This window comes from Amphiprion ocellaris, chromosome 13 (genome assembly GCF_022539595.1).
Source record: "Amphiprion ocellaris isolate individual 3 ecotype Okinawa chromosome 13, ASM2253959v1, whole genome shotgun sequence".
Taxonomy (NCBI): Eukaryota; Metazoa; Chordata; class Actinopteri; family Pomacentridae; genus Amphiprion; species Amphiprion ocellaris.
In genome coordinates, this window is record NC_072778.1 from 14,565,990 (window position 1) to 14,671,778 (window position 105,789).

At 41.3% G+C, this 105,789-nt stretch overlaps 2 protein-coding genes and 1 long non-coding RNA gene across 11 annotated transcripts; 2 read left to right on the forward strand and 1 right to left on the reverse strand.

Moving 5' to 3' along the window:
• Positions 1–18,927: 18,927 nt before the first annotated feature.
• LOC111566325 (uncharacterized) lies at positions 18,928–101,544 on the forward strand. Of its 9 annotated transcripts, XR_008603696.1 has the most exons (10): positions 18,928–19,350; positions 25,199–25,257; positions 30,241–30,850; positions 31,011–31,104; positions 76,544–76,645; positions 77,141–77,193; positions 78,910–78,983; positions 80,885–81,025; positions 82,552–82,649; positions 89,825–101,544. It is a non-coding gene; the product is annotated as an uncharacterized LOC111566325 (long non-coding RNA). The 9 variants fall into 9 exon arrangements; XR_008603695.1 differs by lacking the exons at positions 76,544–76,645; positions 77,141–77,193; XR_004847086.2 differs by lacking the exons at positions 30,241–30,850; positions 76,544–76,645; positions 77,141–77,193 and having other exon boundaries at positions 89,825–100,089; positions 100,212–101,544.
• zic3 (zic family member 3 heterotaxy 1 (odd-paired homolog, Drosophila)) lies at positions 58,558–63,754 on the reverse strand. Its single transcript, XM_023266872.3, has 3 exons — positions 62,517–63,754; positions 61,568–61,731; positions 58,558–60,993 (listed from the first exon to the last, which is right to left on the reverse strand). Exons 1-3 carry the CDS (start codon positions 63,505–63,507, stop codon positions 60,811–60,813), a joined length of 1,338 nt encoding a protein of 445 aa, XP_023122640.1. The 5' UTR covers positions 63,508–63,754; the 3' UTR covers positions 58,558–60,810.
• On the forward strand, positions 66,467–75,666 carry zic6 (zic family member 6). The gene is made up of 2 exons (XM_023266871.3): positions 66,467–72,220; positions 74,143–75,666. Exons 1-2 carry the CDS (start codon positions 71,263–71,265, stop codon positions 74,775–74,777), a joined length of 1,593 nt encoding a protein of 530 aa, XP_023122639.1. The 5' UTR covers positions 66,467–71,262; the 3' UTR covers positions 74,778–75,666.
• Positions 101,545–105,789: the final 4,245 nt, after the last annotated feature.

Sequence of the window (105,789 nt, forward strand, 5' to 3'; positions counted from 1 at the left end):
AAATAGTGGAAGTTACACAATATATTCCACAACAAATTCAGCCCCTTTCAGACTTGCACTCATTTCTTTCACTTGGATGACATCTGAATATGTATGTCTGTGTAAGCACTCCAGTGACTTTTTGTAAAAGTTGCAAGTTGTAAAAAAGGCAGTCTTACTAGGTCAGACCTTGTAACATTTGTGCATCAACAAGTCTGAACTACATGACATCATATTGATGGATTAACATGTGCAAGTGAGCTGAGTGAGGTGATTTGGGGAAGTTTTCTTCTCTCCAGATTTTAGCACCAATAATAACTATCACAGAGGGTTTGCTGCCAAAATTAGAAAACACCTTTCTTAGTAAGTTCTCCATATTCTATTTCACATCTAATACAGACAAAAATGTCCATAACATAACACTTCACTGTAATAAGAACAAAGTCAACAGGAATAATAATAAGACTCTCTATAACACATTTTAAATGGTTTTTGATAAATTTAACAGGGGCTGGACTTTAAGTTTGTTGCCTCCAGCTGTTTATAGGAGTCTTTCCTCTAATATTATTAAATACTTGAAGCAACAAACAGCAGCGGCATCTATATGAGTATCTCAAATGCAAGAAAGTTGCCCATTTAGACACATAGGACAATACTGATTGTATATAGCAAGAAAACAACAGCAGTAACTTCATTAATTGTTGTGATTAGAAATAATCCCTGACATAGAAACAGGATTAGTTAAGATCTAATGGCAAGTCACTTTTCTTCAAATCAGACAGATGAGGTGTTACACTGAGTTACAGTTTAGAAGCTGCAGTTAAATCATTTGTTACATAGTGAATTTTAAAAAACGTGACCTATGTCCAAATGTCATAATGTCGTCACTTTAACAGGCTATGAAGCTAACAATATTACATGTTCTGTCTGAAAAGGGCTTTACTTTTTGAAAGTGAGTAGTAAGGACATGTTCCTGGTATCATCCAACAACTACAGCATTGTCCCAAGCAACACTTTTGCCAATACAATCAAATGTTGTTGCAAGTGGTGACTCAATATTGAGAGAAATCCGCAAGACAGCTTGTGTTTTCCTTCACAGTTCTTGATTTAACAGCACACAGTGAATCATTTTCAACACACCTATCTGCACTATAAAGCAGAGACTGTCATCAGCACAGCAACCAGCTACACTTGTGGTACCACAGCTTCTCTAATCTAACATGAAGGTGAATAAAATACAGCTAAGCAACTGAGCTATAAATGTAATGGAACACAGAACAAGCCAGTATAATAGACCATATGCAAGATTTTAGTTAATGTCAATAGGGTTTGCAACTACAAATCATTAACTTCCCCAGACATGTCCATTCAGGCCATGACAATATTCAAGTGTTCATCCATTTAATTATTGTGGATAATTAATCTTATTCAGGGAAGTTTAGCTTGACATGAAAAACTGTTGTAGGACACAGGCGATGATGTTGCTCATGTAAAAATCTCATCTTTTATGTTGCAGTTGCTACTGTTAACAAATAGGTCAAATCTACCCATTATACCCATTATTATATAATTCACTTGCTGACTAATACGTTTAAGTAAAATTTTAATTATTTGAATGGGGTACATTTGTCACAATCCAAAATCTTTTTTTTTTTTTTTTTTTTTTTACAGCTTCTAATTTCATAAAGCAGATGAATTTACTTGTTGTCACAGACTTGTATATGTTCTGTTTTTTTCCCCAAGACCCTCTCAGGACGTCTTACCAACGATGATTTCAATGCTGAGCCTCAGAATTCATTCCTTCTTGACTTTTGAAACAACATTTGACAAACTAATGACAATGTTATCAGTCAGATCACTTTATCAGTACAAAACTTTATTTTCATTCTGATTTCTTCTCTTTTTCTGCACTACTGCCAATTAGCCTTCTCCCCTGCCTACCTTTTCTTTTTAAACCACTAGTTTATAATCTTTGGTAATAGCATTCTCATAATTTTGTATATATCTTAGTTTGTTTAACACTATATTTGCTTCTACACCTAACTGCAGTTCTGTCTGATTTACACCAGATTTGCTACATCAAACATAAAGGAGGCATATACGTGTTTTCTGCTCATACTCATCTGCAGATAAGAGAGAAAATAATAAACATCTTATAGACACCTTGGCATAGTTTATTCATCAAATGAGCAATTAGTTTTAACTTCAAAACCTTCATTTACAGATGAAAAATGAGTTGGACTATATTTAGATTTGTGTTAAAATACAACTACTCAGGCATTATTATTCAGCCCCCGAAAGCATGAAGCTGAAAATGTAACCTTGATTCATTCTCAACATAACACTGACTAATCAGTTCAATAAAAAAAAAAAAACTCCACTGTAGCTGCTGAATGGAAATGTAATTACATGAAACTTCTGATATCTCTTTTAACATGAAACGCTTTTACATTGGCTGTTTTATGAGGGGAGCCCAGTTTTGATCAATAACCCCAACCTTAGATTTGCAGGCTTCTCTATGATTCTTTGTATAATATGCACATTTGTATGATGCACCATTTTTTATTGCTGGAAACACAAAAATTGCTTCTACATTTCAGCCTTTGTAGAAAAAACAGGCTTCATTAAAATGCACAGAAAACAAAAGCAGTTCTACATTGTGCAATCCAATTAGTCTGTAGCTTACATGGCCTACTAATCAACACTCGTAATTAGCCATTTTATTTCAAGTCTTTGCTCTATCCCAGCTATCAAAAAGCCCTTTGATGTAACTCTCGATCACCCTGTGTTTTAGATTTAGATTGCAAATGAAATGCTGGTGACCGCAAAGGGGTGGGGAGATGTTCCCCTGTTTCTTATGTTGAATGGACTGTGGTTCAAAGGGAGACTCACAGGCCCGCTGCCTCGTGGGATTATTAGACTCGCAGTACAGTATGAATGCTCACAGTGACCCCAAGTGCTCCATCTGCAGCTCTGTCATTCAGTCTCCCTCTCATTCACTGCCCCCCACTGACACCTATGAGCTGACAAAATTGAGCACACAACGGGCAGCAAGGCCTGACACTGCAAACTCAAATTTTATTTGCATGGCATGAAATGTGCTCTTTTTTGTAGATACATATGTACAGTTAATATTGTTAAAATGTTGTGTCGCTGGACTGCAAAGACAGCAATGCATTATCAGTTTAATCAAGTACTGTATTCATATGAACCTGAAAAAATGAACCCAAAGTGTACATTTTGATTACATCATAAAAGTTTTGTACTGGCACAATTGCAGATTGGTGTAATTTATTTCTCCAAAAATGTGATTAATGTATTTATTGTTTGTTTTTGGCCACTAGGGGTCAGAAACGGTACAAAACAAAGGGACACATATCCTATATTACTTTATAAAGGTATTTGTGGTTGACAAAGAGAACAGTTGAAAACAGACGTGAGGAAGCTTCACAGACTCAACTAGAAGAAGCTGAAACATGAAAGTAATATTTTTTTGAAGAGTCTATTTTTCTTTAAAAAATTAAAATAACCTTAAGGTCAGATAAGCAATTCAGAACAATTTTAGTTTTGGGTTTTTTTTTGTTAAAGCCAAGAAAAATATCTTTAGCCTGCCTTGTGTTTAGCTTTTCTTTCATCACTACCACGTCAGTCTTCATGCTAACTGTATGCTAGCTTTCTGCACAGCATCCAATGACAGACAGCAACAAACTTCTCTCTGCCAAGCTAAAATCCCATATATTTTACTGTCAGGGTGACTGAGACAAAGACAGAGCGAAAAAATGAGTAAATATTTAACTTATATTTGTCAAGTGCCAAGAAGAAGAATACTCCAAATTAATACTAGAGTTGTTTTGTCTATTTAAATGTAAAAGTTACCTATAGTCCACGTTTTAGCTAGCAAGTTAGCATTCAATTAGCAAACAAAGCTCAGAGAAACGGTCTATTGCTTGTTAGTTGGTCTTCTGAATAAAAAAATGTAATATCACTATCAGTCTGCTGTTTGGTTGAGAACACAGTGGGTTTATAGACGCTTACGTGTTGCTAATATCAGAGAAACAAACAAGCAGAAAAGCTCTCAGTAGCTTGTTAGCTTGTTGCATGCTAGCTACACCTGCCCAATGCAGGTAAACATTGCAGCCATATTTTTTCAGAGTAGTTGGAGGAGAGCAAAACAGACCTAAAAGCTGAGTGAATGCTAAATTTAATTGAGGTTTACAAAGGGGATGGATAATCTATCTATCTATCTGTCTGTCTGTCTATCTATCTATCTATCTATCTATCTATCTATCTATCTATCTATCTATCTATCTATCTATCTATCTATCTATCTATCTATCTATCTATCTATCTATCTATCTATCTATCTATCATGGCCACAATACACACACATATGTTGGATTTTGTATTTAAGGTTTCCCTGCAATGGTCATATGTTTCTTTTGTTTTGGGATTTTAATATACAGGTATACATATACATGCTTTGTCAAAGCTTAGTTCAGTTTTTTTTCCATGTATGTATGTATTATTAGGTAGTTTAAAAAATGATGTTTAATAAACACTTTAAATGTATTCAATGCAAATTTTGACGAGAATTAGTGACTGAAGTTGTTAAAAAAGGGAACTATATAGCAACATGAAAATAAATTATTCAAGTATCATACAAGTACTTTAAAATAGTAAAGTAGCAGAGCAATATGTAAATTGTGCATTTTTACATTCCTGTGGCTCCCAATAAGGGCCAATAAAATAACATCATTATCTTGATAAAAGAAATGATTTTAAAAATGTATGACTGTCTCTGATGCAGCCATTTTGTTGTATCTGTCACTGTTCTGTGGTCTCAAGCAATGGAGGATAAAAATGAATTCAAACATAAACAAAAGCAGTTCATAAAAGTTAGGTGTTAGGAGTTTATTTTCTAAATTTTGACATCAAGATTTTCATTTCAGTGAATTTTTACTGTATTGGTATCCAAACATTATATAGATTCACCAGCCCTATAGAATAGACTGAATGAACTGTGTAAGTTCAAAAATGTATCAAATTTCCTTTTGCTAGGTTTAATTCAAATATTTCTTTGATTGCATGGGAAGCCCTGCGTACCTCTCCAGTCAGGTCCCACATGACCGTGTCAAACTGACAAGATGAGCTCGTGGTGAAGATGAAGTAAGTGAAGGTGGTGTTGCATGAGTTTTCCTTCAGCAGTGAAATGAACTTTCCTGAGACCAGAAGAATTTTTTTGAAATGCCATTTCTCGTCTGTATTTATTGTTAATCCTTGTATTAAAGTTTCCCTCTCTGATATTACATGTGTGAATATGATGTAATGCTTAGAGGGAACATTCTTTTGATATTTGATATTAAAAAGATTACGAGGAAAATGAAACTCTTATGACGTTGGAGCCATTTTCTTGTTATCGAAGGGACATTTTTAGAGATTAACGAGATCATTTGTTCACAGTCACAGCAATTTCAGCATTTTTTAGTGATGCAAGAAACAGATTTTTGTGGTAGTAAATCAAATAACTTTGTCTGTGGCTCACACTTCAACAAGATAGGGAAAAAGTCAACTAGTTTTATTGAAGTTGACACCAATATATGCTACTTTTAACTTACAATGTCACAATGGATGAGTACTCATCCTGAGCAACTGAGAGAAAAATGATGGCATCACAGCAAAGGCTCAGCATCACACATAATCATGTATTTCTTAAAGATTTGAAATGACTGCAAAAAAAAAAGATGTGCAAGGACTATATTATATCATCAGTGCAGTCAGAAAACAGTCATAGACTGATTAAGAATGCCATACAGAAGCAGGAATGGGCTTAATTAACATGCTCTTTGGGAACAGAGGCTAAGTCAGGCTTGTTTAATTGTCTTAAATTAAGACACTTCTTATCATCGCGGCTTATATAATGCAATGCGTCTCTTCCTATGCAAGATGAGTGTTGATATGGCCTTTCTCGCCTCAAGAATACAGCGTGTCTTCGTACCGAGAGGAGACATGTACATTAAAACACATGTACACACAAGTGTAAGATAAAGCATGGTTGCAGCGGGCAACTGCAAATAAAAATCTCTGTAAACAAACAGATGACAAACAGATTGAGAGCAACCATCACAGCACTGCTTTCTAAAGGGAGCCTTTCATTTTATTGCACAATAGCAGTTGTCTCCGAAGCCCAAACAGTTTAGAAGTAATTACTAGTGTTTTCCCCAGAAGGTGATTACTTTGCCACACTTGGCAGGCATTGTCACCGGCCGCGCACCACACTCATCAGCCCTACAAAGGGGAGAAGTGCTCGATTGATGATGAGCCCTCTGTGGCTTGGGGAGAATTTAAAAGTACTTGTATGGGCCTCTTTCAGGAGATTAACTTGCAATAAGGGCTACCTGCCATGGACACATTCCCTGTATTCATGGTGGTGGCACAAAGACGTTTTAAGAGGGGCACAGCTGCATGAAAGCAATTGGTGAATGGGGATAATAGTCACAAAAGACAACAAACCTCAAGTGTAAAGAAATAAAGTGTTTTTTAAGATTGGAGGCTTCCATTCAATGCTAGACCATTCCTTCTTTTGACCATTGAGGATCCGGCCACTCCACCACCCAAAGCCTCAATCTAATTATTTTAGGACAAGACATGTTATGGTGCAAAGTGGCAAAGAGAGAGCACTCCGGACCAAAGTGCACTTTAATTCAATCATTCTATTTGACAGATTCCCCCTTCAAATGGACGTCACACACCAGTTGACTGGCACAAACGGGGGGGGGGGGGGGGGGGGGGGGGGGGGGGGGGGGCTCCTGGCAAAGCCCTGGACCCTTTTTGGCTGTGGTCAATCAAATCACATGCACTTGTATATCAGTAAACATCAACGCAGATATGAGTAGCTGTCTTATTTACTTCTCGTTTTATTCAAGAATAAAACTCAGTAAAGTGGTTTAGGTTTATTTTTATGTCTGTATATTGTGAAAAACTTCAAAGGCAGATTAGACCACGGCCACAGGGGCCCAGGTCTGATTCCATTCATTAAACAGAGAGAGAGAGTGAGAGAGAGACTGCATGTGTCCTTGCTTTGCCTAAATGTGAAAATTGCTCATGCCATTATTTCAGATGAGAAAGTGGGAACTGAATGGATTAGCTTTAATATAACAGACATGGGATACCACATACAGAGAGACAGAGGGGGGGCCAGACTTCTTTGCTTTTGCTCACACAGTGGAAAGGCCCTGACAGGTGTGCTTTTGTATGCGTATGTCTATGTGAGGGTGAGGCAGATTGTGTGTGTGTGTGTATACGTGCGTTTCTGGATGTGAATAAATACAGATATGAAGTGCGTATGCGTGTGTGCGTGCATGCGTGCGTGCATGCGTGCGTGCGTGCGTGCATGTGTGTGTGTGTGTGTTAAGCCTTTCCACGTTGAGCTGCCACTCCCTGGTGAAGTGAGGGGCCTTCTCACTTCTTCTTGGTCTGGTCTTATAGCAGGCCAGGATTCAGTGCTGACCTTCACCAGACTCAGACTAACTGATCTTGGGCTGGAGCAAGAGAGAGAAATAAAGTGTGGGTGTGTTTGTGTGTGAGTGTGTGTGTGTGTAGTGAAAATCCAGTGATAGCATAATTAAAGGAAATAACTTGATTGATTCTAAGTACCATTTCGGTGCTCTCTCCCTGTCTGGATTAGTTTCAAACTGTGCAAGAAAGTCGTCAAACCCAGCTCCTGCCTCGGTTATTTGGTAAGAAAATTTAAATTGTCTTCTTTTACGGTTGAAATTACTCACATTCTATTCAGATTTTTTTTCTTACTTGACAAATTCCAATAGAATATCAGTCAGGCTATATTTAAAGTGTTGGTGTGCTGCCAGGTCTTGCATTTAAAAGAATGCCAGTCTTGCTGAGCATGTCCGTAATGCCAGCGTATGCTTCCTTAGAAACAGGGTTGGGAGAAAGTACCAGCTTTTCAATTTTGACGTCACTGCCACAGTCAATGAGGTGAATGACACTTAAAGGTCAGAGGTCATCTCAGCTAATTTAGTGATCATGGATCAGAGATCACAGAGTAATCCCAAAGCCGAATCTGGATAACCTCTTTGTTGTAGGCCTATTGTTACAAGGTCATCCACAAGTTATATTTATACATTTATTTTCTAATTATGATATGAAGATATATGTATGTATGTATCTATATATGCATGAGGTCAAGGAGAGAAAGGTTACTGGATAAACTTTGCTGTTATTGCATCTGGAGATTGATGCAGTTGTACATCTGACCACTAGATGTCAGGATTTGACTAGTAACAGTGCACTGCCACCCACCTCCCCTCCACCAGCACCTGAGGGGGAAACTTGTGAGTAGCCTACACATGGTGTGACAGCTTCCCCAGGAAGCTCGGGTGACATTTGCCTCACTTAATGACACAAGCTAATTAATCATTAGCTGTCCCAGAGGTATTGCTGTTAGAGAGGCTTTGTCGTGCCTCTCCTCAGTAGGGGGTCCCAGCCTCAACATGTTATGTATGCATAACTGCCTCATCCCACGCTACAACATCTTAATTCTCACCCGTTTAGCAAGTTTGACTGAACTACACTCGTTCTTTTTCAGCCCTTCATCTCGGATAAAGTATAATCTGCTGAGAGATAGAGCACCTTATTTTTTTTCTCTGCGTCTTTGCATGTAACATCGGGCCACGGAGTCTCTTTCCCCGTGTCAGGTAGAGCTTGGCCTGTGTTATAATTGTCAGCAGTAGTGAAGAGGAGAGATTTTATTGATGGTTGATTGAGCAGACAAGGAGATGAGGGGTTAGAATTTGCTGCATCAGTGGTTTTAACGACATCACTTTATCTAGGCCCAGTGGACACTTTCACATATCATAATGAATGTAGGATTAGTACAAGTAGTGTTCTCCTCTTCCTTTAAATGATCGTCCTTCATTGTTCTCATTTTCTAAGCAGGTGATCGTAAAGGTTTGGCTTATTTTTGTGTTGCTCTCTATGGCCAAAAGCTGGAAACGGATTATCACCCTCTACCTCCAAGCAAAGTGAAATGTCCTATTGTGACTCTACTTGAGTAAACGAAAGGTGATAAAATATTTGAAAAATATATGGACTCAAACAGGGCTGTGTGGGTTATGAGTAATTATTTCTCGGGGTGAAATGCTTTCTATATAGTCTTTGTGTCCAGCAAGAATGTGCAGAAGTCTTTTATGAAATATGGAGAAAATGAAATCTGCCCTCTGTACGTGTTTGTGCCCCTTCAGCATCATTACTGCCCCCTCCTACTGGGTCTCAGGCTGGTTTTGGACAGACCAAGCCTCTTCGTCACGTAGTGGGAGCTCCAGGTGATGCACTTAGGTTCCACCTTCACCCACCAGAGAGGAGTGTGGGGTAGTGCTTATGTGCACGAGGCCACTGGGGGCACACACTGATGAGGGCCTGGGCTGCAGGAGGGCTTTGAAAAATGTTAGAGGTTTTGGGATGAGACTCAAAGTACCCTTGGGATACCATGATCCCTGACACCTGCTTGCTGACCCTTGTGCTTTGTTCCTTGACCTAAGAGTGGTGCATACATGTGGAGAGATACCGGCCAGCATACAGATAATACAAAAGTTTCATTCGGACACAGGTTGCTGTGGTGGGTCATTGAATGACTGTGGCACACTTTAGGGCGTCTAATTTAGAGCGGCATTATTGCTGTCCCAATTGTGCATGATGTTACCATATGTTTCTCTCTTTTGCATTCTGCATTTATCTTCGTCCACTGCCGTCTGCACAAATGGCACCCATCATAATACAAAAATGGACAACATTTGCTCTCTTCTATTATAAACTGGCATGCAGATGTGGCTCCAAAATCAAAAATAGTTCTTGTATTCCAGCGTACCCATTTTTGAATTGTTCTGTTTCATGCAAATGAAATCTTATTGATATGCAAAGGAGTACAGGGTGAGGCTTTAGTGCCCCTGCTCTGCTAGGTGTCATTTAATATCACTTGGATATGTAAAAGATCCTTCATTTCCACACTAATCTCGGGCAAGATTTCTCTCTTCCACTAACTGCTATTGTAATTTCGCTAGTATAGAGCCAACACAGGCACTTTTACTTTGCTAAAGATCCAAAGTAAACTTGAATTCTGATCCATAGCGGCAAGAACGAAGTCTGTGAAACAAACATGGGTCCCTGAGTAAACCCATCCCGCAAAGATGAGAGCCGTCTGAGGTACATTTATATGCTATTATTGTGCTCACACTATGTCACCTTGATGAGGCACTCCATGATTGAATTTTCTCTATTACATTCAAAATCTTTTGTGCACGACATCTAAGCCTTGACCTTGTGGATACAGATGCCATAGTTTCTGCATTCCTAGCAGGAGGCCTTTGGACATGACACATGAAGAGATGACAAGAAGTTACTGTTCTCTGGCTATAGAGGTATCTGCTGAACCTTTAAGATGCAAAGATGGATCTGCTGCCTTGTTTGCCTCCGTCTCTGTCTTGAAAAACACCGGGGCGTGTCCCTCCTGTGGGAACCCCATCTCCAGGCCTAAAGTGATTGCACCACCCTCTCTCCACACCCATCATTGTTCACTGTCAGCAGCACACATGCACATACCCACCTGCACACACATACACAAACAGAACCTGTGTAAATGTACCTGACAGTGGCAGCATTTGTGCCCGGGAACATATTTACCAATGCAAACTCGACACCCGTCCCACCTCAGCAGGAGGCCACAGGAAACAGATGAGGACTAGTCAGATTGATCAAGAAAACCACAGCCTGCCTATACTTACTATGCACTATGCTCACCATGCCAACCTCTGGGCTTATTAACAATGAATCAATATAATTTTCTGGAGAAAGGAGTGAGAATGACATGAAAGAGCCTATACTATGAAGCTGATGGCGGAGCGAGAAAGGGGAGGGTAATCACTTGTCACTCAGTGCAGTTTCCACCCTTCCTGATTTATAATGGGCACAGCCAGTTCTCCTGCATCTGACAAGCTTCGTGCATAACGTTACCCTTTCCGAGGCAGCAACTTTGTACCTGAACCTTAAAGATAACTTAGTGACTTATTTATTTATTGTGCATCAAAGTGAAGCAAACTTTCTTGCTCACGCCCCTTTGCAGTTGAACCTTCTTAGCCACGGCCCTTTCATGGTATCAGGGGCGGAGCTAAGAATTGCATGTGATTCTCTATCTCCAGGAACCCTGCAATTACATCTGGCACAACTCTGCATGAAGTAACGCTTTATAAGCCTTTGTGCATCACAGCTTTGAAGAGCCGCGGCCTTCTATAAGTTTGCTTTTTGTCCCCCCTCTGTTGTACAGCTCCCCCACAAGCCCAATCTCCCCATCCCCCAGTTTGGGACAGAAGACAGAATGTGATGTGTCGTCTCCCTCCCCACACAAAGCCCCAGTGCATTGGACACACCTTGGACAGCACAAAGGATGAAAAGCACGACGAGGCTTGGACACGCAAGACCACGCTGCCAAGCCCGATAAAGACGCTTCAAAAGTCGAGCAGCAAACAGTGGCCTTCTTCTCATCTGCTCACTTCTTTTTCTTCCCAGGGCCTTGCAGTGGGAGAAAAAAAATAAGGGACTGAAAGAGAGGCTGACTGGTTAAAAAGATATTTTTGTCTTCTGCGTTTTTACCCGCGTGAGACCTATGAATGTGATTTTGGGTAATGTGTCTACAGCAAAGTAGACAGTGTAAATGTGCGTGTAAACACCTAGATTAACATTTGTATGTCTGGTTTTGGTATGAGTACAGGATTAACCAAAAACATCCCAGCTTTGAAGCAGGCAGCCCATAAATAAACTCCACTGCCCCATCTCCAATCCCCTTGTCTCTTGAGCCGTCTGCTCACAGTGGCAAGCCACAGCTAGACTGAAGCCTGCCATTTTGGACACAGTTTTAACTCTGGTTGCAGATTTTATTGCAGAGTTTGGTTACATTGAAACAAATGTCTCAGCAATCCATGAATTCAGGTTATTTGAATCAAAAGGAATCACTGTCTTATTTACACTGCTTGCAAATTTAACGTGAGAGACCTAGAGACTTGACAATGTCAATGTACATTATGTTTTCTTCCTCTTGATTTTTGTGTTCTTGTTAGGACACAAAATTGTCTAGACACCATAAAACATGACTTTTCACCGGTAGATCCCTGCTCCTTGCTACTGCCTCACTCTCTCTCTCTCTCTCTCTCTCTCTCCTTCGTTGCCTCATTGAAACAGATGGCGTTTTATGCAGGGCACAATCAGGACTATTCAGCGTCAGGCTGGGCAGGCCCTCCCCACCTGCGTTCAGCCCAATCACAACCTAATGAACACATTGGGAGCAGTCTGTTCCAAATTACTCCCAGTAGGAGCCAGGGCCACAGGTAACCCCCCTTGCCATCACACTTTGCCCCTTCCTCTCCAACTCACCTCGTTTGCAACAGTTGCCTTGCCCACCCGCCCGAGCAGATATTGGCTCCAGCACGTAAACCCTAACTCCGACTCCTAATCAAATCAAGATTCTTATCTCTGTGCTGTCAGCATTCCAACACAGCTCAGGGAGGCAATGTAGGCAGTGACAAGCGTATAAGTTACATGTGGGGAGATGTGGATTGACAGCTAACGTGTTTATATGTTGGAGCTGAATTGGTTCTATTTGATATCTCTCTGAGAGCTATTTCTCCGTATGTGTAAAGAGATTTATGCTTTTACCATTAATCGTCTCCCCCCCACCTGTGCACACAAGCACATACGCACATATAAAGGAGCATTCAGGGCCCCTCAAAATGCTGTGGCATTAACCACATCTGCACTATCTGTGAGCATTATCAGCATGTTGCCACCGCTTCACTTCAAAGTGCACCATTTATGCATCTGTGTTCTGATCCCTTGTACTCTTATCTTCATTCAAGCTGTGTTTGCAGCATATAGGTTCTATACATTCATGTTTTATGCATGTTTTGAGGTTGAACAAAAAAAAGAGAATGTTTCTTGTTTCTTTCTGTTCAAAGGCAATGTATAGTTGTGTAACACTGGTACTTGAATAGCTTTTTTTTCTTGTTGATGCATGTCAGGGCAAGCAAGGTGCAGTTGTATATCGTATGCAGTTGACACCAGAAGTGTGCTGCAGCCAAGAGCCTCTGACATTCTGATACACCCTCCAACATCCCCCGGGACAAAAGAGCAAAACCGGGGTGCCTGCCTCGTCATGTCCCATCAATTGCAATGGGACCTCAAAAACCGCAGGCCAACTAGCAGCTGCCACATGGGTGTCCATCACTGGATTTGACAGGAGTGCTGCCCTGCTGACTGCCCTTCTTCACTGTCCCTCTGGTCAATCTACACCTCAATTGGCCCTGCACTGGTGGGTGATGCCTTCTCCTTCTGCCGCATGTCAAAAAGAGCCAGGAGCTACAGAGGAAGTGCAAATATCCTCTAATGGCCTTGATCCAGATGGATGCGCCCATGACAATAGGCCCCCGTGCCTGTGGTTTGGGTTTTTGTCAGTGAGAAACGCAGAGGCCACAGCAAAATTATGCATGCAGGCCAAGGACCATTGACATGTTAAAGAGCACTGCCAGTTGCTATTATAATTAAGTTAGCTCATTCCAAGGCAGAGAGCTCTTTTCTCTTAACGTGTCTTTAAAGACATTTTGGGCACATAAGGCAGACTTTGAGACAATGGAAATAGAATGAGAAATAACAGAATTACTGGGTCACCATTTCTCTCTCCATTTGCTTAACATTGGGCCATACATCTCAGAGGGAATGCTGTTGATGGGATTGCCTTCAGAGGTGTGTTTTGTGGGTTTTTACATTTGATCACTCAAAAGATTGACACATTCTGTGTAGTCCATATGGACATCTTAAGGATAAGACAGATTAAAGGCCAAAGTATGAAACATTCAGATGGCTGATCTATTTCATGACAGTGACTAACATTGAATTCTCTTTGTAGAGACCTGTTGGCTTGAACCATTGCTCACAAGTATGATATTACTTTGTGTAATATCACACTTGCCATGGGTGAAGGCTGACCTGTTTAAGTAAGCAATAACATCAATGGCATCCCCTCCGTTCACTTTTCTTTTAACTGGGATGTTTGGTTACGTCAAGGGGTGTCTGATCTCCCTCTGCCTCCATAGGGTCTCATTGAGAGTGGCCACTTTGTGTACAGCTGGGGCATGTTTGGCCAGTAAAGTAAAACCAGGAAGCCTTTGAAACTTAACCAAAGCCTCTTCAGGAAAAGGTTGGAAGTTCACTCTTATTTGGAGACTCCAAAGCCTTCTCCTTGGACACATTGAGCTGGGTCAGGGACGTGAGAAGCTTCCATCCTTGCAGCTGTAGGATGAACTAAAAGTCAGCAAAAGTGTCTGTACATTATTTTTTTCTTTTTGGGTATGTCTGTAGTTGGTATTTAACTACCTTGTATTTCGTTTATTACGCTTCAGCCAGTACATCAAGAATAGGGCATTAAAATGATCTTCAGTGGTCAGTATCCTGGTCATTCAAAGCAGATAACTATGCATGAGGAGTGCATGCACTGCCACGTTAATTTGTAGATTTTTATTAAATGGTGCCAATCTGCCACAGCAGACAGGCGCTGAGTGAAAAGATTTTAAAATGCGGCTCCAGCACTTTTTATGCAGGTCCTCTGTGTTAACAAGATGGTTGTTAATGGTTCTGCTTTTATGGTGGTGGTCGCATGTATAATTAAGCTGCTGTTGTATTTGTCATAAAAATCACTAGGGGTGCAGGAAATGTTGCAGGAGCCATTTTTACTTTGAGCAGTGGAAAATTAAAACCGTCAAACCTCACAATGTTGTTTTGACATCATTCCAATGTTTATGGATTTTCCTGTGTGTGGTTGAGGTTTTGGTATTAAAAAAAACACTTAAGTGCCTCACCTTGTGTTTGTTGGGGGAACAAAGGTTGCAATGTTTGCACAATGCAGATTGTCCCTTCTGGGAGGTCTTGCCTCTGGTGCTACTTGTTGAGAAACATGTTGCATGTCTGCCATTAATGGATGTCTGGCTGTTACCTGCATTGTTCCTGAATCATACAGTTAATGAAACAGTATTTGATCCATTTGTGGCACAACCATTCATAACTCCATTGTACCAGGGGATTTGTGCCACTGACATGCCAAGGGTATAATACCAGGCCAACATTTAGAAATGGGAGGACAATCCCATTGAAAAAGGTTTTGCAAAGCCACAGTGAAAACCTCTTACCCTAGATATCACCACATCTCGAGCAGATGTATATTCATGCGCACAAGATGCAAGTACATAAATGCTGATTCCTAAGTAACATCTCCAGAATTATCTGTAAGTTTGAGGAAACAGCCATCATGGAGACTGTGCAATCATCCCACAACAACCTCTCTGACAGAGCACATTTTTAAAGTAACGTTTCATTTCCTTATATTGGGGACAACCGAAACGGTATTAAAGAATTAGTCACTTAGAAGGATTACTGAGACTGAAGTTGGCAGCTTGTTGGCAGAATTCTATGCACTGCAGACATAGCTCAGATAAGCCTGATGTATGATTTACCTGCATGGCCCCGGTGATATCTATGGAGATGAGATGGGGTGTCATGGCCCTGGTGTCACCTCCACAACACCAATTCCCTGCCATGCTTATGACTCTGTATCTATGCTAATATGGGGATCAGTGGGGTAGAAAGCTCATCTGGTTCGTGCTTTTGTTTTATCTTATCACTCCTCTTGCCCTGCTTCTTTCTGCACTGCATCACCACATACCTGGCATGCTGTGCACATAAAAGGAGCACAGCCTCTTTTTACTCTTCCTCCATCTCTAACCTTCTTACTTTTCTTCTATTTTACATTTCTACCTTTCATCTTTTGCTTTGACTACATCACCTTCTGTAATGCTTTATTAAACCATCACCCAGTGCTGCCTAACATTACGTGTAAGACACAGCATTGAAATTACAAGAACTCAATCAGATGCATCTAGTTTATTTTATGTGAACATATTCAGTATGATCAAAAGACTCAAAAGAACATCCAAAAAAGTTGTCTTCCACATCAGTTTTTGATCAGGAATGGATTCATCCAGACAGTAAATCCTGTCTGACTTAACTAACACCCCCGCGTCGTCCCTCTTAGCCTCTTTGTCTCCATGGCACCCTCCCTCCCTGGCATGATTATTTCTTATCATGTATTTATTTGTTTAATCCACCCCTCCCCCCACAACACTTGGCGGCCCTCTCCCTATGCACGAGCTGCCTGTCTGGCAGCGAGACCCCTCATCCCCCACCTCCTCCTACTTTTCCATATACAGTCCCATGCCATCCCCACCCAGCTCCAGCCCAGCCACAATGGGCGGATGTTGCTTCCAGAGCCTCAGAGCTTCATTCGGGGGGAAGAGACCCCCACCTCCTCATTTCATCCTTACATCCCTCCCACTTGCATGTGGCCACCACTAGCCAGCCTCTATGCACACTATAAATAATGGATGCATTAGCATGCATGAATATCTTTTTAGAAGGGGGGTGTGAGTGCCTTAATTCATTATTAATCCCCTTCAAGGCAAAATGGGCCGTGGCTCTGAGCGCAGCTAGGCCCCTGCTAAACCCTGCTTTTGGGACTTCACTTGTCTATGCTGTATTCCTCTTTTACCCAAAACTGGTGACCAGCTCCTCCCACTCAACTCTACACAGCCCACCTTTTTTGTCAAAGCTCCTCCCTCTGTCACCTCAATCCTTGCTAAAACACATCTGGATGATGGAGTAATCTGTTATGCCATTGGGGGTAAATTGTGATCCAAGGCTGATCATCTGTAAAAACAGCCGGGCTAAATGTCGGTTGATTATTCTGGGAAAAGGTGGATGTCACTTTAGTCAGCTAGTCTAGTTATAATTCCCCAATATTAAATAGTAGAGGCAAAGGGATGCACTTTTTTGAGGTTTGGGTAGTCACTGAGCCCCTGACTTTGAAGTTGCCACCAATGCCACTTGGTTCAAGAGCAATGAGAATGGAAGTAAGAGCAGGGAGTGTAAGGTGGAGGGGCTAGGAGGGTGGGCTAACACAACAAACACGTATAACATGTTAGAGCGCATTAAGTCACGTATGTGGGTGGGTTGTGGGGAATTATGTTATTTTTAAACCTGGAGCACTATGTTGGGTATTTAGGACATTAGATCAAATACATGAGTTAGAGGTTAAGAGCGTGTGTTTCAAGGAGATAAATTACTATACAGTGAATTAACTAAGCGTGTGGGTTTGACTGTGAGTCCGTGTTTGGGAGCCCGTGTGTGTTTATGAGCAAGACAGATGATGTGTATTTTTTTGTGTAGCCGTGTGAGTCATAGTGCACTCCCCTCTGCACCACACAGCCCTCTTCCACCACTAGGTTGCACTGCTTGCTTCGCTGCCTCTCCTGCCGCCTGCCACAGCCCTCTGACTAGATCCAGCCAATCGTATACAGACAACGGAGCCACATGAGAGAGTCATCCTATCAAAAAATACTACACTACACACATTCAAGTATACTTGTGCACAGGCTCTGTGCACTTGCAGTCCTACACATACTGGATATCTGCCTGCCTTACTCACACTGATACAATGTACATAATCCTGTTTCTTTGAATCACCATGGCATATAAATATAACAAATCCAGATAACAAAGTCAAACACAGCTTCATTATTCCTGTGTTTCTAATACAGTTATGTGTACATGTTTTTACCATGATATTGATACACTAGCCTATTTGGAAAAGGGATTAAATTTAAAAAGGGCATGTTAAAATCAAACGTTTATTTCCCCTCCAAGAATTTCTAAGGATGATATAAAAGAGCTGGAATGTGCCAGGACTTTATAGCAGGTCAAAGCCAGTAAGAAGATGCGGAGTTAAGAATTTTTTGTCAAACTGATGTCAAAAATGAGCTTTCATGCTCAACAAATATCTGTCTGATGTTTCAATAACTCAGATGTGACAGACATCCTCCTAATCCTCCAGAAAGAATATTCACTTTAGAGTAAAACAGTCTTTTATCTTTGGAATGCTGCTCTCACTGAGGCTGCTGGGTCTTCTGTCAGTGTCCTCTGCACTCCTGTCTCTCAGTCACCATGGTGGCGGCAGGGGTTGTTTTGTTGACATATAGAAGACCTGGTTTCTGGAATGTCCTCAGCTGAGTATTTGGATCTCAGGTTCTCGGCGTGATGCTGGGGGCTGGTTGCGAGCTCGAGGCACCACACTGTGCCTCTGAACTTCGCTCAACCCCTTAAATTCCTCTTCCTGGGCAGGAAATTGAAATATTGTGAAGTATTGGCATGCTGATGGTCATCTATCACTGGGGCCTACTAGGGGACGGGGGTAAGGCGAGACCCTCTGTAGATCAGAGATGGGCTGCTGGGCCTGGGTGAAAGGTAAAGAGGAGAGACCTGGGTGAGGAAAGAAGATAGTGCTGTTGGCAGAGCTCACTCTCAGACTAGCTTCTGTCACCCATCTTGCGTTTCATCTCCTTGTGCCTGCCACACTGACTAATCATTCTCCTCCAGACACCCAGTGTAAAATATGTGTGACCTCATTATGACTCCTCCAAGTTATCTTGAATGTGTGTCAGAGGACATACAGACCTCTTGAAGCAATGCCTGACTTAAAGCTTACAAACAACAATGAGTGCGCTAACAGGGGTCGAACAGGCCATTGAGCCTCCTCCTTATAGACAGATTAAGAAGGAAAGGCTGGTTTTAGCTGCGTTTGATTCTATTCATGCGATTTTAAGTTGACATCAGTGCAGAAATTAGTGATAAGCTGCAGCTCTAGTCGCGCTGTATGTGCTGCACCGTAAGCTCACCAGTTGCGATGCATATAGTGTTTGTCAAAAAAGCGATGATGCCGCCGTCATTGCATAATCGTGGCCGTAAATGCGCACAGCGCACCAGGAAATGAACCTCGCCGGCGCATCACAGGGGGGTAGGATGATGTGGATGGGACTGGTTATATAAAAGTATAGGGCACTGTTGGAATGAGCCAGATGGTATGATAGCAGTCATCGTCAACAGAACCGTCCTTATTGTCTGCGTGTGGACGTGCTTCGCCTCTGCATGACCTTGTGAACTTTTCTGACGCGTGACCTCGAAAAATCCCTGCCACGGCTCCCCGAGCTCCCCTCCACATCCCCGGGCTTCTCTGCACAGGCTGTTACCCAGGCAGGAAGTGACATCAACGGGTCCAAACTAAAAAATATGTCGCAGGACGGACTGTCTAGGATGTGCAGGACCCGGTGTTTGTAAGGGAGGACGCCTCGCAGCGGCTCCATAAAGTGATGCTCACTGAAGGATGCAGGAGAGCGCCGCACAGGCGAGACAGACAGACGCACGGGAGGCTGAGTGAGTCGCCTGCTGACTGAGTGCTTTAATGCCGTCACTTTCATTCATGCAAGTTCAGATATGGTGCCACACTTTGCCCCTGTCTGAAGCCGGTGACGCAGCGCAGAACAGAGGCGACGAGACTTTACTGTGTGGATTAAGGAATTTGGTCGGTGGTCGCTCTTATGAGACGGGGGGGTTGAGGTGTGTGGTGCGACAGCGCAGAAAACACCTCTGTTTAGAATGGCAAGTGCAGGAGAGAGGAGTGGAATCCGTGCGGGGTTGGTAGGTGCGCTTTTTTTTGCGCATTTTGAATGAAGGAATAAACTGGGCAGGATATGTAGAGACTTGAGTGTAACGGTGACAGCAATAAAAACAAGCGGTTCACGTGAAGTTTAACAAGTTGGGCGGCTATTATGCAGCTTTGCGAGCGTCTCCTCAACACATGAATGGCGTCTATTTTTATCCGTCCAGTGCGTGTGCGTGTCCTCCTCGCCAGGGAGGCTCTGACAGACCCTGCCGTGCGTCCAGACGGAAAGTGCTGCAGTCACGTGGTGTCTGCTATTATCCACCCTCACGTCAGGTACAGCTACTGTTGTCAAAAGGCCGATTGAGGGACTGTTTCGTTCCACAGTTAAAGATGTGAAAGATGCAGAATGCCGCTGCTGCAAGTTTAGAAGGAGCTGTAATAAAAATAAAAACACGCATGTAATATTAGGCTGTGTTTATGTCAGTGAAATAATAATAAAAGATGCACACATTTTAATGTTTGCCTCCCACTGCACTGCAAATAACAAATGGTTTAAATGCACAAGCTTACATCACACTACACCACACAACTCCATCTGTGTTGCACTAACTTTAAAGTCTTGATAAAATAATTCTTATCACATAAAAAAAAATGCTGCCCTTTTATGCAAGATGGGCAGATGGACATTTGTTTTGAAGATGATGAACGGGCTGCTAGCATCACTTCACCACCGGCTGTCCTGACTGTCAGCACTCAGATTGACATGAGGTGTAAGAGGTAATACTTTGTCTACAGGTAATAATTATTTATGGTATTATACAGACACAGCTTGCAATACCAATCATCAACTCAACTTTCAAATTATTATTACTACTAGTCTACTGCCATCCAGTAGATCAAAGTGGCAGATGTTACTCACTTAAAACCCACATTTTCCAAATACCAGCCTAAATGTATCAGCTGAACTGGAAGGTTTCCTCATTCAGAGGTATATTAGTGCATGTTTCCACAGATACATTAAGCTGATGACTTATGGTACAACCATGCTACTTTACATTTATTGCACATTACTCCTGACTCCTCTCTGAATGGACTTGAAGTAGTTTCCAAAGGCACTTGTGCAAAATTAGTGTGCAGTGGGGCCGCATAACACTTCTTGGCACCTGGGCCCCTCGGCTTTTCACATCATTGAATTGTCCTATTGTAAGATAGCAGTAAAGCCAAGTTAAAGATCTTATGCTAAAACTTGAGACCACTAAAGATCTGTAATTGGCTGCAAGCAAGTCTTCTGCAGTGTGAAATAATGCATGAGCTGTACAGTGGTTGATGCTACTGTATATGTTTGGCACGTGTGTGCAGCAGCCTATAGGATTACTGGTGTATATAACTCACGCTGCTGTTGCCTGCCTGTCTAGAGTGATAGCTTCATTATTCATGGTTGCGTGTAGACAGCAGTGCTTAATCTCTAGGTTGAATGGGGCAGCCTGTGACTCTGGAAGTAAATGCTTGTGCTCGGTCAGCCTTATCTGGCCCTTGTTGAGGAATGGAGAGGCACCAGAAAGAGGCAGGACTGCTGCGCTGGGCCTCAGGGTGGCAACAGCAGCTAAACGCCCCGTCCTGTTGTGGCATTTGGGGCCAGTTTGAGGCCAGTAGTAATTAGCCAGACTGGACCCGGGAGCAGAGCCATATATTCTCGGTGGTGAAAGGGTCTGGGCAGGGGGTCTGTTGGCGCTCAACAGGTGCAGCGGGAGGAAGGCGTCAGGACTTTAGGGAATCGAAACTAGAGATGAGGCCAAATGACAGCGTCTCTGGCTTCTGGGGTCAGATGCTCTCTTTCACCCCTGGAGGCTCCGAAAGAGCCTCTTCCTGCCCTGCCATTGTATGTTTGTGAATGTATGTGCATTAGTGCATACATCTTTGTGCGTGTACAGACAGTGTGTGTATGTGTGTGTGTGTGTGTGTGTGTGTGTGGGCATGAGATGGTTACTGGTGTGTGACACTGGGGTGGGAAGATCAGGGGGCCATGTTTTGAGTTGCAGTAATCATCTGTCTTACTTTATCTGACTCACACTCGAACAAAGAAATTGGGAACACTTTTTGTCTAAACGCCCATGTGTCCACTAGTATTACACAACAGTCAGTGAAGAGCTTTGATCGTTCAGCTGAAATGGCAGCAGTAAAAAAAAAAAACCCTGCCATGACATGTTTTGACATGTTTTTGATGTCAAGAGTCTGCTGTGTAACTAAGTTGAGGAATAATCTGGAATATATCTGTACTGTAAAGGGGACACACAGCTTGTTGTGCTGGCCGTTAGAGGGAGGAAAAGCAGTGGTCCTGGCCATGTCGTGTTTTTTCTTGCTTCCTGGCTGTTCTGCTTGAACTCAGTAATCCTGGTTACAGCCATTACAAATCCTGCTGTCTTGACTTGAGACCCCAGACAGGAGACAGGCTCTGCAACTTGGTTTCATTTAGCATTCCTCTGGGCTTTACGGGCAGGTGTTTAACATTACTGGCAGGATATTTATTGGCAACTTTAAAGGCAACTTTTTGCTTACCTCTCAATTAGGCACACACTTACAGTGTGTGTACTGTAGATGCAAGCATACATGCACACGCACATACTAGCACACACATACTAGCACACAGGCATGCATAAACACATAATAGGATGTCCTGTATGCAACAATCTAAGATTGACAGTAGGGATGCTTTGCAGAACGGGTTATCACTTCTTTCTCTAACTCTGTCACAGACTTAATGCCTTTTGAGGCACAGATCCTCATCCCTAGAATCCACCGCTGACCCGTGACCATCTCTATCTCTCTGTATGTGCCCCCCTTTCCCCTCCACCCATTATGCTAGGTCAGTGTATGATGTGGGGTAGAAATGGGGTTGGAGGCACGATGGGATGTGTGGCCTGTAATTACCGAAGCTTAGCAGGGCCAGTGGCTGTGATGTGCAATTCTCAAATCAAGGTGCAGCCTGAAGACTCAGCCGGCCCCACTGCTGCCCAGTGCTACTTGATTGCTGGCAGCTGGGTGAGCCATGTCAAGTGGCAGGCTAGGAAATGTGAAATCCCAGATAAAGCACAGAGCCCTAAAAAGCCATGAAGCTCCAGTAATGAGGAAAGTGATGGGGTTTGGGGTTTGGGCATGCTTAGCAGGCAGGCAGCAGCCAATTGTAACTCTTTCAACCTGTTCCTCTTCTTGGTGTGTCTGTATGTGAGAAAGAGCGGAGAGGTGAAGGTGTTTGTATATTTGACTTTTCTAATCCTGGATTTAGAAGGATCCACCAAACTCCAACAATACCGAGCTGGTGGGTAGGTCAGCACAGCTCTAGATGTACTCAGCCTAAATCCTCCTGGGTCATCCTCAGACATAAATCATAAACCTACACTACATCCTGCCTATGCTTCTCATGTTTTCCCAGGGCTAGTTCCTTTGAAAAATCATGTTAAAACCCCTGTAACGTTCCAGGCTCAAGAGCGGTATAATAATTCCAGATATTAATGGCAGTCTGATTTTGAACAATTCCGGAGCCCTTGTAGCAGTTAAACGCATTCCTAGTTTTGTGGAGGCCATTATTCCTGCTTTTTAATCACCCCTCCGGCTTTTATAACCTCCCCAAGCCGTAGTGTGTGACAGGGGGGACCACATGTGGGCAGAGAACAGGGCCTGTATTTATCAAACTTCTAAAAAAGTCAAAAATTGGACTCAAGTAAAAATGCTTAACTTTTATTTCTACTTGCAAACTTACGAATGAAAGGTATTTATCAAACTTCATCTTACCTAAAAATACTTTTAAACACTCCAGAGGTCTCTGCTATTGGTTAAGAGTAAACCATAGATGATTTCAGTCCAGAAACAAACACACCTCTACCACTACCATTACTATTACAACAGCTACTACTAGTCGTTGTACTACTACTATAGCATCAGGATTTGGCTTCTCAAAGAAAATTTTAGCAGTATGATCAATTCATTGTTTGATTTATTGTTTTTTAGGAGACTTGTTGACAACAGTTCAAACCAGTATCATCAACCTTATCCCTCCAGCTTACTTTATTTATTGTACCCAAGCAGTGTGATTTTGTCATTTGAAATAAGCTGCTAAATTTTGCGTAACAGAATTAATCAATAAAAAATGAATGCGTGGACATTTTGATGAGAATGAGACCCATGCTGTTTATCTGCCTCCATCCATCCCCTCCCCTTGTCCACTCCAAGGTCTGTAGAGCTAAAAGAGGAGAAGGCGTGATGCTGCTGCACAGATTTTCATTTATTTGTTATATCACCAATCTGTTGTTCTTAGTGGTTCCTCTGCTTAGCTTAGTTCACTGCCAACAGTCTAAGTACGGCAGCTAGCCTTTAGCCCCTAGCTTGTAGCTGACAGTATGTGTGAAGTGGCTTGTCTTGCTGATGGTTTAGTTACAGTTAACTGAACCACCTGGGTGCTCAGACACCAAATAGACCCATTGCACTGTGATGGGTGACATGCTGTCACGCTAGGCTTGATGGCATAATTTACCCCGGTCACAGTCATGCATACTGTTTAGCGGGGTGGGAATGGGGGGGTGCATAGAGAGTCATTGCTTGTTTACCCTGCGCCTGATGGCCCCCTGCCAGCAGCTACAGCAATTATCACCTTGGAGGAATGTGGGACCCTCGTGTTAAATTCCCTTTGACCTCCTTGTTGGAGGTCACGCACACACTACTACCCGGCTCGCGGGTAGGAGTGTGTGGGTGACACAGACAGTGGGTGCAGGGTTGAGTACTGTGTGTGTTTATGTATGTGTAGTGGTCCAGGAGACACCCCAGTAGATCTCCATCCTCATCCTCCTGCAACCAACTGCTGTGCCTGCAGACCCCCAACATTGCAAACAAGATTTGCACGGTGTGTTTACAAAGTAAATTGGTTTCTAAAGATCTTAATTTCACTTACAAAAACACCAATGGTGGTCTTGGAGCAAACTTAAAACACAGGTTTTATGTGTGGTAGAGGGTTATGTGAGGGTAACTGTCAGATTTCACCTTGCCGCTAAAGTTCATCCTGTGAAAAAAATATGTTTTTGGTGCTCGAGATTTTAACAAGTTTTGGTCTCGCTGTTACATTTAGGATGCCTCAATAAATTCGCCCCACCACTAGCTCACGCTGAAGACCTCAGCATTTGTGTTTTTAATGTGTTTGTTTGTCAAGCTGTTTTTAGTACACAAGTGTAAATCACAACTTTACAAGTACGTGTAGCACACTGTAAAGGGTGGCTGTTAATGTGCATGTGTGTGAGAGGAAGTAGGAGAAAAAAACAGAGCGAAGGGAATGGGTTTAAATAGGAGAAGTTTATTCTATGAGACGCTTTTTGCCTTAAAAAGGAATTTGATGTGAACATATGACGTGTTTGGGCACGTGAATATACCCAGACACACTCACCTTTTTTCTTCTTCCATCTTTCTGTGCCCCATATCAAATGTCTTCATGAGTGTGAAGAAAATAGTTGGGAAATAGTATCATATTTGCTGTAGGGAGTGAAGATACCATGGAAATTGATTGTGTATGGAATCACTATTTTCTGACCATGATTGATGCTCCAAGCTTATGCATTTTTATCTTCACTTTTACAGGCTCTCTATCATGGCGTTCTGCTTAAAGGGGTGCTGTCTGCTATCCAGCTACAGCTGAGGTAAGATACTAAAATCATGAGCTTGTCTAGCACTCTGTCTGCTTTAGATGACACTGTTGACATAATATACCGGTACAGGGGAAGCAAGTATTTTCCTGAAATGTCTTGCTGGTTTTAACCCCGGTTACCCCGAGACCAGCAACTGTGCTCTGTCTCGAGTAGTCTGCGTTAAGCTGTACATTGATTAACTCCTCCTTGAAGGCAGCCACCCTTGAAATGTAAGGGCCTTTACACGTTGTGACAAACCAAAGTATCCCTGCAGTGTCATCAGATCACTGCGCCACTTCCAATTAGTGGTCATCTACAACCCGTTTTGCCATACTGGCAGGACAGAAGAGCTACAGTGGGCAAGACCGGCAGCTTGGTCCTGTCCCAAAGGTCCAAAACTCTCATAATTTATTCATTCACAGTCAGGCAGACACAACAACACACACCCATCCTGTACCCGGACCAACAGCTGGCAGCTTAAAGAGGCTATAGCATGGTTAGGGTGGGGTAGGTTGGAGAAGGGAGGAACACTCTCTCACACGAGGCACAATCAGCACATCATCTGTACCCTGTTGTCAGGAGTTGAACTTCTTCACGTTGTCATGGCAACGTTATTTACTCTGCCAGAGGGGCTGTTCTTCTCTGTTTCAAATTGCACTGTAATGTTTGAGGTGGTTGAAGAGAAAGGGAGAGTTGACAGGGTGCACTTGACTGTACTCTGATGAGGAATTCTTTGAGGAGTAGGCTGTGATGTACTGAAATCGAGGAAGCATTTTGATCTTGGTCTGTATGCTAATGAATCTGGTCTTATGTGTGCATTGTAAAGCAGCTCTTTGCCTTTGTTTATTTATCCAGTTTTATTCGGAGCCTTTATCCTTCAGACATGACTGTGTCATTTGCATTACCCTCATTCCAAAGATAATTGCTGCGGTTTCAGAGTTTCTTTTTATTTCGCCATGTTGCGTGTGCTGGGGCAGACACAGGCAAACTCCCTAACTGTGGCTTTTTGTCTGTTTGATAGCCTGACTGTAAGTAAGCTCCTCTCGCTTTGCAGACTTCTGTCTCCCTCAGCACACTCACTGCTGCAGCACGCATCCACGAGCAACACACTCATTCACACGCGCTTTCGCATGACTACACAAATGCACAAACAAGACTTCAGCCTTGGCTGGCTCACGCACACAAAACACACTCACTTACTCACTCAGGAATTATTGTGGTAGTAAAACTGGAGAGGAAGAGTGAGAGAGACAACAAGAGCAAAAGAGGGACTGCGATGAGAGAAGCAGAGGGAGGGAAAAGCAGAGCGATTGCCCCAGCAGAAGTATTTTGTCCGCAAGCGGTTTATAAACGCTGCCATGTCCATGACCCAGGCATGAGGACAAGCCATTGTTCTCTCCTGTAGCTGCTGTGGCAAGGTCGATGCAAGGAACTAAAGTTATTTACTTGGGGGGGGAACTTACATTTTCACCAACTAACTCTTTCCCCACATACTTTTTCTCTAACAAGAATAAAATTAGAGAGTAGTTGTTTGCGTTGCTGGTGTGCACTGTCCCTGTTTTTTTTTCTCTAAGTGGCTGGTTTAAGGCTGTACAGCTCAGCAGCTTACCAGTGATGTGCTAAGGATGTGGCAGACGTGTACTGGAGTGTGTTGTTTGGCTGTTCTCACTTTTTTCTTCTCCTTGTCAGTACTTCCCCTACTCTAGCTGTGTGTGTGTGTGTGTGTGTGTGTGTTTGTGTGTTTGTAGGTGTGTGTGTGTGTGTGTGTGTGTGCTCTCTCTGGTCCGCTGCTTTGGCACAAAAAGGAAGACCAGGCCGCCCCATTCTTTGTTTTGCTTCTTGTAGGAAACTAGCAGCAAATTGTGGCTCAATGAGGCGTTGCTGTTTTGTATGGTCTGATAAAGTGCAAACGAAACCGTCTGGGCTGGACTGGCCTGCTGCAGTGTTTTCCATTGTGACTCGGCCTATGAATGTAGGTCTGTGTGATGGTTGGTTAGTGTTGAACATTAGGTGATGGGATGGGGGGGGTGCTGGGTGCAGGGACCATTCACACACTTTTAAGATGTCATCCAGTGTTTGGAGCTGATGTCCACTGTGTTTAATTGTGATTAGGGATGATTAGAGGTCTGCAGTGGAGTTTCACGTCTTGCTTTCTTTCAACGGTTTCAAAATCCCAATATTGTAGAGTTCTCAGATAGAGCCAGCATGACACACTTGTCAAAGTGATCAGAGCAGGGCATATGTGTGTGGGTGTATTGATGTGCGTGTGGGAAATATCCCAGTTTTTACTTCAATGCATTCATCCAACACCTGCAGTAACTACTTAGGTTGGAAATGAAAGGGGGTGACTCACAGAATATGCAATAATTTCATGAAGATTTTGTAGTTCTAGAATTTGAGCAAGCCAAGCTGGAAGCACGCAAACAACTTTAACAGGATCTTGAGAGTTTATTTGATCAACCATTGAAACATTTCCAAGCAGTGAAGTATAGAAATATTGTCAAATAAGGTGTACTTTTCAAAGAAAATGTTCTATATTAGATTACACGCTAATGCATGTCTACTTAAGTGTTCCGTTTATTTTGATAAAGTGTGGATTTCTTTGCTGTGGGAATAAAATAAATGTGAAGGTATATCATTTTCTTGGAGTTGAAAACATAAGTGGGCGGCTACATCACAAATACAGAAAACTGTCTTCATTTTTAAGGGGATGTTGTTCCATGTCTTAATTTAACATCCTATATTCCAACACCACTGGGATACACAGAGAACAAAATACTGTGAAGATCCACAGATCAAGTTCATTGAGTCAAGTAAAACAAACACATGGCTTGGGAGATAGACAAAGAAGGAGGGTCTTGGGTGTGCCATGGCCCTTGTCTAAAGCGGTTATGAGGCCCACATGGGTGTTCTGCTCTCCAGAGGCTGTTGGGGTAATTATCTGCCGGGATGCACGTGTGGGAGTGTGTGTCACAACCAGTGTGTTTCTGCGCACATGTTTGCGAGGCGCATTGGATTGAAACGCTGGATGCTTGCGAGCATCCTGTCCTATGTCTTGGTACTTCAGCCTCAAACAGGATGAAATGCATATCCACTCAGCCCTATATGCGTCTTCACGCTTGGGTGATCTATATGTGTCCTAAACACATGGACACATACACACCCTGTATGTCCATCTTTTCTTTACACTCCAGAGTTCAGAGACAGGATCTGGGAGTCTCAGAGGAGGAGCGTGGCTGGGAGAAGAGGCTGAGGAGCCATCTTTGACATGGGGCATGGGGCCCAACGGCACAAAGCCCTATTCCCTGCTCCTCCATGTGGAAAATGGCAGGAGAGCAAGAGGAGGAGGGGAAGGAGGAGAAAAAAGTGTAGGAAAGAGGAGGAGGGACAGAGGGAGCGACAATTAGTGGGATCTGCTAATCACCAGGGCAACACTCATTTAATTGACATGTGAAATCTAAATTCATCTAACAAGTCGATAGGCAGTTTGACAATGGACCAGTCGACTGAGGTCTGCTGGTGTAAGCCAGGGAGGGGAAGTGAAAGCTGAGGGCTGAGGCCAAGGTCTTTGTTGGAAGTAGCAGTGTTGTTGGGTGGGAAGGTTGTCCACAAGGAGATTATAAGCCATTATGCCTTTGACCCTTTGGATAAGTTTCTCCACGGGTGTTTTAAGACAGTGACACAGAGCAGACACACACCATAGCCAGGGTTTTTTATGTGTTTGTGTATGTTCTTGTTTTTATTTTCAGCAGAAGCCAGAGTGAGTAAACAAGATTTTTTTGTACCACAATAAATCTGACCCTGATAATTCCAATGGCTTGGAAGAAGAAAAACACAAAAGGAGGTGGGCAGGGGAAAAAAATGCAGTCTGTTCAGTCCTGCTTTTGCAGAAATCAATAAGCTATTTAGGGTCATCTAAAAGAAGCGTCACTGTCAGCCACCTGCTATGGAAAGTGAAAGCACACCAACTCTTCCTGCCACCTGGAAAAGATACAAGCCTTTATTTTTTAATGATTATTCTGAATGGTCCGAGTACATGCAGCCTGTGACAACAAATATTTTCAAAGTACACAATATTGAAACATTTTTTTAGCCACTAGCAGTAGAACCTGATGGTTTACAGTGATGGTGAGTCCACCATTTTGGTCCAGACTGAATTGTCTTTACAGAATGTCAGTTGGATTGCGATGAAACTTGATTCAGGCATAGTTGGACTTTAACATTAGTGCCTGTATCAGCCATCCAACTTTTTTTCCTAGAGCTATTGTAAATGGTAAATTGATAATATTTTACAAAAATGTTGGTCAACAGTCGGTCAAGATTTAGGTTACATTGCAGTATACATGCCACCATACTATATAGTTTACCAGAAAATGATTTAGTATGTCCTAATACATATTATTTCAAATGAAGTGTGTAGTACACCTGAATGTCCTACTACATCTGGTCAGATTTGGCAGAGTGCAAGCCAGCATGCTTTTCTGGCCACTGTGACCCATAATCCTCTGTGCAGTTACACTACATATGTCACAGTGTCTCGTGTGAATATCAACAAGCTTAGCCACCAAAAGCACACAGACAGATGACAATTCATTTTGCACTAAAGACTGAGACAGCTAAAGTTTAAGATGCAGAATTATGACGAAGTAGTATTTCACAATTGATTGCTTACTGCGTGAAACAATATGTTCTTTGTGATGGTAACATACCTAAAGTGAAAAGAAAGTATATGCTCTGACTTTTGAAGTTTTTGTACTGACCCTTTAAAGGTGGGACACACCTCTTACTTCAGGAAATACCACTGAACCGTCCAATTACCTCAACAGCAATTTATCTGTTATTCGATAGATTAATAAAAGTTAATGATTTATGACACATTAGTCATTTTGAAAATACTAATCACAGCAAAAAATACTCACAAGAGCAAAACATTATTTTCTCAAAATGCATCTCAACCTCCCCCCTCCACCTGTTGTCTGTGGCACATTCCCCCAGAAACATCTTCATAAAAGGAGTTTGAATGGGCAGAGTCTGGTTTGGCACTTCCTGGATTTAAAACCACATGGTCAAGTGTAGCAGAGAAGAGAGGTAAGAAAGTCAAGTGAAAATACGTTAAAACATGTCAAGTCTGTGTTATATTACTTCTGTAAGAAACAACACAATGACACAGTTGTCATAATCACTGAGTCTTTTACCTGAATAGCACACTGTTTGGACTCTTTGTGAACAGATGACACCAGAAGTGGGTAGGGTGGACATTTTGTGACTTCTTGAGATTAGCAAGCATGCAGCAAATGTTTTTTTTTTACAGCCTGGTTTGTAAGTTACATAACATTCCTGTCGAAATTAATAAGGGATACACGCTCTGACTCAAGCATTTTCTAAGCAAACCACAGAGACAAGCATGTTTTAGACAGAACAGAGGCAAAACTGTTTGAAACGTCTATTGTAAAAGTCCATTACAGTGTACAGACAAACTCCATGAAGTTCCTCCTAGACCTCCTGTACTTAAAATAGCTGTGCACACCTACAGTTTTTCCAGGAACTAACAGTCTCTCACTCTTGGTTTTACCTCAAAATACAGCAGGTTATTCTTGGTGAACTGGTGAGTTGAATCCTACCTGATTGAATGCTTGCATTTCTTGCCCAGTCAGACTATGTTGTTGTAATTTCCCTTTTTTCAAAGTCTAAAAACAGCAAAAACAAGACATTAAAAAAACCTATACATACAATGAAACTAATGTGGATTCTCTTTTGTCTAACAGATACTGTTGACTCCTAAATGGCCTTCCTAGCTTGGCTGGAGCTGAATGACACCTGCTCTCTTAAATGGCATTAAATCAGCTGTCTGTACAACTGGTAAGTCCTGTCCAGAAACATATAAACAGCACGACATCCCTAAGCTCAGACTCCACTTCCCCCTTTTCCTTGTACCTTTTCTGCAAATGTTGACCTTTGTCTTTGATTTCCAGCATTTACATAACCTCCACATCCATACAGCATACTCCACAATTGTACTTGTGTGTTTTTTTTATCCCCAAATTACTATGCTAACAGATAGTTCCATTGTCCAGGGTGACTTTGTAGAAATGGCAGAGAGTCAAATGAGAGTCAGGATAAGTCTTTCAGCCAGGGTGTAATCCTCTTCCTTTATCTCTCTGGCTGATCTGGGCCAAAGCGTTGTGTGTGAGAATGGTTCAGTGACTGCTTGCTTTTTTTGTAGCTCTCAGTCACGTTTCTTTTCTCTCACTGTCTCTCTGTTGTTCTCTAATTCTCACTTGTGTGTCTGTTGTTCTGTCACTTCTTTGCCCAGTGACCAGCACTCTTTCACTGCTCTCCTCTCTGTTTTGTGTGAGGGCAACAATGATCACTGATATGAAGCTGCTCTCTTTTTATGATAGCAGATCATCTCTTTCACATACACACATAGAAGCCACCTTGTACCACACACCAGACAGGCGACTTGGATTATGTCCAAGAATCACGGCTGGATTGCTGCGTATGTGTGGGTGTATTGTAGATATGTGTCCATTTTTGTGGGGGGTTGGGGAGTGGGCTGCATCTGGGACATTGATTGGCCCACTGGCATTGGAGCTGGGCAAGATGCTGATTGGATAGCTGTATGGAGACTAGCGTGCAGGTTTCTGTGTGCCATGTAGCTTTGCCTCCCAGAGTGCTGGCCAATAGCTCCACATATTGGATGCATTACAGATTAGAGCCAATGCAACTGTGTGCACATAAATGTGTGCGTGTCTTTTGTGAAATTGTGTGTCTATGCAGCTCATCTATGCTAGAGCACTTTTATCCTTTATGAGCAAATCTGCACTGTCTCCATTCACCGAAGTGATCACGAAATGCATTTGCCTCTCCCAGACTAATCATTAATTATTAACAGCAGATTTGACTTGCCATCCCAGATCGATGCAGTAGCTACCCACTGTTAGGCAGTTAAGAATACTCTTAAATGTCTCAGAACAATCAAAAATATTAGAATTTATTGAAAGTTATAACGGCGAGAATATTACTACGTATTATCTGGCAAGTTTGTGAGCTCATTTTGCTCAGATCGCAACATCTTGGCAGAAACAGTGAGAACAGGTCCACTGATGTGGGATTTTTGGTCAGTTTATCACCTTGCAAACATTCAATCTAGTCAAAAAGCTCCTGTTTTGCAGTTGTTTGTGTCTTATTGTTGTTATCTGCAAGAGTTGCCTCGCAGTGCTCCTTTGATTGAATTAAATGTTAGTGTGCAAATGTCTCACACTTTGACGCAATGAAATTCCGCTTTACCTTCACCCGCATCAAAGAGATTAAACATCAGTGTGAAATCAGTGCCGCTTCACCCACATTGTGGTTGAGTCTACATGACTGAGACCAGATTAGAAGCACAAAAGAAAAAAAAGTTTGGCTTTATCCCTGACAGCTGGACAAAAATTCAGTGGTTGCAAAGAAAATGTGGCAGTCGCTTTGAGGAGCTCATCATCACCTTCCATGACCTTTTTAATCTGACAATATATATGAGAAGTTAAAATTGGAGAAAATAATGGAAAATCCAAGAGGGGGGAAGTAAGAATAGCACATGGAGAGGAGGGAAGAAAATAGAGGGGAAGAATGTAGAAAACAGTAGCTTGCTCGTCCCGGTGACAGTCTTGCCTATTAGAGAGCCTTAACTCTGTCATTATACTTGTCAACACCACTGTAATTGATGCCAACCCCAGGCTAAACCATCATGGCTTAGCATACATGAGACACACCCACACACATGCATTAAAAAATAAATAAAATGTGAACATGCTTGCACACATACTGCCCATATGGACATGGGAAAAAAAACCCAGAATAACAGACACACATACATATTCACCCACATAAACAGTCGCACTATCAGCGTGGCTGCACATGCCATGCCACACTGTTGCTGCCTCTCAGAAACATGGCACCTCTGTCAACCCCAGCCAGCTCTCCTGTGCCCACATGTAAAAAAAAAAAAAAAAAAATCGAGAGGAAAATTCACCTGGCTGGTATCTCAATCTTCTTCAGCGCTTAGCTTAGCTTAAACCAGCCATCTGGCTCAGCAACTCTGCTTACCTCCCTCCCTCCCTTTTTACTAACTCTCACTCTCTCTTGGTCTTTTTAAAGCATGTCAGCAGTTACCCTGCACAGCGGTCTTAGTGAGGCTGCTAACGTGGCTAAGTGTTCCTCTGCCTCTTAGTTAGTGGGTGCTGTGGTTCTGTGTGTATGTATGTGTGTGTACGCTTCACAGATGGCAATGGGAGGGGAGGGAGAGTTGGAGGGGGTGATGGAGAGAGCTGTCTCAGGCTCCGGCAGCTCTCAGGCAAGGCGGTCTGTCTGTGGGCATCTGCACTGGCAGCGCCCCCATGCCTCCCACCTTTTCCCATCCACAGTCGCCACGGCCACCTCACCAGCAACCCACAGTGCAGAGCAGTCGCTGAAAGATGACTCCCTTTGACCTCAGATGAGCTACTTCACCACCAGGCTTCTCTGTTTGCCCCAGTGGATGATTATTTTGATAAATGATAGGGGTGAATTATGCATTATGGTTGCATTGGGGCGAAGAACAGACTGTGGGAAGAAGGAGGCTAAAAGTTGCTCAGGGAAGACGGCCTGCTGAAGTGTGTGTGTGTGTGTGTGTGTGTGTGAGAGAGTGAGAGTCTGTGCACATCTGCACATGTGCGTGCATGCATGGATTCACATGTGCTGTGCTGCGTTTGCCTGGTTTTGGAGAGCGAAGGTCTTGCACTTTTATAGTGGAGTTAAAATTCTGCAGTTGTGTCGGAGCATGTGGTAAAGTTCTTTGAAAGTTTGACCTTTTTGTCGGGAGGTTGCATCTGCACACAAAGACAAGAGAGAACTTGTCATGCATCCAGTGTAGAGTGTGGAGTTGTGCCTTTTTGGTTTCAACTCAAGGAGAGTAACTTTTGGTTCTGACAGGATTTCTGAATACATTAAAATATATTGTAGCCCACTAAGCAGACATGCATCCACACACAATAATTTATGCAGATATTCTCTTTGAGGAATACAGTTCTGATTGGCTTAGACAGTGCAGCAGCACAGCGTAGGGGCTGACACATCTGTTCCTGAGAAATTCTTGGAGGTTTGGGCACTGGAGGTGTTGGTATGCACTGATTAGCGCAAGGCTGTCTTTACCCAACCGCCGGGTTTCCTACTGGGCTTCCATAAACTGTTTACTAAGGAGTCTGTTGCCATGGTTTTCAGCCATGTTCCAATCAGTCTTTTTTGACCACTCAGCTTTATTTATTCCTCAAAAAAGCCCATGCCTTCTGCATCAACCAACTGTTGTACCCTTCAAACCAATTGTTCTAAATCATGTGTATACAGAATTTAATTTATCTGCAGGATAGCGGGCTTGGATGACAATTTGGATGAGGTTTGGAGCAAGAGCCTTTACAAGCTGATACCTTTGGCTCATGGGTGGTTTTGAAACAGAGGCTTTGATGAGAGAAAGAGATCACTATCATAATAACCCAATAACACCATGTTCACGGTGTGTGCTGGTGTTCTAGTTAGAAACACATGCTAGCCGTTTTTTTGATCTCCCTCGAAAATGACATTTTTCAGAAAACTTGCCTTAATGACACCCCTGGGCAAGATATGATAAAAGTGAGATAAGATAAGACAGGTTTTTTTTAACGACCAAAATAGCCTTTTTGCCTTATCCTACATGTCTTTTCTCTCTCAGGCTTTCATCCTTTCAATTTCCCACCTCTTTCTGCATTTCTCTTCCTATTTTCTCAGCTTTGATAATCACCAATAACTGGCAAAAGCTCTTTCATAGATCTGACAGAGCTAAAGCAGCACAGACATAAAGCAGTTCCCTGAGGTCAAGTCACACCTGAGGAGTAGATTGATCCTCAGTGTGTTAGTAAGGTCAGTCCTATAGGCTGCAGACTGCATCTGTAGGGCTTAATTGTCTTGTAAGCTGTTTATTTCGACCCTTTGCACCTCTCTTAACAGGAAACCGTGTCCCTCAATTGGATTACAGCTAATTAAATACTACACACGTGTAGAGTCAACAGACAGAGGTGTCACATAACCCCATCCACTACCTTTGTCTTGCTACTCTTCGGCACGAGGAGCAGTAAGACAAAAACATCTCTTCTGCGAGTTGTGCTTTTAACTTTATCTGCACAAGTTATAAATCTTTAAATATTTACTCTACTTTTTCTCCAGTACACCCTGCCAAAGAGGCTAATCCATCTCTCTTGTTCTTCACTCATTTATAAACATCTCTACAAAGGTCTGATGAACAGTTTGATTGTGGCCTGGTATAAAAGCAAAATTAAAAATGTTAGTGATGCATCTGAGATTTCAGCTGACAAGCGACTTGTATTTTGTTAAACCACTACAGAAACTGACTTAAACAGTGTGAGATATTGTTGTGTTGTGGAATCATATCGAATCATGTTTGCACTAGTATGCTATTGAGTTTGTGGTTTTTTTCTCTTTTCATGCTATTTTTTATTCTTATTATCTTACTTGTTCTACATTTATATATGTATACATTTATATTTATCTCTATTTGTTTTATTTGTGTTACTTATCTTTAATTAATTTTTTTTCTACTCAGTTTCTTATGTCATAGTTGCACTGCCTGCTCTATGTAGCTTTTTAATTGCCTCCTGGGGACAAATACAGTTTTCTGAATCTCAATCTGAATCTGAACCATGTTATTAGACACAATCCTGGCAATTTCATGATGATGGAAAGACTGCAGCAAATCACTGCAACAAGAAACACTTGCAGCATTTAACTCCACATGAAGCCTTCATTAAAAAAAATATATATATATTTCTGTTAACGTGGAGAATAAACAACTGAGTCATTGCTCAGTTTTGAGGTTTTGATTGGTGATTTTTTTTTTAACTTATAGCTAATAGACTTTTGACTCTGGCTCTATAATTAAAATATAGACATAAGATTAGTATCAGTCCTGTCTGATTCTCATTTGCAGTGTAGGTTATTTGCAGTCTGGTATTTATAGTACAGTCCTTGCTGTCCCTGCTTATTTCTTTCTTGTTACTCCTAACTAGATTTATCAGTTTAATCTTCCTGATTTATCTTTAAATCTTCCTGGCCAACTTAATCTTGGTATTTTTTAATCAGTGCTCTCCCATCCCCTGCTTGTGGTGACACAAGGTGACGTGTGACTGTTTGCAGTGTAAAGATAATGACTGGGCAATTAATGGGAACCAAAAGGGAACCAGTAGTGAAGTGTAAACTTGCAATACCTGCTTGGTGTCTGATGGGGGTTTAGAGGAGGAGAACTCAGAAGATAAACAAACTTGGAATTTAAATTGCGCCACGCAAATGCAGTGAGTTGAGACATAAAGTTCATTGGTCTTTGAGGTGTGTTTGTTTTGATGACTGTATTTATCTGCTGGATGACAGCAGCTGTAGAAGACTTCTTGTGTAAGCTGTGGTACCAGCTGTTGAATCTCTCAGATCTACTGTTTGTCTTGCATTTGGGCCGTCAAAATTACCAAAGTCCAATACAATATACTTTAAAAGTCTAATACAGAGTTTATTGCCACCATGAAATGCAATTTTGTGCTTAGAGATTTTTCCTGTGGAGGCATCTGCTGTTTGATTTTCTACTGTTTTTTTTTGCGTTTTCTAATAACTCACCAGTCTCAGTATTCAGGCAATTAGTCAGCTAACTCATGTGTTCACTGCTGACACTCCCACTCTCCCATCTTGGAAAAGCAGAAACAGAAAACAGTGACAGGAAAGAGGTGAAATGATGGACGTGAACAATCTGTTTTCACTGGCAACAGGCGGCTGCCACTCCTTACGCTTGGCCCACCTTTGTGATAGCATAGCCGTTGTGATTGTTGCTGTTTGCAGATTGAATGTTGTAAATAATACAGCGATTTTTGCCTGAATGGACGGATGGCTGGAAGTGAGGGGTGGTGGGATCCAGTGATCACTGAGGGAATGCACTGAATACAAGAACTTCAAGGAGGAAGCTGGAAGCTTTCAGAGCCTTATCGTTCTTCCAAAAAACCCTCCACTGGATTCAGAACTTGCCTAGAACCATAAAAATATGCACACAAGTGGTCACGTGATTTCACAAACCTGCTCACACACATGCATGCACACACACTCTCACACACAAAGCCTTTGAAAGACTCGGGAGAGTTGTTTTCTTTTTTTAAGTCTCTAAATCTTTCCATTTCCATGGCTGTTTCTGTAAAGTGTTTTTTTTTGTGTGTGTGTGTGTGTATGTGTGTATTCTTCTATAATCACTACCACTGCCCTACATAACAGAGCTGAGGTGGAGACCCATCAAGGGGAACGTTCTAATTAACAGCGATGCCATTCTTACAGGCGTCTGTCTCTGGCAATATCTCCTCAGCTTCCAGCGTCTTCAACTCAAAGCATCCACTCAACAGGGAATGCACAAAACACACTCACACACAGGGTTATGTCTTTTCTTCGCTGCGAGGAAAATCCTGAACACTGATCTAGACAGGAGTCATTTTGCTGCAAATAAGACGGTATGGGGGGAGAGAAATGCAGTCAGGCAGGTTGCCACGGAAGGGAAATACACACAGATGGCCCTGACAGACTGACAGACAGAGGATGAGAAAAAAGTACGTTAACGGCAAGACAGACACAAAGACACATACGTACGGGATGTGTGTATGTGTCTGTGTGTCTGTGTGTACGCAGATACCTGCACAAAAGTGTGACCACATCTGTGTGTTGGGGCAGATTTTTGCGTTCACACAGGGCTGTTAGACCTGCATGATGGACAACTTATGACTTTTTATTAAATCCCTGCAGATCACATCTAATGCAATGCGCTGGTGATGAGCTAAAGACACAGAACTTGAAATTACATACATACTTTTTGCTTATTATGAATTTTTCAATAAACTGCTTTATTTTGTTGATGTCATTTATTCAGCAAAAATCCAAAAGATTTGCTGATTGCAGCTTCTCAGTTTTAAGGATTTGCTACTTTTCCCGCTTGTGTCTGTATGCAATCAATATCTTTGAGTTTTGAACTGCTGGTCAGACAAATCTTTAACTCAAGAGATAATATACAGATTGATTAATTGATTGCCAACCATTAGCTGCAGCCCCAGTTCTGAAATGGAAATATATCTAGGATTTCTTTTTTTTTGAAACCTGAATTTCCCTAGAAATGTACATACCACTTAACAACAGCATGTACAATTGAAACGAAACAAATGCAGCCTGAATTATGATTAGTTAAGATCATGGTCGTGATCAAGTGTCTTGAAGCATGAGACAGAACTAGTCAATGTTATAGTAATGTCACAAAATGAGTGTGTTGGTTGAATCTAATCACACACTCCTGGTCACTGGTAGATTTCCTTCATAATCATATTGGGCAAAAAGAAAAACAAAATATAAATGTAATTTCTAGGAGACATGGTTATTCCACCCTACCACCTCGATAACATACACATACAATTACACATTTGCTAAGTTCCATATTTATGAGCTTTACCATTGAGCTTTAGAAGGAAAAAACTCAAGTAAATTTACTTTTGGGGACATTTTTTTTCTTCCGCAGTGATATAAATCCTGTTAGTTGTTAACATATTCAATCTTGGTGCAAAAGACTGAAGTTCAATAACTTTACCAGAAAAACACTGGTATTAGTTACATGTATGATAAGTAACAACACAGTGGCAGCAGGCGGGGCCTTGCTGCTGGTGGCTGATGTTGTGTCAGGGATGGGGATGCTGGGCTGGATCCTGCTGGGTCTTTTGTCACCCCCGCTAATTATGTGATCCTGGTGACCTTGTCGTCGCTGCCTGGTAACACGTCAGCAGGAGCTGGTGTCGCTGGCCTCCGCTTCAAGTCATAACTACATGTTTGGCTCCATGATGGGTGGTGGTTGTAGGTTGCACTGGTCCACTGATGGACAAAATGATGGAGGGATAGATGAAGGCTGCATATGCTGAGTGGATCACAGTCAGGATGCAAGGTTAAATGCAGTTTAGTGGCTCGGGATTGATGCTATTCACGTTTATGTTTAGTTTCCTTGGAAGGGAGACAAAACTAGAATGACGCATACGTGGTAAAATAATTCAGCTATTGCCCTGTAACTTCATGGAAATGTAGGCGGATGCTTGGAAAAGGTGTTAGAAGAATAAAAGATTTAATGTTCCTTGAAATTTTTTCCTTGCTGTAGATATGTATGAAGAATAAAGAGGATGAAGAGATTGAGGGATATTTAGACAGTTTTGAAATTAGTATGCTACAAACATATGAGAATAACACTTGACAGATGCTCACAGGGTGATATCATGCCCCATCTTATGATTTTTCATTAAGTATGCTATAACAGCTGCACTTGTACATCTCACTCAGTGGCGACAGCCGTAGCATGCCAAGTCTTCAGAAAAAAAAGGAAAAATCACTCATATTTCAATGCATGCCTTTGGAATCTCTTTCAGTAAGCATGTGACACTTTTCAGATAAGTGTTTTTGTGTTAACAAAATGGAAATCTTAATTTTGCTAAGCTAATTATAGCCTGTAGCTCGTTGCTAAGCAACCTAATGACAGGAGGCAGCAGGGAGTCAAGAATCTAACCTTTGGCTGGGTAGAGCCAAGAGGTGACATTTGGATTTCCTTCATATCACCTTCTATTGATGCACTGTGTTCTGACTGTAGCTGTATTGCACTTTACAGTTCAAATGGTTGAAATGGTTTTAAAGTAACTGTAATGTTTTTAATATAAGGAAGGAAAAACTCTTTCAACCTCAGTGAGAAAATCTGAAGCATTCAATCAATGTCAGTCAGATTCAAAAGAGGCCTTTTATGAAAATGACAGTCCGTATGTATGGAGGTGAATGAGTCATTTTGCTCTGTCGACGTGTGCATTGGCTTTATATTTCTTGTCACACTTTGTTAATGTCAGAAATGTCATCACTATTCCCACTAATGTTCTGAGTTTTGAGGCTGTGGGACTTATGTTGCAACTTTATGGCTTTTTTATAATAACAGATTCAATAATGAAGCACTTCCATGTGCACTTTTAGCAACTTCAGAAAATTCTTTGCATTAACTGTGTGGTAGATTAATACAACAATGTTTAGAAAACCTCTTTTCTGGAAGAACCCGAGTGACAATGCACACAATGAAAAAAGAGAATTGTTATATCAACTTAAATGAATTGCTTTAATTACTAACACACAACTGAATTAAGTTATTGCAGATTTAAAAAATAAACAAGTAAAATTGATGCCACTAGTTGAAATCATTTGCTTCTTTTCAAATAAACAATTTGCATCACTGCAACTTAATTTTATGGAACATCACCTGGAATTTGCTTTATCCAAACATAACATGTAAAACATGCTTTTGTCTTGAGACTTTTTTTTTGCCTTACAGTACTTTGTGCTGTTACTTGAAGGAATCAGTGGTTTAGCTGCAGCTGAAAATTAAAAGGATTTGTGTAGTCAGACGTAGAATGCTAAAGGAGTAGTAAACTTGTTTTTCTCACTTTGGCTGAATTTAGAATAACAGTTTATAGGGACAAAATATAATTCCAAGTTGGTACAATCTACAGTAGATAGCTGCCATCCCCAATGAAGAAAGATAAATGAGATTCTTTCTAAACAGTCCTTAACTTCAACTACAGCTCGAATACAATGTTTCCAGTGCAGAACGTGTAAATAGGCACATGTAGCTTCACAGAGGTAGCTGGTCAAATAGTATTTCTGATCTATATCTACTGCAAGCACACACACGATTTTGCATCTTGTACTGGCTGAAGACACGGCCTTTATGTTCAGGACATTTCTTTGTGAGTGTCTGATCTTTCCTCCTATCGAAGGGGGGGTGTATTGGTGGTGGTGGTGGGGAATCCATGGCTCAGCGCCAAAATAGTTTTGAAGTATCTGTGAAAAGACTCCTCTTAATCCGTTTTATTTGCTCTGCTACCTCCGAACCATTTGTCCACGCAGAGCTCCAAACCCTCCACTCCACCCAGCCATCTCAGGGATTTAGTGTGGTCGAGCAGAGGTGCAAGAGCCCACAGACAGTTAAAAAAAAAAAAAGCCATCTGGCCAGGGGGGGTGTTGTGAGGTGGGGGTGTTGGGAGGTTTGGGGCGGAGGAGTCATGCTGGGCAATCAAAATGACGGACAGCAGTGAGAAGTGTTTTGCGGGCTCCCACATACATGCAAAGTAGCCCGACTTGTGAGCATTCACAGCTCCCTCCGGTCTGCAGGTAAACACTGACTGGCCGAGGTATGCGTCGTCTTTCCCCACCTCAGTGTGTGTGTGTGTGTGTGTGTGTGTGTGATTTTGTTTGTGTATGGTAATAATGTGTTTGTTGGCCTGCTTGTGAGAGGAACGAGTGGAGCCTCTCATGTTTACGTCCATGTCAGTGGCTCGTGTTTTTGTATGTTCTACAAGAAAGACTGCCAAATTTATTTCTGTAGTTTTTCTTTTTTTTTTTTTTGCAAGTGATAGTGTTTGCCAGAAGAAGGTGTGTGACCAGAGAAGGCAGGGTTAGAAGGTGAGATAAACAGCATCCATATTTCATGAACCGTCAAAAAAACCTCAGATTCGACACAGGCTCAGTTCTAAGGACACTGTGAAAGGGCCGCACAATTGCTCCTCTTCGCTCTGAGCAAATATTATAATCCTATTCTCTTATGCTTTCCATCTTGCCCTCTCTCCCTAATGTTCACCCCAATCGCGGCCCCTTTCCCTGAGTGAAAACCCCTTCGAATGTGTGGAGGCTTCATTTTTCACTCTCCCTTTGGGGCTCTGTTGTCAGAGAGCAGCCCTTAGGAAGTCTTTATTTCTGCCAGGCAGGGCCTCTTGCGTTCCTCCACCCTCTCCCTCCGTTCTCATGGCTGTCCCCCCCACCTGCTGGGATCCTGATCCCAGCCGGGGCAGGGCTTCAGCGGGGGACAATTACTGCTGCTCCCCAGCTTTGATCATCTGACCACATGGAAGCATAACAGCTGACCACATGTTTCAACAGACAAGAAGAAGAAGTAAAGAGAGAAAAGAGGAAGAGTTAGAATAGGGCGAGGAGAAGAAAAGAAATCCCCTTTTCATTTAGGTTGAGCCCAAAGCTTTACGGAGAGTTAGCCGAAATCGTCAAATCTGTGTTTCAGAACGTTTCCTTTGATGGTGATTATTTATTTGGATCAGTGCAACCATACTTATGGCGGACTATGTCTGGCTTCAGCCTCAAATAAAGTTCAGTTTCAATTTGCCACTCACTCTTTTGTGAGTGCGGCGGAGAGAGAAAGAGAGAAGCAATTTGAGGCAGCCCTTGTAAAAAGTGAGTGCTAACTCTGCTAGTATTGTCGGCCAAATTGTCAGGAGGCCAACTGGGCTCTGCTGTCGTGTTCTGGGCACTGTCTGGCTTTTTCTCAACCTAGGCCTCTGTTTCATTCAGACAGCTTCTCCACAAAGTCAGAAGCTTTTCATGTGGGCCAACAGGGGTTAACGTGGTAAACTGGCACAGACACAAAATCACCACCACTTCCACACCATAGCTGATAAATAACTCCGGAGAAAGAGCCCTAGAGATATTGAGAGTAATGACAGATGTAAAAGTTTGAGAAATATGTTGTCAGTGAGCCCAAAACTTATTCCACTGCATTCAGAATATCAGCTGCTGAACAGGTTTCTGTCAAAGTATCTGAGTGATGAATGAAAATGTATAAACACACGGAGCGATGTTAGCTAGATAGAGATAAAGATGTAATATTTTACGGTAATAAAATTTGTATCTCTTGCGCTGGTGACATATAAATCAATTAAGTTGTGGGATATCTACTTGCAGAGTGGAGGCCAAATGGGTTAGATGGAAACTGACAAGGCTCAGTGAGAGGGGAGGGAGTTTGCTTTGCTCTGGTTGTCAGGGATGGCCTCTTGGAGTGTCCCAATTGTGGAGGAGATCACTTTACCACATTATGGGTGCCTCAAAAGAACCTCTTCAGCAGCACTTTGGCCCAGCCTGGAAGAACGGGGCTTGTTTTGACTGGTCTGCCACCTATTATTGTCACCGCTCTGCCGAACAACAGCTTGCTCCTGCCTCAGCCATACTGCCACCGTGGCTCTCTGAGATTCACTCACACAACATATGTCCTTTCCCTCTTGCACAAACATACTAATGAACTCACAAAGGAACGTAAATGTGCACATACATGCATATGCATTTTAATCGAGACTAAACCACACACACATGAAAACACACGGGAATACTGGGGAGATTGGAAAGATTGGAAAGTGCTTTGATCATAGCTGTTGTCAAATAAAGCATATGAGTTTTATAAAAGAGGAGCCGCTCTTGTTAGCCCTTACATCATCAACATATTTACATATATATACAGTACATCTATATATATATAAGTATATACGCTTCCTCACAGAGCAGATGTGTCAGCAAATATCTCAGCAAAATTACAATTTTAATACTTTGGTTGTTAAATTATAGATATAAAGGAATATTTGCATTTGTAATTGCTTGAAAAATTTTCACAGTTAATGTTTTTGACTTGTGGGTGGGTTGCTTGTAATGATAGATATTTGGTACAATTTTGTAAAAAAAAAAAAAAAGTCAGTAATATGAGAATTGTTCTGGCAGTGTTTTTTATGAACACACAAATCCACTGGTATTTCTCTTTGTATACGTGTGAATGAGAGAATCACTTAATTGAAGGCTTGTTTATTAAATTAAAGCAACAATTGGGATTAATGATTTCACTTACTGCAGTAATTAATACTTCATTTCAGAATAAATTTAAAAAATAGTATGAAATTAATTAGTCATCATTTAATATGGCACTAGGTATTTTACATAAATCAAGTTTTTATTTATGTAATTTCATTTTACAGTCTGTTAATAACACACACTCGCGCTTGAAAATCAGCTGTGCATTTTGGATTTTTTTAAAATTAGTTTTACTTCTTGTTTTACTTGAGCAAACCATATCTTATTAGTGTGTAATGTTATTCAGTTGTTTTTAATTAGGTGACATAAAGTGCCTTTTATAAGTGGCCGTCATAGTCTGTTGTTCTGCTTGGTGTATGTTCACATTTCCCCTCTAAAACTAAAGTTAGTTTTTCTCTAGAGACAGGGACTCACTTTATGATGTGGCCTTGGCCATTTGTGTATCCTGCTTTACTTCATAATCATTTTTATCCGGCAGTTAAAAATAATTAACAAGTCATGCTCTTTTGTCGTCCACCATTTTAGGTCCCAACTCCGGCAATGAAAGGCCTTTCCATCAACATGGTCACGTAATAGTGTCAGGATGCATTTTAAAGTGCAGTAATTCAGTGGTTTACACGGCCTCATAAAATACCGACATGCCCTGATAATGAGAAGCATGAATGGAAACTTGGAGTTCCCTGTGGCCCCTGTGTGTGTGTGTGTGTGTGTGTGTGTGTGTGTGTGTGTGTGTGTGTGTGTGTGTGTGTGTGTGTGTGTGTGTGTGTGTGTGTGTGTGTGTGTGTGTGTGTGTGTGTGTGTGTGTGTGTGTGTGTGTGTGTGTGTGTGTGTGTGTGTGTGTGTGTGTGTGTGTGTGTGTGTGTGTTTGAGTTTGAGTGAGTGGAGAGATGTAGCTGGAAGGAGGAAAGGAAGCAAATAAGAATGAAAGAAACGGCAAGAAGAAAATTTTCAAGCCACACACAGCTGCGCGATAGTAGCCTTTTTCATAGAGGTAAAAGAACAAAGATGACTGAGGAAGTATACTGCTTGGAAATATGCATATGCAGCCAAAATGCAAATAGCCTGAGACTGGTATGCAGGTTCAGAGTGGCAGGATTGAGATTGAGGCTTTCCATGGTTCCTTCCCCTCTGAGTAATATCATATGGACAAAACAGCAAAGGTCACAGACAGCTCAAGCACATAACTCTTCATCTTTCAGCCTACTCTGACACTCTTTACGGTTTCTTGACCTACTGACAAGCAGGCTGTGTGTGCGCTCATGTGTGCATATTTGCACCACGTGTGGATAAATTTAACTTAATATGAACATGTACAAGCAGAGGGTGTAGAGGCTGTTTGTGTGTGTGCTTTATACACTTGACTTGATGTTTTTCTCCACCAGGTGATCAGTGTCAGGCATCTTGCAGAACGTGTCTTAATCGTACAGTTCCAACATCTTGTTGTCATGGAATAAATCATGATGCAGTGTGGAGGTGGTGGCAGGCAGCGTGAGTCAGAGAAGCAGTCTGCTTGACTTCACACTCGCTGGGGATCTGGTAACGCAGCAGGTAGTCCAAGTACAGATTGACACTAACTCTGCCTTTCTGCGCTCAAGACACCCCGAGAGCTCTATTCAAGAGCACGACTGTTCCTTTATTGTAGAATAAATTGCAGGACTTCTTTTTTTATTGTGTACAGATGGGATAGGTTCAAGGTTGCTCAGCTCCCAGTCATTTTCTCACAAGGTGCGTGTGTGTCAAAGACTTGAGGTAATTCGGGTTTTACTGGAATTACCCGCAAGACTGCAACTTTATGATCAAGAAATGCCTGTGTTTAAGTGATACTTGTTTAAAGAAATCATGGCGGAGAGCTAAAGTCACGGCTGGGCCAGTGATTTGTTAGCGTCAGATGGTTACTGAGCATTGGTGAGTTAAATCCTGGAATCAGCCTGCGACCTTTGAGTAAGGTTACCATTACAAGGGTTGTTTTTCTTCTCCCTGGTGTTGGTGTTAGCACTAACAAGATTGACTTATTGCAGATTTGCACTACTGTGCATGTCGTAGCTACTGACTAACTAGCAGTTATTCATCTGCCCAGCAGCATAGTACTGGCACAAATAGGGATATCTGATTTATATTAACAGCTCAGCAGTCACATCTGTGTTTATCAGGCAACAGCTTTGAACATGACTCAGCCAATCAAAACTGTCTGTTTTCTAATACCTTCTATTGCTGAGGTAGTGTGTAAATCAGTTTTTCTGTATAGCAGGCAGTTGCTGGGGCCAGTGCCAATGAGTGTGTGAATTACACCCATGCATAAAGCTGTCCTTGTGTCCTGCTGGCCAAGAGCTGCAGGGAAGCTGGAAATGATCGTAAATTAAGCAGCACTTGGCTGAGGAAATCATAGAAAAATCTGGGATTGAAAGGAACATTTGGAATGATGACTGGAGACCATAAGAGGAGTCCCCATAAAGTGAGGAAGGCCGACAAAGGTGGGGCACAGGATGTACAGTATCAGAGTGCTAGACTACATAACAGACTGAAAGGAAGAGACGCAGGGAAGGTCAGATTTGGGATACGTCTCTTATAGTAACAGTAGTAGTCATAAATGGTTGTCCCAGCTGATGTCTGCCACTAGAGATGAATTATTCACTCACTTGTCAAATCAATAATGACCGGGTCTTTAGTGGCCTACTCTCCCCATGCCCTACTTATCGGTTTTGGGGGGAGAGGACATCATTTGACAAAAGCTTGCTATGTGTAGAAAAGATGTTTTTAGTGGTTTGCGTTCATTGTGGTGGACATGCGGCCCCTCGCTGAGGGAAATTGGCTGTCATTGGTTGTCATTTTAAGGATTGTTTCTGGAAAATTGGAACTTTGAATAGCGAGTTACAAAAAAAAAAAAAAAAAACACCACTGAAGGTGGATTAAAGTGAGCACACATGATTAATATGGCAGTTTTGTTGAAATGGAATGTGGCAAATGGAGGTGGCGAGGGGTGGTGGTGGGTGGGTTGCTGGGGATTGGGGGGGGAGTCTGGCAGGATGCGGCGGGGGGATGTTGCCATGGCTTTAAGGGCATGGGCATGTTTGGATGGCACGGCCCACCCCCTGCCCCTCCGCCTCTGTTCATGTGTCACTCACTGTCTTCCAGTCTGTAATTTTCCATCTACTGTAACAGTCTGGGCACATCGCCACCCAGGGAACTTTTAAAATAAATAAAGAATTCATTAAATAATTAGTATCTCCACAACAATCTCTTTTGTTCTGTCAATCTCAGAGTGCTCAAAAGTCACCCTGAGAGATGGAGAGAGAAAGAGGGTGAGCGAGGGAGAGGGAGAGGGGAGCGAGAAATTAGTGGAAAAATCAATTTAAAAAAATTAAAAGCATTGAATTTTTTGAAATGCTTTTTACTTATCCACCATTGATTACATCTAATTGGACCTCATTTCCTGAAAAAATACTGTGTGTGTTTGCATGCACATGCATGTACTTCCACATGTGTGTGTGTGTGTCTGTGTGTACTAGCTTGTGTTTGTGACATTTCCTAATGGTTGGGTGCATAGATGATAACCACTTGGCTTGGAGACAGACAGATATGAAAGGCTGTCACTCTGAGTGGAGACAGCTATAATGGCCCCATGAATGTCAGCGTGTGCGTCTGTATGTAAGTGAATGTGTATGTGTGTGTAGTCGTGAAAGGATGATGATAGGGGCCCACACTTCAGGCCCAGCCATGCTTCTTAATCAAAACCTATCCGCTGGCTGGGTGCTCATGTGCTTGTGTGCTTGTGGTATGGTGTTTACATTGGGTGAGACGGAGCAGCACCACCTCTTTGTTCCCTCCGAGGTTTGACATTGCTTCCCCTCCCTCCCTGTGCACCCCCCCACCTGCCACCCTGTTGTAGGTAAGGTTAGAAGGCTGGAACATCCTAGTATTTATGAATAGCTCGCACCAGGGCTACATATAATAATGTGAACCAGTCACAGAACAAGGACTTCAAGTATCTTAATCACAGAAACCCTTTCAGGTGAACATAAGTGGATTTGCATATTATTTTTCACCTTAGCATCATGTCATATGCAAATTAAGAAGACTGGCCATTACTACTTTAACATTTGAGACTTCAAACAAAGCAATACAGAATAACTTTCTGAACTTCTGTGCTCATACTGGAAGTGACTTTGTTCCAAAATTTCAAAATGACTTAATGTGTAAAGAGGAGCCAAACTGCACAGAAAACCAACAATTTTCACTTCAGTAAATAAGAAGATATAGCTGTGCATACAGGAGTTTCAGATGAATATACTGGCAATCAACAAGCAGCTTACAGTTGTCACTTTACTTAATTAAAAGTTAAAGATCTTTGTTCATGTAGTATTTAAATATAGATAGATGTCTGACAACTTACAAAAGAATTCTGATGTATCTCTTTGCGTCAGCCCCAATTATTCACCATGCCTTGTTACGTGCCTCATTCATCCCTTTAAATGACTTTTTGTGAAAGATTCATTCAAAGAGCATTGTTCTAAAACTGAAAAAGTAGTGTCTTAAAACTGCAACAGAACTTTTCATAAAATTGATTAAGGATCAGGAAGTTGTGGTCAGTTGTAGCTCCATAAATTTGACTTTTACAGACTGTACTTTATAAATTCTGATTAAGTTGAATGTTAAATGTCGCATTACAGTGTTTTTTCCTTTTTTTTAGTCTTTTGGAATGTCACCTTTCCACACTTTTCAGGCAACCGAAAGCACTTGTCGCTTCTGTCTGTCACTCCTGTCTTTTTATTTTGTCTAAGGCACTACATCGAGACGACATTTCTTTTTTTTTCCTGAAATTAATGGGGAATTAATGATTCCGTTATTCCCCTGCTGTGCGAGGAAGGGCTGTTTGGGATTCTTTTTTTAATCGCCCAACCTCTAGAAACTGATTGGAGCAGAAAAAATACGCCCAGTCCCCTTCTGCCAGGCCTCACAATGGAGGCGCTGATTTTTTTGATAGGGTTCTATGCTGTCAGGGGGCCAGCTGGAATTAGAAGTGGATTAATAATTTTAAACAAGGCTAAACCGCTTGGACTGTCTGTCTGTCTGCTCTTTCCAATGCTTAGCCAATAGTCCGTCTGCTCCCTGACCACATCAAAACAATCTAAAAACACTATATCTTCCTAATGAAGAGGGCTGGGTTTAGTTTATGAGCTTGAGAGAACATGAAAACATGCTTATTTAGACAGATTTCATGAGGTTCTGGGTCTAAGAACAAGCTGGGATTATTGTGAACATTCTGACATTAGCAGAGCAACATCTTTTAAAGAAGCTTTACGTATAGTAAAGTCAAAGTACTGTACTTTGACTTGTGTTTATTCAGTAACTGGTCAACTTTTTATTAATTTTCTGCTGCTCTTCTGCTTATAATTGAGCAGATCCTTAACTGGCTTACAGCATTAATTATTCTTTCTATTAGTTCAAACTAAATTATGGGCTAAGTCTACGGGATTACTGCATTTCCAGCACCTCTTGACGCTGTTCCAACTTGCCTCGCTAATACCTGTATGAAAAAATGTGCGTTTCCTTCTGTGGTTTGAGGTGGAACCCATCGGACTGAACTGGTAGGAGCTGGTCCAGTGGCTGGAAAGCCAAGACCACCAGAACGGTGACCCCAGTCAGAGGAAAGATTAGGTTTAGTACCAGTGGGAGTGTTAAATGGTGAGTCGCAGGGATTTGGGGGGTTATTTGGAATGATCTAAAAGCAGACGTATTACCAACTGAATTTGGGTATAGTAAAGCCTGACAAATCAGGTCCTGCTGGTGACATCTCTAACAGAACAGAACCATGTCTCAGTAATCCCCATGTAATTTATGTGTGTGCTGGAGTCCAAGTGTGTGTGTGTCAGAAGGACAAGCAGGGAAGAGGTTTGTCTGTGGCCATGTATGTGGGACTGAGTGTCTTTGAAGGGATGATGGAGCAGAAACAGCACTCAGTAATAATATTTTTTCCAACTGGTCCTCCTCTGACAAAGCAGGTTTGAAGAGAAGGGTCCCATAAAGGTCCAAATAAGAACCAGGAAAGGCCAGACTGCACTGCACTGCACAGGTTATTTCCATTTTACAGTTTTGGATCTAAATCCATTTGCACTCCTTAATCCAAACAGGACAAATGCAGTTCCGGAAAGCTAAAGGACAGATCAAGACAGAAATAAAGTGGGGGAAAAACAGACTATAGCATAAATCTATACTTTTTTCTTTTTAATTCAGTCATTATAAAAATGTTCTTTGAATCTAGCAGGGACATTAGCCCCCTTCTGAGCTATTATCCAGGCTGTCTGGTGTTGCAATTTCACACTCCACTGATTCCGACAAGCAGAAGAGAGTCTGCATGCCCCAGATTTCACCTTATTTAGGTAATACAGAAAAATCATTCCCAAGACAAGGTAAATTAAACTGGGTACCGGGCTGGCACACTGTTGCCAATTTCAATAGAGAATCAAAAGAAAACAGAGCAAGGGGAGAACTTAGATTTTTTTTTTCACCACATAAAGTTGACTGGGAAACGCTGGAAATGAAATTCAGCTCTACACAGATTTTACTGCACATCATAAACTTTCATATTTGGAGCCATTTTTACTACTTAAACGATGCACTGATCTGTGCCACTGGCTACATCTTCTAAAATCAGCTCCTTCTCTCTCAAAAGCTGCCAACTAAATTTGTTCACCTATTTATTCACATTCTGTATTTTGTTTTTAATGGCCAAGTTTGTAATCTCTTCTCCAGGTGTGAACTTGGTCGTTGAAGTTTGAGTCAGTTCCCTGTGTCACGTCTAATAATATCACCTTTTACAACAGCTTCCACCACGTTCATTTCTAATGCATGAACGACGGCATATTAAATGTAAGTGACAGACAGGAGAGGTTATACATTATTGATGTTCCGCAAGAATGAAAACAAACTGCCTGCGTAGTAACGTTTCACAGTATTAAACTGTGTGCTGACCTGCAGGCTGCTTGAGTTAAAGCCCCGCACCCCTTTGTTTTTTATTTGGAGGAGAAATCTATCTAAATTGCGTTATCTTTATTTTGCCTTTTTTCTTTCCTTTTTTTGCACAAAAGAGAAAAGCATCGCGTTTAAAAGCGATTTTTACCCCAAAAGTGCATTCCTGCATTTTAAAAATTGCGCAAACAGAATTTTGAAACGCTGATATTTACAAACCCCGCGTTCATTTCCCTTCAACACTCACGTTCTTGAAGTTTTGCGAACAATTACTCGTAATGAAAATGTTTTCCTTGCTGTTGCACCGGCAATTAAGGAGTTTCTCTCTTTTCGCAGTGGCCCTGTTCAGAATGAAGTCCGTTTCCTTGAATTGAATGCGCCCAAACCTCTCAAGGACAAGACAAGTCAGTCGTTAATAATTAAAAGTGCGCACATTTTCTTTTTCTATTATTTTGAGTTGCGCAACGTGATGAAAACAAAGTCACTGCAACTGAAAAAAAACGGGCCTCGTAGGTTTCTATTAACTTTAAATGCACAGCATCAGGCTATTGAAGTAAGCATTAAAATATCAAGTTTCAGCATTTAATAATAATTATAATAATAAAAATACTATAGACAACAATACTTTTAATGATAACAATGTCGTTATTTCTATTACTATTATACATACATGTAATAATAGTATATAGTAAAATTGACAGTTGAATTTTTACTGTCTATACATACATACATGTGTGTATATATATATATATATATATATATATATATATATATATATATATATATATATATATATATATATATATATATATATATATAGTTAGTATATACATACTCTGAAAACAATGATAAAATGAAGAGTTAACAGCTTATTCAGGTTAGTAAAAAAATGAGAGGGTAAAAAACTTTAAAAGATGACTGTTATTGTTATGGCAACAAGTCAAACTTTCCATGGGACTTTTGCAAGAACTGTGAGGAGAGGTTTTAAATTTCACCACACTGGCTCAGCCTCACTCCCTCCATCAGGAGAGAAATATGTCATCGGTCATCATAGCAGAGGGTGGATAGGGTGTCTCAGAGATGCGAGTGAAAATATTTAGATATGTTACATTTGAACAAACAAGAGGTAATTTACAACCTCCGAGGGTCTCCTGAGTGAAAATGTGCAATATATTAAAGGGAGATCTGCCAATCATGCAGCCGTCCGTCATTCTGTGTCTTTTTGGTATTTAAAATTCAAAGGCACAGCTCATGGTGTTTTAGTTCCTGTTAGTTCCTCTTTAGAACTTTATGGCGACTAAAAATGGCTACAATACAACAGACACTTTTGCAATGGTTGTAGGAAACAAAGTCCCTTCCCTCAGACCACAATTGAAACAGGAAAAGCAATTATTGGAGAGATTGTCCCACAGGCATTGAAAAGCTATCAGCATGAGGGTTGGGATTGGCTTGGGGGACACCTATGGCCCCATACATTATCCTGGCATGAGGTCGCTTTGGCAATCGCCTGCCAATTTCCACCAGCACCTGGCTTTCCCACCCCCCCACCCCTTCACCAGGCCCTCCTACCTGGTTCTTTTTTCTCCTCCTACACCTCCTCCTGTCTCTCCAAACCCTGCGTGTCCGTTATTGTCTCAGGATGGGGACCATTTGTGGAACGAAAAAAAAAATCTGTACTGTCCACTGAGTACGGCACAAAGTTAAAGGTGTGCAATCACACTGTGCTGTTTCCCATCATCATGAAAGTGATTGCTGATACTTCTAGGAGGGAAAATGTCTTCGACTCAGCCTTGTGCTCAGTGCTTGAAGACAGAACCGTGAAAAATACCTACAAACCAAAAACCACAGAATAATGGTATGGCTAATACTGTGAAAATATGAGCCAGCAGCGTAATGTTTGGCCAAAAGGCACAGTGTAGAGTAGAATCTAGATTAGTGGAAAAGTGGGAAGAAAATAACTGGTGCTATGTCTAACACTTTTTATTATGGCTGTTGAAAACCTGTATAACACAGCTGTTGAATATCACTCTCTTTTAGCACCAGAGCCCCCGCCACCCACACAAAAACCTGGCCTTTTCCTGCATCTTATTAAAGTAGGATCACCTCTGATCATGGGCTTACAAGAGCACAACAAGGGCCAGTGCATTACATATGAAAATCCAGACTGCATTGTTGCTATGAAGGACTCAGCCTTCTGTTTGCCATTACTGTCATGCTTCCTCCCTTTACTAGTCATCTTTGCAGCAGTGCCTGCTGCTGGCATAGTGCAGATGTTAACACACACAGAAACTGTTTCCCAGTTTTGATAACACCCTTTGTAAGATTTCTGCAAATGCACTAAAGCACACTTCTGTTTGTTTCAAAAAAACACAGTATTTTTTAAAGCCTTTAAATAATTTCTTTGCATTCCAAGAAACTCAAAATAGGTTTGTCAGGAAATGTGGAAATGTCCCTGGGAAACTAATTTATTTATGTTTTCCACATGTATTTAAGCATCTAAAGGAAGTTTTGATGTGTGTGAATATAGTTGTGCTTGGATCTTCTCTCTATAAATATTTATTTTTATTTTATTGTCTCTGCTGGAAATGTGTCTGCAGCAATGTTTTCATAACATTTTAAAACGCAATTGTAAAGGTTTATCATGCATGCATGGTGAGGAAGAATATTTTTGTTTCACAGAAGGCACTAGATCAGCAGCATGTTAGTCTGAATCTTAACAGATCTGTTGATCTTGCAGAACAGCTAGGCCTGGACTTTTGGGAAAGAACGACTAGTTTTCTTGCAGAAGGTTATCATAAGCTGATGATGCCTAAATAAGTGAAACGAAGACAGTGATGCAGATGTCAATTAAATCTGGGTAAATAATCTAATTTCAAAAAAATCATAAAACAAAACTATATAAAAATAAATTATTATTGTATGCCTTTTTGTTGAAAGACGATCTATTATCACCACTGCCTGTGGCACTTATCATGATATCTTCCATGAATTTACATCACAAAGATTATTGTCACTCCTTAAAGGTTCGACAACTTTGTTCCTAAAAATAAAATGAAAAAAAAACGGGTCAACCCCCTCCACCATGCCTGAATAGGGAGTTCCAGAAAAAGAAAGAAAAAACTTTAAGAGTAATTATCGTTCATTGTTTCTTCTTCCGTTTGTGTGATGCCAGGAATCACGTACACACACGTGCTGGGACTGTGGCAGGATCAGGCGGATTGTTATTCATGGTGCTATCCCTGCTCCATGCATATCCATAACGGATTAAAGATTGCGCAGACATTATGCAACCAAAGCTCGCCTTTTTTGCGCGTTGATTGGCATTTCTGGGACACAAATCGGAATTGTGCAAGAGATATAGGCTTTTGTTAGTTGTTGTGTTGTAGTAGTGACATATTTTTATATTTATTTTTGTGAGGGAGCAATTGCTGGATGTATTTATTTTCTGCTTGGCACTTCATGCATCTATCTATCTATCTATCTATCTATCTATCTATCTATCTATCTATCTATCTATCTATCTATCTATCTATCTATCTATCTATCTATCTATCTATCTATCTATCTATCTATCTATCTATCTATCTATCTATCTATCTATCTATCTATCTATCTATCTATCTATCTGTGCGCCACCGCTGTTCAACATGTGGATATAAAACTCCTGTGCGTCCTTCTTCAACTCTCTTGTGTCGCAGACCATTGCGCAAGCGCCAACACAAATCACCACGAGAGAGCAATGAATGATCTCTTTAAATAATGGAAAGCCACTCTTCAATTCTAATTCATTGTCTTTAGAAAAGGAGGACATTAACGAGCATTGTCCTTTTCATTTGGAAAAGGCCAATGAATAGGTGAGCGCTGCTGTCCGTCCCCTCAGGGGGAGAACTCGTCCTGTGAGGCTGCGGCTCCTCTCCTCCTCCTCTTCCTCCTCCTCTTCATCCTCCTCTTCCTCCTCCTTACTGCTTCTCAGGTGAAAAAGTTTGGGTTGGGATTTGCTGAATCACGCCATTCAGGCAATCTGCAACAAATGCAGCTTTTTGTCGACTTTGCATGCCCATAAAAGCGCGCAGTTCAGGCTGCGATGGCTTTAATTAACGACTTAATTGCGCACGGTGAAAGTTAAGGGAGCGCATTGTTTGCAACAGTTTAAACCTCAGCGTTACACCTCCTGCAATAATGCGCAGCTCGGCGATTCATAAAACTCCTCTCCCCTTCCTCCAGGGGGGAACTTCTTGTTATTGCTCCTGTTTTAGGAAGCATCGCCATCATCAGCGCCAGTGCGGCGTTCAGGGCAGAGCAACGGTTCATTAAAAGGATGTCAGTTGCTCATTTACCACCTCTCAAAAGTGTTGAATATATATCTGTCAAAAGACAAACGCAGAGCACAATTGTCGAACATCTGCTTTGCTGAATGAGCGTTTGCTCACTCCGGGGACCTATTAGCGCTGATTCCTGCGCCCGCTCTGATAAGGAATTCATCACGTTTCTGACACCCTGCCAGATGTTGGGGAATTGCCGCTGTCTCCTGTTGGACATCCTACTAATAGATTGTCTTTCAGCCCGTGGTATAATAGAAATATTATTTGAGAGGTGAATGTTTTGTGTGCGTTAGGGGGGATCTAAATGATGGCGCTAGGATGAATAATTTATTATAACTGTGATCATGAAGGGCCCTTGGTACTTTTTTTTATTTATTGGGCACTCTCTGGGTCGAAACGATGAATTTGAGTAATCTGTTACTGCGCTCTTTATGAGGATGTCAGTGCTTTAGGAACTGAAGTCAACTTCATCATTTCATAACTGTGCAGAATTGGCAGGGCCGAGCACTTTCACTCATCTCCTCATCAGCACGAGTGCCTGCAGGCTACAGTATCACGATGGGCTAAGTAAATGCCTCTTATGAGGCAATTGAAGAAGAATTGAGCCCAAACACAAAGCCATTGTGTTAATCAGTTTGCATCACAAAAGCCATGAAACACCTAGAGATATAAAGACACACCGTGGATTAAGGTACTTTGTGAATGCATATTCAACACCCTGCTGGAGGTGAAATAAGCATCGATAATTGGCATCAACTTCCGCGCAAATGGAAGCCCTCGATTAATTATCAGATATATGTTAGTGCTTACGCAATTATTTGTTTATCAAGACATATTTTTTTCTCCTGGTGATCTTACAAATGCATCTCATTTCAGTCTAATTGTCACGGTACGTTTAGTGACAAAATTTCACCCGTGCAGGCTTAATGTCTTGATTAAAGGCTTCTATAAATACCAGCAATTTGTTTGGTAGAATTGTTGATGGGATCTGAGCATCCTTGTGTGTGTGAGACAGACAGCAGAGCGCTCATGTGCAGATGTGCAAGAAGCGCTGCCCTCCACATACAAACGTGTCAGGTTCAGATCAAGTGCCAATGCTGGAGTCCCCTTGAGCATCACTGTAAACCTCCAGTGCCAGATAAATAAAAAATAAAAAGCACGTGGCAATGAGCGGAGGTGCATCTGCAGCTGAACAACCTATACGCACATTGGGTTACTTTTTTCTTTAATTCACCGATATGATGTCTGTTGCTTCTACTAATGATTAAATTTTTAATGTGTGATAAATTAGCTACTGGGTTTGTTAAGATCACAGCCTGCGTTGCGTGACAAAAGGCGCTGGGGACCTGCTTGTGCCAGTTTATCCTCTTAGAGCGCGCTCTCCCGCTTAGCCAGCAAATACTCTGCGACAGAAGAGACGTAGGAAGGTAAAGGGGTTGGGGATGACCAATCAATCCGATATTAAACTTCAGCGAGTACATCTCAGCCCTAGTTTTTCTTTTTTTCCTCCTACAGACACCCCCCCCCCCGCTCCCCCTCCTCATGCAGCCTTCTTCTTCATCCACTAACAAGCAGATACTATAGGAAGAGAGAGATTATAAAGCTACTGCGCGCTGCCAGCAGTCAGCTGCCATCCTCTGGGTCCACGCACCGGAGCCCATGTAAGGCAATCCTGGCGATAACTCGACATGAATGAGCGCTAACGTGACTCAGAGCCAGCGTTAGCGTTGCTGCTGCAGCGGGACATTGTTGTGATACAGCCGCTAGTCTTTACACAACTGCATCCACGTGACCGTCACTGCTTTCTAATCCATTGAGAATCCACCAGAAAGGAGCCTTTCATGTTTTCTTTTCCCCTCCTTGTGGATTGAATCGCCTGCTCTGGTTCCTCTGCTATAATCTGGAAACTTGTGCTCAGCGTCAGCATAAAACACCCTATTCGCATTTTTTTTCTTTTACATTTTGGCACAGCTACACACATTAATGGCCTAAATCCATATCATTTATTTTTTTTGCGGGGGGCTGTAGAATGACAAGAAGGGAAAAGACATGTGATCGACGTTGAGATGTAAACATGTGATTTATTTCGTTATCTCCCCAACAACTGCTGCAGGTCAGAACGCAGCCGCTTTACGCGTTCCAAAAAATACGTGCGCAAAACCACCACCCCCCCCCAAAAAAAAACCCCCAGCGTCCATGTGAGCTTGTTTCGGAGCAAGCCGGGTCTCGGTTATTTGACGTCACGGTGTCTGAGAGGAGGAACTTGAAATGTGCGACTAGACGAGCATGGGGAAGGGAGGGAGGGAGAAGGAGGTGGTGGTGGGGAGGAGGAGACTGGGGATGAGAAGGCAAGGAGGGAAGGGGGGAGGGAAGGGGAGAGGAGAGGGGGGGGGAGTGAAAAGAAATGAAATCAAACGGAATGCAAGAGAGGGGCTGCGCTTGCGCACAAGTGCGGGCAAAAAAGAAGCAGAATTTGAATCAATATTCCTAAATCTGTTTGGTGGATGTTGGTTGGAAGAGGGGGGAGGCTGCTGCAAATATACTCATCTGCCTTCCACTGTAATGGGAAGAAAAGTCCTCACTTTTACATCAGCCCACTCTCTGCGTTTGTTGTTTTTTTTTGTATGTTTTTTTTAAACTGCAGATGCTGCTGAATTGAAAACACTGGTTAAATGACTGTATAATATTAGAGATTTCAGGCCCGCGCATGAGCTCTTGTGATTCAGGCTGATTTTTTTCGCCGTTTAAATGCTTATTATGGCGCCCATTGATGTGTGGTAGCTCCTTTTGGCTGTTTTTATGTAGCGGTGCCTTGTTAATCGGGTAGTGGGAGACGCTGAGGCAGTGCCACTTTTGGCACCGTATCCCACTCCACTTTCACGGCCACACAGTGTCCTCAGTTGCCCGTCTTCCAGTCTGCACGTTAGGGTGATTATTTGTTCGGATTATTATTAGAGCTCGCCCATTAATAGGGGGGTGAAAAAAGAAAAACTTTACATGTGTACAACTTTCGTGGTCATAAACGCTTGTCCCACCACCCACTCCAAAGCCCCCCCTGCTCACTGCCAAGAAGCGGCTCTCTAACTTACCCCCCCCCCACACCTCCCTCTCCAGTTATTCCCACTCACACACATACACACACGCAGCCAAGATACTAAGATGGCGCCTTAATCAGTGTCAAGTTCAAGTGACTCCTACTAGTCTGATACAAACAGCATGGCAAACAGTGTCGGCTATATGCGTAACATGCAGGGTGCACAACAACATGGTGATAATAATCAACGTGGCAGTCTGAAAGTCGCTTTTCATAGTGTTTTTTTAATTTCAATCAAAATTTCCGTTCACATTTCTTCATAAATAGTTGGTAAAAACAAATCAACCAACATACAGTAGCCTAGAAAGTACAAGGAACGCTTTGACTCTGGTAGCTAAATAGGCTAACGCATAGGCCTGCTGTTGTAACATGGTTTGCCTCGATGTGGCACAGTGACACAGTTCATCAGTAAAACAGTTTTGCTCTTCAGGAATAACTTGGAGTGTGACCCATTTCTCCCAGAAAGTGTTACAACATCACATTCTAGCTGTGTTTTTATACATCAGATATTTTTTTTTTCTCTGACCTCTGGGCATGGGGCAGAAAGGTGGTGGGAATAAGAAAAAGTACTTCTTTTTAAATTAAGGTATAGAAAATAGCATATAAAACATATATTCCTTAAATTATTTAAATAAACTTATTTCATATATCACTGTCAAGAGGTACCGTTTTTTTTTACATTTTATTTTAAAAGTAGTGCTGGTGGTCTGAAATTGTTCTCATATGAGTACAATATACTTTGTGTATGCATAATATTTAATTCTTGAGAATAGGTTACAATGCAATGCTGTAACTCTTTTTGCCACTGAACGTATTCTCCCCCCAACCCACATAGATCTAGAATTCCTTTCACTAAATTTTTGTTAAACACAAAAATGTCATCTTGACAAGTTATTCACACAAAACAAGCAAATGTGTAATCAAACTGCTCTATATGTAACACCACAACAAATAACACGCTTAGTTTCACAGAAGAATTACATTTAAAACAATGCAAGCTGACAGACAAAAAAACTTTTTTTTATTTTTGAAGATACTGTGTTGTGACAGTTCCATTGTTGCCGATGCACACATTTAAACATACTTGCACAAAGACATTGCTGGAACTATAAAGGTTGCCATACTGGCGCATATATTTGGGTGCTTGACCCCAATTTGAAATACTCAAAATACTGTCACCTTGATTTGGAAATCATGAACTTCGTACACTCGTCTAAGACCTGTAGCTATAGGAGTGCAATAGGCTGATGGGTATATTCTTCTTTTTTTCCCCCCAATACTGAGTTTATGCTAAGAATTGACATCTATTTCTGATTCTATTAAAGTAAGATACACAAAAAGTTTAAATTTAACCAAAAATAAAGACATCAACAGAACCGTTTTATAGCTTCTCAGCTCAACCGAACCCAGTTCTACAAAGTCAATGATTTTACATGTCAATGGTCTCATAAACAAAATAAAAGTGACGGAAATATCTGCATTATATATAGACAAATCCATAATATTCATATAGATGATTTCTTCGATCCAAATAAGACACATGTAGGCCTATTGGTTAAAAGGAAGAAAATTAAAAAAAGAAAAACAGAAGGATACAATCGCGATGTTGGAGCTTTAGAGTTTATCATTTGTTCAATGTTAAGCTGGTTATGACCAAAACTGTACAGTTCTTGTTAGAAAACATTTCCATAAATATCATTTAAGTTTCAGAACTTATACCCATAATTAAATTACAAATTGATAAATATGGCATCATGGATATGTATTTACAACGGTATTAACAAAAGGCAACGTTATATTCAACGGTAACAATCGTAACCTAATACCACATTTCTCCACCTGAAAACGGACGTTGACAACAGATTCGACCCCATCAAACAAGGAAATACATTCACGAGTATAATATTTATTTATGATTTTTTTTTCTGTGTTCAAGTTCATGACAAAGACTTTGGCACGTTTCTTAAGACTGTTTGAAGTTTCAACAATCAATTGAAGAGGCGACAAATAGCGCGTCACCGTCATATAAAACAGCGTGAAATAATCTTCCTTTTTTATTCTTTTTTTTTTTAAATAAAAATTTGAGAAAATACATAAAATGAAAAATAAAACAATTTTTTTCTGAGATCTGTAAACTAAAAGATAAAAAAACATTTATTTATACTGAGAAAGTATTACGTTTATTTAGTCGTGATTTTTATTTGATTTCTTCAAAACTTGCGGAATGAAAGTCAAATTTCGTGATCCTGAGAACGGACGTGGCCTGCTTGGTGCTGGCTTTTGCTCTCATCTCCTGTTGTTGTTGTCCCAATCCCATTTGTGTGTGTGTGTGTGTGTGTGTGCGTGTGATTGCATGTGTGTCTGCATGTGTGTGGAGTGAAAAGGAATAGTTTTTTTTAAGGTTTTATCCTCATGCCCCGTGGTCCACATTGAGAGAATGGTTTTGCTCTTCGGACTTCAAACGTACCATTCATTAAAGTTGGGTGCCAGTCCTTCGCTGTGGCCAGACGTGTTTTGCACGGCTGACGGCGGTGTTTTTGTCGGGTCCTCGGTGCTGGCTGAGACCAGCACCGGCGGTGTGGACGACTCGTATCCAGAGCTTGCTGCAGGGGACGATTCAGATCCTTGAGACTCGTGTACCTGCAAAATTAAATAAAAAAAAGAGAGGGGAAGACAGGAGCAGTGGGATAGTGACCTATAATATTCAATAATGCTCCAACGTGAGTGCCCTTTAGAGAAGGAACTTAAATGCGGGTTAACTCGAGATTTTTGAGGGCAACTGTGACAGTAAACACACAGAAAACTTAAAACGGGAGAGCTAACTTAAACTCCTGCAAAAAAAAATAAACAAAAGTCCATATCCCAATTATTGCGTGCGCATTTAAACATGGATTTTTTTCTCAGTGTGTGCTTTCTAAAAATATTCTTCTTCAAAACACAAATAAGAATCTAGTAGTAAAATAAAGGCAAATAGATGAACTATTTACAACTCATTTCGACTGTTTAAGCGTCAAGTATCACTACCAGACTAATTGGCATCATACTTCTGTTTTTTTTTTAAACACTGCAGTGACAATAACATCTTCAGTAAAGCCTGAAGTTGTGATGATGGTCCCTGTCTGTCTGTGGCAGTGGAGGAAGAGGAGGAGGGTAGTGGTGGTGGAGGAGTGTGTGTGTGTTAATGTGTTTAAGGAGTAATGAAGACGTTAATTACCTTCATGTGTTTCCTGAGAGAGCTGGGGTGTGTGTAGGACTTGTCGCACACTTTGCAGATGTATGGCTTGTCTGATGTGTGCACATGCATGTGCTTTTTCCTGTCGCTGCTGTTGGCGAAGCGTCTGTCACAGCCATCAAATTCACACTTAAACGGCTTCTCACCTGCAGGATTAAACACACACACACACACACACATCGTGAATTACCCCAATGGCTCGCACAAACAAACTCCTATTATAGCACCACCTGTAACCCCCCCCCAAACCCCAGAGATGTAAATTGTCTGCAGACTATTATATAACTGAGTAACCTAGAATTTCAGGGCGACATGGATACAGCTCCACTACTACACGCCGCTCTGTCAGGCTTTATTTATTCAAGAGGCCTTCATGCTACTACTGGCCTGCTCTGTGCGTCTGCTCTTCTATAGTAAACACTGAATCAACAGGGCATTCTGCACCAAGAGCAAGAATTATAGCCAAACGTTGATTAACTGTGTTTGTATATGGTGGGAATGACAAGAATAAGAGTCCAGTCCCTTCTCTGCATGGATAACCGTATAAAACTGGTGCGTTCAAACTTTGTCAAGTGCGTAAAGTATGTTTATAAATCACAGGAGAACTTCTCAGCCCAGAGCTACAGGAATTAATGAGGCTCAACGCCACACGAAAGTTATTCTTCAAACACTGTGTGCATTACTGAGCCACTATTAATTATTCAGTGTGTTTAGGAATAATTTAGGATAAAAACTACACCAACAACAATTTAAAAAGCTGCTCAACATAATATAGCCAAGTTCTCAAATGCTGCTCGTAAACAACAACAACAAAAAATCTCTTAAATTTGGAGCACTTTGAAACTGAGCCCAAGACGAACGCTTTGTATTCAGTGTAGCCTCACTTCTAAAATCTCCTTTTACTCCACGCTGTGATTTTGTTGATGCCTACCTGTATGTGTTCTTTTATGGATTTTCAAATTCTCCGACCTGGCGAATATTTTCCCACATCCGGGGAACGGGCATGGGAACGGTTTTTCGCCCGTGTGCACACGGATGTGGTTGACGAGTTTGTACTTGGCCTTAAAAGATTTCCCTTCTCTCGGACAGTCCTCCCAGTAGCAGATGTGGTTGCTCTGCTCGGGGCCGCCGACGTGCTCCATGGACACATGAGTGACCATCTCATGCATGGTGCTGAAAGTCCTGTCGCAAGTCTTTTTGGGTCTGTTCATCTGGTTCTCGTCTATCCATTTGCAGGATAATTCTTGTTTAATCGGTTGCCTCATGTATCTAAAGAAGGCCCCTGGACCGTGGTGTGTCGGCACATTCATCCCCATGTTCATATTGATGGGGTGGTTGTAGTTGTGGAGCTGAGCCCCGTAGGGGTCCGTCCGAGGGCTGGCCACCGGACGATACGGATCAGGTCTTCCGAAAATGTCCCCGCGTAAGCCAAGATGCATTTGGCTGTTTACTACATGTCCGCTGGATGAAGTGTGGCTCACTCCCTGGTCGTGAAGTCCTGGAAACAGCAAATGGCCGGGGTTATCGGTGATCCCCGGCGGCCCGTGGAGGCTCCCCGCCGAAGCTGCAAAGATCCCATGCTGGGCGCTCGGCGCTGTGGACTCTCCAACACTCCGGTTCCGGAAGAGAAAGTCCCGTGTTGAATTGAACGCTCCCCCGCCATACGAGCCCACCTGCCCGCCGTGAGTGTGTCCCAGGGCAGCTGCATATCCAGTGGCTTGCGGGGTGAAAGCTGATGTCTGGCTGGAAGCGATATCGTGAGCCACGGGGCTGATTTTAAAAGCTGCGGAGTGGGAGGAATCAGTGAAGGGATTCAGTCCCAGACTCGGGTCTCTGTTCCCGATTTCGTGGTGCCGCGGTGTCCCGAAACCTCCCACTCCTAACGATGCAAACTGCGGACCGCTATCAAGAAGCATAGTCATGAGCTTGAAGCAAACTTAGGAGTCGGGAAGAAAACAGAAAATAAAATTAAAATCCAGTTTAGCGGAGCGCGCACGCTGCAGACACTGCGCCGAGATTTACCACGTTGTGCGTAAAAATCCTAAAATAAAAGCCAAACCAAGCCAAAAACGGGGAAAAAATCCTACGTAAAGACTTGGGAGAAAAAAAACTCCCGTTGACTGCGATCCGTGAGAAACAGGATCAAACTTCCCCCCCTTACCAGGCGGATGATGTCCTTGGACTGATAAAGTCAATCACTCACTCCCAGAACATAAATGAACTCGGGAGGCAGTGCTACGACAGCCAATGAGCGCTCGGCTACCCTGCGCACACGTGACCGCAGAGAAGGGTGTTAATTGGCTAGATTTCTGGTGATTGACACAGTTTGGTATTGAAGATGGCAGGTCGTCTCAATTGGTTTCATTTGATTGGTTCTTACAGGCATTATTTTGCAGGTATAACGGAACACTCCGGCAGATCCTACATGTGTTATGTGGAGCGCACGTCCTATACAGCTATTAATACTCCTAAAGAATCTTCCAAATAGTTTTATGAGGAAAAATAAATATAATTCATGCAGGCTACAGGCCCAATGCAGCTTCTATTTAAACTTTTAATGGACCACTTAGGCTGATACTATTTAAGTGAAATTGGCAGCTTAGTATGAATACAGTTATTCTGCACTATGAAATTCATTTGGTTAGGTATGCTGAGTTTGCAGCAACAGTTTATGATACACTGAAGACAAATATGATCTATCTATCTATCTATCTATCTATCTATCTATCTATCTATCTATCTATCTATCTATCTATCTATCTATCTATCTATCTATCTATCTATCTATCTATCTATCTATCTATCTATCTATCTATCTATCTATCTATCTATCTATCTATCTATCTATCTATCTATCTATCTCATTGACTTGTCTACTATTTTTCTCTTTCATGTGACCACTTTGGCTCTTATTAACTGAAAACTTGAATGTACTTGGCGCAGTTCCAAAATGTGGCTTTTCTTGAAGCCGCTTGAAAGGGGAGGGGGTATTTTTTCTTTTCCTTTTTCTCTCTTTTTTTTTGCAAAAGCTCTATAGGGTGTAAGACGGAGGAATAAAAGACAGAAAGAAAGATGGCAGTAATTGTAATATCCTGAGATTTTTTCGCTCAGCCAAAAAATTCGTGCCATTGAGCAAGTTTCACAGGGCTGCCGCTGACTCGCTGCAGGACACATAAAATCTGATCAAGTTCAGAGACGCGCTGAGTGCTTCAAGCGGCGCTTTTTAACTCCAAGCCTTTCACATCCTTTCCCCCTCAATCTGTCCCAGGAAGGAGCTCACATTCTTTATTTTAGGGGATCTGGACCCACACACACACCCACAAAAAAAGAAAGAAAAAAAAAATCAAATCAGTCCTTCATTCTGCTCTCGCCCTCATCCTACCGCATTCACTCTCAGAACATTTCGTGGAGAAAGAGTTATAGATTGAAAAGGTGAGTTTTCTTACTTCTCCGTTGTCTTTCTGTGCTAGAAAAGAGGGGAGGCCCGTGTGAGCTGCATGCCGTGGAAGAGTAAATCTACACTTTATTATAGCCAGTTTAGCCTGTGGAGTTTGCATGGGATTGAGTTTTCTTGAACGCTGCTCAGCATTTTAGGCCTGTTATGTTCATTTCATTGTTTGAAAAGGATACCTCTGTTTTCGTGGCCATCGTGCAGACGACTACACTGCAACACTTGGGCTTTTCGTGCATCACCTCCACAATTTATCTTGAAGCGCAACGACGAATGAGATTCACTTCATCTTTTTCCTCCGTAAGCTGCTCTCTCTCTCTCTCCCTCCCTCCCTCTCTCTCTCTCTCTCTTACCACGAAGACATAGCCTCTCACAGTTTACTCCCCCCTTCACTCTCACTCTGCACACGGCATGCGCGTGCACAACACGGTCTAGCGCATGCACGCAAAAAAAACCATGTAACATTTACACACACATGCACACACATGCGCACACACAGAGATTTATTGCGACCTTTGTGAACTTTCGCAAGTGACAAGCGGCCCTGTTAAGTTTTCCTGTACTCCCTCCATATTTTACAGGCTTGTTGGAGGCTCCACAGGCCAGCTGAGGTTGTACGTGCCGCGCGTTTGCAGCCACAATACCACTATGAAATAATTAAGTGACATGTTTTTAGATGAGTCACAAAATGTTTGTGAGCAGCAGCGTAGGCGCAGAGATTCTTGCTGAGGAATAAAGGAGGGGAGCTGTCATCAACTAGGCCTAATGTAGGCTAAAGCAACTGTTGCTTGGGAGTTAAATTTGAAACTAGCCTGCAGCTGATCTCATCTGTACACTTGGCGTTTATTTAAAAAAAAAAAAAAAAAAAAAAAAATTAATTCCACAAATTTGAGAATTGGTGACTTCAAACGCTCTTTCTATATATTTTTTAAATGTTAGAATCAAAATCGAAGTTGTGGGTCAGGACTACAAAAATATTCGGCGCATTTTGCATTTTTAAAATTTTCTTTCCCCACCCCCTTTGTTGTTGTTTTATCTACATTTTGTAGCCTGAAAAAAACAGACTGCAATCCCGCTTTGATATTATTTTTGAAATGAACTGTAGAAAATAGAGCTACTCTAAAATAGGGGAAATAAAACTTTATAAACCTACAGATTTTGTGTCACTTCACACGAGCTATTTCCCCTCTCAAAAAATATTTCACACCGCTCCTCGACCACGTCGCCCTCCGCTCTGTGACATTTTCACCTCACTTTTACTTAGCCATATCTATTGAATTTAATATTGGTAAATTTCCTAAATAATTTTTGCACTCACACGATTTAGTATATTTAATTTAATCTTCATAGATGTTCATTTTAATTGCATAAAATGATTAGATTAATATGCATATATATGATTAGTTTAGCTCAGCATTTATTTATTTATTTTTTTTATTGCAGATGGAGTGTAAAATCTTTAATGATAATTTAAATTTAACCGTAATGCAATGTGCTAAATAATAGCAGGTTATTTTGCAGGACTGCGGTATGTATAATTTGATTATTTGGTTATCTCTGCTGGGATTACCTCATTGGGCGTTGGGATAGCCCATTGGTTATAACATAATCTTCCTCTAACTGAGCATGCGTGTCACCTTAAAAATTTCCGAATATTTTATTGTGCATACCTCTGTGACAGTAGGTCCATGCTGTTGGAAAAGAGCAGAACATAACCATCAGCCTAAATGGTAAACAACTCACATTTATATGTTTATTCTAACTAGATGTGATAGACTCAGCCACTATAAGGGCTATTTAAATGCATAATTTGATAAATGACCTAGATGCATGCTAATTATTTTCTTATATCGACAGAATGACCTATAGCAGCCCAATTTTTTTTTCTTGCAGCAAAGCTGAGTAATTTTATTAGTCTATGTTGTCTGGCCTGTAGCCCACAGTATGCTTGGCTGGCTTAGGCCGCTACAGCTATAGACAAGTTTGTGGACATGAAGTTAACTCATTAGTGACCAGACAAAAGTGAAATCTTAATATCCCTTAATCAACTAAAAACATACCATGATACATTTATTAAATACAAGTGTGCAGGGTTGCGCTCTCTGTATTTACATTTTAAATAGACAGAAAATGATCAATGTATCCCAGTGGCACCGTTTCATGAATGTTACTGTGATTCACTGTTTTGCTCAAGTGGACAATGTGCTGACTGAACTTGCAGGTTTTGCTGCTGTTTTACGTTGCATATCATATGTCTGACCCCTTGATTTAATATGAAGATGAACAGTTGTTCTCTGTGTGCTGAATGGGTTGCATTCTCCATGTTACTCCTCTCAGTTTTCTGACATTCTGTGTCGCTCACAAAGGCTCAGGTTCTGGTCTGCATTCATACCATGATCCAGCAGATTTCATACGTTCTCAGAATAAAACAAGGTACCATTTTGGCTCATATTAGTCTCTGTAATACTGCTTATGCATGTAGCATGTGCATCCACTTATTTTCCAAATGCTTGGGGTTTAGACAAAGCAAATATTGACCTTATGCGGTGTGTTTTCAAATACATGTAGCCTGTATCGGGTGTTATTTTAGATTTTTTGTGCATGTGTGGGCACGAATAACGACTTGGATTTTATCACTGTAGTGCTAAACATGACAAATGACTGTTTAACTTGCAATTTGCAATCTCAGAATGTAATTATTTTGTCGCTTTGCTGTTGGGCACATTTTTGTGCTGTGTAGGTGTTCGTTTTTTGTTTGTGATAGGAAAAATGTTTCATCATTCCTCATTTGCTTCGTATTGCACAACACAGGGTCATAACTACATACAGTACAATAACACCTGCACGTATCATAGTATATATATTTCATAGAATATGTGGTCAGCTGGGTCTGGAGGGAGTGTGGCACATGGAGTCTGCCTTCATATGGCGGATGGTGAGGGCTAATTGACTCCTTGCTGTGATTTACTGGAGCATCTGTATCCAAATGGACTCATCCCAAACCTGTTAATTCATCTAAATTTCATAAAGTCATGGCAAGACTGTGCACTGCCATCCCTCATCAATTATAATATCTCAGGACACTCCACACTAATGCATGCAGTTGTTTAAACATACACACACAAATACACACACAGGGCATTCTTGTAGTACAGGAAAACACCACATCACACAGACACACATGAATTTGGATGCTTGAAATTATTTTGTGCTTCTTCTCATTTTCTTCTTTTTTATTTTTTTTTGTCCATCGTCTTGTGTTACATTGACATTCATCATCATCACCTGGTAGTTCTTATACAGACCGGATATTTTATTATAGAAAAACATCCTTATTTAAGTATATATTTATAAATGGGAGTGTATACGTTTACAGCCTCATTGTGAATACTCTTCCCAAAAAGGCTTATTATTATAAAAGAATCCCGCTCATCGCCATCTCAGGTTAAAAAATTAAACTTGCTGAATTTTCAGTCCAGTCTGCAACATGGCATTATATTGTGATTCTGCTCTTTTCACTGGCGTTGGACTAGTGTTCCATTTTATCCCCCGCATTGTGCCTTTGGAATTTCATTTTGTGCATATTCACTGTATTAGGACTGACTTGGACCTTATGGGTGTACAGTGTGTTCCCTGACATGCGTGTTTTGATTGTTTGGAGTGATATTTTGTGTGCAGCAGTCACAAGGATTTTGTCTGGCATGTCAAACAACCAACAGAAATGACCAGACTCACAATGCTGCAGGGCTGGAAGAGATTTCACATGTCAGAGTGCTACAAGTGCTCACAATGTAGATATTTAAAGTGAAGTTCATGTGTGGTTTCCAGATTTAAAAATGCTGCATTGTCATGGATTTGGCGTGTTTTAATAAATAGCTCTGGGGAGCTTTAATAGTGGCATACTACTCAGCTGAATAACATGTTTACTCATCTTTACCATTATGCTTTTGATTATTTTATTTTTTTTATTGCTGGAAGGTAACCTCTCCACCCCAGCATTAATCCAATGAATTTAACATTTTGTGAAATTTATTTAGGACATTTTAAACATCTAAATTTACTAATTAAAATCCTTAATAGCTATTTAGTTGATCATGTTCTTAGTACAGAGAAATGCTTGATAATTTGTAAATTGCTTATTAGGCCAAACTATTTAAGTCATGAGCACATTATAGGTCATTGCAACATTTAAGCAAATCTTATTAGTATTTATTAAGCTTTTAGAGTATATAAAAAAAACTGTATTTTGCAGCTATCAAATAAGCTTATAATGCACTGCTGTGACTTTCTTACTGAAGGTGCAGCGCTTCTATTCCTCTTTTTTGTTTTGCCTTTTTTTTTGGCTGTAAATAAGGACCTGGGATCATATGGGGCGCAGCTCTGTCAGTCCTTTATGCTATCTGAATGACAGATTGGAAACTTTCGGTTTATTGGCCTTCAACTCTCAATCATTTTGGGAAATGCATCAGGTTAAAGGTTGACAAACATGAGCGTCCATTACAATCATGACGGAATTAGGCCATTTCTGGGCCTGTCTACTATTTTGCAGCACTTAATGTCAAGTGGGCCCCTTTGCTTTGTCTCTGCCTAGGACCCACTGCAGCTGACGTCAGCATTACAATGTGGAAAAGGATTTTTTTTTAATGTTTTTTTTTTTGTGGAAAAAGTTTAAAATTCTGTCAGCTACAGTTTTTGGAAATAAAGGGGAGGGAGTTTTCACCTTAAACCTATAAGCTGCATTCCGGAGGCTACGAGACACCTTGTAGATTTAAAATAAAAGTAGCAGATAAAAGAATTTGGCTGAACTGGTCAAAGTAACGAGAGACAGAGAGAGAGAGAGAAAAGTGCGTTGATAGAGGCAGAGCCAAGTCAAAGAGAAATCAGAGGTGGAAGCTGCTGTCCTCACAGCACCCCAAAGTAAAAAAAAAGTTTATCAGAGTTTCCCAGGAACAGTGGAGCCCATCCACTGCTGCTTGTCACGTTTCATAATTTACATTTTACGTAACCAATTATTTTATTTTTTTACATTCGTGCCAACGTGCATGGGACACTTTTGAAGCTTATTAATTTATTAGGCTTAATGAGAACGCCTTTATGTATAGAAGTCTTTAACATTTGGCTCAAAGGTAAAATAGTACATCCTGTTCTGTTCTGCTGGAAAATGTCTAAGTTTTATTCCCCTGATGAGCTGATTATGAAATTTCCACCTCCTCGCCATGTAGGACTACTTGTTGCTGTATCAAAGTTTTATTTTTTCTGAGGACATGAAGCCAACAAATAACTGAATCGTTATAAAAATGCATCGAGTACAAATGTGACGCAATACTCCATGAAAGCTCAGTAACCTGAATATTACATCAAAAAATGTGCTTTAAACTTTGTGCTCATGCAAATTAATAATGTGCAAAGACGTTGTTGGTATTTATTATTATTTTAAATCACTGATTTAATTGTTAAACTTAGTTTTCTGTGACTTTTCACAGTTTTCAAACGTGGCATTCTTCTCAAAATGCTAGTCTTGACAATAATTGGCCTGGACACGCAGGGACCGGTCTCTCTATTATTCCTGCAAGCCAGGAGCGGGACATTTGCTTTGGCCAGATTGCAGTGAAATAAAAGACGCTGGGCTACAGACTGCGATTGTGTTGTGTTTTGCTCATGTCTGCCTTTAATCACTTGACTTCTACCACACGATCAGTATTACGCATTAACTTGTACATTTTGTTCCCCTATGCAGAGATTTAGAGAAGGGGTCTTATGAGAAGGCGCCTGAAGTTAAAGAGGCAGCAATATTTGGGAGTATCGCGGCACATTTCAAAGCATTTTCTCTGCGATATTTGAAAACGGAGTCGTGCAGTGAACGCCTGCGTGTCCCTTTTAAAACAAACCCAGCGCCTGTCAATCACGGCGCATTCCAACCAATCCCAAAGCTCCCTTTTTAAAAGCAGGTTTGCCTGCTGTGCTTTTATATTGCACCATGGCCTGTTTCGAAGCATTTTTACTACCACGGTTATTGCCACAAATCAAGAGGGCAAAGTGAACGGCATGGGACTCACACCAACTTTAACGAAATTGAGTCTGGTTCCTACTTCTGCGAAGTTCACGGCCAAGAATTTCACATGCAGATGATATACAACAAGGAAAATGGGAAACAGAATTTCTAGGTGTATCCAGAGTGCTGAATCGGTTTGATTTTGCAAACTCATAGCCAAACTCACAACAAAACATGACAAGCCTTTCGAGGTTTAGTGGCTGCCCTCTCTCTTGCGTCAACCCCGGGGAGAGCAATACTGAACCCAGCGTGGTGCTGCCACCTTTGGCAGGAGAGCACATGGGACACCCCACTGGCAGTTCCTTAAAACTCTGCCCCTCGCACAATTTGCGAGACTACCCTGAGACGAGGTCCAGTGCATATGTTGACCATTCGGTTCCCAATTTTTCCGACTCTGGATACCCCAGCCACCGTTTAGAGCACAGCCCTAGGGGCATTATCATTGGAGCCAATCTTTCTGGAGCCGGCATGCCACCCGTCACTGATCAACTGGCATCAAGAGCTAACCAACATGGCGGGATTGGAAGGTATCGTGACTTCCCTGGCTGCAGAGACAACAGAAGCCATACTTTTTTCACGAGTTATCAGGAGCAGGCCCACGCCTCCACCGACGCGTCCCGAGAGCTCGGCAGCCAGATGATGCTGGGTCTACCTGGCGACCTCCTCACCCGGACTCACCCCTATGGCCAAGCCATCAGCCCCAAGGGAAACGGCCAGCAGCTTGTCACACAGTTCCTGGGTCTGTACAAACCCCTGAACATGGCGATTCAGCGTGGAGGAGGCGACGCTTTCCTCAGGTGCTCTAAGCAAACAGTGAAGCATGAGCTGGTGTGCAAGTGGAGTGACGGCCAAGAGGGGGCTGGGAAGCTGCCTTGCTCCAGAGCCTTCGGGACCATGTATGAACTTGTCACCCATGTGACAGTGGAGCATGTCGGAGGACCCGAGCACTCTGAATATGTGTGTCATTGGGAGAATTGTGCGAGAGACAGGAAGCCTTTCAAAGCCAAATACAAGCTGGTGAACCACGTCAGAGTCCACACAGGGGAAAAGCCCTTTCCCTGCCCATTTCACGGCTGTGAGAAAGTTTTTGCAAGATCAGAAAATCTAAAGATCCACAAGAGGACTCACACAGGTTAGTTAAAACTCATAATACAATGCAGAATTTACCAATAATAATAATAACAATAATAATAATGATGATAGTTGGAAAATAATAATTTAAATGTGGCCAGTATTTTTTAAAGCTTCACAAGCTCATTCATAAATAATAATAGATTTGCAATTTTACTACTGTGAACTTTTATATATATATATTTTTAATGTTTAATTATTCTCTAATTCTGCCGTGATATTATTAATATTATTATTGTTATTATTAATGTTATTATTAATTTTATTGTTGTTGTTATTATTTAGGCCTGCACTCTGACAAAAGTGTGTTTTTGTTTTTTGCTTTTGTTTTTTTGTTGTTTTTTTTTTTTTGTTGTTGCAAATCTCTTCGTGCTGCTTCTGGCCCGTCTCCGTTATTGCCCGTTTTTTGCAGGACAGAAAAAAAAAACGTGTAGTTGCCATCCCCCCCTCCTCGTCCTCCTCCTCCATGCAGGAGCCACAGAAATAGAAGTAGCAAGACAGCTGCAAACGAGTACAGTCAGCAGGCCTAGTGGTTTGGGTGCCTCTCCCACCTCATTCAGTGAAATTATTAAATAAATGCAGGGACACCGGAGAGTTGTGACGTAGCCGTTACGCTGCCTCTGCCTCCCAGGGTCTCATCTCAGGAAGACTGCCAGAGCACAGCACACAGGGAGGCAGCAGCACTCATGTAGTAGGAAATATATATAAATAAATATGATGAAAGGTGAGTGAAGGGATGACCTCAGTGAGTATACACCAAGTGAGTCATATTTCAGATATAGAATGATTTATTTATCGCCTCGTCCTCCTCTTACTTCCATCACTCTGACAGGCCTCCCACTCGTCACTGTGAAATTATGTCATAATGCATATCACATTGCAACGTGACTTTGTTTTGGTTACACGACAAATAAGAGCACACAGATATATTTTATTTAAAGGAGTCATTGCGCTGCTTTATTTTTCATTCTCGCTTTACTATTATTTTTATTTTACACATTTAAGGAATTGTAGCTAGTACAACGTGTTCCAATATATGCTATCACAATGAAATATTGGCATTTAAATTGAAATTTGACGAATTGAAAAAAAAAACTGAACAGAAAAATATTTATTGGGCTTTCTCTGCTTCTGGTGTTAATTGTTTTACTAATAAAAAAAAAAGAGCCAATTTATGGCATTTGTGAAACCATTACGCAGCTGCAGATAAACGAGCTAGCCTCTGCTAGCATTTTTTTCCCCTTTTTTGAAATTCCAAAACAAACATATCCATTAGCACGGAATAATACAAAATGATGATTTAAACAGACACCGTTCAAGTGTTATTTATGAGTCCGGCTTTCTACGGATGCGTCAGTGTGTACGGCAGGAGAGGCAGGGGCGCGCAGCTGCAGGCAATTTGGTGCAAGCAGATCAATTAGCATCTTGATCGCTATAATTCATTCTATGCGCGATAACTGAATTTAAACAAATCTTCCGCAGTTGCTGTGGCGGGTTAATCTAATGCATGTTTAACCGCAGCCTTCCTTGTTGATTCAGTCCGCTGATGAGCTGCTGCACTTGTTGCAATCAGGGCCACCAAAGTTTCCCCAACTAGTTGTAGCTGCTTTTGAATGAGTCAGTGCAAGTTTTTGCAGATTAGTAGCAATTTTCCTCCTTAGATATTTATACCCAGGGTTGATACGACCTGCTAAGCGGATCTGTGTTTGCAGAGTCACTGATTGTAGGATCAGCTTCACAGGGATCAGTGGAACCTTGGTGTGTATTTTTCACTTTAGGTCACCTTTACTTGTGGTATGGCGATATGGAGATCACCCTTTTGACTTAGGCTGCATTTATATTAGTTCATATGACTAGGCAGAGCATGCACGGGCCTCCAAGCATTTTCGTAACACGCCGTCATTTCTCTTTTTGCACGTTTAGGTGAAAAGCCTTTTAAATGTGAGTTCGAGGGCTGCAACCGGAGGTTTGCGAACAGCAGCGACAGAAAGAAGCATTCTCATGTGCACTCCAGTGATAAACCCTACATGTGCAAGGTCAGGGGTTGCGACAAGTGCTACACCCACCCGAGCTCCCTGCGAAAGCATATGAAGCTCCACTGCAACAAGACCCACGTCGCCAAAGGCGGCGGCGGCGGCGACGCGCGTCCCGGTGACGGGGGTCACATCGCGGAGGGCAGGTCAGTCCGAGTCTCGGATGGAACCCAGATCAGCCCCCCTCATCCGCCCACCTCCACGCAAGATGTAACCCTGTCCCCAGAGAGTCGAGACGAGTCGACCCCGAGGTCACGTTTCCATCACACGTTTGACAGCAGTTTGGACTACTCCACACACAGGTCACAGCCCCTCTTGGACCCTTTGTTGCTGCAGAGAGGCAGCTACAGGTCCCAGTCCTCCCAGTACCCCTGCGGCCAGACAGGTCACACTTTTGCCCAGAGCTCAAGGACTTTCTCCTCCGCCTCTCCCTTTCAGAAAAGTATTGTCAATGGATGGTACACATGCCACAGCGGCGTGGACTCTTTCCCACCAAAGCAATGCAATAACATCCCGTCTCTCTGAGTTCTTGTTGGCACACATCTAACAATTTGTGGGCCTCGTTTTCTTCTCATGTTGTAGCCTAAAACTTACATCTGTATCGCTATTATTCAATGTACTTTTGTGAATGTTCTATCCGATATTTTGTGAGACGTCCTCAGTCATCGTATTTAATCTTGCATTGCGAAATGTGGCGAGCTTTATTTGTTGTTGTGAGGCCTTGTTTGGTTGGGGTTGGCCTGTAGCCTTTACATCGCCCCATAATGGCTTATAGGAACAGTTGCAAAGTGTTTATGCGTAATTGTGCGCCGTGTTGCATAATTATTAAAGATATCTATCTTAAGCGAGACAAAAAAAATGACGAAGGATTTTTTTTTTTTTAAATGGAAATCTGCGTGTTGACTTTTCTGAACTTAGAATCTATTGCTGGAAAGTAAAAGGAAACGTCTTGCTGAATGTAGCCCTGACTGTAGGGGTCTTTGTTGAATGTAAACTAGGTGTAATGTATGTCGGGATGAATAGAAATATTATTCATGACTTATGTATGTCGCAAGATGAAATAAATATCTGAAAGATCTTTCCTCAAGTAAAGATTTTGAGATCTAACAAAACTGCGTGATGGGCCTGGAGCATGATTTGTCTGTAATTAATATACCGTGCGGCTCAGTTTCTTTTTTTTTTTCCTGCTCTTGATTAACTTCCACTTTTTGGCCCCTTTTTCATTCCACATTCGTACTTTGTATTATATGTATATTTCACATTTCTGTGCGAAGTAAGACCAGTGTGAATATAAACCACAGTGTTCGTGTTACTGTTAAAACGTTTAATTAGCATACAGTTCTACTGTACATATGCCTACTGTATAATTAATTATGTATCCTATATTTTATTAAAGTGTCTATATTCTCTTTGATCAGGCGTGTGTGCTTAAACCCAATCGATGCATTTTCATCATGAACCCAAACTTTGTTCTTCCTCTTTAAAAAAAAATAAATTAAAATCCCGTAGTCCGCACCACATTTGCAGGTTTGAGGTTTTGCGCAAACTAATCCAGGCCTGCCGCTCGGACGCGCTGTGTTCTTGCGCAGACCTTCAAAAGCTGTGTTCTGTGATATCAAACTTATTTGATTGAGGTAAAAAAACAAAACAAAACTGAAGTGTAACGCGAAAAGCAAAAAATTGGACAAAAGAAAGCAAGCAACAATTGCGTCCTCTGCTTTTCATTTTCTCGACTGCAACGTCAAGCGCATATTTTCCTTCACTGGTGTCATCTCATTTCTTTGTACCTCATCTCCAAGTTCCTGTTTTTTCTATCACATCAATCAGTTCTTATATTTGTATTTGGCTCCTGTCTGTCTTTCTGTCTCACTTCACCATAAAGGTCAACAAGCTGCAAGCACAAAAATGACCCACACTGCCTTAAAGCATTGCACTGTTCAAACACTAATAACTAAACTATTCTGCCTATCATTAGTGTGCTCATAGAACAAACCAAAAAATTACTTCAGAAAGATTTTGACGTTCATTTCATTTTCAGCTCCTCATTTTCAGTCTGAATTTATAGACTTTGCTGTTTATCACATGTCTACTGATAGGCACATGTTGAAAAGTTTAAAAAGTTTTTTTTAAAGCTAGTAAAAAGAGATGTTAATTTTCTCTTTCAGATGTACACATTGCACTAAATGTTTGACTTACTTCATCTACAGCTTCATTGACACATTTGTCCATGTGGGCTTGGTTTTTGTACCTTCTGGAATGTAAATTTCAACCAACGCCTCATTGTTTTACAGGAATAAGCTGTGGGGATTTCTCCTCGACGCCTGTCTTTTTCTCTGCAGAGCTCAAATACAGTTTCACTGCTAATCTCGATGCAGAGGATAAACTCATCTTCAGTGAGTTATTGTCTGTTTTGCAGCTCATTCTTTAGTATACGCTCCTTGTTTCCTGTGCCGCAAATTAGACCTCTCTCTAACAACATTACCTGCTCCAAAGAGAGAGTGATTGGAAAATGAGTGACCAGGTTGAAGTACAGTTAATGGTGTGTAACTAAAGATGATGTACACAGTGAATATACGTCATTGTCCTGTTCAGAAAAGTGCTGCAATAGCTTGATTATAGTAAAGGTCAGATGGGTCACAGTAATAATGAATAACATTTTTAAAAAAAGCTCTTTGAATTAGTGTAGATTTATTCTTTGTACCAGTTTGGATGTCAGCATTTTATACTATTACATATATGGATGTTGAGTGCCATTATATATACCAGCCTGCTTCACACATATATGGAAATGAGGTCAAAGGTGCACTAATTTTACATTTCTTTGAAATAAATGGTTATGTTGATCTGACAGCTAACTAGCTTTACCGTATTTATATTCTTTATTCTAGCAAGAGGATTTCAAGGAGGAGCAGTTATCTGGATCGCCACAAAGATTCATGGGGTAAATGGCTCGAGACTGCATTATGTGCTGTTTTCCTGTCGATTGACCACACTTTAGGTTATTTAAAAGCGCCGATAAGTTTGGTTATGTTGCTGTTATTTAGATGTTGGTTGTAAGGCAGCGTGGAAGCGACATATGTTTTTTAAATCTGACAGATCTGTTTCAATGTTCCCATATTCTGAGTGAAATGTACAACGCAAGCACGCTCATTGTGCATGCATGCAATGTAATTGTTCTGAAAATGGTGATGCTTGCAGTCTGTGATGAATTTGTTTATGAATTCTGTGTGCTGGTTCCAGGGTATGATGCACAGGATCCTCATGGGGAAACATCATTTGGGAGAGTCAGATGATAATTTTGATGGTGCATTTTGCAAATCCCTCTTGAGTCTGACCACAGTTAATTTTTTAGTTTTTAACTCACCATCAAGAGTCTCTCTGAAAACCATCCACATGCTTCTGAATTTCAGTTTTAATAAGGCAACAACCGGTTTGAACCGCGTAAATCAGCTTTTTGTTTTTGCTAATGTCAACTGGCACGACTGCATCATTGCCACTTAGGCTGGTGAAAATGCTATTCATGAAGTTGAAGTTTTCATGGTAAGTAGTACGATATGTACTAAGATCATTTCAAGTGGTTGCTGTAAAATATTTAAATTATGAAGTGCTTCTTCTTCAAGCAAACTGAGGCAAACTTGGCTGGCTTTGATCAGTGTCCTTTAATGATTTGATGACCGAAATTGATGAGGTCACTTTCTCTTGTATTGCAATCTTATCAATAGCTTGCATCAAATGGTGTTACTGTAGAATCAGTGTTTTTAAAGCAGTCTGAAGAGATTCTGTATTTCAGTCTTAGAGCTCTTCTTCTAAACCCCAACTGCTGTATGCACTGTCACATTCTGCCCTTTTCTCCTCTGTTTCTAAAAATAATGTGTCTCTCAACAGAAAATGTAATAGAGGTGATCAAACATGATTTTCAGCTCAAAGAAGCCTCTGAATTTGTATAAGCAAATACACTTCTTCTGTTGTGCGAGGACATGCACGAAGCCAAAAGGCAACAGCCTAAAACAGTGAATTTCTCACACTTAAGCATTTCGTCGTATATCCTGATGAAGGCATGGTAATATTGCATAAACATTGAACCCAGCCGCACCCTCCCCCCTCCCCCCCAGTAATCATAACTGATTAGACCTCCGCTTCCCAGTTTGCCACTTGTCCACCGCCATCTTTACTTTTGCGCTCTCTGCCTAGCAACAAGCGCAAGCGCCATTTTGGACAGGGTATACATCAATTTAATGTAAATAAATCCATTTCACCTTGACACCTTCTGAATTATCGTTTCGCCCCCCTCTGGGCTGCTGTTGTGCCATGCTTGGGTTGAGCTCCAGCTGTGTACCAGGGGGTGGGCTGCTTTGTCACACCAGGTTTTTATGGATCATCATAACCATATATGACATCTTGCGTAACTTACGCTGCGCGGCTCCCATACTTTCCCAAGTGCGGTTGGAGAGGCTGTGTCAGCGTTGACTCTGACTGACCAAGTGTGTTTTTAATTGGATCTCTGGCTTTTTCCCCATCCTCCCTAGGTCAAGCCAGTGGTGCTGTTGCTCCTCAACTTGCTTTCTTTTCATCCAACCCTCTGCGCCCCATCCTTTTTAAAAAAAATTTCAAACCAGATCCTCTTGTTCCTCGGTCTCATCTATCTCTATCCCTGCAGCTCCTGGCTATCTTCACCCACTATGGCTCCTTCATGATGGCCCCCTAATCTCTGCCAGTGTGGTTCCATCATAAGTAGGTATTCTCCGACACGTTCCTCCCCAGATATGCATGGAACTTGACTCATATATCGTATTTTTTTCTGTGCTCTGCCTCTCTCTCCGTGTAAAATTTCAGCACTACGTGGTAAACTAGATGCAGCTGCTTTATTTTATTTTTTTTTGTGTATTTCCTCTCCAGTTGAAGAATGGTTGCTACAGAGAGGTTTGGCATCCAGGCATCAGTGATGCTAACCATGCATAATGAGGGCAATTGTGACAATGAACTACGACTGATTCCAAAGTAAAAGACTGAACTACATATAATACAGCTGTCAAATAGATGAATTAGTGGTGCGAAATGAATGTGTAGCTTATGCCACTTGTTCCTATCTGAGAACATTAGGAAGGTAATCTGTTTCATGTCTAAGCCTGTGTTAATTTGACAGCTAGACAATTAATAAGCTTATAAAACACACACATCAGAAGCAGGGCTCTTATGTAATACAATGCAATCATTACAATTATATGCAAATGTTTAGTGTGTTTACCAACTGTAAAATGGTGAGTAGAAATGTATCGTCCCGATGCTGTGCTCTTACGATTTAACCAGACCGATCCTTTAGATTTCTCTATCATCTTCCTCTGCACTGCAGTTTGTGATTTCAGCGGTGCCAACCCCCTGTGTAGTCCAGCCTGTACCCAGGCTTATTAAACTGGGCTCCTTGTCATTCTTCCCAGTGGTTGCTCCACTGTCAACTTAAGCTCCTAAAATACTCAGCTCTCTGGCTGTTGTTACAGAATTTACCAAATGTGATGTAACTAACAAGAGTATGGCTGAGCAGCCAATGTACAGCAGGAAAGAGAAAAGCCCCGCCTATCCTCATATCTAATGCATATTCATCTTTTGATGCATTGCAATTTGCCCCTGTGGATGGTTCTTAAAAAGATGTCTTTTTTTTCTTTTTCATTTATTATCCATGCCTTACATAACAGTTATTTTGACAGCTTCTGATGAGCCAGTTTTTGGGATACTTCTGTGCTCTCCCATGAGCTGGTAAGCTCAGGAGGTAACCATATGACTGAAAATGATTATTTCACATGAAAAAAAATAAACAACAAACTAAGAGCGAAAGTTTTTTCGTTATGGCCTGCAGCATTTATTGTGGCACGTTGCAATGCAAAAGGAAAATAAATAATATTTTGAAAGTCCATATCTTTCAAAATTCATACTTTCAAGGTTTTTTTGGGAGTTAGAGTAGGTTGTGTGGGGTGAGCAGACCTTTGAAGATCTTTCAACTCCAGCAAGCTCCAGGCCTATGAGATGCACTGCCATCCTTTTAAGGGAATGACCATAACTTTGGTCCCCTTGCTTCTAATCCCTTCTCCAGACCCTTGTCATCAGAGATCAACCAGTCTGAGCCTTAATGTCCTCCACTCGCTGGCAAGGGCAGCTGGTAGCTTTCATGTATGTGAAGAACCATATGAATATGCTTCAATCTGCACATTGGAGCAAGAACTGATGCATGTATCTTCATCTGTCTTTCTGAACAGTTTCACAGTACACGGTCTTTGAGAAATTATCAGTTACATTTTAGAGCCTCTGCATAATGATTCACATTTTACAGAATGCATTTGAAGTGTTTGCTAGCAAATGTTGAAAAGGCTTTGATCATGAGTCCTAAAGAGCACATTGCCTTAGATTTTACAAAAACCGTGCAAAGAGATCCTAAATGCCTGTTGTCTTTGCCGTCTCTCAAAACTATCACCTTTCATTAGAAACAATTCAGTTCTGTTGTGAGATGCGCATTTTTGTTTTGTACAATTTCTCAAATCTCTGTCGTTTGAGGTTGAACTTAAAAAGGGATCACATTGATCACTGTCCAGGGTGTTTCAAAGCAGTGAGTAATCGTGAGTGTTTAATTTTATCTGTTGCAGTATGCATTGCAAGGCGGCTGCGTAATCAAGCCTGTGAACTCGACATCTGAAGGAAGGATTCTGTTTCTGATCACATCCCTATTGAAGTCCGTCCATTCGCTGAACATGGATGCATTCACATGCTCATGCTTGCACTCGCTGGTACGTGGCCTTCAAATTAATATGTACTGGACATGGTGCTGTGTGTGTTTTTCAATCGATACCCAATGTTTGTTGCAGTAGTAACAGAGGTCCGACCAGTCACATTGCTGAAGGCTGTAAGTGAGGGTGCATGGCAGTCTCGCTGTTAACCTCCGGCGTTAGAAGATCACCCCAGGGCCTAGCTCTACAATGATGGATTGGTGGGGAACGGGGCCCCACGCACAACCCAGGAATTCCCCTTGGGCCTTTTCAATTACAGTTAGACCAAGCTTTACGCTGTGATGATATGTTGCATTAACGCTGTGACATTAATGGAGGGAACAAATGTGATTTGGTGTGGTGTTGACCCTAAAGAGCATGAAATAGACAAAAGCACCGACATGGCACTGAGGCAACAGGAAGAAATGCAAGGTACTTGTTGGTGCTTTATTTATTCACAGTCATCAATAAAATAATCCCGGCAGAACAAAGAGTCATTTAGGTCCTTCTGAAGAAAAAAAAACTATTGATGGAAATAGTTTATCAGTAGCCACTTTCTAAAGGGGGCATGAGAGAGAGTAATTATCCACTAGTGCAGCTTTGAGGAGCCCAGGTAATGGATTGAAGAGTGGCAAAGGGAAAGTGATAGACAGTCCCTTTATCTTTTTGATAATCAATAAGACAGCTTAGTGTTGTATTGGATGTATACTGTGATATGGTAATTAGGTGTACATTGTGTGTGCGCGTGTCCACGTAGGTGTGTGCTAAAGCACTTGTGCACATTTAACATCAAAAACTGCTGCGGTAATTTTTGTCCCAGGATCAGTACTGCAGCAGTGTCACTGCTGACTGAAGCTTGTGAAGTTTGCACCTATCTACAGATGACTTTCAAAAAGAACAAGGCAGAACTGATGGCATTTATTTCAGTCTGCAGGGAATAATCCTGTTTTCAAGGTATCTGGAAGAGGCGAGGGATCAAAAATCCACCTCCTATGTAACAAAAGAGTGTGCCACATAGTTCCTTCACATCCATTATTAAAGTGGAATATGGCTGAGGTAATTAGCACTTGTCCTCAGCTTCATCTCCAGTATCTTACAGTATGTTCTGATGCTGTTGTGAATGCCATAGCATTCCTTCAGTTATGTAATTGACAGAATTATGCAATCCATCTGTGTATCTGGGGTATGTCTCAGGAAAAATAATCTGCAGCAAAAAGAACATATTCCCATGGAAATACAGTGCCTTCCACGTCACAAATACACAATCCCAAACCTGCTTTAATACACATCGGGTTAATAATACCCAAACAAAATCTGACTTGTGAAAACAGTTGTGTGTGGCATTGAAGAAAAATGATTTACTGTAGAAATTGTGATGCTTGTGTTTTGTGAAACTGTAGAGTATTTAAAACTTTTAACGGCAGCAAAAAAAAAAAAGGAAGCTACGATGAATCACAAAAACTATGCATGGACTGTATTTGACTGGTATTAACAACACTTGATCAAATACATCATTAACTATGCTCTGTACCATTAACTCGATTCAGAACATGCCACGGAGGGGCCATGAATAATGCCTGAGGAGCCTAAGAGAGAATAACAGAGATATCACCACCTCTCCTGCTTATTACCACCTAGCTGTACTGTAAGTACCGAACTGTGCTTTCTTCTGCATGTGTTTTGAGATGTTGTAAATTGACTTCCTTTTATCAACACATTAAGTAAAGATACCAACAAGTTACATACAAAACATTGTAAACAGATCAAGAGCCAACATAGACTGTTGGTAATACACACATGTTGAACAAGCTGCGAGGGGCAGCGCAAAGTGGCTGATATAATTATCTACTTAGATATTATTATTCATCTCTATTATAGAATAGGCTTTACTTTTATTGCATGGTCTAAGTCCATCATATCATATCACATCATCTCATCTCACATCACCTCATCTCATCTCATAATTTATGCAGGACTCACTGAGCAAAGATGAGGCTAATAAATGTCTTTTATTGTTCTCTGTAAAAGCCAGATGTTGTGGGTGGAGTCGTAGTGTGTGTGTGTGTGTGTCCTCCTAAGTTAAAATGAAACCTAGGCCACAGCAGCATGCAGGACTGAAGTCCTCGTGTATTCTAGCTCACAGATCACAGAAGTGACGAAAGGCTGCTCTTTGATCATTCCCATTTCTAAAATAATTTCCTTTGAACATTTCAAGTCACTTGTGCTTTTATTTATAAAGCCTATTTAGACAATCAAGGAGTAGAAAATAATTAGGCTCACACTCACACGAGTGTGGACATGTATTCCCTTTCAATCAGTTAAAACCAGCTCTGTTAATTAAAGTTCTGAGCTGTTACTCTGCCCAAATAATTTTCTTATTAGCTGCTGCATTCCTCAGATCTGTTGTCAGCAGAGCATATTTTCTTTTGGTTTCTCCTTTCTGTTTTTTTTTCTCACAGAAATCCCACTGACCCATATAGTTGATCTCATTTTTGAAGTGTATAATATAGATTCCGAGTTAAGAGAACGGAGGCTCTATTATTAGTCCCATTTGAGGTGCACAGCCTCCATCTAGGTACTACTGTGTGTTGCTGAATTCCCTGAGTGAAGGCATTACCATCTCATTTGGGTAAGGGTGAGATTAACTCATGCAACCAGGCTGTTTTATCACAGAGAATGTGAGGGAGCTGAGCTGTCGCTGCCGACTGTTTATACAGGCAGCTGAAGGTAGACACATTCCAGATACATTTCACAAACATCACACATGACAACTTGTGATGCCACCTTACTGATGTTTCCCTTGAAAGGTCTCTCGCTAACAACAACATTCTATTGATCCTCAGCACCATTTTAACAACCTCCTCACACCCTCTCACACATACACACCTGAGTGGGCAAGGATTGAAAATTTAGCAGTTAGCGACTAGCTTTGTCAACATATCCTCAGGTGTGGTTGTTAATTAAGCCCAGTCATTGGAGGCTTGGTCCAAGAGGAGTTCTGTGCAGGGAGAGAACGATGACAATCACTAGTGTAAGTAACAGCTCCTTCCTCAGTGTGGAATTAATATTCACTACTTACATTTTTGTCCTGATTAAAATGCTGTGGCACATGATGAGCAATCAAAACAAGAAATAAACTACTTGGATTAAAATTCTGCTTTTAATTGGGTAGATGAAAGGAGCAATTAGTTGCAGTTGAGTTAAGCCTTTTTTTTCTCCTCAGCTGATCCTCATTTATGAAAAAAAGGTTAAAATGATAATCATAACAATAATGCATTTAATCATACCTCAGTATTTTATTCATTTTTAGCCTTTTTTTGTTCTTAATAGTAATAAATATAATTTAATTCACTTTTACAAGCATCATACAGTATATTGAACCCCTGCACTGATTTGTTTGATTGTGTTGGATTGTACAGATGAACTTCATAAAGTGCGTATTCCTGTTAATTATGGTGATGGTTTGCCCTGTAGTTGTGTTATATAATGAGACTATAGAGGTCAGAGGGTCAAATCCACAAGTAGGCTTACTTTTTTAGATTTTAACAAAGACATATTATGCTAATTTCCAGCTCTATATTTTATTCTGGGACTTCACTAAAGGAGCTTTGCATGATTCACAGTTTAAAAAGAAATTCATGTCATACTGCCTGTTATTCAGCGCCTCAGTTAAGCTTCTGTGTGAAACTGGAACTATTAGCTCCAGGCTGTTTCAAGCCCAACTCCCTAAAAACCTTTTTTTTCCCTCCCGATTGGCCAGCTTCCGGAAACCTAGCAAGCAGTAGTCAGTGCTTGTGAGGTCCCCCCTATCTTCCTGCTGGTGTGGAGGTTCCAAAAGCAAACTATGAGCACACTAAGTGGCATCATTTCTTGTTCTTGATTGGAAATGACAACTTCTCAAATCCATCTGTACATGTTTAAGCCCAAGTGGGGCTTGGACACGTACATCCCCAGCAAAAGCAGTTATAGCTGTGGTTTCTATTTGGTAAATATTATGCCCATTACATTTACTGTGTAACACAATGGTGGATTTAATTTTTCAAACCGAAGTTAATATAAATACTTTCTGTGTGGGCGTCCTCAGCGGTTAAGGTGCATAAAACATGAGAGCAAATGCCTCCAAAGTTCATCTCTTTGCTCGCATTTTCCCTCCCCAGTGTCGTTATAGCAAATACTAAAAAATACTTTTAAAAATGTTTGCTAAAATGCAGACTGATGTAGAAAACATCTACAGTCAGGGAATACCAAACCAGCCTAGCTACTAAAATGTTATTCTGATATCACCAAACATCTTTATAGTTTTCCTTTGCACCATCAGTTGTCTGTAATTTACATAACATTACATGTGTATTAAAAATCAATAATACAACTTGGGTATTTTACAAGAAAGTGCGGATATATTTACCAAGAAGACTGCAGTTTGTGGGCGTGCTGTGTCTGGACCAGACGACCATATTAAGAATAAAGTTAAAAAAAAACAAAACATTGGAAACCTAGTGTTGAGAGCCCTCTGAAGCCTGTGCTTTTGGCTCACTGGGATTACTTTAACATATGTTTACCTCATTATTTGAAATTTTGGCAGCATTTATTACGAACATCTACTATTATGTAAAAGACAGAAAGTAAGGAAAAGCACAATATGTTCCCATTAAAGTTATACTCACTCAGTTGCCAGTTTATTGGGTACATCCAACTAAAACTAGCAGGCAAAACTAATGCAATAGTAAAACTTTAGTGTGTTTGAAGTGAGGGTTGTATGAGATGCTTCTTCATAGTCGGTGTATTACGTACAGTAGATCACAGTCAGCATACAGTTTGGACAAGCAGACAGGAGGAACAGCACGGAGGCAAAGCACTGTACTGCTGTGGAAGGAGGTCAACAGCAAAACATGTAGTCTCGTTAAAGAGCAACACCTAAAAAAAACATTTATACCAGTTTAAGAGTATGCTATATTTAGAATATCATCACTGTTTTCCCCTCAGGCAGTCCTTTGTGATGGGTATGTACTGTAGGTAACCCTCTGACTGTGAATGAGCACTCCATACAGCCTCACTTCACAAGAATCAAAGTCCATCTATTACCATTTTCACACTATAGAGACATATAATAAATTGATGTTAATGCAGTATAATTACACTATAAACAGATAAAAGAAAAAAACGTTAATTTGAGTACACAATTTGCCTGCAGTCGTAACTTCTCATGAAGACAGTTTTAAGGACAGTAGTCATTCTTACAACTGTGTGTCATTACATTGTCAGTCATTCTGTGCTTTTTTTTTAGCCACCACTTATGAGAGTTTGTTGGCAGATACAGCAATAAACACTTCTATCTGCTAACAACTACATTATATTGTGGTGATCAGAATGTATTGCATGTGTAACTGCTGCTTATGAATTCTTAACAGGAGACATAAAATGCTACCAGTGTAACTATATGGTCAGTGCGGAAGCTGTAGTTTGTGGTGGTGGTGTCCCTAAGATTTAGTTCATCTAGCTTGATATAGATGTGGTGGGTGAAATGTACTTTTCAGTCTAATTCGATACAACTCAACAGCACCACTGCCTCTCAAAGCACCATAAATATTGAATCATTTCTCTCAAAACACTCAACATTATAACCTCCTTGAAGGTAGAATACCATCTGTGGTAGCAGTTTAAAATAAATCAACTCAGTGTAACTGACAAACTTGCAACTGAATATACATTGCTCAGTTTGTTTTCTTTTGAAATAATAAAAAAAATCCAGGTTTAATGAGAAGTCCTCATTTCTCAGAGATCTGAAGAGAGATAAGTGGCACCTCTTCTCAGTGTCTCTCTACCTACTTGTTAGCCTCCACGCTTGCTCAATCAATATATGTTAGATCTATGTTTGTTTTCATTACATTTGTGGGCCATGGGACACTCATTCTGTGGCCAGATGAGCTGAGTGATGTGCTAGCTGTTGGAGTCTGAGGAGCAGGGCTGCATTGCATTGTTAAAGGATATGTTTCCTGTTGTGAAAAGGGGGCGAGATGACCGTCAGTGCTGTTCTGTTATTGCACCGACCTTACTCATCAATCAGAAATCAAAGCTTTGGCAGTTGCCAACATTAAAGGGCTGCTTCTGGCGTGTCTTGTGCCTCTTTCTGCAGAGCATATTAATATACTGTAGGTCACAAGCAGGCTGATCACTGATCATGCAGGGAGGGATGGTACTCCTGAGCCACACCAGGCACAGCTCTAGTCAAAATTCATATACAGTCATCAAATACAGTGCAGCAGTGGACTGAAATGACTGCAGTAGTGACACATTTTTCAAATCAACCAGGAATTTACAGTTGAATTTTAAGGAAACAAGACGCAGATAGTAAGAAGTAAACATAAGTTTAACTGAAACCCGCTAATAATAAAGAAAAGAATAACTCTGCTTCTCATTGTTAAGTTTGCATGTACAAAGAAATTATTTGTTCCAAGAGCGAAGCTTCACTTATTGTTAGTTGACTGTTTGCATGCTGCCTAAAGGCCTTCAGACATTTTTATTCCAGGCTGATTTGGAGTTTCAACTTCAGAAATAAACTTCACATAAAAAAAAGAAAAATCTAATAAAAGTACCAAAATGTCACAGCTGCCAGTTGCCGGCTGCGTCAAGGAAAAAAAACTTTTCATCCTTACTTCATTCATCTGCATTTAGGTGTGTTCACTGTGTTTTTCTCCGCCCCTTTTGGGATTTTGACTCAGGCAAGATGTCTGTTTATCTGAACAACCGGCAGAACTTCAGCTGAGCCTTCTTTGCATTCAAATTGTGTCTGTAAAATCTCATGGAAGTCAGAGTTAACGATAAAGCTAGCTGCTGTAACTCTTTGATGTGCTGCTTTAACCACACATTAATAATCACATTAAGCTGAATGTAATTTGTACCCAACATTACTTAATTATTACAAGTAATTACCTTTTTTTGTTACAGACTCTTGAGTGCCTGCTCATCATTTTTAATTTTAGTCCATTTTTGAGCATTAGATGTATCACTTACACTGTGGTGGGAAATTGGACATGCTTTGAAATTAAAATTGTGCAACTTATTAGAATTTTTATTTAAAAATTACTACTTTTACAATAAGCCTGTCTGTTACTGTTACTGGTTGTGCTTATTATTACACCTAAACAGGCAAAGTCCATTCATCCTTCTGAAAACATGTGTGCCAGAAGATGTATTGCACATCGCTGGTTCACAGCACTGCCAGCGTCTAGCGCTGTTTTGCAAGGGGCGGCGTCTCTCAAAATTGAGATGGAACCACATAACAAATCCTCACAAAATACGTGCAACACAACATGCATGTTTCATGATGTCAGTGACAAGGCATTCTGAGTTGGCAGCATGTCTGGAACAGTGTAGTTTCTGCCTTTACCAGAGTATCTTAATTCCTGTGCGGAGACTGTGATTTAGTCTTTTTTTGTGTGTACCAGGACATGTTTATGGGCTAATAGGCCTTTGTTAGTAGTACTCTATTTATTTAATACAATTGTAGTGTGAACAGAAGGAATAATAAACAGGCTGACTAAACATACGATTCTTCTTTTGGGCTGAGAAAACCCTGTGTAAGGACACAAAAGGGGGACGTTTCCACTGCGGAAAGTAAATTCTTTTGAAGTGGAACTAATCATCTGAGGGATGGTTCTCGTTGTCCTAACAACGCAGCTGAATTGGAATGAGCCTTCTTTTTTGTGGAAGATATGTTTTCTTTTTTTCATTCAGAACTGATGATGATAGTAGTTTCACGCCCTGTCCACCCACATTGTCCGTCCAAACTTCTTTGCAGATAAGTCTTTACTTGGAGACGCCGAACACACGGCGGGTGACTCTTGGACTGTGACGTCAGCCTCTCTCCTCTGTCTCCCAGTCTTTCTCTCTTTTTAATACCGTTAGAATGAAAGGAGAATATCACAGCAAATCCTCGCCAATAACAGTTCTTTCTTAGTGTGAAAAGAGCACGACTCAGAACTACCCCCGTATCATAAAGTACCTTTTTGGCATAATATTGCTTCGCTTTTAAAAGTTTTGGTTGCTTTTAACAAAATTAGGATTTAAACTTGTATGTTTTATATTGATTTAAAAAACAAAAGCTATTTGAGTTGAATAAACACAGCAGCATTTTCAATCTTGAAATACTCCAATAGGTTTCCTTATTGTACTAATTCATTTGGGACATTAAGAAATGTTGTCCAAGCATTGGGCAATATATGGCTTTAATGCTTTTGATTCTTTTTTTTGATGTCACAAAATTTTATGTCACATTAAAACTGCCACTAAAGGACTATACAGAGTTGCTTTAGAACTATCAGATCTTTTTTGTTTCTGCTCCCATTTTTAATGTTGTTTTTATTGCTTCGAACAAATAGAAATCTGAATCATTGTTTTACTTGAATAGACTGAACATGGCTGGAGGTGTAATGGGTATTTTTCTAATCTCTCTGTGATGAAATTCAAATTAAAAACTAGCAGAAAAAAAGAGAAAATACAATCAATGACCTCTTTACATTTGCATGCTTCATACTCTGAATGTCAATCAAATCATATAAGTCTTAATTAAATCTTTACAGAGCAAATTAAGTTTCTGTTTGTTATGACGTGGCCAGACATTTATGATAAATTGAGTGAACTGTGCTTCCTGCAATTCAAATTACTATTTCTATTAGTGAGGTAGTAAAAATCTGCATTAAAGTGAAGGCCCGAGAGTGACTGTCATGCTCTCCTTATTAAAGGTAGTACACCGAGTAAGCAATTATTGACTGCAGTGACAAGATCTTGCAGTGATTCACTGCGACCTCTCCTTTGTCTCAGGTTGAAGGGATGTAGCAGTGTGCTCCAGCTTGTGTCCAGGGTCTCCTCATTTGCCTTCAGGGAATTGAAAAAAAGGTAACTGTGGCCTTCTGACCTCAGACTGAGAGAATTCCAATCTCTCACCATTCTAAATCTTTGTTTTCTCACAAGCTGTATAGTTTCGCCTCTCTTGAGTTATAAACTATTGGCCTTTCTGCTAGTCCTATAGTCATCCAACCGTTTTATTGTCTCAGTGGGGGTACAGAGTTCAGGCAGCAGTCATCGACCAAAACAGAGGTGAACTGTTTGGGGAAGCAGCTTGGCTACTTTGCGAACTTATCTGTCAGACCTGTGGAGGCTTTGAGGGAGCACAAAACAAACACAAGGTGGATTCTATCATTGCAAACTTGCTGTTGATTTTAGTGCACACGCAGACACACAAACAAAGCAAAGTTGTTGCTCTTGTTAAAAGTTTTTATATATCCACCTCTTGATCTAAAGTAAATAATGTGAAAGGCTGTCTTCACGATGTAGGAATATTATCAGAAATTAACAGTCAAATCCAATTGAACTACAAATTAAGATTAAACAGTCATCAGATGTTTTGGTCAGGCTCCAGAACTCATGAGTTATATATTTACTATTTATACTTATTCATAACTATATAAAAAAAAAAACTTCTGATGGCTCTATAAGACAACATTAGTCAAGATTTTTTCATAGACGCTTTATTAGTTGCAATTTTGCACATTTGCAATATTACAACAAAAGACACTAAAAAGAACGAGTTCCAGATTTAAATTCTGTTGTAAAAGAGTCAAAAAAAAAGTCTGAAATCAAACAGTTTTTCATCCTGCCATAACAGCAGCCTGTTGGCAGTTAAGTCATGAATGTAGCCACAGATTTGGCAAACAAATGAGACCCACTTTGAGGCTGTGTTGATAACTGTAGTGAAGTATTTGCATGAGCGAGAAGCAGGTGGCAGCCAAATGAACAAAGTTGTTCTCAGTCAAAAACAAATTCAGGCTCAGTCATAAATCTAAATGATGTTCAGTTAATGCTGCAGCTATTCACACAGCAATTAAAGTGAATTTAGGCTGCTAATACGAGATTTGGCAGCAGTGCGCTTGCTGTGATGTCACGTAGGGGCGGATCCCTGGTTGCAGTGACAAGAGAAGACAACTCTTTCTTCCATCCGAGCACAATAACAGCAGGGTTAGCTTTGACTTGTTTTTTAAAAGGGTGAAACAAACGTTGGGAGGATGAATCTGTTTTGTCTTGTCACTGTTTGCCTGCTGTATCCTGCATGCTCTCTGAATCCTCACTCGAACACACAATAATACTGACTGGAGCAGGTTAAGGCAGGACACGGCAGATAAGCTGTGACACATTTGAATGTAGGTCATTTTTGGTTCTTGTTGGTTTGAAGAAATTCTGTCCTTCTGAGGATGCAAACTTTGAATACTCAAGGAGCCTCTTTGCCTCTTCTTCTGCCAGCTAGAAATTGGCTCTTTTTAAACCATTCAGAGCACACTGTATTATAAACATGGATGAAGAGGCTGATGTCCTAGAAATTTTTAATTGTTTGCAATAGTAATGCCTGGGAAAACATTCTCTTGACAGGGTGGTTGATCAGTTATGTTGCATTATCTTCAGATCTTCCAAATGTCCCTTGGCTTGCTGGTATTTTTGTCATTTTTACATGCCATGCGGTAGCTGGTTGCCATTGTCATCACGGCAGACTGGGAGCCGGGGAGAGGACGCCAGCTCTGTGCCAGTTGGCTCAAGTAGTAAAAACACAAGGCAGACACAGCACAATTCTAATTTTCATCGTTCCAGACACAAGGTCACTTTTTTGGCACTGCAGTTTTTCTGTGTCCTTGTTAGTCAAAGACTGATTCCAAATACTATGTATGGATCCATAAACTACTCCCAGTCGACCACAACTCACACTTCATTTTGTGACATGTATATTTAACTGTGCTAACTGCAAGATTTAGTCCATATACAATATTAAAATGTTGATTTTCCTCTCAAAATAAGCAACAGCAACAAAAAAGATTGAAATCAGGTTATTCATACAAGGTTATGTAACACTTGGGTGAGCCAGGGCCACTCTGGTGATCAAGTTTACAGGAATAGCACAACTCTATTATTAGGACGTAAGCCACCATCAGAAATGGTAAACAGATAATTGCAAATCTTGTAATATTCATTTTCTTCTAGAATTATATAACACCATATGTGCAGAAAGAAGTAATGTTGGTTCACTAGAGGCTTGTCGAGATTTCTTTATTTAATGATTTGGCCCTCATGTCCCAATTCTGCTAAAACACACACACACACACACACACACACACACACACACACACACACACACACACACAGAAATGCTGCTTTCTTCTTTGCTACGCTACTTTCACTGTAGCTTACACCAAATAAAAAAAAATGTGTGTACCTTGGATTATTATATAGCTTTATCAGTTTTCATGCCGCTCCTAAGCCTGTGGATCTATTCTCCTGGTGGTGCTTTGCTTAGTAGACAATAGTCCTGCAAATATCGGGGGCCAAGTCATTATCTTCTGCTCAGCAGGTGTAGACATTATTGGAGTGCTGAACTAATGATATGTAATGAGCTCTCTGTGACACATGTCTAGCCACCCTTACTATCATGGGGCCCATTAATAGATAACAGCATCATAATTGGCTTCGTTGGGAAGCCAAACCCCAGCTTATAAATTTATCAAATAATATTTAAGTTGTGTTTGTACACTGTATGCAGTTTTACAATCTGTGTTTTCCGGCACTGAGCCAAATATGAGGGAGAAAAGTATATAACTCTTCCTTTCATGTATTTGTTGGTGCATTTGGTTTGTGCAGCAACATGGCCATGTTCACGTACTGATTCTATGCATGGTATACACACTGCTGACAAGTGCCCTTTCAAAGCGTGCACATGTACAATTGTCTGCAACTACTTTTCTTTTTTAAAACAAACATTATCCCGTGACTAACAGAGGGGAGAATCATCATTGTTAGTGTTTTCAGTGTGCTCAGTAAATTGAAAGCCCAGGACACAAATACATGGCTGTCTTAAAAATTTATATTGGAAATGGTTTTGATGTTGTACCCCACTGCAAACACTTTCAGCCTTCTGCAGGTCTCCTAGCAACAGCAAACAAAGGCAGGACCCATCTCAAGTTTCCCGTGGAGCGGCCAGTCCGGCGTGCCTTTGATCTTGACTGGGAAAATAGCTGAGTGGGCACTACTCACATTTGTCTTTCATTTACTCCAGCACCCCCACCCCCCTCCCAAAATGTTCACTGAAACAGCCAAATCTTCATCTGTCCCCAGCAACCAATACCCCTCTCGGATAATCAGCCATAGCGAGGGAAGTCATTGATGCACTGTTTAGTTAAAATTGGACGTTTTTGTTCTGGAGCATAGTTGGTACCTTTTAAGAGGATAACGTTTTGTGGTTCTTCAGTGCAGGAAAGCAAGAGAGTAAACCCAGAGAGTATTTTATCCTTTGTTTCCACTGTCTCAAAGTAGTCTTACTGCAGAATTTATCAACTGGTGCCTCAGGACTTTGAAGTGAAAACCTCGATGAACACATGAAGCATCCATGACTGCCTTTCCAAGTGTTTTTAACTTTTTTTGAACTTGGGCCAAACTGAAAACGTAATTTATACCATGAAAAAAGTCCCAATGCCAGAATGAAAACTGGGCATGGATCGGTTCTGATGTGGATTTTGAAAGTCACAGGGCTCCTATTTAACATTAAATATCTAGGCTGCTCACAGGAAAAATATTCAGCACTCCTTTCTGGGTGCTTGATAATGCTTTCGAAGTAAGTCCTAGGAGTGAAAATACAAATAATTCTCTCATTCTATCTGTAAACATGACCAAGGATAGATAGTGCAACGCATCTTAGGGCTATTGAATGTTATCTTACTCTGCTCTGCTCTGCTTTCATCCAAAACGGCTCAGGCAGCTCGGGAGATTAAACAAATTGAAGTGTTACACACTGTTTTGGTGTAATTTACTGTAATTGATGTTTCTATCTAGTGCCGAGGCCTTCTAAAGCAATTGCTTGTGTTTGTCGGATGGCATGCAGCCCAGTGGGGTGTATTGACAGAGGCTGTTGACTAATACTGCTATATTGGCATGTTTTAATGCTCTCCCATTGTTTGACTAACAGACTCCTCTGTAAAGCTAAAAGCACACCTTGCGCTCTCCAGAAAATGGAGATCAAAGTATATTTTATACTTTTTCTCACTCTGAGGCCACTACCTGGAAATAAATAAGTGTTCTGCTGATGTGTCAGTAGGTCAGCATGGTTTGTATTTCCTGGTTCTGTGATTCTAGTTACAATATGTGTTCAGTTCACATCTTACACCACTCGGCAAATTCTTCCCTCTCGGCCTGTAAACGTTTGTGTTGTTGACATCCTAGTGATTGTTGCTAGACCTTGAAATACAATAATCCTTTGCAGGAATAGCATGCACAGGACAGCAGTGAACAACCAAATATTTCCCAAAAACAATAATCTGGTGTTTTTCAGGATGAGTTGATTCCATATTCACAGATGAAAGAAATACTCAGATCTTTTAGATAAAGTGGTTACAACCTATTTTACAATAACAATGAATCATATTACAATGTGAAAACAGTCTGACAGTGTTAGCATGGTCACTCCAAGTAATGAAGTTACAGAGCATAATCATCTAAATTCATAGCTTCCTTCAGCATTACCGACCTTTTATAGGTGAACTCATGGTTTAGCTGTCTGATCAATAAATGTACTGTTTTGTCTCACTTTCACCACTATCATATCATCAGTTTTGGTCAAAACAGGCAGCAATTTTCAGTGAAAAAGCTCTACAAAACACTACTGTACACTATCTGCACTGCATCAAGTGACTGACAGACACAGTTAGCAACTATCAGGTGAACATAGTGGAAAATTTAGCAGCTAAAGAGCCAGATATTTCCCTCAGGAGTTGTTGGAGAACACAGTGGAGATCACAAACAGAAAAGGAAAGTGAATATTGAACATTTTCCTGGCAGCCAGAACCATGACTCCAAATAAATGCCTTACTGCTGGATGTGTAAATAACCAACTGTTTAATTTGTCATGTCACATTCATAGAAAAGTGAAAGGAAAAAAGTCTCACAAAGAACCAAAAAAGAAGTACAGCAAGGCTTTATTGTAGTATCAAAAGTTAAAGTAGAGAAATTAATCCTTTTGCTGTTGCATATATGATCACGTATCATAATAAATTATCATTTATATCGATACATTAATTTGTACAATATGCTTAGCAGCTCTCCTCATGCCCCTTGAGTGTTATCGTCAATGTGGATAGGATTTTATTCTACTATTTTATAAGATCATACATTACCAATCATAATCTAGTAATAACCGCTAACTATAGCTATAAAAAAATGTAGATACATAAAAGTACACCATTTCCCTCTGAAATTTATTGATATTGAGGTCTAGAAATAGAAATACACACACCTGAGTTTTACAATAGGAACATAAAAGTCAATCTTGTGCAGCAAAAGACAAATATGGTGAAATACATGAATTTAAAGCTCATATATATATAGTAAGTACACTGTGAGTTAAGATGGTTTTCCAAATCTGTTGTTGCCGAGGTCAAGAATGAACTTTCAAAACAGTGATGAGCATATTATATTCCACAAAGTTTAATGGTTTCCAGAGCTGTTTTGTTGCTACACACGGACTACTCCTGTGCATTGGGCCCCATGACTGCACCAATGTATTTTTGTTTTGTTTTTTGTATTTGAATACAATTTGACACTTTTGGTAAATACAGGCTTCAGGCCTGTCATAGTCCCTCTGTCCTCCAAACATATGTCTGTTCTGTGTGGAGTTTCAGACTAATGGCCCATTGGTTTAGTTAGAGCACAATGCTGCTAACATCCAGGTTGTGGATTTGATCCCTGTTCGCACCAATGGCTGTTTTTCCCACATTCTCCATGCAATGTCTCCTCACCGTCAATTAGAGGGCTTTTTTGCCGCCTACTCCTGCTTCTCTCATCTCCCTTTTCACAGCATCAGACATGTTGTTGTGTTCAAGGTGTTATTACCATGAGACAGAGCTCAATGCAGGGAAGGCAACGTATAATTCAGCATCATATACAGCATTTTATTGGTTCATATTTTATCATATGCATGTTTGTTTTGTTAACAATGCTGCAAAGTTACTTAAATTTACATATGTTTTTAAATGTGTAAAAAGCTGCATTTGTACATATATAAAACACGAAGCAGATTTGGTTTGTATGCATGAGTGCTTGAAATATAGTACAGGGCTCCCAAAAAAGTTATAACAGCCCTGCTTGTATGTGTTTGTTTCCTCAATCCTGTAAACTTACACTTTTTCACAAAATGCCAGCCACAATTTAGCAGATACATTACATTTCTGTACAGGTGCATGTAAACATGCAGCTTGCAATTAATCCAGAGATTGACAAACATCTTGCCTGACATTGTTATGTTCGCCGTATTCTCTGTCAGTGCTGTTTGTGTATTTTTCAGCAGTCTTTAGAGAGCGAGAAAAAAAAACATATTTCTTCTGTCATAGATGCTTGTTTATGAGGAACACTAGTGCTAGCTGGTTCCTATTTTAGTTTGTCAAAGCAAAGAAGCTGCAGAAGAGCAGATTTTTGCATGCCTTTAAGAGCCTTTCATGGAAGCAGCTCAGGTTTTCACATGCAAGAATTTTGGGGGTGGGAAAAACTGTTCCACCTCCTGCCTTCAGCTGGCTGTATCCTCCTTTGCATGTATTTTACACTCTGAGAAGTCACAATATTTAATGGTTTACAGTCACATTGCTCAGCACTCGACCTGATGCAGAAAGCAACCAGCTACTAGCTTGACAACAAAACAAAAGCTTGTGATCTGCTACAACACAACTGAAGTGCTCCAATAAACAGACCTTTACATTTCAAGCTCTCTTCTGACCTAGAAAGGCCAGAATAAGGTTCGCTTCTCTCACCTTCAAGAACTCTTTGCTAAACGAACATAGTTCTCCGGGGAAGAAAGGGAAAACATTTGAAGCAGATCTTTCTTCTTTCTCCCTTTCTTTCCCGAAACCCCATTTGAAACTATTTTAGCATATTTATATTTAGCACGTTTCTGATTCAGAATCCTGCGCAAAAAAATGCTGTTATGGCATCAAGTATCATCACATTACCACGACAAAAAATAAAGCATGTCTTCATCCTTGTCGGCACCAAGCCCCACACAGAGTTGTTCCCTTCTGATAACTGCATGTGCCATCTGACAACAATGTTGGGGTGGAGAATGTATTAATATCTTCCTGAGCCCTAAGCATGCACATTTACTGTCACCTTAATTAAGCCGTTTATATGCTTACCTAATATAGGTGTCCTAAGAGGTACTTCATACTGGAACCATTTCAGTGTTTCACCTAAGAAGGAAGAGAACCTCCTTTTCTATAAAAGTGCCATTTCAACATTTGCTCAATAAATTATATATGCCAATGTACCAATTTGCCCTCTTAGATTTTCATTTGCGGTGGATTTCTTTGCAATTCCTGCAATTAGGAAGGTATTAACATAGTTTGAGCTTAGAATTGCCCTATTGGACTACTTTTAAAAATACAGACCTTTTTTTTATATATAAAACTCAGACTGGTTAATGACAGTGTAAGTTGAAATGTGGTGAATTGTGGTACGTCTGAATAATTTTAAAAAATGACTAAATGTGGTGTACACTAAAGAGAGCACGATGAGCAGTAATACAGATTAACAAGATGAGCAGTGAACAAATGTTTTACACTAATTTGATGCCTCTGCTACCATTTAATACACTTTCAAATCATCATTTTAATTTGTGTTGACGTTACTTTGAATTTGAAGTGACTCAGGCAAGTTCTTCATCCAGGTTACGTTACTTCTTTAGTTCTTGCTGCCATCATGCAAACTATGTCTTAAAGCTGCAGTAGGCAGTAATCTGGAAAGCTCTGATCAACAAACAAACAACAACAACAAACAGCCCCTCAGCAGCTTCAATTACACAAAAGTAATCAGCCTTATATTCACTTCTAGCTTGTATCAGGTTTTGATCCCTCTGTTTGTCCCATTGCACCACACCTCCTATTTCCACTGTAGACTTGTTGCTTTTTATACTTTCTCAAATGATCTGCATGAAACGCCCTGTGACTGACATTTCAGGTTAGATTTTCCAAAGAACAAAGAGGAAGTGCAAAATTCTCTCTCAGACTACTTGAGTCACAATATCCTGACAGGGTATTATGGGAAAAATGCCTACCTGAGCTTTAAACAGTCCTTTCACCCAAATCATTGAACGGAAACGATGCTCTTGTTACACTGGTTCTTGAACAGACCTCTCAGTGAATATTTAAGAGAAAGACAGAAATCTCCAAATACTAAACAACAAAACCCCAACTTTCTGTATGTTTAGATTTATGTTAGTGAGAAAATAAGTAATTTGGTTGCACTGACCCATTAACTCAAATCCACTCACTGTATTTTGACCTCCTATTGTCCAGTTATATTTCTAGTTTTAGGTATTTTTGAGCACCAGTATTAATTTTTACACTGCTTTGGAAGAACCACGTGTTTCATGGTTGACTTCCTGCAGTCCCCTAAGCTACTTAAACGTTTCGCCTCATTTGCAGATCATTTGGCTCCACTCACACTACTACCAGTCTGCAAAAGAGCATGGCTTAATTTTCATCTGTGAAAGAGGATGTTTCAATGTGGAGGTGTTTCAGAAGTGTTTGTCTTATTTGAATTTTAAAAAGCCACCGACTCTCACTTACCTACAATTCTTCATTATAGAGTAAATCACCAAAGCAGCAGCTACAATTAAGTTTTGCATTTCATGTTTAACCTAACTTAAAACATAAGGGCTCTGAAAGACGCTAAATTCAAGTGTTGACGTGACATAAATCTGACAAAAGTTTCTCTTTAAACTGTTGGAAGCAAAAAAAATGCATCACAAGATTCATAGAAACTGACATAAGCGTTTCTTTAAATGTGCATTTAACATAGGATCTGTTGCGCTGCAGACTAAGCGTTAACATCAACCCTCAGGGGATTCAGTACGATGTGTATCAATGCAGTTTTCTGCATTTCGAGAGTTTTCGTGAATGTAGGCTACACCTGCACACACATAAGAGTACTACAGTTTTTCACGTATCACTGAGGTCTGCGCTATTTTTAACCTCTGAACATTTTTTTTCACCTCCAGTGCAATGCATTTGAGTTCTTTTTTCCATTTCAGAAGGTTTCCAATGGAATCTCAGGGTATATAAAGAATGTTTAAAGCTCGCATGCCTATTTAGAGTGATGCAAAGACATGTTACACCATCTCAATCTGTCAGCCTATATGCTATGTACACTTGGAAGAAGTCAGTGTCTGTTTGTGCCATATAGAATTATCACCTCTTAACTATATGACATTTCTGGAGAGAAAAAACAATCATGGCACAGACGGAGTGGGGGTGGGGTGGCATTTGTCAGTGCTCTCATTGGGGTTCAAAAGTAGAATGTAAAATGTCTGTCTTTGTCTGATCCAACACATTTTATTTTTGTAACTGAGAAATCTGTTCAGGGACCCCAACATTTTTTCCAACTGTCAGAGTGTCATTTGTCAGAAAAAAATAAAGTGAAACTGATATCCCACCCCCAGTCCTTCTGTATGTTGTGAGGTTATAGCTGTTTCCAGCACGCAAGGTGGGGGTGTGTGTGGCGTGCACACGTAAACACAGCAACCTGCCACCTCAAACACACGTGTCCTGGTCATCCTGCGGTGCAGAGAGCCGATCTCCCGGCTGCCTCTTTGACACTGTTGTGCCCTGTGGCTTCATCTTGACTTTCAAGAAGCCGAAACCATTTGACTAGAGAGCATTGTCCCCTCATGATTGAGATGTTAACCTTCAGGGCAACCCCTTGCTCTTTAGCGACTCATTTTTCCTCCCTCTCTTCCCCGTTCTCCTCCTCCTGCTTCTTCTTCTTCTTCCTTTTCCTTCTCCCCCTGGTTTCTCTTCGCCAGCAGCCTGCACAGTGAGGCCGTCGAGCCATTAGTGAGTCCCAACCCTGATAATGAAGCCACAGAGGTGGTCTGAGCTAGTGTGGCACAGGAGCTGGAGCACAGAAGGAAGGTAGATTAGGATAATTACCTGGCCATGGGAGCACAATGGAGAAAAAAAATGCCTCACTTCCTGCAGGCTTTGATTGGTGAAGGAGCACAGTACAATCAGGTGCGACCCCTGTGCGCTCAAAAAGGCGAGAATAAAAATTAGTTCCAATCATATTTGCTAATCAAAACGTGAAATGGTACATGTTGGATTTGATAGTAATTTCTCATTCTTTGTTTTTGCAGGTGTTCTCTGCATCCCTTACATGCATGTGTGTGTTATTTGTTGTTCATGTTGTTGTGGTTTGGGTCTCTCACACACGCTGTAAGGACGTCCTAAATATCCACGCTCACAGACACTTTGAAGAGCCTATGAGGTCAGGTTTTAAATTATGGTCTGATCCCACACCAGGCTTTCTCTCCCCACTCCTGTAAATCCATTTTCCACACAATGCATTTCAAATCAAAGCCGCGTCGCCATAACATGCCTTAGGAAACATTAAGCCATAGTGCGTTACTTTCATGTATGATAGCATAGCCCCTGTATGCTTTGATGTGCTCACTTTTTTTAATGCTTTATTAATAACAACACATTGGCTCCTTCTCACACCACCATCAGCTTCTGGTGCTCCCTTTCTCTCCTCCTGAGCTGCATCCCTCACTCTTTCCCAGCCAGTGCTGCTTCATCCCTCCCCAGCCCCTGAGTCTTGTCTCGGGATTGGCCTGCTTGTGTTTGGGAGGGGGATTAGAGGGAATGACATGGGCCTCAAGATGAAGAGAGTGACAAAGACCTATCAGAGGGCAGAGAGTACAGAGCGCTGCAACATCATTGGTTGCTGAGGAAATCAGACACGTCTTCATTTCTTGCAGCCATCCTTCTCCCAGTGCCCAGCTTTCATTTCCTTGCCTGGGGAGGGAAGCATGGAGAGGGTGGGGGATCAGGATTTGAGTTTCTGTTTGTGAGTTTAATTGTGTGTGCACATGTGTGTTTGCTTACATGTTGTGAGCAGCAAACACAGAAATACAGAGGGATGAGCATGTAGACACTGATAGCACTCACCTCCTCCAAAGCTGGCCAAAATACAAAGCAGCCCGCGCATTTCTGGAGCTGCCCTAGATGAACACTATGAATGGAAGCCTGATTCATAGACGTGCAAATCTACCTACTGATTCCTCTCATTATTTCAGCTTTATCACTGGATGTTTTTGCATTAGTGTTAACTGGCAAAACTATCCCAAAACATACAATGGCTGTTCAGTATTTGCTGATATTTTCTTTCTGACAAATTCAGTGTAATGTTGGCAATTTACCAGATCACTTAGCAGCTCGCCACAATCACGTGTGCACACTTGCACACAAACATCTGCTGATTTAATTTTCTGCTTTTGTGCTTTCTTTTTGTTCGTGTCCCTTTTTTGATGATTCCTCGCTCTTTCTGTTATGTGGTATTATTGAATCTTGTTTTTGTTGTTGATTTATCATTTCAGCCCACAACTTCTGCACCACAGTTTCTCAAGTCACTCAACTGCAATCTGTGGTTGTAAGAAAATAAATATATTAATATACGAAACAAGCTCATTTCTGTGTCTCTGATTCTTTCATTTCCAAATGCTCTTCGCTGACCTGCATGTGTTACATGTGTCAGACGTAGCATACTAGCATGTATGGGCTCACACCAATTATTCAGTGTTATGCAATGTTTTATATACAGATTTGACAGCAGTCTGCAGTGGAAGCCCTTCCTAAAGCTTACAGTATGGAGGCAGAGCCTGTTGAGTTTGTTGTGCACCAGACTGTTCTCAGTGTTTGCCTGCTTGTTAGGATGCAGCCAGTTGACTCTGGCTGTGTCCACAGTGATATGACTGGGAGCAGTGGGGCTGGGCCCCAGCCGACTCTCTCCTCCTCGCCCATAATAGATCTGCGTGGTCTGAAGACCCTCTGGGGGCACCTGGCTCCCCTCCCTGCCATCTCTGGCTGAATCGATCGCCGAGACCATCCCAACGCGGAGACCAGGGGTCATCTTCAAAGGCCTCCTGCCCACTTCCTGCCACCTGGTGTTCCATTTCGGACGAAGGGTATGTTGCCTTTCCCTTCGCTCCGCCCTCCGTTGCCCTTCTGCAAACAGGTTAAGGACATGGAGCCGGCACAGCTCCTCCCTGAGATCTCCTTCAGCCTTCTCCCCAGCCGCCCACATGCAGAGAGAGGGTAAGAGATCAGTCCCACCCAAACATCACACAATCGCACCACCGTTTGATGTGAAAATCTGCTTTTGATTTAATTATGGCCCAAGAATGCACATCACTCTACATTGAAGCAATTTGGCAATTTTTGGTTGGGGTTACAATTTCATTTTTGTGGACAGCCAAGTCTCCAGTGAACTTATATCTCTAATCTGGATTTCATATAATGCATCAATGCAAAAAAAATCACCACCACCAACAAACATTGTTTCTTGCAAACAATTTAATCGTATCATAATTTGTGTAAATCTTTCCCACATTTTCACAAATCCAGTTAATTAGGGTAATTGCCTGTTATATTGGAGCATTAAATTAAGTGAACTTTTTGGCTCTCGCTTGAAACATGTTTCATTATTAACTGGTCAGCAGATCTGCTATGGAATGAATATCTCTCTCTCCTTCTCTGTTGGTCAAGTAACAAATGGCAGGGCTATCGAACACACATTTTTATCTCCATCAGGGCTGTCGGACAATTAGCTCCAAGAATACATATTAATCAATCGAGATTTTTGAATCCGTTTATTAAGCCCAGCCATTTTTTCCCTCCAATACATTAGCAGATCTCGGTATGTCCGCTACTCTTGTGAACAGGGATGAGAAGGAGAAAGAGGGAGAGGAAATAAAGGTCTGATGAGTTTGGCAAAGGGAGGATGGAGGCTGAGACAGATGGCATGAAGTCTGCAGCACTCTGGCGTGGCTCGCCTGGTGCTAAAATCCTCCTCTCTCACATTCCAACAAATCCTACCAGGAGGCTGGGGAGTCTGTCACACCACTCCAAGGATCCACACAGCTCTCCTCACCCCCCCTCTCCCCCAACCACCGTCTCTCTCCCCCCTTTTCCTCAGGCTGCAGCCGAGCCTCTGACCACTCTGTATCACGTTTCTGCCATTTATCCCCCATGTATGTATACATTCACACATAAACATGTATAGAGATGGGTCACTTGGACCTTTGCAGACCTGGTGAGATAAGCAGCACCGGGGGAGGTACAGATAAGAAGGGAGGCCATCTGACTGCTCTTATGGAGAAAGGAACCAGGAGGATGGGAGGGGAGGGGTGTGGGGGGCACGATTGAAAGAGGTGGCCTTTACTGTCATTCCAGTGTAAAAGTCTTATTCGCTAAACACTGTGCCAAATCGTGAGGGGAAAGACTTTACAATCCATTTCTATCAGAGGAGGAAAACATAAGAAGCTTTTTTGATTAGTTTCACCACAGCCTGCATCAGCCCGTGGCCTTGAACAGAAGCAGCGCGGCCCAATCTCAGTCCAAACATACGCTGCTCGTGCCCATATTTCCAGGCTTCCTGTGGCTCCTACAATCCAAAGTGGACAGTAAGTGTGAGCGCGATTACACACATAGCACAAAACCAACAACTGGATCACGGGCTCCACACGACATCTTCATCTCCGGATACTGTACTATCGGATAGCCTTTGAATTTTTGAAGCATGCTTTCTTTCACCGTCTCAAAGTGGTTCATCTAATAAGAACAATCTAATTTATTTTACACTATGCTCTCTCCCCATGTCTCTTTCTCGCTGTCTTTCTGCCTGCCTTCTGTTTGTTCTAATGAATGACTTCTGAGATGAGGTGCTGCTGTGAGGAGGTCACACAGGGCTTCGGAATCACATTACTGTTAATGATAATAAAAAGAGCAATCTGTGCTAAACCTCTTGGATGTTTTGCTTTCCCTCCCCATATGGAGTGAATGTTTCATCTGCTATTGTTTTGAATATTGTCACATGTTTGAAAGCCTATGCAATTAAAATGCATACTAAATATCTGGTGTTTTTATGCAAGCATTGTGTATTGTCAAAAAGAAAGGGTGCTCTGTTTAAAAAAAAAAAAAAAAAGGTTTACAGTGGTGCACCATCTGGGTTGCAAAGTACAACACCAAGCACAACACCAGGCATACCTTAGCAACATGGTGCAGCATGAGAAAATACATTCCCAGTTTTAACAGTTGAAGTGCACAACAAATGGCAAAAACACTTAAATTACTAACACAACTTCTGGCAAGTGACAAAGAGTTATGCAGCACCTGGGCTTTGCTGATGTGGTTTTACATTTTAACAGACAAAAGGTTACATTCTCAGCTTTTTGGGGTCAAACTGTGTGTTTAACATCATTTAAATAAATTGAATGGGATCTGTGCTGTCGAAGCATGAGTGACATTTTTTCTGATTATATAACATTTAAGTTCAATTGCAGTATAATTGCAGTGGAAAAACTCACTTCAAAACAGCCTCTGAAAAAGTTTTGAGCCACAAAAACGCGAACATATTTTGTCACCCAGCAGCCCCAGACGACTATGAACAAGTTTCATCTTGTGTGCAGGCTTTATCAGCAGTGGTGCAGGTCATCATAGCAGAATCTGCTCGCCATCAAAAGGGTTTGCTGTGGCTGTTTGTATATGACATTCACAGGCAGATCATCTGTGACTTTCCTTCCCATCGCTGCAGAGACAGAGTTGCTGGCTGTCCTTCCTACGTGGGGCAGGGCAGCGTGGTGTCCCCAGGCTCGTTGGCACCGCAGCTGTCACCCACAGGATGGGAAAGTAGCAGGGTCGATGGCTCCACGGCGTGGCTTCTGGCAGCGTCTCTGCCTTCCTGGCCCGGTGAAAGGGCAGGGACAGGGAGCTCTGTCTCTCAGTGCATTGATCGAGGGCCAGCCCTCCATTAGCCACCGTCAGAGCTAAAGGTCAGCTAAGGCCAACGGATGGGCCCTGCATGCGCATCCTATGGAGTGACTCATTCTTGTAGCCAGGGAAGTGAGTCCTTGTCACTTTGGTCTGCACTGCCCCCTGCTCCTGAGTGCCACATGATGATGGCCGTTCCTCTCAGAATAGTTGATCCCTCCCTGATGGGTTGATGAATCCTGCTCAGCCACCCCACCCCCCCCTTTTTTAGTTTGATGTCAGCTACATTATGCGTTATTGTTGCTTTTAGAGATATTACCATCTCCTGTCAAATTAAACGAGCCTTCCTTCTAATTTCCCCAACAGAAATTGCTTAATAAATGAGCAGGCCCTGATTTGCACTGATGATCACACAGCAACACAATTGCATCAAATTGCTCACCGAGAGATGGTGCACCGCATCGTGCTCATCACTGAGTGGCAACTGCCTGGTGTGGTTTACATTAATGCAGCCCGGCTGTGAAAGGGGATAATTGTGGTGCTAAATGCTGTGGAGGCTGACAGGATCCATTTCTTGACTTGTCAAGGGCAGCAGCGATAGAGTGGGTCATGCCGGGGTCTGTGCACACAGAGGCAGACGAACTTATCTCCACCAACATGCATGCACACATGTGGGCACATGAACACACACACACACACACGCACACAGGCAGACAAAATCAGACACACTCCACATAGAGATGATTGTCTCCTGCCTCTGTCAGGTTGTGTGTGTGTGTTTTTTCTCCAGCCATAGAGACCTCATCCTGGGAAATTGAGCAATTTCTGATTGAAAATAGTGCCGGTAATTAGAGCACTCACTATTTGTAACCACTTGGCATTGCATTAGTATGCAAAGCTGGCAGCTCGCTTATCTTGGGGAAAACGTTTGTTTCCTTAATTGCC

Bases quoted from the DNA above. Each gene is read 5' to 3' on its own strand.
- zic3 (XM_023266872.3), bottom strand. From the start codon at position 63,507: ATGACTATGCTTCTTGATAGCGGTCCGCAGTTTGCATCGTTAGGAGTG. The intron at 61,732-62,516 runs GTAGGCATCAAC...TTAATCCTGCAG, and splicing joins CCATAAAAGAACACATACAG to GTGAGAAGCCGTTTAAGTGT. The intron at 60,994-61,567 runs GTAATTAACGTC...TTAATTTTGCAG, and splicing joins CTCTCAGGAAACACATGAAG to GTACACGAGTCTCAAGGATC.
- zic6 (XM_023266871.3), top strand. From the start codon at position 71,263: ATGACAAGCCTTTCGAGGTTTAGTGGCTGCCCTCTCTCTTGCGTCAAC. The intron at 72,221-74,142 runs GTTAGTTAAAAC...TTGCACGTTTAG, and splicing joins CCACAAGAGGACTCACACAG to GTGAAAAGCCTTTTAAATGT.